The following is a 126,548-nucleotide window of genomic DNA, read 5'->3' as shown; positions in this document are numbered from 1 at the left end:
TAGGGCTTAGAGCTCCAAATTCTCTGCATACCCATAGTTACATGATAAATCTCTGGCTACATTCAGTCACCACTAGAGGGAGCTTACTGCATACTATTTTTGACTATAATGTATAAGACAAATGCAGCAAACTTCTGAGCTCCCTCTAGTGGTGGCTGACAGGAAGTCAGTTTGGTATCCTTTTTAAAGTTCAATAAAATGGGTTAGCATTTAGGGTCTTTTTTTTTTTTTTGTTTTTTTTGAAAGGTGCACACAGGAATGCTCCCAGCCCATGTGTGTGCCTCGACTAGGTAACTGCACCAAAATATTTGTAATATTCGGTTCGAATTTGTATTCCCTGCAGATGCAGTCAGAAAGATACAAGCTCCTGTTTTAGATGGTGCCTGCAGTCTACTGGTAAATTATCAAAAAAGAGAAGATGCAGGATCTAAAGGGCGCCACCAAAGGTAGAAAAAGCAAAAGTAGAGAAATCATGAACTTGAAAGCCGTTAAACATTTCATCCACTGACTACTTATTTCGAGGTCGTTCTGATCTCTTCATCAGGTACACACAGGTGTTGACGTAGACTTTGTCAGAACGAGTTCGAAACGCGTAGTACGTGAATTAAATGCTTTTTTAACTTTTGTGTGTGTGATGCCTCCACTCCTTTTTCATACATTTGGTGGCGCACATTGCATCCTGCATATTTTTTTTTGCCCTTTATTGCATTGGTCTCGGATTCCAGCCGTGCTGAACGGTGGGCCGGTATTACATCTACACGTACACCCCAGAGTTGCGCCTGCTCTGTCCGCTCAGTGGATTTATCCATTACTTGTTTTCATATTGCTCTATGTGGCGCTTTCCATTTTATTCATTGTAGTCTGCTGGTGACCCCTGGAGGGCAACCATGAGGTATTTGTATATCAGATTGTACTGGTTTTTATATTTAGCAATTCCAAGTTGTTACCACAATAACTGAGGTGCTTCTAAACGTGAAATGCCACTTTATACCGTCTGTTATCTAGAAAATGGCGCAGACTGTTTTAAAGGTGAAATGTATGTCAACTCCAGCTTCTTCCTAACGTCTTCCATTGAGATAAATTCTAGTAGTCTGTAAAAAAAAAAAAAAATTTGTGGTGAGCCAATGTAATGTGTAACCGAGGCCCAGTATAAGTTACAAAGCTTCTCCAGTTCTTTGTTTTAGAATTATTCTACACAATCACATGTGGACATTTGCTTTGTGCTTCGTTCTCATGGTTGTATCTATAAGGGGCTCCGTTAGGGTCCTCCGTCACAGATGACGTTGTTATTGCCAGACAAAATTGCGACGCATTCTGCACTACTGTGGGCCGGTAAAATTCGGACAGAACCCATTAAAGTCCATCGTTTTCGTCCTTCATTCAGCGGATTCCGAGCTTCTCGTATGTTTATTTTGCTCCTGAGACAGAGCAATGGAAACTCCGAACGCAGATGTGAATCCTGCCTAAGGCTGAGCTCAGATGGGATCTGATGTGTAATACAGCCAGCGAGCATGAGCCCTTTCAGGTAACGTTGACTATATGGCCGGGTTCACACGCAGCGTAAACGCTGTGGATTTTCCTCAACTAAATCCACAGCATAATACAGCAGCAGCAGAGCAGATGAGATTGAACACCCCTCATACACACGCTGCGTAAATGCTGATCGGGGGGGGGGGGGGGAAACCGCGTGTGTGTGTGTGTGTTTTTTTCATGTGTGTTTTTTCTTTAATCTGCAGCAGGTCAATTGTAATCGTTGATTATTTGTTGCGGGTTTTCCACATTAAATTCAATGGGCAGGTAAAACCCGCAACAAATGGCAGATGTCGCATTTTTTTGGTGGAAAAGCAGTGGAATTTTTTTATTCTTACCCAGAATTCTGTCTTTCTTCGTCCAGGTCGGTCTCCTGGGATGAAGTTTCATCCCATGTGACCACTGCATCCAATAATAGGCTGCAACAGTCACATGGGATGAAACATCATCCCAAGAGGCCGGCCTTCAGGACGGCAGCGGGACACATCGCCCTGGCTGCGTAAGTATCAAGTTTTTTATTATATGTGCAGTTTTCCATAGCGGATATTCCAGCTGAAAAACTGCACCACAATTTGCTGCGGTTTTTCGGCTGGAATGCCCTGCAGCGCATAGGACGGATACTCTGTGTGCTTTTATGCAGTGTAATGGCCGTCACACGGACATATAACACGTTCATGTGAATGAGGCCTCAAGCTGGTTACACGTGGCCATGATAATGTCGCACACCTCCTTTTGTTTTAGCTGCAACACCTGCATCGTTCCAACCTAGAGGCTTTAATAAATAGACCGATCAAACTCCGGAAAGCTGGGGCTGGATGTTAGCTTGTTTTATAATGAATATTTAACGCTGATGCAAAGCGACGCTTAGGCTGGATTCACACGAGCACATTCTGTCTGTAATGGACGGAACGTATTTCGGCTGCAAGTCCCGGACCGAACACACTGCAGGGAGCCGGGCTCCTAGCATCATAGTTATGTACGACGCTAGGAGTCCCTGCCTCTCCGTGGAACTGCTGTCCCGTACTGAAAACATGATTACAGTAGTTCCACGGGGAGGCAGGGACTCCTAGCGTCGTACATAACTATGATGCTAGGAGCCCGGCTCCCTGCACTGAGTTCGGTCCGGGACTTGCGGCCGAAATACGTCCGTCCATTACGGACGTAACATGCTCGTGTGATTCCAGCCTTGCAGTAGAAGCAGCGAATGCATTGCATATGGTTAGTATTGGTGTGTATGCCAAAAGCTAATATAGGGCAGCACTCTCAATATAGATTATCAGACCAGCGAACATTTACCTGTTTAGCTGTTTCATAAAATGCAAGAACAGAACCAATTCACCTATTACCATAAATTCCCCAACTGAATCTCAAACCCAGCCGATAAATTAAGTGCGTGACTAAAAGCGGTTCAGGTGAATAATTTGCTTACCTTTAGAAGCTCGAACTTCATACAGAATATTGTTGTTTTATCAGCCATTTAATAGGATTTCTCTGGTTTGTGCTGTCCAGTGACGGGAGGAGACTACAGCTGCTTGTAAGAGGTTAATCCAAGGCTATGTTCACACGTTTAACAAAAAACAGCCGTAAAATACAGAGCTGTTTTCAAGGGAAAACCGCCCCTGATTTTCATCCGTTTTTTTTAATGTGCTTTTTACAGCTGTTTTTGGAACTGTTTTTCTATTGACTCAATTAAAAACTGCTCAAGAAGTGACGTGCGCTTTTTTTACGGGGAATTTTTTTGCGCGCCATTTTTCCAAACGACCACGCAAAAAAATGCAACATATGAACTAAACACAGTTTTCCCATTAAAAATCAAAGGGCAGATGTTTGGAGCCGTGCAGCTTCCGTTCAGGTGTTTTTTGAGGTGTTTACACCCTAAAAAAAAAAAATGCCTGAAAACACTGTGTGAACATACCCTCAGTCTAACTATAAACACACAGAACCAGCAGCAGCCACACTGAGGGAGAGAAGCTGTGACAGGATTTACCTTCCTTGTTGCTTCTAGTGAGAAACTTCAGATTACCCAGCAGCCGCACCCTCTAGCTCAGGGGTCTCAAACTCGGCCGGGTAAATGGGCATCTCATATGAAAAATTTGAATTTGACGGGCCGCGTTACTTTCAAATTTGATACAATACAATACAAATATATTGTGAATCAATTAGTTATTTCAACTACTATAACAATACTACATTACTATAGTAATACTCTACTGCAATAAAACTCATACGTTACTATAATACTCCGTTACTATAATACTACATTACTATAATAATACCACTAGGTTTAAACGTACCGGAAATTTACGAGGTTTTTCCACGTGCTTATTTTAACAATACAGTTTTCCAGTGTGTCGCTAAATGCATTATGGCTGTGCAGTTGGCACTGTGTGGTAAACCCCAGAATATCAAGATTGGACTTCCCCTCTGTAGATAATGCCACAGTGCCCTCTGTAGATAGTGCCTCACCCACTTCCTGTAGATAGTGCCACCGCTAGATGATGCCACAGTGCCCTCTGTATATTGTACCACCCCCTAGATAGTGCCCCACACACCCCAGCCTGTAGATAGCTTCATTGGGGCTTCCTCTAGAAGTGGAATCCCTGGCCAGAGTGTCGGCAACGCTCTGGCTAGGGAATTCTCTCCTGGCGGAGACCATGACATCCGTGTCCATATATGGACAGTGATGTCAGGGGCTCCTCCTGGACCGTAATCCCTGGCCAGATCGTTGCCGTCCATATATGGACAGTGACGTCAAGGGCCACTTAAAAGCACTGGAATCCCTGGCCAGAGGGTTGGCAACGCTCTGGCTGGGGATTCCGGTCCAGGAGGAGCTCCTGACTGGGACGTTGATGTCAGGGGCTCATCTAGGTGCGGAATCCCCGGCTAGAGTGTCGGCAACACACTGGAGGGGATAACAATCCTAGAGGGAGCCCCAATGGAGCTATCTACAGGGAGGGGAGGGGGGTGTATGTAGCGCTATCGACCGGGTGGAATGTATGGTGTGCAATCTACAGGGGGGGGGGGGGGCCCCTCTATCTACAAGGGGCTGTGTGGTGCGCTATCTACAGGGTGCGTGAACGATAATGGAAATATTTACACCTCGTTACAAATACTGACGAACTGTGTGAAAGCTGCCTCGTTGTTGCTAATATAACATCATCCAGCATGTATTAAGATAGCAGCAGATATCTTCACTGTACACAGCTGCACACTAAGTCCCTGTTCACACAGTTTTTTTGCAGACAGAAAAAAATGCCTCAGATTTCCTTCAGGAGTTTAAAACCAATAGGGGGTGACTTCTGGTTTTTGGCGCTGGTTCCGGTGTCAAAATCCGCGCCAAAAAACTCTGTGTAAATTGATCCTAACATTCTTCCTGCTTCTGAGTTGAGAACCCACTGTGAGGAAGTTACAGAGGTCAAAATCTAATGAGACTTGGACTGTTCAGTGCTGCATGTGGACAACTCCGCTCTTAAATGCCCCCAGAATGTATCACTAAATTATGGAGGAAATCGTAACGTTTTCCTAAGGCTTCGTTCACATCTGCGTCGGGACTCTGTTCATGGGTTCCGTCGGACCGTTCCGTCAGAGGAGCCCATCACCATTGATTTCAATGGTGACGGATCCGGTGCAAATGGTTTCCGTTTGTCACCTTTGTGTAAGGGTTCTGATGTTTTGACGGAATGAATAGCGCAGTCCACTACAGTATTGATTCTGTCAAAACAACAGAACTCTTACATGACGGTGACAAATGGAACCATTTGCACCGGATCCGTCACCGTTGAAATCAATGGTGGTGCAAACGCAAAACTATGGTTTCCGTTTGTTTCAGTCAGGGTTCCGTTCATGGGTTCCCTTGACACAACACTTGATCGGAGCCCTGACGCAGATGTGAACAAAGCCTAACTAAGGCTTCCTGAAAAGTAATAGGTCAGTGATTTAAATCACCATAGAACCCTAAGTAAGGCCCCATTCACACGACTGTTTTTTTTAATCCCTCCCGTAAATACTAGCTGTAAGGCCTTATTCACACGAACGTGTTTTATGTCCGTGATACGCGTGTGAAAATCAAGCGTGGCGCACGGACCTAGGTTAGTTAATGGCCCCATTCAGGCAGTCTGTGATTTTCACGCAGCGTATGTCCGCTGCGTAAAACTCACAACGTGTCCTATACTTGGCCGTTTTTCACGCATCACGCAGTCACTGAAGTCAATGGGTGCGTGATAATCGCGCACGGCACACGGAAGCACTTCCGTGTTTTGCGCAACAGTAGATAAAGAAATGAAGGAAAAAATAAAAGCACTTCCTTAATTTCTTTTTCTAAACTTCAAAACCGCGTGTCATAAGCATGGCATATGCGTGAAAATCACGCAGCCAACACTGATGACACAGGGAAGTGCAACGCGTGCAAAACATACACGCTTGTGTGAATCCGGCCTAAATACGGGTCCTTTGTCACACGTTTTTAACCCGTATTTACGGACCCGTGCCATCCGTATTTACAGACCCGTAAAAAAAAAAGGGGAGCTGTAAATGATGTCAGTCATGTCCAAAACCTTTAATAGGGTCACAGGATCGCTCAAACGCCATTTTCTCTGCTTCTCTTTAATAAAAAATGTAAATCCCCTGATGTTGCCTAGCAACGCTCCCGTAATTACGGGAGCCCCATAGATTTCTATAGGCCTGCCCGTGCTGTAATTATGGCCTGAAATAGGACATGGTCTATATTTTTCAACAGCCCGGGCACCTACCCATACGCAAACGGTAAGGTACCCATGGCCAATATAAGGCTGGGTTCACACGACCTATTTTCAGGCGTAAACGAGGCGTATTATGCCTAGTTTTACGCCTGAAAATAGGGCTACAATACGTCGGCAAACATCTGCCCATTCATTTGAATGGGTTTGCCGACGTATTGTGCAGACGACCTGTCAGTTACGCGTCGTCGTTTGACAGCTGTCAAACGACGACGCGTAAATGGAGTGCCTCGGCAAAGAAGTGCAGGGCACTTCTTTCTTTGCCACATAATTTGAGCTGTTCTTCATTGAACTCAATGAAGAGCAGCTCAAGATTTACGAGCGTCACAGACGGCTCGCAAAATGCGAGGAGGAGCATTTACGTGTGAAACGAGGCAGCTGTTAACAGTCTGTCTTTTCACACGTAAATGCCTCTCATCGTGTGAACATACCCTTAGTCTATGGGCCTGTAATTATGGGCGTATTTACGATCATGTGCATGGGGCCTTAGTTTCAGTGGAATCGTGGTGTTGCTAATACCCCTAAATAAAAATCAATTCATCAGGTTACTGCCCTAACCTCTGATTTATGAAACTATATGTGATTTTTGAAAGCTTTGAGTGGAAATTGCTGGGTATAATGGCATAATAGAACTATTTATGTGCGCCAGCCAGGACGTGTCATTATATAGCTATCTATGCAACCGTTTCAGAGCAGTTTCCTTAAGGGGTCCCTCTTAATGGACCTCCAAAAAATGCTGGAAAGTGGGAGTTTCCAAGAAGTTTTGTGGGCGATACTTTGTGGATAGGGGAGGGGTCTTAAACGATCCATCAAATATGGGAATGAAATGTGAGGTATGGGCCCCTCTACCTAAAGCATACCGCTTACCTCCATATTCTTCATAATGAGCAACTCTTTCAGGCTGGAGGGAGACTAGAGCGTTTCCCAAAGGAATTATTGACCGGATGTCTAGAAAAATCTGTCCCTATGATGACAATTCTGGCATCATTCACGCTTGAATATTAAAGTGTAAGGCTAAATACTGATGCGAGATACTGAACGGTTTTTATTTAGCTCTGTATTTGTCAGTATTCTGTTCTGTCAGCGCCATGTTGAATTAAAGGGTTATTCCCCCCCTCGGACATTTATGGTGGTGGAAATAGTTTGCGGAGTTGCGCTGTTTCCGTGGCTCCCATAGAAGTGAACGGTAGTTATGGAAGCAACGTAGCTCGCTGTGCTACAATGTTTACGTAACTCCCATTCACCTATATGGGAGTTCTGAAAACAGCGCAAGCAAAAAGAGTTTGGCTGTTTCTGGAAAGCCCTAGCACCTCGTAACTCAGTGGCTGGAGCCCAGCAACAGTAGGGAGCCCCATTCTCAAGATGGGTGCTCGTCCAAGAAATTGGAAAGGCTGTTGTGATCTTAAAATGGTCTGCATCATGGGATCTGAAGAGGATGTTGGCAGATCTTCTATACAGCACTGTGGTACAGAAACTTTGCGAGCACTTGTACAGCACTTGCAAAAACTTTGTGAGACTCAAACCATTTATCTATGGCAAGAATACGAATGCCAAATATGTGAATGAGGAATCTCTGATATCTCCAGTTGTGAAAACCTTTCAGAAGCTGTACTTCTAATAATGCGCCATTAAAGCAAACGTCCACTCTTGAATACCATTTATTTTTTACATCCAAAATTCTGTGCCAAATAATTTTTTAATATATCTGTATTTCTTTTTCTGACACAGAGCTCCAAATTCCAAAAATTCTGACTGCATGCAGCCACCACTAGAGGGAGCTTACTGCATAAATGTATCCATTGAAATTAATAATAGAGTGTGTAGTGTGCTCCTTAGCTGCCCCTAGTGGTGACTGCTGGCAGCCAGAATTCTAATCATTTAACTCTATGTCAATGCAGGAGATTTGGAGCCCTGTACAAGAAAATGGAGCTCTGATCACTATAAGAATATATTAGGAAAATATTCAGAACAGAATGTTGGATTGTCCTCACACCTTTCATTCTCTGACATTCACACGTATCAAATAAATAACAAATCCACAACACAGAAAAATTTCAGAAAACTTTATTTTCAATATGAATTGCGATGAATGGTACGTGGGATAATAAATATATTTTTTATTTATATGTACAATTACAACAAATGCTACATTCCATGTTCAAACTCAGTTATCTGTAAATATTTTTTATTTAATTTTTTTATATTTTTTATTTTTTACAAGCCAAAAAAATATTTGCGTAACTTTTGCTCTTTCTCATGCAAAAGGTTATAAGTACTTGTTACTGAATCATTTTTCTATCGTTGCTCTGGCATTTTATAAAATAATTGCATAAAGAAAGCGGTTTGCGTTATTCCTCTCCATTGCAGCTGCAGTATATGGAAGCACTTGGCGCCAATGACACATCTTGAAAACATCTCAAGACTATAATCTCTCACATTTACAGCAAATGTGCTCTTGGTTTCTGTTACATCTCTTGGCATTGGAAAGTTCCTACAACAATGGGGTATGATGGGAGAGAACCTTCACGTCCTATCGAGAGTCATAATCCGAGTATATACTGATATTTATACAAAAGGCCTGGAGGGCTGACAGATATACACGTACAAATTTAAAGAGAACCTGTCACAAGGTCAAATAAGTTAAACTGGTTTACTGACCCGAATAGCGCTGTCTCCCTGAATCCAGCGCTGGTTTTCTTTTTTTCCTGGACCCCCTCGTTCCAGAGATATGGCCCACTGTTGTGTTGGCTCCCTATATGTTAATTTAGTGTAGTTAGCCAACAGGGTGGAGCTAGCTTCCCTGCCTCTGATTCTGACCTATCAGCACGAGGCAGCTTGAGGGAAGTTCACAGCAAATTAGCATAAAGGGAGCCAACACAACAGTGGGCCATATTTTGGGAATGAGGGGGGTCCAGGAAAAAAATAAAAATATCATTGGAATTGGAGACCGCGCTGTTCAGGTCACTAAACTAGTTCAACTTATATGACCTGGTGACCGATCCCCTTTTAAGTTCTTGTTTTAGTCTACTACAAAGATCCTGGTGAATAGCTATTAGGATTATACAGAAGAAATGTTACTGCACAATAGTGGGGTTTAATAAAATATCTTAAAGGGGTTTCCCCCATTAGAAGTGATGGCATGTAGCAAGGATATGCCATCACCTCCTGATCGGTGGGCGTCCGACCGTTGGAATCCCCACCAATCCTAAGACTGTAGGGACCACAGTGCTAGTTCGCCCCATTCACTTGAATTGGGGGTTTGAGGTACTAATTGATGTGCTAATATCGGCCATAGACCTTTTGGTAGAGGATTAACTAAGGTGTATACAACAGAGTAAACTTTTTGTAGTGCTACTAATTGATTTTAACTATTGAACTACAGCTGCATTGAGTTGAATGCAATCTTGTGGACTGCAGCGGTCACTCAATAGTTAAAATCAATCAATAGCGCTACAAAAAGTATAGGTGTGGGCCTCATGCATACAACCGTACTTTGGATTTGTATTGTAAAAATCTGTGATATGGCACCAATTAAATTCTCTGTAATATGGAACCATAGGGACTCCTATGTGCCACCATCATTTAAAGGGGTATTGCAGCCACAAACATTGACGCTGACCAACCACTTCTGTTTGTTCATGCCCAGGTTGTTTCACATCACAGCGTGATCTCGCGAGATCACCCTGTGACGGGACTTCCTCCCACAGGTCCATCATCGGAGCGATGGAAGAGTCAACAGACATCGCCTCCAGCTGTGCCACAACGTTTATCTTAATCTCCAGCGGCTGGAGGTGATGTCTGTTCCGTCTTTCATGGCTTACATAAAGAATAAATTCAGATTAGGAGGCCTAGGACTAAATGGGATAGAAAAATGCAACTAAACATGACCACAGTATATTAGTGCACTAGAAGCGCTATAATATGGTACTTACTAGAAAGTGCACAGTATATTCTCTGGTATTTTATCACACTGGACTGTCAAATACAAACCGTCCGAAAAAGGACTGCAACATATCCTATGGGGCTGTTGTATGAGTTGATTATACAGTCCTTCTCAATATCATCAAAAAGTTAATTTATTTCAGTAATTCAATTCAAAAAGTGGAACTCATATATGATATAGATTCATTACACACAGAGTGATCTTTTTCCAGCATTTTTTTCTTTTAATGTTGCTGATTATGGCAACAGTTAATGAAAACCCAAAATTTAGTCTCTCAGGAAATTAGAATATTGGGTAAATGTTGAAGATTGTAGCCTCATGGTGTCACACTCTAATCAGCGAATCAACACAAAACACCTGCAAAGGTTTCCTACTCCTTTAAATGGTCCAGCAGTCTGGTGCAGGAGGCTACACAATCATGGGGAAGACTGCTGACTTGACCGTTATCCAGAATACAGTCATTGACGCCCTCCACAAGGAGGGTAAGCCACAAATGGACATTGCTAAAGAAACCGGCTGTTCACAGAATGTTGTATCCAAGCATATCAATGTAAAGTTGAGAGGAAGGAAAAAGTGTGGGTAGAAAAAGATGCACAGGCAACAAGGATAACCGCAGCCATGAAAGGATTGTCAATAAAATGCCATTCAAGAATCAGGGTGAGATTCACAAGGACTGGACTGCGGCTGGAGTCAGTGCTTCAAGAGCCTGGTCTGCTGCTTAGTGATCCAAAGGCCTTTTTTTCAGATAAAAGTAAAAAAGTATATTTTGCATTTCATTTGGAAATCTCGGTCCCAGAGTCTGGAGGAAGAGTGGAGAGGCTTCAAGCCAAGTTGCTTGCGGTCCAGTGTGAAGTTTCCACAGTCAGTGTTGGTTTGGGGGCCTTGTCATCTGCTGGTGTTGGTCCACTGTGTTATATCAAGTCCAGAGTCAACACAGCTGGGAAGTTTTCGAGCACTTCATGCTTCCCTCTGCTGACAAGCTTTATGGAGATGTTGATTTCATTTTCCAGCAGGTCTTGGCACCTGCCCACACTGCCAAAGTACCAATACCTGGATTAATAACCACAGTATCACTGCACTTGATTGGCCAGCAAACTCACCTGACCTAAACCCTATAGAGAATCTATGGGGTATTGTCAAGAGGAAGATGAGACACCAGACCCAACAATGCAGACGAGCTGAAGGCCGATATCAAAGCAACCTGGGCTTCCATAACACCTCAGCAGTGCCACAGGCTGATCGCCTCCATGCCACGTCGCATTGATAACACCTCAGCAGTACCACAGGCTGATTGCCTCCATGCCACGTCGCATTGATAACACCTCAGCAGTGCCACAGGCTGATTGCCTCCATGCCACGCCGCATTGATAACACCTCTACAATGCCACAGGCTGATCGCCTCCATGCCACGCCGCATTGATAACACCTCAGCAGTGCCACAGGCTGATCGCCTCCATGCCACGCCGCATTGATAACACCTCTACAATGCCACAGGCTGATCGCCTCCATGCCACGCCGCATTGATAACACCTCAGCAGTGCCACAGGCTGATCGCCTCCATGCCACGCCGCATTGATAACACCTCAGCAGTGCCACAGGCTGTTCGCCTCCATGCCACGCCGCATTGATAACACCTCAGCAGTGCCACAGCCTGATCGCCTCCATGCCACGCCGCATTGATAACACCTCAGCAGTGCCACAGCCTGATCGCCTCCATGCCACGCCGCATTGATAACACCTCAGCAGTGCCACAGGCTGATCGCCCCCATGCCACGCCGCATTGATAACACCTCAGCAGTGCCACAGGCTGATCCCCTCCATGCCGCATTGATGCAGTAATTCATGCAGAAAGAGACCCGACCAAGTATTGAGGGCAGATACTGGACATACTTTTCAGTAGGCCAACATTTTAGTATTAAAAATTATTTTTGAAATTGGGCTTATATAATATTCAAATTTTCTGAGACACAAAATTTTGGGTTTTCATTAAATGTTACCATAATCATCAACATTAAAAGAAAAAAAATGCTGGAAATAGATCACTCTGTGTGTAATGAATCTATATTTATAATTAATATAGGAGTTTCACTTTTTGAATTGAATTACTGAAATAAATTAACTTTTTGATGATATTCTAATTCATTGGGAAGGACTAGTATATAATGGAGCTGATCTACGGTAAGTTAGATAACTTTTTTTATTTTTATAAATGGATGCTTAGTATTGAGTTTTCACCTGTTAATACATGACATTAGGGGAGTATAAACCTGGGAGACATATTATGTTCAGACATTTGAATACAACATAAAAGCGTTTACTACCCCAAAGTGTTTATAGTCTATTAGGCTTAGCCAAAGGGTAAATTAAAGTGCTATAAATGCCTATCAATAGTGAAGATCTATAAAGTGCAGTGCTAGCAATCCCGAAAGGAAGATCAGTAGTTAGCAACAAAATCTGCCAAAGTAAAAGGTACCCATCACTGGCAAAAATCTCTATACATCAGGGCACCTTACAGATGTGAAGTAGTGGGCGCAGCTGTGCCCAGTGGAAGCTCCCATCAAAAAGTACCAGTTAGGGGCTGAAAATGGTCATGTCTCTCTATTCAACCAAGCCAGGAGGCCTGGCATAACACTTCTCTGCAACCATGACTCCTATTGTCTTATTTCTAAGGACACTGATCGGCCTTTCAGGGGTTACTTAGTGGGTGCAACCACTAGTCCATCGATCAGATGCTCTGCTATAATGGCTGCATGTCCTGGTGACAGGTTCCAGTTGTGGATGATGGGTGTAAATGCTGCAGATCAAACTAAAGAAAATCCTCAAAATATGAAAGGGAAGGAAAGTTTTTTTTAAATCCCCATCAATCTCCCCATTTTTATGTTTGGCATTATGCATAAAAGTTTCCTATTGTTCTTTATTACAGACCGGTAGATACTCTGTGCCGCCATATCATGTATTCTCTCCTTGAAGCAATTCTGTAGGTGAGAATACCTCCGATATACGGATGCAATGGAACTTTTATTTCCCTGGCACGGATTTCCTATTAATTAATGAGAAAAAAAACCTATGTGCCTCCAAATAAAGTCGGAGGTCCCAGATGCACCCAACAAGAATCCGTAATACGGTAATGTGCATGAGGCCTTAGGCTGCAATCACACAGTTGTATTTTCGGTCTATGTTGAGTCCTTATAAATGACAGCGAATATCATTTCTCTGATGGGATTCACTCTCTATTTTGGAAATAAAGGGATCTAACGTGGATTAAAAATTCAGCTGCCTTATTTTGCTTTCCTCTGATAGTATTTACTTTGACAGGATACATACAGACCAAACATAACTCGAATATAACTTGTAAATGTGCTCACTTTGATAAGTAAAGTGCTATTGGAGCTCTACATGTTTTCAAGAATAAATAATTCTGCAATACACAGCAACAACACTAGGTGGCAGTAAAGTCCTTTTGCTTTATGTAGCGATCACTATGGGATTTTGTCACTTTGTTGTGTGCACTGCAGATTTTCTTATGAGTGGACTTTATCACTGGTATTTTAATATAATTCGAAAAGAAAAAACAATTGTGTTCATTAGTAGTAGATGCTTCTCAGAGCTATAAGCAATCTCACTAACATATATTTTTTTCTTTCTCATTTTAAAATAATTTTCCCTAACGTTGAGACTGAGAGCAAATTTAGTAAATTGGGAATCCCCTCAAGAGTATTGTCAACAAAGTTGCATATCCTCATATAAACTCCATTTTGTGAGATTAAAGCAGCCACTTGTGGGTTTTACGTTTACATTCATGGATAGATCCCAGTGGTGACATCATTAAAGGGGTTTTCATTTTTGGACAATGTCTTTCTGTTAAGGGGATCCCCCGATGATAAATTAATCACAGAGTCACTCGCTGCTGGGACCCCCAGCAAACAATTGTGATCTTTGCAAGATCAGATAGCAAGTTTTTAATTCTCCTGGAGCGCCCTCACAGGGGAAATATAGCATTACACAGCTCTCATTCAAATCCCTGTAATACACAGATGTGTTGGATGCTTTAGATCAAGAAACGCGTTTTGTAGGTGATGTCTGCTTTAATAGGTGAGGATCCTGAATGCAGGACCCCTTTTACTAACTTAGAATTCCCTTATAGGGCAAAGATTCACATTAAAGCGTACCAAACCTTTCAGGTGAATTTTCATTTCAGAATAAAATGTCATGTGTGTGTACGCGAGGAATAACACTATTTCTAGCCATTATATGACTTGTATTCTGCATTTTTTTTTTTAGCAGTTTTCCCTCTTCAGGCTTTATCTCTAATTCTCAGTTTTCTCTGAACTAGTGGGTGGAGCTTAATTGCTATCATGTCTTCTATACAATGTACACACGGAGAAGAGCACATCCTGCTCCCCAATCTCTTTATATCACACCCTCAGAAAAAGCAGTAAAATGGAGGACAGTACACAGCAGTAATGAGCAGTGCAGCTATGAATCCAGCGCAGGGGTGAGATATAATACTTATTAGATGCTGCTGCAGCATGGATGGCATCATACAGCAGTAATGAGCAGTGTAGCTGTGAATCCAACACTGGGGTGAGATATAACACTTACTAGAAGCTGCTGCAGCAAAGACCACATCATACAGCAGTAATGAGCAGTTTAGCTGTGAATCCAGCACTAGGATGAGATATAACACTTACTAGAAGCTGCAGCAACATCTCTGTATCTCCCTCTGCAGTTGCTCCTCTCCCCTCTCCATAGACTTCTATGAGCAGCATGTAACCTGCCCCCTCAGTGAGTTGATAGTCCGTCTAGTCTCTCAAGGTGAATTTTAGCAGTACATTGAGAGTGAATGATCAGTGCAGGAGGCAGGGAGGGATAGAAAGCCTGATAAGTGGAGAAAGAGACATTCCTCTCAAATAGGATATATTGCAATTTTCTTTTATTCGCTTGTACTAGTGATTTATAAGTGTTGAAATGTAAGTGACCATTTAAGGCTAACTTCACAAGTTTTTTTTCCAGTATGTTTAAGAAAAAAATTATCATGACAGAATTGATAGAGTGATGCATTTCGGCATCAATTTGACATGTATGAGATCTGTTGATCTGTTGATGGATCTATCATTATCAGATTTTTGTTTTCTTTTACTGAAAAGATACTGCAAAACATTGTGTACTGATTCTTAGTACGCATGAATTTGTGCATATTTAGGGCCCTATGGGACAAAGCTACCTCACAGACTGTATTCTCCTATAGAAACATTTCTTCTGGAGGAGAATACTGAGGCACAAGGAGGTAGCAGACAGACCACAACTCTATTATGTACCCAAATTCCAGTCAATGTGCCTTTGCACCTTGTGTGTGACCTTGTGAAGGGGTTGTGGGAAACTAGAAGAATGGGTAAGATCTTTTTTCAAGAAACAGCACCATCCATGGGCTGGTCTGGTGTTGCATCACAGCCTATTCAAGTGAATCTAGCTGAGCTGCAATACCAGACACAACCCATGGACAAGGGTGGCGCTGTTTCTCAGACAATACCTGATATTACCTTTGCATTGCTATCGAGCTCTTGGCATCTCCAAATAGAGGCGTAGATTATGGCTCTTTACTAGGAGCAACTCACTAAAATTTTTAGGCTTATTAGAACTTTTCAGTTAAGAGTTGACCCCTCATAGTCAGTGTCATATTGCCATGTCGAATGGAACGGGGATCCCCTTAAATATCAACATTTTTTCACTTTTACTGTACTAGAAGAATGGAAAAGATACCAAGGAAGACTGGAAAAGACCTTCAGAGACTCCGTAATCACCTTTCTAAGCCTCTGTAAATGGAATTTGTGCAATAATGATATAATAGCTGTATGTTCGCAAAACATTATAAATTATGTATTTTAATTTTGGAGCTCTTGCTAATAACTTGCTTTAGATAAAATTGAATTGACATTTATTTACTTTACTTAATTAAAGGGGCTGTCCTGTGTAAAAAAAAAAAACATTGTCATACATACTATTAGGGAATTCTAAGTTATTAGAGGGGTTCCTCTGTTCAGGATCCTCATATATTGGGCAGAGTAGAGAGCGATTAAAATGGGCACCTCACGCTCTGGAGGACCTGTCATGTCCTGCATTACACAAACAACCTATTGATTTAAATGGGCACTGTGTAATGCTTAGTTTCTCCTGTGGTGGCACTGTAGGGAAATTGAACGCTTGTTGCCAGGTTACCCCCCAGAATACAGCTGATCGCTGGGGGTCCCGGCGGGGCACACTGTGTAAACAGCTTTTTGTCAAGGGACCCTTTTAACAAATAGAGATTGTCCAAATCAGGGAACCCCTTTAATATTCTCGTTTGTCTTGTTACCACAAACAAATTTAAGAAACATCTGTATTGCCTGCTTGTACAATCCCTTTTTGTTTAAAGAATACCATGATAATAATTTGATCACAGGTTATCCTGCTGCTGGTACCCACAGCAATCAGGTGTAATCTGGGGGGGAACTTAGGAGTGTTCAATTTTCCTACAGTGCCACCACAGGGAAAATTAAGTATTACATAGTTCCCGTTTAAATCAATAGGCTGTCGAGACGTGTCGGGTCCTCCAGAGAGAGAGAGAGAGAGAGAAAGAGTGAAGATCTATGTAGTCACTCTCTACCCTGACTAATAGATGATCGGGGTCCTTAAAGGGAAGTACCTCTTATCTATTAACTCAGAATTCCCTCAAAGGGAATTTAAAATGGGTTTTCAGAACCAGACAACTCTTTAGAGTGGTTTTATATATTCATTGCTTCCACTGTGCTTAATAAATACAAAAAAATAAAAAAAATATTACATATGCATCCTACACGGATTTCTAACTTTATAAGGAATATTTTTCTGTATATCTTATAAAGATACAAATATACCTGTGCAGGACGCATCCAAGGAACACTGGGTTGTTTAAAGGCTATGTGAACTACAGAAAAGAAATTAGCAAGCATAGGGGATGAGGTATGACAGTAAAACATGACTACAGGATCAGACTATACACTTTGTGCACATGGGAGCTGTATAAACAAAACAAAAGAATATTTTTAACCAAAAATTTTTGCAAAGTTGTTTCATTTCTTATTTTAGAAGCATTAGAACAATATAAAATTGGTTCAAAAAGTTCACATAGCCTTTAAGAACATGGATGTAGCTATAAGGGGTGAAGAGGTAACATTCGCTCCTGGGCCCTGGAGCCGAAGGGGGCCCAAAAGCCCCTCTACCACATAAGGGGACACCAGTATTATAAATGGCACATGTAGGGGGAGGGGGCCTGCTACAGATTTGGCAATGTCCCAGGAAGTTTAAGTCACAGCTCTGGTAAAGAACAAAGGGACGAATAAAAAGACAACTAAAAATTAATTGTGTGAATAATAATCCTATTGCTCTCATACTTTATCCATCCATATAGTTGATTCATCTCATTAGTTTCAGAACGTGTACTTAGAAAAATAAAAAACTTAAAGGGCCATTCCACTTTCCAGTAAAAAAATGTATGTGACAGGTGGGAGTCCTTTTTCCGAGACCCTACATTTTTTTTTAGCCAATCGACGTGGTTATTTACGGCCGCGGTTGAGTTCTAATTTTTTACTTAGAGAAATACCCGAGCAGGGGCAAAGAGATTCTGGGGCTACAGAGTTCAAAGATCTTTTTTTGTTTAGGCCAAGGTTGATGGTCCCAAATAAATCTTAACAAATTGTCATCCTCTAGGGCATACACCTTTAATTGTATATGGGGATAAATGTTTTTCTATACTATAGTTATCACCAGGATACTTTGATAGATGCAGAAAGTTGAGCATAAGGCTTCATTTACACGAGCGTAATATACGCGCGTGCGACGCGCGTGCTTTTCACGCGTGTCGTACGCACCTATATTACTCTATGGCGCAGTGCAGAGAATGCGTGAATTTTGCGCAGCGCGAGTGCGTTGCGTAAAACTCACGACATGTTCTATAATCGTGCGTTTTTCAAGCATCACGCACCCATTGAAGTCAATGGGTGCGTGAAAACCACGAAGGTCGCACGGAAGCACTTCCGTGCGAACTGCGTGATTCGCGCAAGAGCTGTCAAACTGAATGTAAACAGAAAAGCACCACGTGCTTTTCTGTTTACAAACATCCGAACGGAGTGTCTTAGAGATGAGCGAACCGAACTTCAACGGGTTCGGCCGAACTCGTTTTGACCGAACCCGGCAGGAGACAGTCACTCTCCAGGGTGCTGAAAGAGTTAAACTGGTTCAGCACCCTGGACAGTGACTTCCGATCACAATATACGTGAACGTGTAAAAAAAAAAAAAAGTTCTGACTTACCGATAACTCCCGGCTTCTTCCTCCAGTCTGACCTCCCAGGATGACAATTCAGTCCAAGTGACAGCTGCAGCCAATCATAAGCCAAGCACAGGCTGCAGCGGTCACATGGACTGCCGCGTCATCCAGGGAGGTGGGGCCAGATGTCAAGAGAGGCGCGTCACCAAGGACGCGTCACCAAGGCAACGGCCGGGAAGTTCTCGGTAAGTACGAACCTCTTTTTTTTTAAACAGGTTACTCGATATGGTGATCGGAATTCACTGTCGAGGGTGCTGAAAGAGCTACTGCCGATCAGTTAACTCTTTCAGCACCCTGGACAGTGACTGACGTCGACTAGCCTCATCTCTATGATGGCGGCTGCGCGAAAATCACGCAGCCGCGCATCATACACTGATGACACACGGAGCTGTCAAGTGCCTTTTGCGCACGCAAAACGCTGTGTTTTTTTGCGTGCGCAAAACGCACACGCTCGTGTAAATCAGGCCTAAATCTAATTCTTTTCCCAGGCGATTTTCTGGGTAAAAAAAAACAACAAAACTTTTTGATAAGTTTTCACGAGGTATTATAGGATTCGAAAATAAATCCCATAATTGTTTCCAGACAACTATGTATCCCTAAAAACCATGGCTCACAGAGCCCAGTCCGTAAGCGGAGAGCAAACAATATATTTTCTAAACACTACTATTCATTTGTGTGCATTTCGACTATAATTTGACACATTTATATGTTGCATATTTTACATATATTATCCGGGCACTTTTCTTGTATTTTACATAGAACTCATTGGATTCATCCCCACTCCATAGACCCGTCCCTTCACAAATAAATCTTAAGGCCTATATACACTTTTCATAGAGTTAAAAGCCCCAAATCCTTGGATTTGTATGTATATATTTATATATATATTGCCACATTCTTAAAATCATGCATTTCTGCATTGCTATTGCACAGACTTAATACAGTTTTTTTAAATATTTTTTATGAAAATTCATTCTTTTTCCATGTCATTCTATTTCACCCTTTTCCTTTATATCCCCAATTTCTTCATTATATTCCCTCCCCCTTTCATCTCATATCTATCTCCACATGTTTACCAATGACCCTCGTGTCCCCATCATATAGCAGTGAAATGCGTGGGGTACCCGAATACGATAAAGGATAATAGTTTTGCTCAAATATCTCCTTTCAATTAATCAATTTCCTAAACTGATCTCTTCTGTTCCTTCTCATTTCATCGTGTACCCACATCCAAAAGTTTTCTTTTAATATTTTTGAATATTGTCCACCCCCAAACCCCCATGACCAGCTTTTTGTTCACGGCTTATGGACATCCTCTTTACGTACTATCTTGTAGATGATCCAGTAGAAGGTGTTAAATATAAGAAAAACCATAGGGAATCCAATCCTTGATACCTTGTCAATGTACTTGGCCCGGCTTATGAAAAGCTTGCGCATCTCATCATCAGATTTTGATGCTGGTTTTGCGTTACTTGTTGGGTTGTTATTGTTGTTCCCTTTCACGGAGATCCCATCCTTGGCCTGGAGACATGCGGGGCCCATTCCATAAGCTGCAAAGCTGAAACGTCCTTCACCGGTGTCTTCCTCCTGCAAAAGATTGATCATAGGGCTCTACTCAAAATAAGACAAGAACGTTGCACCCTCTCCAACAGGTTCTCCTCTACTGTTTCCATAAGTTTCATGCTATTTGGGCATCCACAGAACTAAATATAGGCCTACAAAATTTCTGTGGGCTAATACTGCGAAAACATGGATCTCTCCAAATCAGCAATATTAACAACGCCACAAAAGTAGTTGGGGACATCAACACGGTTGACACAGAAGTTTTCCACCTTCCTCTGACATTTTGCCAGAACTTAACCCCCCCCCCCCCAACCATAGAGTATCTGTCCTATGTCTCAGGCTTTGCCCCATAACTCAATAATGGTTCAAAACTTTTTCTATACAAATATTTTTTCAGCTTTTTTGGGTGCAGTTATTTTAAATGAGGATACTAGGAAACCACCCTATGTGTTCCCTTTGTATATATTAAACTTTGCGTGTCAATTAATTATCAATAACAATCCTGCTTTAATTTTAAGTAACTTTTATAACTTACAATCTGTATGAGTCCCTGTTCACATCACATTTGCGTCATGCAGTTGGTTGAGATATACATTATTATTAATAAATTCAGTTTTCTATCTATCTATCTCTCTCTCTAAATATTAAAAAAAAAAAAGATGCCCAGCAGTACCTTTCTCCCTTTCCTTCTCAGTAGCCACAGCAGTTCTTTTCCCCATTTTTCGCAGTAGTCATAGCAGTGTCTTCACACCTTCCCTACTTTACCCAGTGGTCACAGCAGTGCCTCTCTCCTCCCAGTAATCACAGCTGTGCCTTCCCCACTTCCCCCAGTAGTCATAGCAGTGCATCTCTCCTTCCCCCCCACTAGTCACAGCTGTACCTTCCCCACTTGTCCCAGTAGTCACAGCAGTGCATCTCTCCTTCCCCCCACTAGTCACAGCTGTGCCTTCCCCACTTGTCCCAGTAGTCACAGCAGTGCTTCTCTTCTTCCCCCAGTTGTCACAGGAGTGTTCCCTCTTTCCCCAGTATTTACAGCATTGCCTTCCTTTTCACCACAGTAGTACCCTGCAGTTTCTTTGTCCCTTATAGTTACGGCAGGGTCTCTCCTTTCCTCCATATAATTACCTACCACGTGTTCCTACATTGCGCCCTCTGCTGGTAGGAAGCTGCATATGAGCAGTCTATTCCTGGCTGCTGCATGTAGCCTCCTGCTTACAGAGATGGATGCAGGAGGATCACACAGAGCTATCACCATCTGGTAGCTGATGCCTGCTTAGCAGAAGTGGTCTGTGATTACTTCTGCTGAGGGAAAGGGGTTGCTGGGACTTCTTGCCCACCTGGCAGAGATGCCCATATAGGGACTTTGGTGCCTCATGGGAAATACGGCCTTGCATATTGTCCAAATGTGAAGTGAACAGTCTTATATTTTCACATATGAAACAGCTTCTTAGGCCTCATGCACACGACCGTAATTTTTATCCGCAATTACGGATTCGTAATTGCGGATAAAAATACTGATACATTAATTTCTATCGGCCCCGGAAACCTTCCCGTATATTTATGGGGGTGTGTCCGGGCTGTAGAAATGACCCGCAAAATATAGGGCATGTCCTGTTTTTCACATTTACTGACCATTCTCCTATACTTTATAATGAGAGCATGGCCTGCCCGCGGCCTGTCCGTGCAGTATTTACGGTCAGTAAAGACTGAACGGCAGTGTGCATGAGGCCTTACTAATCAGTCCTGTCTCAAGGTCAAGAAAAATGTAAAAATAAAATGCTGTTACAGCCCACATGACAAATCTGGTAGAAGACCTTCATGTAACGTGGTAATGCTACTATAGAGGAGTGTCTTTTGCTTTTTTAGACACTTTACTTATATTTTCTAACGTTTCGTCTGTAAAGTTTGTCTCCAATACAAATCCGTAGCTGCGTTTAGATGATATCTTTGTTGATACACCTCCTAATACCTTTGATAAACCGTTCTCTAAACTGGGAATTAATAACCGCACTTGGAGAGGCGTCTGGGGTTGTCATAGCAAAGGCATCAGCTTGAGATATTACAGAGCAAATGTCACAAAAGAGATTACAAATCTAATAGTAAAGATGCCTGCCGAAATTGCATTTTCTTAATAAGTCATAGATTTTTAACCCGTTCCTTTTCTCATAATTTTCTATCAAATATCCTTTGTTTAAAGGTAAAACAAAAGAAAACCTTCCTGGTTAGAACTTGTCTCACCTTTAAAACCCCTGCCCTTTCCCACACTGTAATAGATAAATAATAATAAAAAATCATAATAAAAATTACCTAATACCCCTCCATGGCTGGTGACCGGTGGACATATTCCCTAAATGCAAAGGGCGGAGGTGCTGGTATGCGAATTGTAGAATTCAACATAAGGAGACGTCTGAGGAATAACCTATGTAAACCTAGTACAATGCGGACCACTGTAGGACAACTTAGTAATGTGGATGCCCAAATGCTCCTTCCTTGAATGTTTTTGAAGTTCATATTTACTTATAGAGGAGCCTTGTCAAGGGGTGCAATGACTTGTGCAGGTGCAAAACAGGGGATCCTCATTCCTGATCCCACAAGCAAAATGGGGAATTTACTTTCATAAGGACAAGCAGGTTGTCGATGAACTCAAAAATTTAGAATTTTAAAAAATATACATATTTGATTTCAAATTTTTTAAAAAAAAATGACAGGGTTGGCCATAAGAAAATCAATTTCTCTGTATTTTCATTATTCATATCCCCTGCTTTGCCTCTGCCGCCCACCCTCCCGTCATCCACCATTTCCTATTCACCCTGCAAGAATACTCCCTGAAACTGTCCTCATCTGGTCAAACGTTTCGGAAAAGATGACAATGTTAAATAGTTTGGTAATAATATACAATAAAATTCCTTTAACCTGGAGTTCATGGCACCCAACTACCTTTAGATTAGCAAAAATTTCAGATTATTGAAATGTTTTTGAGTTTTAAGGGTGAGGCCCTTCGTTTGGCCAAAATGTTGGCGTGATGTGGCAGAAAATCATGCCCGCATTCGGTTTTATGGCAAATCGGCGCAGTTTTTGAATGCTTACTAACATCCGTGCTGCTTTTGCGGCCACATTTTAGTCAAATGTCAGCTGATACGTCTGCTCTTACCCTTATTTTGTTCTTCCAGACTACCAGAAAGTTTTTATTTAAATAAAACATTCTTTTAAGTAGGATTAGGACTTAGATTACAGGAGTACAAGGGTTATCAAGGGCCAGATTACAGGAATTTTGTTTTGCGTAAAAAAACCACATGATCTAACTTAATGATATGTACATTAACGTCCATCGGCCCTTCTTCTTGGTAACCTACAGACAGTAGAAGATGGGACAGATGGAAGGGAGTAATACATGACTGTAGGATCAAACTACACAGTGTTTGCTTGTAGCCTGTAACCATGGATACACATAGATCTGCATAAGAGCTGTATACACAAAATGGAAATTTTTAAAAATCATGATTTTGGTCTGGGTTGCATTTTTTTTTAATGTTAGATGCATTAGAACCATACAAATTTTTGCAAACATGCGCATAACCTTTAAAGAGGTTTTCCAGTTTTATGCATATAATAAATAAAGGGGTTTTAGGGATAACACCCCCCATTTCACTCTGCCAAAATGCTAATATAAAAAACTCCCCAAATTCCTTGCCTTTAGAATTCCCCACCATTACTGTGTTGCTGCTATTTAGGACCCCTCACACATCCATTTTCACATATCTACGTGATGATGTCTCGTCCATAGGGATTACATGTTATGTGAGTTGGACCGCCAGTAATGGCCCACTGTAATGATGTCCATATGGTCAACATGTCACTGAAGCGGATCGTGTTTTTTTCCCCGTGTTTTTCCACTCATGTCATCATGCAGATGCGACTGACGATCCCTGGTCGCTGCAGTGACGTGTTGACAATAGTGACGCCACTACAGCTGGCTGCGACTGGCTGCCCAAATCATGTGATGTGTCATCTGATATATAAACAGAGATTTGCGAGGGAACCGAAAAAAGCGAGGGAATTGTGAAAAATGATAAAGGTAAGTATATTAGCAAGTTTATTATTTTAGCATTTTGGGCTGAATTTAATGTTTCTTATATCCCTGGAAAATCTCTTTAATCCTCATATAATGTAATTATACAATATTTTATGGCTGCAGTCAGTGACAAGTTTACTGTAAAGTAAAAGACCCTAATACTATCATAGGTATTCTACCTAAAAATGAATCATCATCTTTTATGATCATTTAGTTTTTCGTTTCAACATTCTGTGCTGATTCATTTCCCAATATATCTTGATAGTGGTCGGAGCTTCGTTTTTTGGACACAGAGCTCCAAATCCCCGGCATAGATATAGATTTAAAATATAACATGCTGGCTACCTGCAGCTACCACTAGGGGGAGCTTAAATTAATCAGCGGTAAATTTCTCAGTGCAGAATTTAGCACATGACATTCAAATGACATGTAAGAGTGGACATCCACTTTAAAGTCCAGGGGGTATGACCCCCCACAGATGCCCTCAACTAAAGAGCACAGGCACCCAATAAAAGACTAGACTCATTCAGCTCTAATTTGCTGATGTCATTGATTTCCATGATTTGCTGATGTCATTGATTTCCATGATTTGCTGATGTCATTGATTTCCATGATTTGGAAGAAAACATTTATTACAGTGGTGTAATGGTTGGGCACACATGGTCATTGCAGCATTAAACCAGTGGGTTTCCTATCAGAAAAGAAGGGGTCTGACTATTTGTTAACTTCCAACAATCCTTTCTTCAGGGCACTGGTGGGTTCACTTTACCTGGATCCTGACGGTGTAACTTCTGAAACTGGAAAAATTCCCATTTAATTCATTGATCTGTATGCCCTTTTATATCTTTTTTTTTTTTTTTTTATAAATTTGAAGCTTGCTTAACATATACTGTAATAGACATATCTATGTCTATTGTACAAGCTGCATTGTGCAAATAAAAAGCAATTTGCTGATTGGTTGCTCTAGATCGAGTTACATTATACCGTTAATAAATCACTATTTTTCTTTTAACTTGAAGCACCCTCATGCAATATTGTCATCTGCATATTTACAGTATCTCTAGAGAATATAGCTGCAACTGTTGCTTAAAAAGTCCATAAAAGTAAGGACATTCCTGAGCAAGACTCATCAAAGGGAGACCACAATGACTACTCTCACGGTGATGGTAGAATAGACCAAAAGTGTGTAACCCCTTTAAGGCCATGTAGGAAGAATGGTGCACGTTATATTCTCGGCCCTGCTTTGTCTTGCCTCGAGGCATCTATTTAGTAAAAGCTGTAGGACGGCATGTACAAACAATAAAATAAAAGTCGTCTGGGGGTGGAAAGACAATTTAAGCAATGAAGTAAATGACAATTGCCAAATTATGTTGATCACGAACACATTAGATTTTTGCTTTCAGCAATGTGAGTAATCAGAGAATTTTATCCCATCTCAGCTGCAGATGTGGACTCGTGTTTTTATCAAGTTACTTCAGATTTTCAGTACGTTACGGCATTCGTATAGTATCCATAAAGATATTTTAATCATCCTGGACCACAGTCTAAATTAATCGAGGTCTTCTAAAATTTTCTATAGTTCCAGGGGGTTCCAGGGGCTGAGACCTCCACCATCGCTGAAACAAAGTTGCAGAAGCGAACAGATGTGCGCTCTGCGCCTTCGGCTGTGATCGGAGCTCCTTGTACAGCCTAACGGGTAGTTTACACTGAGTTGTTTTGCAGGCAGAAAGAAAACGTGAAGGAATTTTGAGGCAGATTAAGAACTGCAAGCGTTTCTTTCTACGTTTTGCACACTGCTTTTTCGCCAGCAGCTGTTGAAACGAATGCAATTATCGCAGGCAAAAAATGCCGGAAAAAAAATGCCCAGAAACAAGGGCCACGGGTTTTTTCTGCCTCTCATTCATTTCAATGGGAGGTCAAGGCGGAAACCGCTGGATTAAAGAACATGCTGTTTTTTTTTTTCCCCACGATCGCCAAAAGCCACCCAGGAAAAAAACTCCTTTGCCTCTCATTGAAATCAATGGGGGGGGGGGGGGGGGGGTGCAATTTGGTCCGTTTTTTGGTGCTGATTCCAACATGTTTTCCGTGTCAAAATCAGCGCCAAAAAACTGCGTGAACTGACCCTAACAAGGGGTGCCGATCAAAGCCGAAAGTGTAGAACACTCAAATGAGCACTTCTGCACCTTCGTTTCAGCGATGGTGGGAGTCTGAGGAACTGAACCCCTACCGATCAAAACTTCTGATATGTCGCTATGCCATATCAAATGATTTCTGAAAGTACAAGTGCCATTTAAAGGGGTTGTCTTAACGGATTATCGCAGTTTTGGCTCCCGTTGCCTCCGGCAAGCAGCGCGGTGGTGCTGCAGCTAGCAGCTGACCATGTAACACGCTGACATGCTGAGATGCCTGTCAGCCAAATGCAGCTCTCCAGTCTTGCTCACAGAAGGGGGTTCCCGAGCAGGAGATGTCCATCCATTATTTCCCTAAAATACCATAGAGGCAGAACATGCAGCTGCTAAAGAGGAGGCACAGCCCTGGATGGTCCTGTCTCCAGTGCCACTGGGTGGCGGAGAACCTGTGAAGGAATCCCATCTCCAGAGAAACCACATTGTTAGCAAGCAAGGAATCAACTCAAAAGCGTAGGGAGCATAAGGCACTTCTTTCTTGGGTGCCATAATGGGGAGCACATCTTGATCTTTGCTATGGGACCCCCCACTCCCCTATGTATTTCATTGATGTCCATATGGCCTCATAGGGTTGTCTTGATGAGATGACTCCTTTAAGTGGGTTTTCTGATTTTATGTAATCAAAGCGTATTCATTGTACACTAAGGTCTTATTTACGTCCGTGGAAATCACGCGCGTCGCACAGACTTATGTAAGTCAATGGGGCCGTTCTGACAGGTCGTGATTTTCATGCAGCGTATGTCCGCTGCGTAAAACTCACGACATGTCCTATACTTGACCGTGTTTTGCGCATCACGCACCCATTGAAGTCAATAGGTGCGTGAAAATTGAGCACGGCACACGGAAGCACTTCTGGGTGACGCACGTGATTCGCGCTACAGCTGTTAAAGAAGTGAAGGGAAACATAAAAGCCCCTCCTTCTTTTCTGTTTCGTAAACATCAAAACAGAGTGTCATAATGATGCCGGCTGCGCGAAAATCACGCAGCCACGCATCATATGCTGATGCCACACTGAACTTTTGCGCGCGCAAAACGCACACGCTCGTGTGAATCCGGCCTAAAGAGTTCTGCAAATTTTTTTATATACTTTGTGGTTTCATTTCTGACCATTTTCAAGTTTTCTGCTTACTGACAGTTAATGGAAACAATATTGGTAATATTCAATGGTTGTAAACCTATTCTGGAAATGTGCAATGTGTAACTTTTATTTACTAAATCAACAGTATTCAGGGCAGATTTAAAGCCACTGAATGTAAAGAAGAATATTTTCACTCACTGACTGCAAGCAGAGATAATAAAATTGTGAGGAATTGAAACACAGAGTATATTAGGAAGTTACAGAACTTTCCATTACACAATGAATAAGATTGATTTACATAAAATCCCCTTTAAAATGTCTATTAATATTTATGTTATACAGTATATCAAAGAGGTGCGCAAAATAACGTGATTCTATAAAACTGAAGGATTTTAAAATAATCTTCTTTGAAACTACATGCTTGCTTATCATAGCGAGAAAAGTCCAGTATTAGGACCTGAAATGTAAGGCTTAGGTCAGGTTTAGGGGTTTAAGGCTACTTGTGTGTTATTTATAATAAAAACAGTTTCCCTTTTTTTTTTGGCCCCTATAAGGCCAAGTTCACACGGGGCGGATATGCTGCTTAGAAGGGAATTCCGGGCGAAAAAACCGCACCAAACTGTGGTGCGGAAAACTGCAGCACTTAGCCAGCCCGCTAGCAGGAGACCGCTGCAGCCTGTGATTGGCTGCAGCAGCGGTCATATGGGATGAAGCGTCACCCCAGGAGGCCGGCCCTCTGACGTCATCCAGGCCGGCCTCCTAGGATGATGTTTCATTCCATGTGACTGCCGCTACAGCCTATGATTGGCTGCAGCGGTCACATGGGATGAAACGTCATCCCAGGAGGCCATGCTGGAGGGAAGAACACAGACTTTTGGGTAAGTACGAGGTTTTTTTTTTCAAACTGCTATTTGTTGCGGGTTTTACCTCCCTATTGAATTCAATGGGGAAAACCCGCAACAAATAAGCAGCGTTTACACAAATACAATTGACATGCTGCGGAATAAAATTCTGCATCGCAGGTCAGTTTCTGAGCATTTTTTCCGCTGAGTATTTATGCAGCGTGTGGATGAAATTTGTTTTACCTCATCCACTTTGCTGCTAATTTATTTGCCGCAGTAGACAACGAAGAGTCAATGGAAGCCTGACCTCCCAGCCAACAAAGTTGCATTCTGACGCAATTTTCGGTTAGTAGTTTATGGACTACAATGTCACAAAAGAGAAATCTCTTTCTATTGTTTGTGCCAAAGTGCCGCAGAGACCTAATCTAAGGCATCATCTAAGCCTAGCTTAATAGCAAATGTAATACGGCAGCTACAATATTTGGGACCGCTGAATAAATTCCTCCCTGGTTCCTCGTCTATTATTTTGTCTAGGAGGTTATAGGAAAACTAGCTAAAGAATATTCTGTATTGGACTCGCCAGGATCTGTAAAAAAGACTACGTAGGATCAGAAATTCAGCGACCATAGATCTTAGTTGGAAAGGGATTTAATGGTGCTATCCCCTTTTGCATAGTCATTAATTTTTTGAAATTTTATCATATTAGGGTTGCCATATCTGGTACCCTCCCTCCATTATACTCAGGCTGAAGGACGTGTCTACTTGACTGTTCATGTATGAATAGATCTTCAGAAGGATAGCTCAGAAGACATCAGGGGGATAACCGGGGAGTGGACACTTATATAGGGAGGGGGTAGTCGTTTTTGAACTACAATTGTTATCAGTGAAAAAGCAGCGGGATATTGTTATGGTGCAGCTATTATTTTAATCATTTCATTGCCATAGAGATTGTAATCATGGCTGACCTATCATCCGACTTGTGGTAGGAGATGGATCATTTTTCGCTTTATCCTGAATTACCTCTGCAGAACAATTTTTCTCCGGAATGAAAAAAAAAGTCTGCAATAGTATTTCCATTCTGTGATTAGTGGGATCAGCATTCTGCGGTGCTACAGTAATGAATAACATCAATTACTCTGTTCTCGCAGAGAAATCTATTAAGTATAACATTAGCCTTTTTATGCTGGAGAAGGCCGCAGGCTTTGAACACAACGTTGTATATCAAGCGGGTAAAGAGACTGCTCGGACTTATGTAGCATTATTAGCATTTTACATAAAAGCTGTCAGGGTCTCGGTTACCCAACAATACAATGATATAGAATGTAGAACAGAAACAATGGGATTATCCAAGGGGGTTTCTATAAGAGTGGCCTCTGTGGTATTTATTAATATGTCATGGTTTAGTAATGGATTAGAAATTATTTGGTATTTTTCATTTATAGGCTTCTTAGCTTTACATTTTTGTTTTAATTCTTAGCAATATTATGCCATAGATGCTATATAGAAATGAGGTGGGGACCTTTTTTGTTTTGAGGTAAGGCTTTGTGATGCAGTCTGTGAGAATTTATTTCTACTCGGTCTTTTGACAGGTTATCGGGCAGTTCCGGAGTGGCCCAGAGCGGAAATTAGAATATCATGTTCATGCCATCACAAAAGTTGTTCCGGCTAAATAAGGCTTGGTTCACATCTGCGTCGGGACTCCGTTCATGGGTTCATTGGAGCTTTCCATCAGGGGAACCCATGAACGGAATCCAAACTGAAACAAATGGAAGCCATAGGTTTCCGTTTGCATCCCTATTGATTTCAATGGAGACGGTTCCGATGCAAATGGTTTCCGTTTGTCACCGTTGTGCAAGGGTTCCGTCGTTTTGACAGAATCATTACCGTAGTCGACTACGCTACCTATGGTTTCCGTTTGTTTCAGTTTGGATTCCGTTCATGGGTTCCCCTGACGGAAAGCTCAGATGGAGCCCATGAACAGAGTCCCAACGCAGATGTGAATGAAGCCTTATTTAGCCGGAACAACTTTTTAGCACTAAAGGTCGAAGTTAAGTCTAATCTTTTTCCAATTTCAGCATATCAGCATAATGATGTCAGTAGTTTTACATGGCCATACTCCTAGGCAACCTCTTTAAGGATATATTTACACGGTGCGGTTTTGCCGCATTTTCGGCCGCGTGACAAAACCGCAACGTTTGAATACACTCTAAAACCACTTTTGGCAAAACTGATACAATGTGTTATGCCTAGTGGCTGAGTGGGTGGTGAATGACGCAGGGATCAAAAGAACACCAAAGGGAAAATCCCTGTGTCATGCTCCGCCCCCTCAGGTTCTGCTCTTGTCATAACACAGTGTATCAATTTTGCCTTGACTTTTCCCTTTAAGGATTCAAGGCAAAATTCCCCGTGGTTGAACATGATGGACATGCGTCTTTTTTCAACCATACTAACTATGCAACTTAAATCTCTTCCTATATAATTCTGTTACAAATTTGTAGCGGAATTCTAATCAAAGCATATTTTTGGTAGACAAAGTCATTTCTTAAAATTAGACAGAACTTCTTTATTTAGGTGCTAGGATAATATTTTAGTTTTTTTGTTTTACTTCCTCACACCTAAATATAACCAGATGGATCCACATACAAATTGACCTCCAGGCTTGCACACTGTAGCAGAGGATGTTACCTTGTGATGCCGTCTCCTCCTCCTGAAACGTAAAAGTTCCTTGTGCTGCCGTGATACAAAGTTGACAGCTGCATATTCCAATAGGGCAGAAAAGACAAACAGCAAGCAGACTGCCATCCATATATCAATAGCTTTCACATAGGACACCTGCAGAAGAAAAACACATCTTGCCAAAAATTGCATATACAAATGTTACATATAATCAATATACTACATGTATTATCCCTGCCTCAAAGGTAGCACATAGAAGTAAAAATTATAAGACATTTTCGTTTTCTTTTTTTGTACTAAAAAGGCGCTGTTTCTGGTAAAGAAATATTTGTACTAATCGCATATCTCTATTTAATGAGGACCTCTCAGCTCTCCTGACTTATCTATTTTAGTATATACTTGAATTTCCAATGAATTAACAATTCTGGAACATATTTCCTTAGAACTCTGCATTGTGCCGTCCCTCAGTAATAACTATTAGAATAAATTGACAACTGGGTGTTAGCAATCCCCTTGTCAATCCCCACTCTATGTAGGTGTTACGGCCGTGGCCACGGACCGCGACCTTCACTTACCTGCCTCCCGCAGATCCTCCTCGTTCTGTCGGCGCCTTCCTCCCCAAAGACATCGGCACATGCGCCCGCTCTGTCCCGTAGTAATCACTTTACATATGTAAATAATTTATTAATTATTCCCTGAACTATAAAAAGGGCCCTGTGCTTCTGATCCTTGTCTGAGCGTTGTTAGTTAATCCCATGTCAGTCTTGCAAATGGTCCCTTAGTGTTATCCTGTTCCCGTTGTTTCCCGTGCCCTGCTACCTGTATCCCGTGCTGTGTCCTTGTTCCTGAGCCTGTTAGTGTTTGAGTCGTGTCCTACTGCACCTGCTGTCATCTGCCACGTCCAGTGTCATCTGCCATGTCCAGTGTCATCTGCCATGTCCAGTGTCATCTACCACATACATCGTCATCCGCCACGTCTGGCCTAACCACCTCCATCCGTGCTAAAGCCTTGGCCACCATCTGGACTATTTCAGGTACCCTTGTGCTACGAACTGGTATAGACTGTCATATAGACTGTGACTTGGCCAGCTGCCTCTCCGTTACGGCTAGTGGGTCCACATACCCTGTGATCGTGACAGTAGGGACTAGAGAAAATGCAAAGAAAAAATAAACCATCCAGCGCACATAGTGCATCAACTGTGGATATATAGAAGACAGGACAAACGGGGTAAGCAGTTGTGCTCACCTAACGATGTTGTGCTGGGAGCACATCACCCCTTGATGCGTATCTGTAAACCATGAGACTGCTGCTGAAAATCCGTTCCGGGGCCAACCAGGACTCCGTAAATCAATAATTGTGCAAAATAGGGGGAAAAAGCTATGTCCAAAGTTCAGCGCTGTCTGGTCTGTCTAGGGCCCGGTGTCCCAAGGATTTGGAGAAACACTCAGCTTGGAAAGAGAGAACTTTTGAACTAATTCATTTGAACCAGAGTGTTAATGCGAAATGTGTGTTTATTTAGCTTCACTGCCATATCAGAAATAAACACACATTTCGCATTAACACTCTGGTTCAAATCAATTTGTTCAAGAGTTCTCTCTTTCCTACCTGAGTGGTTCTCCAAATCCTTGGGGACACCGAGCCCTAGACAGAACAGACAGCGCTGAAGTTTGGACATATCCACTTTTTCCCCCCATTTTGCACAACTCTATGTAGGGACACACCCACAACTGGTAACACCCGGTTGTCAATTTATTCATCAATTTCTAGGAGGAATAACAGAGGAAGAACAATGTGGAGAGCTATGAAAAGATGCTTCAGAATTGGTATTTCATGGGGAATATCATTATTTACTAAAAACAGACACGCCAGGAGAGTAAAATAGACTTGCTGATAAAATAGACTTTCGTAAAATAATAGACTACGTGTAGTGCTCACATTTCCCAGGGTTGACTTTCTTAAAATTTAAATGAGATTGAGAGGGATCTGGGTTTCTTCCTGGTCATCTTATCAAAAATCTTAGCCACGATACAAAGGTTAAAAACCCTTACACACTTAGGGTGTTTTCAGACGTAATTTGGGCGTTTTACGCCTCAAATCACGCCTAAAAAAACGGCTCCATTAGGCCTACAAACATCTGCCCATTGCTTGCAATGGGTTTTACGGTGTTCTGTTCCCATGAGGTGTCATTTTACTCATCGCTGTCAAAATACGGCGCGTAAAATGACGGCTCGTCAAAAGTGCAGGACACTTCTTGAGACGTTTTTGGAGAAATTTTTCATTGACTCCATTGAAAAACAGCTCCAAAAACGGGGGCGTAAAATACACTGAGAAAAACGCGAATTGCTACAAAAACGTCTGAAAATTAGGACCTGTTTTCGCCTGAATACAGCTCCGTATTTTCAGAAGTTTTTAGTCACTGCGTGTGAACTTACCCTTATGCCCAAATGATTGATCTGCCACTGATATCTGGGTACTGATTTCTGGAACAATTGCCATGGGTGTGTGGGGTTAGATGTTTGTTACCATACGTCTCAATCTATATTTAATAAACAATGATACCCCTACACTTGTGGTGCTCAGATTGGAGTTCAGGGATTGAATTATACTCCATGTTAAATGTAATCCCCAACTCTCGCATATATATATATATATATATATATATATATATATATATATATATATATGTTGTCTCTCCTTATGAATGAGACATACTTAGGTAGCATTCAGGGTCTAAGTATATTGGAAAATATGAGCACTATATGTGCCTTACTATCTGACCAAAGTTATATATTCCTAGAGAACCCCTTTAAGTTTTTATTGGGTATATTATAATCAAGATGAGTATTTTATTATACTGTTCTTCACCCAGCGGCTGGTTTGAATCACCCATTTTGGTGAAGTGGATGTGCAATATACAGACTTACCTTAGTCTAATGCAGCAAGCAATACTATTTATTCTCAAGATCTCTAAGTTTTTAGTAATTTTGAAGGTCATTTCCCTGGTCTGGAGAAACTAAATCTAAGTCTTTTAAACTCATACCAACTCCATTCTAATACAGTTGTGGTCAACCTTTTGCATTTTGTGGGCCTCAGGGGTAGCCCCCAGTACCATCCAAGGGCATTGATAGAGTGTCTCAGTACTAGAGAGCCTCACCCAGACCATGGGCTTCTATCTGGCCATCGTTCCAATCCTTCATATAATTGTCTAATCACAATTTTATGTAACTGAGATATTTACCCATATCTTATCAATATAAAAGTCCTGTATATCTCTAGACTTGCCTTGAAAGAACACAGATCCTCCTGCACTGAGAGAAGGTAATAACCATGAGTGGCCACAACACATGAAAGGAGACAATGAAAGTTGATGACTGAAATGAGAAGAATGACATGAAAAAGAATTAGAATGACAATGAAATGATACAAAAATGTGACCTCATGGAAAGAGCAAGTGAAGAGAGTGAACAGAAATTTCGAGCAACAATAGTTGAATGGTGAAGTTCTCAGAAATAAAAAAAAATTGAGTTATAATGACAAATATAAAAAAATGCATCTACATGAAAACAATGAACTTCATATGTATAAAATTCACCAGTCTTTGAGTTGTCCTCTTCTACAATGTTGCCAAAAATTTGATTGAACCGAAAACAATGAGCTTCGTATATATAAAATTCCTTATTCTTTGAGTTGTGCATTTTTACAAAATTTACAAAAATCTTATCAAACCATTCCATAGTTATATTTGTCTCTTCCTTGTCAATTTCCAATGTGAATAAGAAATAGATGCCATCAAAGGACTCCTTACGTGTTGCAATACTCCTAAATGGCACATCTGCTTTATTATGCAACAGTATCTAGATGGAGGATATATCATTGCAAAACCAGGCAGATTTGGCATTTAGAAGTCTAAAAAATTTAGCAGCCTTTGTGGCAGTGATTTGCTGTAGTCATTTTTGGAAACACAAAGGAAAGACACAGACAAAGTTAAAGGGACGGTGTCATGAATTATTATTTTTTTGAATAATAATATTGCTTTTAGTATGATATTAAAATACATTTTATTTATTTGTGTTGTCATGTTCTACTTTTTACTTTGTTCTTATTTTTACTTCTCTATGGGGGCTGCCATTTTTTTTCACCTCTGTATATGTCGATTAACGACACATACTGAGATGGAATACGGCACATACATCCCCATAGAGAATGCGAACGGGAGCCGTTCCATTCACTGCAGCGTACGCCGTTTGTGTGGGAACGGCACATGCGCCGCTCCCACACAGACCAAAACTAAGCTCGTTAGAGCAAAATCCGGCGCCATTTTCATGTAGACCGGAAGCAGCGGTCGGACAGTCAGATGACGACTTCTGGTCGCGGCTTCCGGCCATATGTTCAAGGAAGCGAAGGCACAAGGAATAGGAGCAGAGGCGGCAGCGGCGGCAGGAGCAGGTAAGTTATGTTTGTGTATGTGATGTGTGTATTATGTTCGTGTATGTTTGTGTTATACTGTCTGCTGAGAACTGTATCTAATACTCCTACACTGTGCATTCGCTCAGAAAATGGCGGCACACAGTGTAGGAGGATTGAAGATTCAAACCCCTCCTTCTCCTGGCACTAGCCAGAATAAGGGAGGGGGGATTGTGTGAGGACACTAGAGAGAATGTGTCTACCCCAAATTTTCAGCATAAAGCAATGAGGTTGCTTTACCACATTGACCATGCTGCAATTTTGGAAACTGCTCCCTCTAGTGCCCAGCACATGGAAATGTTATAAATTAGAATCTAATTTATAATATTTCCTGACAAAAATGTTACATTTTAAAAAATTAAAACAATGTGTAATCACTTAAATAATAATTGTTTAACTAAAGAAAAAAAAATATTCTAGCGACAGATTACCTTTAAATACAGTAGATCTTTAAAACTCAGCAGTAGGGGACTCCTCAAGTACTAATGTTGTATGGCCAGATTATAGGGGTGGCAAGAGGGGCAATTGGCAAGGGGCCTTCACCAACTTGGGTCCTCCACCTCCCAGTTCCCTCAAGCACCTCCTAGATACAAAAAGCATCAAGACACATCCTGTATATAGGCAGGGTCCACCAACAATTGTCTGGCGTGTATGGCCAGCTTAAGTTAGCCAACCATTATATAACAGTTATGGGGAATATATCCCCCACTAAATTTTTGTAAAACTTCATCTGGACCTAGTTTCGATTTTAGATGGAAACACATTTCCACCCATTACTTTTTTACAAAGCTTCTCCAGAAGAAACAAATTTGGCAAGTAGAGCTATAGTTGGAATGTTTGTTTTTTTAATTATTATTTATTTATTTGCCTTTAATATAATTGTTACTAATGTGGCAATATTTTTCTGTAATATTCATCCTCACGGCTATTCAGTTCTAGGTATGTATGAAATATGAAACACTGAAGGCGATAATATGACGATTATTTCTCCATAAACTATAAATACATGTCCAGCCTCGGGCACTTCCATCTATACATTTTGGATTTGAGATAAGAATTACTCGATAAAAAGGTACAATTGTTTTCTACAATACAAACCTTTGGTAGAGATGCACGAGATCCAGAACTCTGCGTGGTCATGGTCAGTACAGTAGTAATGCCAAGACCAACTCTGGCAGGGGCTGCATCCATGTTGATCCAGAAGGACACCCAAGAGAGGATGACAATAAGCAAACTCGGAATATACATTTGAATCAGATAATAGCCCATCTGTCTCTCCAAGTGGAAGCGAGCTTCGATACAAGTAAATTTTCCTTGGATATAAAAAAAAGGAAGAGGTAAGTAAATTGGTTATGAGAATATACCGTCAACTAAGGCTCAAAAGTTTATTAATAGGAACACATGTTTGCAATTAAATGGATAACTGTAGACTTCAACACGCGACTTAAAGGGAATGTCCACGTTTTAAACCACCTGATAAAGAACTCCAAGTCCCTGGCATAGACAAGGAGAACAATTATAAAATTTAGACTAACTGCAGCCACCACTAGGGGGAGCTAAGGAGATTACTGCATACAGTCTTATTATTAAGTTAAATGTATAAACAGTATGCCATTGGCTGTAAGCTCCCTACAATTTAATCAGCACAGCATTTTGGACTTACAGTATTTAGATAAAAATTTAAAAAAGGTGATCAAGGGTTTACATTCACTTTAAAGGGTTTGTCCAGTTTGCAGAACCTCTTTTCTGATTGTGATGGCAGGTAGTTCCATAGAGGAGTGAACCGAACTTCACGTTGCTCTCAAGTCAGGCTAAAAGAAGGGGTCCTATTGGAGGACCCCCTTTTTAATTTTTAATATACCTTTTAATATAATTATCAATATTAATTATATTATAATTATCAATATTAATAGTTTAACATTTCAGTATACCCTATTGAGTATTTGCATTTAATTCAGATTTTTAAGCAATTTATTTAAAGATAAAATTTTCAATGGAACATTTAAATATTACAATATTATACAAACACTACTTCCCGACATAGGAACCCCATTACCTTTGAAACATCATAAATTGGGATTAATCCCTTTTTCATAAATGTCAATAAAAAAGGTTTTAACAGAAAATGTTATCAAGAATAAAGAGAGACCCTATATCTCCAAAACTCCCGATGAGGAAAAATATAAATATAATTTATATAAATATAATAAAAAAATAATTTATGCATTGGGTCTCGAGCAGATGTAGGATAGACGTTGACATATTTCCAGTCATAATTATTGAGTATCTACCTCCTTATGACGCAAACGAGGGCTGAAAAGCTAAAACTGCCATCTAGGAGTAAATTCACATGTGCCGATAAAACACGTTTCAACGATAAGAACGGCGTCACCAAAAATGGGGCAATTCATAAAACATGTGCGGTTTTGCCTTTTGATGACTAAAAATGCGACCAAATAAGACAATTATTGGTCCTGTTGTCACAGAACATCAAGATCTGTTCATGTAGGGTCATACAAAAAAATCACACCCTTTCATTGGTTTTCTACGTGGTTCTGCAAAAATACCAGTCAAAGACCAATTTTGAAATTTTGCGCAGAGACATGGTGGACAATTCTGATCTAGACAATCAAGGAGGTGGATCCAACAGAAACTCACCAGTGTTATAATGTTTGGTACAATACCGTAGATCCTTCTCTTCCTTCAAGATAAATTGTGGCAAGGTAAGTCCGTCTGCCACCTGCACGGCACCCACCTCCTCCCACTCAAATATAAGATCATTCATAGTGTAACCAACTGTGTAGAGAAAATGAATGTCAGTTGTAGTCGTGTCATGCAGGAGGCAAACAGCAGATTATTTAATTTTTTGCATTTCTCTATAGACATTTTTTATTGCTTATTTTTGGTAAATATTCAGTAAACATATGGATATGATTTATTCTGCTTGGAGAACGTTATTCCATATAGTCTACTTAATTCTAGTAAAATCAGGTAATATCCAAGTAATTAAAAAAAATTACTACAAAAATAAAAATTTTATTTCAATAAAATAAAAACTAATTAAAAAGTTAAAGTAACTAATTAATAGATTCCGGTAATTCAGTTACTATCAAAGTCAAACCAGGTTCCTAAAGTCTTTCCCAACTTACAGCTCTCCAGTTGCATGATACAGGTTTGGACATCCATCGGAAAATTTTTCAGGTCCATGGGACAAGCCAAAGTCAGAGTTAATCTGAAAAAAAATTTGCTTTTAATTATCTTCTTAAAGGTTTTACTTTTACAAAAGATGCGCATGCAGGGCCAGCTTTATAGAAAATGGGGAGCAAATCACCCCCACTCCACGCCATTATACAGATCAGTACAGTTCTCCTGACCTGTACTGATCTGTATAATGGCGCGGATAGCCATTATAGCCGTTATAGTGGAGAGGATAGCCATTTTAATGGCCGTTGAGTTCTCTCTGTTGTCGGACAGAGTGCTCAGTGTAAGTAAGTACTGACTAATGGAACTGACAGTAGAGTAAAATTGCTACTGGGGTTCCCATGCTTAGAGGACCTCTAGGAAATAAAGGGCTTGGGCTATTGCCCAGTTTGCGACTTCCTAAAATTAGCCCTGTGTGTATATCACATTATCGATTACCAGCCTTTCATCCTAACAATAGTTGTCTAGGTATGTAAATAAGCTATGGGAGTTCTGAGTTCCATCTACAACATTGGAAATTTATCGAACTCAAATGCGTTGCCTCCTTCTATTCCACTATTAAAGTTATATTTTGACTCACCGAATGCTGTAAAGTACATTGCCATTTTTAAAGATCCTTAGCAATTTGTTGTCTGTGGTGATTTCATGAAAGTTTGCTCCCTTTTCATTGGCAAAGAACAGATCAGGCTTCCAGATAGAATCCAACATAGAAGGGTCCAAATCCAAGGAGTCGTCTGGGAATTCATGGAAAGCCAATCGGGGGTCATTCCATTGTTGACGTAGGAATATATTTAATCTGTAATCCTAAAATGCAATAAAAAAAAGACATAATAAAGTTAACTATATTTTTAGTACCTTACTGTTATCCTACAAGAAAATTGCATATATTTTTTTTTAATTATTAGAGAATTCCAGGCAAGTTCCTCACTAGATAACCAATAATATATAAATTTACCTGTTCAGCTTTTTTTTTCCTAATGCTTAACGGGTTTTTTTTTTTCATGCTAGAAAAGGCAGCAGCTTTTCTCAGCCTGTGGGAGGGTCAGCTTGCTTTTCTGCTGGTTTCTAACCCCGTAGTGTAACAAGAGCAGGATCTCCTCACACACTGTCACTGAGTTCCCTCATTGATAAAAGGTCAATTAAGTTGCTTCGGGTTGGCTTATGCAATATGAATGAAAAATGAATATGGCAGAGACTGTACCTAGGGAAGTACAGTGCTTGGGACACAAGGTGCTGAAGAATGAGAAAGTACATCAGAAATATTCATGTCATAGACAGGACACGCAGTGCTCTATAGGCAACTTTTGGTAGCATGTCTTATAAATGAAAAACTGATATGGTGCAAATGACAGAAATGAAAAAAGATTAGGTAGATCTTGTGTACCTGTTTAACCCATTTAGTTCCTAGCCTAAGTTAACATTGCTGTATGAACATTTTTTTGTGGGATAAGTTGTACTTATGCAATTTTTTTTACGTCGTACCCTGATCATCATAAGCAATGTAATCTATATTTATTGTTATTATATATAATTTTTTTATTTAAAGGGGTATTCACAACTTGGACATATATGGCATATCCTGTGGTTATGCTATAAATGTCTGATAGATGCGGGTCCCAGCTCTGGGAACCGCACCTATATTGAAAACCAAGGTCATCTGACCCCGTTTTGCCCAGTGATTCAAAGCAGGGACTAGTAGAAGGGGGGATAGCAGTGCGGAAAAAGCAGAACAAGTGCTGTTTCCGTAACATCCATAGAAGAGAATGAAGGGAGCGGCCTCACTGGGCAAAATGGGGGTCGGATGACCTTACATTAATTGATATAGGTGCAGGTCCCACATCCATCAGACATTTATGGCATATCCTTTGGATCAGTCATAAATATCTAGGTTGGGAATAATCCTTTAATGTAAAGAAGTGTGTAATTGAGTGTTTTTTTTTCTATCTATCTATCTAATATCTTTCTATCTAATATCTATCTAATATCTATCTAATATCTATCCATCCATCCAGCCATCCTCTTTATAGTCAATATGATCAGTTTTTCAGTGGACACTGGGCTGTCTGCTCATACATGGTATGGACTCTAATCGTGTCACAGTGATTACTTATGATGTGATTAAAGGGGGTCCCTTCCCCCCGGGAGGCTCTGCCCTTGAATGCTATAATCAGCATTGATCTCCACAGTTGGAGCTGGGCATTACAGCTGTTGGACTGCTCTTCTTTGTACTAGTCAGATATCGGGAAAACAGGTTAATTTAGTTTTTCTGTTATGCCTGGAATATGCTCTTAATATTTACACAAAACCAAAATGCAAGACCCATATCTCACGAAGAGGCTAAATGGTATAAGAAGAGATATAGTGGAGCAGCTTCATGAATCGCTTTTGTTGATCTGAGGGCCGGATGGGTAGGAAATAAACAATAAAAATTACAATTGACGAAATAACCTATACATAATTACTAATAATAAACTAACATTTATAGATTTAACCTTACATTTTACAAAAATAGAAGCGGAAAATAACAAAGTGTTTCTTCGCAGAATGGAGTCGATGTAAGTACAAGCTGAAATTAAAAACAACCTTTTCATTCTACCCGTTCTACTGACTCCTGGGTTCCTGTGAAATGTATTAAGAGCGTAATGTATGTGCCATTTTTCCCATTGATCTCACTAGATGACATTTGACCTTTTCTATAGGAGACGCGGTGCTGTGACTTTGAGTTACCGTCCTTCAGAGCTGAATATAAATGCTGGCACATCCATCTGCTATTGATGCTCAGGTGCATTAGGTTAATTTGATTATCCGTTCCACATTTCTCATTAAGATTGGATTCAATACACCATAAATATAGATACAATCCAGTAATGCAGAAGCGGGACTCTGTATTCGATATAATCAACTTAAATCCTTCAATTGCACTGATACTCTACTGCATATGACCTACGAGGGCTTATATTTGAGTGCATTTAGTAGATCATGTTTGAAGAGAAATCATAACCTATAGATCACGATTTGCAGAGCTTCCTTAAAGGGTTTATCGCATTACAACAACCTCTGTTTTTATGCCCTTTGAACAGGGGTGTATAGATGTCATAGAGGTTGTATAGATGTCATAGAGGTGGGTCTGGCTCGCCAATGTATTATATAGATGGCCATTCATTTGAATTGCCGGCATGTAGTACTACATTTCACCTACAGCGGGTGGAGCCTCCCCTGGCGATAACAGTTTACCTCCAGGTGTTTTTGAAGCCAGACACATGGCGATCAGCTGATCACTGGGCAAGTTTCAGTATAAAAAGAGGTTGTCATGCTGATATAATCCCTTTAAAGAGCATGTAAAGATGTGCTTTGCAGAAGAGCACTTGGACTGTGCACTCACTATTTTGCACAAGTTACACTGTTCCACGTGTTGTTTATGTTGGCACTGTGCTTTTACTTATCAAGCCATGTTTAGTTGACATACACGGTGGGCAGGTGGGAATTTGGTGTGTTGTGGTTATGTGAGCGGACACCTGTGCGTGGCCGCATGGGTTTCGTTGGTACGTGGAGCAAAGATATTTAGAGAGGAGCTATGTTGCACCTCGTGGTGAGAAAGTGTAGTATACTGTTTAAGCGTGCACGTTGGAGTCGTAGAGTCAGAGTGGTAGTGTCGGAGTAGTACAGTGTGGAGCAAGGAGGAGATACAGCACGGGACTGGCAGTAGCGCAGAGACCGGAGGAAGGTCTATGGAGAGGAGTTGGGTTGTTGGTTCGATGCTGAAAGGGCAGACCCTGGGAATCCTGGTGGGCGGTATGCACCAGTTTACCTTGATCTGAACCGGCTGTTGTAAGTGACTTGGGCCCTAATCACTAGGAGGCTGCAAGTGGTTACAGACCACTAACAGAGAGAGAAAACCTCTGTACCAAGGCAGGTGGAGACTGTGGATCCCTGCCACTCAGCCAGAGAAAGACTGCGTAAACCCTGTGTACCGCAAGTGCCATGACTTGGGCTTATTTAAATGGCTGAAATCGCCAAGCTCTCTGCCCAGTTGAGGCCGTAACCACCAAGCTCTCTGCCCATTTGTGACTGTAATCGTTACACTGTGTGCCATATGCTGTAACCGCCAAGATGTGTGCCATATTTTGTAACTGCCAAGCTGTGTACCATGTTGTAACCATTACGGTTGCCCCTAGTGGAGTAAAGTTAGGTTCTCTGTTGACAACCGCTGTGTCCGGCTCCATTACTGTGCCAACCTTGAGTGGGGTATCGGATCAGGGCCAAGAGCCACACATACACTAAAACTGACCCTCTTACAAGCATCTATCACCATTGTTTGAGTTATAATCAATGTTATATAGCAATATTTTCTCATGGGAGTACATAGTTAAGCTGTTAAGCTGTTTTTAGGAAATTTTACTTAGGAACAAATGAGTCTAAGGGGTGTGTCTACTCTGAGTCTAAAGGCTGGAGCTTCAGTAGTGGCTTTAACCAATAATATTGATGTTGAAGAAAAGTGAATGGAAGGTCAAATGACAGGTTAGTCGGCTGTCAGCTTATAGAGGAAGCTGCAAAATTACGTATTTTAAAAGGTCAGAACCCCTAATAAATATTCATGAGCTTCCATTTAATTAAGATACACAGATGAAATTCAGAGCAAAGATATGTAGACAATAACATTTGTAAAGGAAAACATATATTTAGTATATCGTTCTAACATAATCTGTACAAAAACATAACAAAAAGGCATTTTGATGTTCACCAGGGGTGTAGTCATAGGGGGTGTAGAGCTAGAAGTCGCACCTGGGCCCTGGTGCCTGAGGGGACCCAAAGATACCAGAATTATAAAGCGCACATTGTAAGTGGGGGTCCTGTTACAGATTTTTGGATTATGCCTTCTGGTGCTCACTGTTTCCAATGCCCTTGTCAACATAATTCCATAATGTAAGTCCAAAGTTAGTTATGTAAAGAGTTTAATGTGCACAGTTCATTGCTGTCTGCCAAGTCATGCCAAGACTTCACCCTAAAGCAGAATACGATACACGATGTGCCTGTCTGACCTTACATAGATCGGTTGTTCACTAATCTGGATTTCCGACTTTTCATTTTGGCCTACATCTTGACTTTTCTGCAAAATGAGTTTCTGTCATTGCATTTCTGGTAGCTCTGACTTACTGTAGATGGTAGCAAATTATTTTTATTTTTTTGCAGAAACACACAATGTAGGGTTAAAAAAACAATATGTATAGAAAAGTAAATCCCAGCAATTTCTAAATTAATATCTTCTCCTTTTATCTTACCCTGTCTCATATTACCATTAAAAATATGAGAAATACACTATATGGCCAAGTGTATGTGGACACTTGACCATCACACCTATATGAGTTTGTTGGACATACTGGAAATAAGGAGCCTATCTTAAACCCTGAAAAACAACCCCAGATTATTATCCCTCCTCCACCAAATTTAACACTAGGCGCTATGCATTCTGGTAGGAAGCCTTCTAGCATTCGCCAAACCCAGATTGTACATCAGATTTCCATATAGTGAAGCGTGGTTCATCAGAACACGTTTCCACTGCACCAGAGTCCAGTGGCGTCATGCTTTATACCACACTTGAGCATAGTGATCTAAGGCTTATGTGCAGCTGCTCCACCAATGAAACCCATTTCATGATGCTCCTGACGTACAGTTCTTGTGCTAATGTAACTCTTTATATCAGCAGATCAGTGATTTCCCTCTTCTCCTACTCCTCACAACCCTCAAATCAGACTTGTCATTGGCTGTAAGGCAACCGGCTGCAGCAGGAGCCCTCCCATACTGCTCTTTCTGCAATAGGAGACCAGGCACCATAAGCTCTGCTCCTTTACAAAAAGCCCTGCTTTCACTTGTCCACCAGGTAAAAATTGAAGGAAATAGGAAGAAATTAATACATATATTCGCTGCACAATTTTTACAAGACTGTTTCAAAAGTATGCAGAAAATCCTGGAGATTGACAAAGACTGTGGACACATTTTATTTGTGTTTACTTTTATCATTCATTTTTAATGTTTACTGTTCCTTTAAAGGGAATGAGTGAAAGTTTTACGAAATAAGTTTTATGCATGAATGAAATAATAAATGACCATTGATATATGACCTTTAATGTTCCTTCAACAGATGGTTCTATCAGTGTTTCATTTTCTATGACTGATTTATCTTTGCTCATACAAGAATATCATTAAAGGACTGGCTATGTGTTATGAATGCTGCGGACCTTAAAATTGCCACGTACATGAAATTGTATCCATAAGAAGTGCTGTTTCCCAGTCTGCAACAAATCATGCACCGTACAAAAATCTACACAGCTGACAATATTGAGGTTGGAATCTTTCAGTCAGTGACGTACAGAGACGATAGGGGGCGCATTATGATGCCGGGAATTGCCACCTAGGACAGAAGAATCAGTGTTTATTTCTCCAATGACCCTTTCCATCACCCTTGATCCAATTCACTAAACCCTTGTTTATATAACAATACAGTTCCCCTGGAGAGGGGCAACCCGCACATATTCTCCTCAACAGTAGCAAAGAGAATGGGACAAAGGCTGGCACCCCTCTCTGAAGGACCCATATCAGCTGCATGGGGTGCCTCTTTGGGCTAATTTAAATAAAATTGCATTTTTTTCTTTAGCCTGCATACATATATATATATATTATAATTATTCTGCAACAATTTAATACACGTAAAGGGATATTGTCGACAGGAGAGACTCCTCGTGGGAGGGGTTTGCATATTCTTTTTGTTCTAGGCCACACAGGCTGCTGAGCTATTGTTCAACTTGCTTTCATGCATTTAAGTCCCTATTGGATCAGGAGGAATGTAAGCTATAACAATATTCAGCTTATTGTATATTGCGGTGTACCCGTCATTGAATATTCCTCAGTATACAACTAGGCATATCCACTAGAGAACTCACAATTCAGTAAATTGACAATTGATTCAGGTCGTATCACCTACTGATCGGTGACCATGGCATGTTGCCGTCTAATGATCATCAAGAAAAGCTGCTGTGTAGCCTTAGGCCACAAGTACACGGTAGAATTGTGGCTATGACCTGTAATATGGCTCCTATAACATTATATGGGCCCATACAATACTGTTTCATGCCTAAAGTTTTATACAAAGCCACACAGTTTTGCTTCTAAGAGAGTATGCGGTGCCTCCGCTATAAAGCGCCATGCTTAGCACCTAGGGATCCGTAATATTGACTTGTAGGGACTCCGTGTGCTGCTATATAGGTTTGTGCATACAGCTTTTCCATTCATCTCTTTATACCAGAACTCTCAACATCCTCTTCACTGCAATATTCAACCTTTACTAGACTGCAATTCTCTCCAAGCATTCCTGTCATATGGATGAGTTACAACATTATTAAGACTGCAACATTTCATAAAGCCAATTTAGTGTGTGTTGTAATGTTCTTGCATTTGATTAGAAGTGGAGTTTTCCATGAACCCTGCAGACCATGTAATTATTTTCAGAGGTAATAATAGAAAAGTGGTGACGTCATCGATTTCCAATTATTGTGCAACTGAATAGAGCTGGTGGGATTATGCTTGCTATGGAATGGACCCTTTAAATATTGACGACTGTGAACCCGTATATAATACTAAGGGGCATTTATAGATCAATATTGTTTTTTCCTAAAAAAATATATATATTTTGGGCAGTATATTGCCATTATACAAGACATGGCTCCTTCTTTTCTGCAGAAATTACTGACACAGACCAGTTGAGATATAACCTATCCTGAAATTTCCAATCTGTATCGCAGTCTCATTATTTTGTCTGTTCGCTTTTATTTTTAGCTGGTAAGGACATCAGTGGACAAGAAGCTAAAGCATATCATGGTTTAATCTCTCTTGTTCGCCATCTCTCCGGCAGCAGATGATTTATGGGCTGGTTGGAGACTTTAATATTTAAATTATCTTTTTCTAAAAATACGATTTCTTTCCACATCCCTCACCAACTCAAAATGACTGAAACTGACCAAAGTCGTTTATCTGAGTTGCTGTGATGAGGCTTAATGGGCCTGCGTAGTGCTGTCTGCCCGCAAGGTCTCCTTTGATTAAAGGACAAAAGCGGAACCATGTGAGGGGTTATATGTCATTATACCATGTGTCATGCTTCATTTTATAAATCACAGGCAGGGAAGAACAAAAAAGGAGAAAGCTTGGCTATAATCAGCACACTTGGCCTTGTTATCGAGCGTTCAGGACATCACACACGCGCACGCACACGCACACACACGCGCACACACTAATTTTTAGAACCAGCTGCTCATTAATCCAAAAGGTTATGAGATAATTGTTCTTAATAACGTCATATTCTTAATTGTCTAGTCAAGTAATTTAAATTGAATCTCCTGGGCCCTTGTGGATAGTCTATAACAGGGCTCCAAGAAACCTAGTGCTAATGCCCTAATATGGGGCATAAGGGCTGTAGGTGGCAGGTGGGCTCACACAATTTGATCAAAATGTACACTAAGAACCTCACTATTGTAAGGCGGAATTCACACGACAGGGTTTCCCGGCCGGGTGCCGGCCGTTCATAAATCGGCCGGCACCCGGCTGCATTAGGAACAATAGACCCCTAATGGGGCTATTCACACGACCAATTTTTTGACGGGCCGGGAATACCGGCCGTCAAAAAATGGGACATGCCCTATTTTCGGCCGGGTACTCAGCCGCCCGGCTCCCATAGAAGTCTATGGGGCCGGGTAATACACGGCCATCACCGGAATGTGTCCCGACTGATGGCCGGGTCTACCGTTGCTCACCCTCTCTCTCTCCTCCTCCTCCTCCTCCTCACAGTGCAGAGTGCATGTGAGGAGGAGGAGGGTCTTTTTTTGCTCTCTGTAGGAGTTGGAATCCCCAATCCCCGGCCGGGGATTGGGGATTCTGCTACAGGAGAAGTGAGTGACTACACTGTCCATATATGGACACAGCGAAGTCACTCACTTCTGCAGCGGAATCCCCGACTATATGGCCGGGGATGCCGCTACAGAAGAACTGAGTGACTACACTGTCCATATATCGACACAGCGTCACTCACTTCTGCAGCGGAATCCCCGACTCTATGGCCGGGGATTCCGCTACATGAGAAGTGAGTGACTACACTGTCCATATATGGACACAGTGACGTCACTCACTTCTGAAGCGGAATTCCCGACCTGTGGCAGGGAATTCCTCTCCAGGAGAAGTCAGTGACTACACTGTCCATATATGGACATTGAAGTCAGTGACTTCTCCTGGAAGGGAGGGGGGATGGGTGCAACCTACAGGGGGCTGGGTGTCATCACCTACAGGGGGCTGGGTGGCATCACCTACAGGGGGCTGGGTGGCATCACCTACAGGGGGCTGGGTGGCATCACCTACAGGGGGCAGGGTGGCATCACCTACAAGGGGCAGGGTGGCATCACCTACAGGAGGCAGGGTGGCATCACCTACAGGGGGCAGGGTGGCATCACCTACAAGGGGCAGGGTGGCATTACCTACAGGGGGCTTGGTGGCATCACCTGCAGGGGGCTGGGTGGCATCACCTACAAGGGGCAGGGTGGCATCACCTACAGGGGGCAGGGTGGCATCACCTACAGGGGGCAGGGTGGCATTACCTACAGGGGGCTGGGTGGCATCACCTGCAGGGGGCTGGGTGGCATCACCTGCAGGGAGCTGGGTGGCATCACCTACAGGGGGCTGGGTGGCATCACCTGCAGGGGGCTGGGTGGCATCACCTACAAGGGGCAGGGTGGCATTACCTACAAGGGGCAGGGTGGCATCACCTACAGGGGGCTGGGTGGCATCACCTGCAGGGGGCTGGGTGGCATCACCTACAAGGGGCAGGGTGGCATCACCTACAGGGGGCAGGGTGGAATCACCTACAGGGGGCAGGGTGGCATCACCTACAGGGGGCAGGGTGGCATTACATACAGGGGGCTGGGTGGCATCACCTGCAGGGGGCTGGGTGGCATCACCTGCAGGGAGCTGGGTGGCATCACCTACAGGGGGCTGGGTGGCATCACCTGCAGGGCTGCAGGGGGCTGGGTGGCATCACCTACAAGGGGCAGGGTGGCATCACCTACAAGGGGCAGGGTGGCATCACCTACAGGGGGCTGTGTGGCATAACCTACAGGAGGCTGTGTGGCATTACCTACAGGGGACTTGGTGGCATTACCTACAGGGGACTTGGTGGCATTACCTGCAGGGTGCTGGGTGGCATTACCTGCAGGGTGCTGGGTGGCATTACCTGCAGGGTGCTGGGTGGCATTACCTGCAGGAGGCTGGGTGGCATTACCTGCAAGGAGCTGGGTGGCATTACCTGCAGGGGGCTGGGTGGCATTAACAACAGGGGGCTGGGTGTCATTATCTACAAAGGGCTGTGTGTGGCAACAAATTTAAATGAAATTCATCCGATTTTAAAACGGACAGGGAAAAAAACGGATGCAAATCGGGTCCAAATCGGCCGGTAAAAACGGCAACACGGTCCGGAACGGAATCGGAACGGATGCAAACCGGCCGGGAAAATCGGCCAAAAACGGCCGATTTTCCCGGCCGACACTCGGACCCTGTCGTGTGAATGAGGCCTAAGTAGATTCAGCAGCCATGCATATTTATTTATTTATTTATTTATTTATTTATTTATTTATAATGTTTAGGTGGCATTAGTGTTCACAGAGTGTTGTCAGCATTTTTGGATATTGTGTTGTTTTGCAGCCTTAGGCTTCTTTGCACCTGTATAAATGTTTTGTTTTATTTTGTTGGAATGTGCTGATTAAGCTTTGTTGTCTCTTATGTATTGCATAAGGGCTGTAGGGCCTCCCTCATATACACCCCTATATTTACGCTCCTTTCCATGCCCTACTTTATATTGTTGACTAAAGTTTTTCACGCATATATTTCCCTGGTACAATGGAACAAATCGCTTGCCATTTACAGTACCAGTGTTCGCTATTGAGGCCCCTTCAGCCACCAGGGCCTGGATGCAACTAATTCCTCTGAATCCCCTATAGTTATGCCCCTTTCCATACCCTACGTTACACAGTATTTATAGTATTTATATCCGTGGTTTAGAACAACAAACAGTAGGCAGCCCTCGAAAAGTCACTAAATTCTACAGAAAATCCAAGAGAGCCTCCATGGGGAATCCAAACTCTGCACAGCTGCTCTCCTTTATAACCTAAAATAACTTGTAATGGGAATGATTCACACAACAGATGTATACTGGGGAATTGCTCATAATATAATTTACTAATATATTAATTAAAGTGGCTCCACAATTTTAAGTTCCATTTTATAGCTGAATTAGACTGCTGAATTATGGCCACAACACCCGGAGCTCCCACAGTTCAACTAAACTAAACTTAGATCACCATAGAACTGAAAGGTGATCGAAGTTCAGTTTGGTTGAACTGCGGGAATTTTTTCTGGCCTCCAAAATGTGGCCGCATTACGGCTGTCTGAATGCGGCCAAACTATAATCATAGTTCGAACAACAAACCATGGTCTGCAACATTTCTGGACCTTCCTGTACTTGGACACCCCATGATGACATCATACTCTGCCTTTACCGCTGTTCTAGCCCTTATCATTAGGTCACACTATCCATGATTAACACAGCTCAGTTGTACAGACAGGAGGTGGCTGATAAATTATGGCTGAATTTGAAACAAATAGTTTTGCAAAAATGACCAATGAGGGATTGTCTGGTTTAGAAATACCGCCTAGGGGGGCTCGAGCATCCACCCTGCCTGATGGCCATTTGGTCATCCTATCCAGCCTAGAAGGCAGATGACAGATGTTGGGGGAGAGAGGGGTCGGGCATGTTGAAATTCAACATGCCCGATATTTTGTTCATTAGTAGATAAGCTGCTGGCAAAAGAGTCTGGCAGCGGCTTTCTCCCTTCTCCCCATTGAAAACACATGCACACTCGGCCGAGCCTCAAGTACATGTGTATGGGGGAGTTGGGAGGAATATCTGTCAGCCGACAGCTATACAAAGTGTATAGCCTGTTTAAGGGAGTTGCTGGCTTGGCTCTCTCCATAACGCCTATAGACAGTGGAGAGGGCCATGCACATGCAAGACCACCTCCCCGATATATTGCTGCAATCGATGATAATGTGGGGTCACATTAATTAGGCCCTGCCTATTAGCCATAGTGGAGAACATTTACAAAGAGCATCTCTCCCTCTGTACTACACGGAGAGCCCATTGAGTTCAATTAAATCGGTGTAATACTTAATTTCCCCTGTTGTGGCGCTGCAGGGAAATTGAACAATCACTGCCAGATTCCTCCACAGATTACAGCTGGATGTTGGGGCACCCTGTGATTAACTTATTGGTGTGGAATTTTTCTAAAAATAAGCATAGGCCCATATATATTGTATTCATATGAAAGAACAAATAATGAGTATTTTTTTGTCAAATTCCAATTTACTAAATAAAGCAAAAATAGAAAAGAGGCCGAAGTCACTAAATGCAAAATGACATTTCATACAAAATGTTCAACAACCCAGCATGTAAGCAAAAACTGGGGGAGTTAAAGGGACCCCTTGCAGTGCAGGAACAAAAATATTGAGATCATTTCTCCTCCATTACCTTTACTTCTGCAGCTTTGTTGAGGCGACATAAAGGTAGAATAATTAGCTCTTTCACTCAGTCACAGGCAGGTTTACTACGTGATTAATATTTCATTGCTCGTAGAACAAGAAGGCATGAAGTGCCCTCCAAAGTTTCTTGCTCTTTAATCAAACTTTTATTCATCTGAACTTTTTGTCGCGGTTTTTATAATAATAACGAATGCCGTCACCAAGACTTGTAGAAAAGAAAGACCACAGCAGGAATAATCCACAACTCTTTCATATGTAGCGCCCTTGCTGGTTTGTGGCGCACTTCATGTCTTTTGTACTTGTCTTAAAGAAATATGTAGGAGGGATTATATAAAAAAGTAAAAGGATTAACCTAATACATGCTACTACTAGTAATGGCAGCCATAGGCAAACATCTATACCACAGTCTGTAAAAACACAACACAGTTTACTATAATTATTCAATATGGGAGTCATAGGCATTCTAGACCCCAATGTAAAACTTGTAACAACCCCCCAAACATTACATGTAATTTATAGTTCTAGTACTTTGTGGCAGTGGAATTGTTGGATCACCTCAGATACCAAGTCACAGTTGCAACTGCACCCTCTGTACCTTGTATAATGTTACCACTGAAAATGCACACAGTGATGTCACTGCACAGGGATATTTAACCACAGTGATGTCACTGCACAGGGATATTTAACAGTGATGTCACTGCACTGGGATAATTTACACAGTGATATCTCTGCACATGGATTATAAAAATATTGATGTCACAGCACAGGGGTAAAGTCACCGTGATGTCAAGGCATATAGTGTGTACTCATAAAGGGAGGAAAGAAATATGGTCCCAGTTAAATAAAAAATATTAGTTTTATAAATGCCTCTCTATGGATTCGAGTCATTTTCATTGCTAACAGTGCTTTGTTCCCCACAGGCTCTGAAATCGAATCTTTTCATCTTCAATATCTTCACTCCGTTGTGATCACAGCTCATAAAGGAAGGGACAGGATGTTTCATAACATTTTTTCTTTTGAAAATTCATCCTTTTTCAGCTTTATAGAACTAGACCTTAAAACGATTTAAAACCGGCATAGAAACAAAGCTGTATCTTTGATCATTATCAGATCTTTCACCCTTAAAATACCTCTCTGCCCTTAAATAATAAAATTCATGTGCTCATGAATCTTCCTATTATCAATGGGGACAGGAAGTTAAGACCCATGTGAGCCATTTTTAGCCTATGGGTAATTGTCTTTGGTCACCCAGTCACCGAGCCAGCTTACAAATATATGAACACACGTCCTTCACTCTTATTCCTCCTCTCACTTCCCTCCCAACATTTCGCACAGTCCTGTGTTACTTCCATAAAAACACCTTTATGCCTTTGTGTCTACTTGGATTAGTAAATTATACTGTTGTAGTTTTACAGTAGTAGTAATTCTAGTAGACTAGTAGAAATTCTAACTCAGACTATTGTTATTATCGCCAATGTACACACAAGACTATCTTGCTATGACACAAAACCTGTAGAGAGTTCTGGCACTGTATTTGGAAGAAGTCAGCCATGTTTTTCTAATCCTGTACAACCCCTTTAACACCATTAAAGGGGTTGTCAGCTTTAGGTTATAAGGGGCCCACAATGATAAGCTGATCAAATAGTGTCCTGCAGCTTGGGCTCCCATCCATCAGCTGGGAAAACTACAGTAAATGTACAATTCCGGTACAGCACTACAACCGGAGAAATGAAGCAAAACATTGTGAATGGACTATCCACAAACCTGGTTCGGACAATGCGGTACTCCAGAGATAGAGGTACTGTTTGAAGCTACTGGCAAATTGATTATTGGGGAACCACCCTCTATTAACTCAGAATTCCCTATCAGAGTACTAGAGAAATAAGTTTCCTGTCTACATCTCAATCTTCACTACTGTTTCCTCTGACTCATAGTCTGTCATCCAGAGTCTGTCACCCTGATCTTTCTATGTAGCCGCTTCCGATAATAGAGGTCTGTGACCTGGACATTTTCCCGCTGAGAGTCCATATGTCCTTCAGAATGAATAATAGAGGAATCACTTAGAACCAATGACTTGAGGTAATCAACACCAATCCAACCAAGGTCCCGAGCGTTCACATCTTTGAATTATTAGAGAAGTCATTTAGCACATAGTTGGGGAATGATTCAGATACCAGATTGATTTTTGCCTCCATTTCATAAACTTTCCGTTTTTTAATAACTCTTGTCCCAGAGTGTTGGCTTCGGTACAGAATGTTCATTTTGTTCCTTTCACAGAATATCAATAACGTTGATTTCACACTGACATCCAGTCAATTTTCCCATGTGTGCTAGAATAAGAATCCTCTCCTGGCTTCAACCAAGCAAATTTTGTATATTGCTTTCTAGTAATAGATACCGAGCCCCCTATAGCAGCTCTATCATCAGATCATTATAAACATTACATAGTTAGTACAGTTGAAAAAAGAAAAATCTCCATCAAGTTCAACCAAGGGATGGGAAAAAAGGGAAGGGATTAAACAAAAATAAACATGAATGGTATATTTCTTATGTTGTGCTCTTACTAAATGTTTCAATGTGTAGATCAAGGTTTTGAAGGGTATTTTTTAATATATATTTTTTTTGCAAGGTTATGTGGTGGGGTAAGGATTATTATGGACTATGTTTCATACTCAGCATTATAAAACTATCTTCCATTTAAGGGGTTTGCTCATCAGACCCCCTGAGTGTAGAGTCACGGCAGTGATCAGTTGATCGCCACGGGTTTGCCTCCTGACATCCCTAGCAAACGGCAGACTTTACTAAGCTGCAGCCAGCCAGATATTTCCCCTCTAGCGGCCACTGCAGGGGAAATGTAGTATTACATGGTGGCCATTAGTTTGAGTCTGCCAGCATGTGAGCCGCTGTGGAAAGCTGTGGTCACATTTTATGAAAATGACCCTGAAGATGTTTGTTATTTCAATAGACTGGTATTATATGTAAAGTGTCCTCAGTAGTGGCGTACACAGAAGAGGGGGGGACCATAGCATTGGTACAGGATTTTGCCATCTAGGACCAAAGGTCTTAATATCTGTTTTCCCCTTTCCTTGACTATTGGGCAATTTCTTGCCATCCAGAAGCAAAGGGGCTGTTCCCCCTCTCTCCAAGGGCCCCAAAGCAAGCACATGATATTTACGCCAGTTGGCCATCTGTAATTTGCAAGACTCACTCGTCTATTGTCCCTACTGATCCGTCCAGCTCTATATACCTTTATGAATTACATACTATCCAAATGATTCATCCTATATAGAATGTATTTCCTACAGTATGTTCTGGATGAATAGATGCTCAATAAACTCTTTGGTCTTATCTTGCATGGGACTGCTAGGTGATGGTAAGTTAGCTGCTGCTAACTTCAATCAATCAATCAATCAATCAATCAATCAATCAATCAATCAATCAATCAATCAATCAATCAATCAATCAATCAATCATTCAATCAATCAGTATTTGTAGAGTGCAGAGTGAGAGAGTGCTATAATAAAGTGTCTCTAGAGCCCACGAGACCTGTAATCTGTGTGAGAGAGAAGAGCTTTAATTCCCTCGCAGGTTAGGAATGTGGAGTCATGCCGCCCCATGAGGTCTTCTTGCTCAGATAACAGGGTTGGAGGGGTGACACATTACTCAAGAGGTTGCTTTGTTAGCAGAAATCTGGCAATACCATGTTCTTGATATAATGTGTTTTATAGATTTCAGAAAGACATACTACAATGATTACCATTCGGTACGCAGAAAAGCCTTACGGCTCTATGAAAAGACCTGACCGCCAGCAGAGGAATCATGAATATGGCCGAGTCAGAAGCGTCTATGGAAAGTTGCATTGTTCATAGACATCATAAGGACTGTCAAAAGGCATCCTAGAGATCCAGATTTAATTATTTTTCACCCCTAGGCTATTAGTTTTGTGCTAACCAGTACCTCCTCCTCCCCCACTATTATAGCCCTTTATGACCCCAGTATAACATACTTTAATGGAACTGATTCAGCATTAATTCAGTTCTGAGAGCAGAGCAGGTGCAGATTGTACAGTATTATATCACTTTCATTGCAATTTTTTTTTCCCAGAAACAGCACCACTCTTGTTCATGGGCTGTGTCTGGTATTGCAATTGATCCACATTCAAGTGAATGAGGTAGAGCTGCAATACCAAACACGGGCCACAGAGTGGCACGGTTTCTGGAAAAAAAAAGAAAACCCTTTATAAAATACATACCCTAGAACTACAGCAAAGGTCTCTCCCAGGTCTGGGACCTACTGGATCACTTATAAGGGTTTCCATACCGCTCCTTACCGCCACTGCCATAGAAGCTCCGGTCCAGAAGCTAAGGGGTGCAACTTGGGTGCAGAATTGTTGGTGGATAACACAGTGGTGGCTTTCTATGTCATTACTTGACTGTTGCTTAAAGGGGTTGTCCAGTCCCAAAAAAATTGATGGCCTATCCCAGAATAGGCCATCAATATTTGATTGGTTGAGGTCTAACTGAAGTGAATAGGCTGTAATACGGTGAACCGCCACTACAAGTGTGTCGGCGATTCACAGTGTGAGCAGCAAATGAAATGCTTGTGCAAGCGTTACGGCCACTGTAAAACAGCTGATGGGTGGGGGTGTTGGTAGTCGTACACTGACCGATCAAATATTAATGGCCTATCCTGAGGATAGGCCACCAATTTTTTAGAATTGGAAAACCCCTTTAAGTAGTTATGATGCTACTGCATTACTGTAGTTTAGTTTATTGACAACAAGATGGGGGCATCCCTGAATTTGCTATGAGGGTCTATAAATAGTAGATACTCCCCTGCTTAATCCCCCACTTCGCGTGAATAGGAATCTAAGCTTTCTAGGTAGTCAGGAGTCCTATGCAGGTTATAAACTGTGGGACCGTACAAAATTGAATCATGATTCTTGCTCATGCCCTTATCCAAGACCAAAAAAGTTTCATTCACAGGGCCTGCTATGGACCTATAATGTACCTGCGATTTTATACGGAGGACATGGAGGTTTTTTGTCGTGGATATATACAGAATCTGTGAGAAAAGGAATATGGCAAACTCCATAACATGACATACTATGGAAATGATTCTCCTGCTTAGAGCACTCTGCGTGATGCCGTAATGGGTCTGTGCACGTGGCAATACTTTGTCCATGAACTCTTAAAGGGAATGTATCACCTATATTTTTTTTCCTAGTTAAAACCAGATAGTCAAAGATAATCTTTTTTTCTAATCTGTTTTTATATTTTGATTGTAGATTTTTTTTAATTCTATTTTTTATACATGATTATGGAGGCAGCCATCTTGCCTGAGCTGCTGTTAACAGCATTTAGAGATATACTTTACAGCAGTCATGTGGACCATAGGAACCTGTGGACAGGAGGAGAACCATTGAAATCATGGGAGAGTTTTCTAGGCATGTTCTATGACCTATGCAGAGGTCATTGTGCAGGGAGGGGGAGGAGGGGAGCTTATTGTCAATGGTGGATCCTGTGTTATCTATATAGAGGTGTTACCTGTCATTGTAATCCTGCCTGTGATGATAATGAGATGACTGCTGAGAAGTGATCAATACAGAACAGGAAGGGTCAGTCTATTGTGAGGCTCAGTGGCCACAGTGAAAACTGCAATATTTCTAAAAAAAACTATGCTTAAAACTAAAAACGTAATTTAAACAATAGGTAATTTTCGGATAACACATTCCGTTTAAGCGTGCATGGATTGTGTATTTTATATATATATATATATATATATATATATATATATATATATATATATATATATATATATATTAAAAGTTTTGCGCTAGCTACACTAGAAGATATGGAACATTAAAAGACAGAACACATGTAATAAACATTTCCCTATATTGTTATTTACCCTCAATTTATTAAAAAACCTGAACAAAAATATAAATCAACTAAATATATATACAACAAATCACTGCTTACCATAGTGGTTTCCGCAATAGACCCAAAGCTGTTGATGAAAATGTTGCAGGTGACGTTAACTGGGGGGCCTGTTGTAAAGAAGAGAATTTGCTAAGCATATTATAAAAGTAGTACAGGTAATAAATAAAACAAATGATTATGGGTTAATAATAGAAATGCTAACAATTTACATAAAATTGGGTATATGTGCTGTAAGGGCTTAATACGGAATTTATGATTGGTGCTTATGTCCCTACTAAAGATGAGGTAATTAATCAAGACAAATTTTTGATGCCGTGACTCTTTCTTTCCTGGAGATTGTGGGGTTCCTAGCGGTCGTTCCGGCAACAATCTGTAAAGGAGCCCATATACAGTAGATGAAATTCGTCCAGAACGTCCCAATATCTAATGTGTTTGGAGGTCTCCCAACTCTCCTTTAATGGCAGATGCGGAGTGAAGAAGGATCCTTTGTTCATGCAGAAGATAAGCCGCTGCTATTGGGGTATGGCAGGGGCTTATTCCCCTCTCACTATTGAAATAGACATGCACGCTGAGCCAAGTCGAGTGTACTTGTTAATGGTGGAGTCAGGTGGAAAAGCTGTTGGTCCCATGAGTGTTCAGCCGACAGCCATCTAAAGTGTATGGGCACCTTAAGTGACAGTGTTAATAATTTCCACGACTCATTTTTACAAGTGGGTTGCAATCCACCAGATTAAATGACAAGCCAGTGAAGGATTCGCTAGAGAACTAAAGATGAGGAACTCTATGATGAGATAGGCCCCTCAATGTGAACAAATCAGCTGTTGGGCAACAAGAGGTCCACACACTTTTCTTTCACAGGTGCCTTCTGCTTTCCATGCACGCCCCTGGGATATCATAAACTTTCTACCGCCACGTTACAACAGTGTTACCTTTGAAGTTGGGTCGAATTCTGGCATCATATCCTGAGATCTTCCCCATTAACTTATCCAAGAAATCAGAGGGAGACATCAGTTTAGGAGAATTACGGGCTGATGCACCGACTTCTTTGGAAGCTGCAAGACTGCAAAAGAAAAAAAAAAGAAAACAATAAGATAAACAAGACCCACCATTGATGAGCCATGGGTTCTGCTGCATAAATTACATAATAGACATGGAGAAAAACCTTGTATCTGCTGGCAGGAGGAACAACAAAACTTTGACAGAATTTGGTTCACGTCTTTTTCTTGTGCTATCCTCCAAGAAGGGATGTGCGTCCCCATTTTCTATACATCTCATGTGCTATTTTGTTAGTTGCATTGATCCCCTTTTTCCATTGATGGGCATAACTTTTAAGTTCAGATGTCACAGTTGTCTAGATTTTGGACATGCTTATACTTTCTCAGGCATACTGGATAATATTTGTTTGTAATCTGTTTATTTTATGCTTCCATCGAGAAGCATAAAATTATATAAAAAGCATAAACAGTAGATACAATAAGGTCTAGAGGGGACAAGAGTGAAAAGTCTTCTTCCCAGAGCAATTTTATGTAGGGCTCTATTCCCTACTAGGTTCTTTTTGGTTAATAGATGGGGTCCCCCATTCAGGACCCTTATCTATTAGCAAGAGTGGAGAGCAACCATACAGAGCTTCTCTACCTCTGAAGAACCCATGTCCATGCATTACATGGTCAGCGCATTGATTTTAATGGAAACTGTGTAATGCACCATTTGCCCTGTGGTGGCGCTGCAGGGAAATTGTACACTTTGTGCTGTGTTCCTCACTGATTATAGCTGATCCCAGGCGGTAAAAGCATAAGCACTCCCTGTGATCACCCTATTGTCAGGGGACACTTCTAACAAAAAATTCTAATAATGGATGAAATGACTCTTTTAAAGACTCTTTTATAGAAAAACTATGAATTTAAAGGGGGTTTCCAGGATTAGAAAAACATGGGCGCTTTTTTCCAAAAACTGTTTGACACCTGTCCATGGGTTGTGCCTGGTATTGCAGCTCGGCTCCATTGAAGTAAATTGGGCTGAGCTTCAATGAGCTTCAATACCACACAAGCTGTGGAAAGTTGAAATGCTGTTTTGGGAGGAGAGCAGCCATGTTTTTCTTAATCCTGGAAAACCCCTTTAAAAAGTTTAATTATTATTGCACAAAAAATAGGGTTCATTTACGTAAATGCTTAGGTGCCAGGCAGTATATTGCAAAAATAGGTAAGATTTAAAGGTGCAAATTAGGAATATATTATAAATTAGTTGTTAAAAGATAAACTACTTTTAAAAGGGTTCAGATGAAAAATTTATAATATCTTATGTAGATCTTTTGAAGCTCAATATTAGCATAAGGATAATAATTCAAAGCAAAAAGAGAGCAAAAAAATAATTTCCTGTGCATCCTTCTGAGCAAAGCACCCGAGCATAGAAATATATCTATAAATAGAAATATATTAAATATGAAGAAAATGATTGTCCTAGGAATAACAATAATTTCAAATCCTATATTTAACTTTATTTTATATCTGATATTACTAAAAAACTTCCTGTCTTTCTAGTGACACCTTAAGGGTGCTAGCCTATAGTAGTCAATACTCGAGCCTTTAGGTCGTGTTTACACAGAGTTTCTTGGTGCTGTTTTTGATGCGGAAACCACGCCAAAGTATGGCCGAAATGGGATTTCAATGGGAGGTGGAGGTTTTTTTTCCCCGTGAGTGGAAAAAATACTCGCGGGAAAAGGAAGCAACATGCCTTTTCTACAGGTGTTACCATCTCTGACCTCCCATTGACATCAATGGGAGGCAAGGCAAAGAAAGTTTGTTTTGCAGCGTTGTTTGTCTGCGGCGCTCAACGGCCGCAGCTGCAAAAAGCCACAAAAAACAAGGCAAAGAGAGTGCATGCAGGTCAAAATCTGCCTGCAAAAAAAAACTCAGTGTGAACAGGGCTTTATAGAGTGTTGAAAATGAGCCCAATTTGAGTCAGGCCCCTTAGTGCAAATTAGTGCATCCTACATACGACAGGTTCCATTAAAATGTTACCCTTTGCTCCCAAAATATTTGTATTAAAGGGAAAGTTTACCTTTGTTTCCCCTTCACTTATTCTTCAGCAATTCATGTATATATATATATATATATATATATATATATATATATATATATATATATATATATATATATTTATATACTTATATTTGCTTGGGATGAGAGAGCAACTGCAGCAAAATCTACTTCCCTGCAGATGCTCCCCTTGGAGCCATCAACAGAATACAGATGCCAGAGGAGAGAAGGAAGGAGCTCTCAACTCCTCATTGACCCAATACCGGTGCTACGTATTTCATTTGGATTGGGTTGATGGTCTTGGGAATTTGATTTCACTAAACTTGTTATTCCCTTTGTAAAGGGAGAGATTCAGCTAATAGGTGTACAAAAAGGTGAGGGGGCTCCATAGAGAGATGAATAAAATTGGGCACTTTTCTGGTGCTGGTTAAGACTAACCATTAACCTAACACTATTAAGTTTAGACGAGATCTTGGACTAATTCCCCACACCCTTGTAGGCTAAGGTTATAGGACCTGTGGAGAGGCAATTCCTGCACAGGTTCTCACCACACATTAAAATAAGGGGTGCAGTCAACCTGCTCTGGTCATCTCTCTCTACCTCATAGCAGCTGCATGGTCTCTATGATTTGTATGTCCTCGCTGTTACGTACATAGTATGAAACTACTATGAATGATATTCACAACTATTTAAGAGAAGGCTCAACAAGGGTAAACCTTCTCTCAGAATATATTGTTATTTTGTGTTTTCATTTTTCAGGCTAAAATTTACTAAGGTTGACAATGCTGTTGGGTACATCGATGACATTTTTAAATGGACTGTAAGCAATGGACTACGTTTCATAGAGGTTGCTTCTGCAGCTGCTTTTAGGTGAAAGAAGAGAGAGGAGCCTCAGATCAGATTCAACTCATATTCCTTTTTCAATGGGTGGTGTGTTGTGTGCTCTCCGTCTCTAGAGGTACCACAATGTTATCAAGGAAAGAGAGAGTCATAAGCTAGCATTGAACACTTACTGGCCCCTCATATCTAGCATCAAGGAATGAGGTCTTACATTGTTTGTTTGCTATGTTCACCTCCACTGGAAGGTATTGAACTTCACTTTTATACATAAATTCATTATTCATCAGGTCTTGGAAACCAATACAATTAGAGGAAATCAATAATGCTTCATTGCCATTCTACCCGGACATGAACACTTCTACAATTGACCAGTTAATGTTCTATAGCTCTGAAAACGACATGGACTTGCAGAATGAACATTATTCTCTTTGTAACAATATAGAGAAAACACTCCCACACATTATTCCACATAGATTCCATAAAGATAGTATTATATCTTATTATTCCTGGAAAATCTAATACTGGACTTATCTAGAGGCATTCAGGTAATATCATTTTCTATTGTACAACATTATAAATACCACTGTGCACATATAATAGAAAATTTATATTCGATCACATCTGCACATTGTCAACCACTGGGACCCCCAGTGGGAAATGCAATCTGTTTTCCTGTATCTGAATTCTTCTGCAAGCGCTGAGATGAGCTTTAAATGAAATTACTTTTTATGTCATATAACAGGATCAGTAGAAGGTGTTGTGAAGGTCCATATCCATAGCTATGACAGCCCAGATGGAATAGCTATAATAATATATGTACGACGAGATAATGCTAAAAAGAATACAACTAATAATAATCTCTATTCCCCCAAAAACTTTTAACACAATATACATTATAATGTTTAATATGTAATCATTAATATAGTAGTATTATTTTGAAGATTAAAGGTTTGAAACAAATGTATTGACACTTGAAGCCTGGACAGTTCAGGTCACTGCTCCAGACCAAGGGACATGGGATCCTTGCTTTGTTGTTTGTGGTTAAAATATGCTTTGCCTGGCCATTACTTTTAGTAGTAGTACCGGGGTCAACCGTGCCCAGTCAGTGTGTTGAGGAAGCTGAAATCATGCACCCAAAACAGGGTGGGACATCTTCTTTGGTGGACTCATGGAACTCCACTCCAACACTGCCCCTAAATATCTTTAATACTGAATTTCTGCTTTTTGGGGTGATGGTAATGCTGCTACTGGTGTTTTTTTTTCCATCCGTGACAGAGGCAGTGCAGAGCTAATGCAGTGAAGAGTGCACAAGGACCTTATTTTCAGAGAAATATTCACGTTGTCTGTGAACCCTGTTCACAAAATGTTTCCACTAGCTTGTTGCAGAGGTCAGCTTGAATTCCTTGTGACCTACACTACTTTTTTCTGTAGTGCGCTCTGCCTGTGTCACAGATAAAAAAAATCCTGAAATGCTAAGTGAACATATTACACTATTTGCCAGTTTGCTCTGTCCGTTTCTGACACAAAACTCTTGATTGGCTGTTCAGTTTTGCAATTTGCCTTATGTGTATTTGAAATGTTCTGCAGGCGTTGAGTCATGCAAGAAGGCTTCCTATCTCTAACCCACTTATGTCTATTAAATACAGTAGTCTGCTAGAAAGGGTGTTCATAACATCTGCTGTCTCCAAAAGTTTTACATACATATGTAGAGGATCTAGGTTAGTGATACACTGCTGCCAGGAAATTATTCTATATATACATTTATTCACATTAGAAATGCATTGGCTACAGTGATCTTGCCCTATCAAGAAGGTACCAAAAGGAAAAGACAAGCAGATGGTTCTGCCACCTCAAGGCACAGGCTGAGTATATTGTGACCTACATCTAGGATTGTCTGTATGCAAAATACACCTCTGGTCTGCTGTATTACCTTTCATTATGTATACTTTGTTTTACAGCAAAATCTGGTTACATAGTTTCTCATTTATATTAATAAATGTTATGCCTATTAGATCTTGCATTAAAATTGCCTCTTCCTATAACTACATATGGAGATGCCATGACATATAAATAAAACCATTAACAAAATTGTTCACATTTTTTTTCATGCATTTTAACATTCATTGCAGATGATCTTTACACTTATTTGGTATATACTAGTCCTTCTCAATGAATTAGAATATATCATCAAAAATGTAATTTATTTCAGTAATTCAATTCAAAAAGTGAAACTCATATTATATAGATTTATTACACACAGAGAGATCTATTTCCAGCATTTTTTTCTTGTAATGCTGATGATTATGGCTTAGGCCTCACGCACACGAAAGTGCTTTTGCGGCCGCAATTCCCCTGAAAATCCACGGGAGAATTGCGGACCCATTCAGTCCTATGGGGCCATGCACACGACCATGGGTTTCACGGTCCGTGCATGGCCCAGGAGCCCACACCGCAGAAAGAACGAGCATGTCTTATTACGGCCGTGTTCTGCGGTCCGGGCTCATTGAAAATAATGGCCAGGGCCATGTGCGCGACCCGCGATTTGCGGGCGGCTCGCGGCTGTCACTCTGTGGCCGGCCGACCAGAAAATCACGGCCGTGCACATGGCTATGGTCGTGTGCATGAGGCCTAACAGTTAATGAAAACCCCGAATTTAGTCTCTCAGAAAATTAGAATATTATATAAGCCCAATTTCAAAAAAGATTTTTTAATATCGAAATGTTGGCCTACTGAAAAGTATGTCCATTATATACATATTCAGATACCCTGTTATGGAATTCCAAGAATATAGAGGAGCATACCCCGTTCAGGATTCTCATCTAATAGCCAGAATGGAGAATGGCTATAAAGAGCGTCTCTTGCTTCGGAAGACCTTTCACATTTAACAAAAAACTGAACTTATACAGATGAATACCTGACAATTCCGAACACAATACAAAACAAAAACGAATACATTCTGGAAACTAAAAAGGAATAAATTGTATGGAAAAAGATCTGTTTTGTGCATCCGTATTTGATCAGTATTGCGCATCCGTATTTGTTCTGTAAGTGTGACTGAGCCCTTACAGTCACTCTGTATAAATGGGCCTAAACGTTTTTATTTTTGGATCGAATCCATGTAGAGTATGTCAGGTCAATGTTTTACCTTCTGTGACCTCATTGCTCATATAATGAGTTATGAAATTGTGTCCATCTTGACCTTCTTTCAATGATTAGTAAGCATAGACTTACTGTCTGCATTGGCCAAAGGTTCATCAACTCAATTCACAAAACACCGCCCAATAACAAGATATCTCTATAAAGCTTACAAAAGTAACTATAACTGAAAAGAAGACACATATTAAAACTTAACTTTTAATGCATACTTGGTAAAAGAAAAAAAAAAAACATGGTCCAACATGCATATGCAGAAATAATATTACATGAATAAAAAAAAAATAGAAAACCAGTGAATGCACATGGAGTGTGCACTTAATTGGGTTTTCTGGAACTGCAATACTGATATGAATATCTGATCGGTGGGGTTTGAACTCCCGGCACCCCCCGCCTCCCGCCGATCAGGATCAATAAGGGGCCATATTACCTTCATTGTCCATTGCTTGAAGAGCTGCAGTACCAGGCACATCCACTACCAAATGTATGGCACTGTGCCTGGGTAAACTGCGATGAACCCTTCATGCCGCTGATCTGTTAGTCGGACCCCGCCGATCAGATATTAATAGCCTATGTAGAATAGGTCAACAGTATTAGAGTCCTGGAAACCCCCTTTAAAACACAGCCCCCAACAAAATACATTATTTCCCTATTACTTATTATTAGTTATTCCTGGGCTACCGATACAGCTGTTTTATAATATAACAGGGTGTTCCACCATTTTCATGAAGTTTTCACATCCCTACACTAGCCTCACTGCAGACTAGAAGACTCTGACCTGAGATGGTAAAATCGATTTGACAGGTTTGAGATTTGCAGCAAACCAGAGTGATTCATGATCTGGAGGATCAATGGAGAGAAGAATTTTTTATAGATTCGCTCAACTATAGAGAGGGTGGAATCAATTGCTCAGGTTTGAGATTTGCAGTAAATCAGAGTACTCATTGATTCTCGTTCTAGAGAATCATTGCAGAAGATCTGATCATCTCTGACCTGTAAATTTACATTTATATTAAAAAGACAATTCCAACAAAAATGCTTCTTTATCTTTTGGATCCTGGCATGTTTTATGTAACAGAAGACTTTTGGGAATGACCAGCATTTCATTTTTTACAATATTCATTAAGCTCTATCCACATCCAAGAAATAATTGAAACAAGAGCCTTTGCTACCATTAAGTGATGCTCCAAACCAGGGCTGGCCTTACATTGGATCATGCCCTGTCTGGTAAATTCTGCCGGAGCCCCCCATGTGGTGTACAGTATTGTGCCCATTACAGCAGTGCTGTACAATTACCTAAATAAAATAAAATACTAAATAGTTCATCCACAACCATGTCAAAATAATTTACTAGACACTGCTGAATTAACAGAGCCACACAAAGCCTTTTGTAGAGCAGCAGGTGCATCGCAAAACTCCACTCTCTACCTGAGACACACATGGAAAAAATAAAATGTTGCAACCGCAGCATGTGAAAATGACAGAGCGCTCTGCTTCTATCACATATGAAAAAGCTAAAATGCTGTGTAAAAAGTAATGAAATAAAACTATTTGGAGGTGCACTCTGTTAAGTGTCACAGATGGAAAAAAACAACTGCTGGAATGCTGTGTAAACAATGAACCTAATTTAACAATCTGGAGGGATAAAAATACCATAATCTAAATATATCTATATAGCAGAGTTTTGCTGGACTGAATTTTCACAATGATATATATATATATATATATATATATATATATATATATATATACAATGGCAGAGATTAGCTCTCTTTAGGTTCCTCTCCACTTAAAAAAATCGGTGCACTGACTTATATTTGTGTCATAGATCAGGATTTGACAAAACACCTGACAGGCTGCACAATTTTTGTGATTTGTTCTTGTCCTTGGAGTGCACTTTGTATTGCATCATTTAAGAAAAGGTGGCTAAGGCGCAATACCAGACCAAGAGTAGTGCTGTTTCTGGTTTCTAAAACCAAACCTTACCTAAGCCTAAGTATAACTCAGCTTTCAAGATCTGATGATGAACTAAGCAAAGCTGAAAAATTAGGAATAGAATTTAAAGGGGTAATCCAGGTTATTCAAATTAATAACCTATTCTCAGGATAGGCCATCAATATTAGATCGGTGGGGGTCCGACTCCCGGCACCCTTGCCAATCAGATGTTTGACGGGTGCCCTTCATTGTTTACATGGTTTTTTTTTTGTTCGTACTTACACGCACCGTTATATTTGTAGCGGCCGTGCAAGGTAATGCACCACTGTCTCATTCCCACTTGAATGGGACAGTGGTGCAATATCTTGCATTGCTGCTACAAATGTAATGGTGCGTGCAAGTACGGACCAGGAGAAGAACCATGTAAACAATGAAGAGGCCACGGCGCACGTACAAGCATCGTGGCCTCTTCAAACAGCTGATGGGCGGGGGTGCCGACAGTCGGACACCCACCAATCTAATATTGATGGCCAGGGCCACCATCAGGAATTTCTGGGCCCCATACAGCCAAAGAGATTGGGCCCCCCCCCTCCATTACCGGGGGTGGGCAATGGAAAATGTGGCGTTCACATTTGTATGCTATACGCAGTAACTGACTTTGTGGGATCTCTCAGTATGGAATAGCAGAGTCTACTACGCTATTCCATCCTTAAAAAAAAAAAAAAAAAGTATACCGAAGTATACCGACCCGACGGAAACCAAAAGGACATAATGGAGCCCTATGAACACATTTATCGTGCACATCGGGAGCTTTTACGACATACAAGATAAACGCAGGGCGATAACACAATGTGGAGGGCGCCTTAAGAGAAGGTGAAGCACTTGCAAGGTTGTAAGGAGCACTAAGGCAGGTTAAAAAAAAAAAAGCCTATACTTACCATGCCACGCGTCTCTCTGACGTCATGGAGCCTAGCTTAGCTGGAGGCCGGGCTGGACGCAGAAGCACAGAGTTCTGGGTAAGTATAAGCTTTTTTTTCTGAGATGCAATTTTGTTGTGGCAGAATCGCAGCTTTTCCGACGCAAAAATAACAACATCTGCTATTTGTAGCGGGTTTTACCTCCACATTGAATTCAAAAACCCACAACAGAAAACAGCAATTCTGCCACATAAATTGCTTTGGATTAAAAAACTGCATCACAGGTCAATTTATAAATGTTTTTTTCAGTGCATTTTTTATGCAGCGTGTGGATGAGGTTTGTTCAAATCTCATTCACTCTGCTGCTACTGTATTATGCTACGGATTTTCCACAATTAAATCCATTGCGGAAAATTCTTTGTTTTTATGCTCCGTGTGAACTTACCCTTAGGCAAGCCGGCTACGCTATTGATTCTGTCAAAACAACGGGACCCGTTCACAACGGTGACAAACGGAAACCATTAGCAAAGTTTCCGTCACCATTGAGATCACTGGTGATGCAAATGGAAGCTAAGGTTTCTGTTTGTCTTTCCGTTGAGGGGTTAACCCGACGGAAACCTCAGACGGAACCTCTCAACGGAAAGGAACGGTGATGTGAACACATCATTAATAATGGAAGCAAACGGATGCTAACGGATGCAATTAAAAATCCCATTGATAGCCTTAGGATATGTTCACATCTACGTCAGGGCTCCGTTCCGACGTTCCGTCTGAGCTTTCCGACGGAATGAAACCCTGACTTGTCCCAGTTGTGCAAGGATTCCGTCTTTTTGATGGAATCAATACAGTAGTCGACTGCGCTATTCATTCCCGTCAAAACGACGGAACCCTTACACAACGGTGACAAACGGAAACCAATGGCACCGGATCCGTCACCATTGAAATCAATGGTGATGCAAACGCAAACCTATGGTTTCTGTTTGTGTCAGTCAGGGCTCCGTTCCAACGGAAATCTCCGATAGAAGGGAGCCCTGATGCAGATGTGAACGAAGCCTTAGGTCTAGTCCACACGTAGCAGAATTGCTGTGTATTTTCCGTCTGGAATTGCGGACGGAAAATACGTAGCAGAATACAGTAGCAGCAAAGTGGGTGAGATTTAACAAATCTCATGCACACTCTGCGTAAAATTTCCGACCATAAATTGACCTGCGGTGCGCATTTTTCGTACCGCAGCATGTGAATTGCTGCTGGGCAAAGTGAACTGAATTGCTGCGTTTTTCAGAGGAGACGTCACCATCTCCCAGGATTGAGAAAAATGCAGCATTTTCTGCAGTAACAAAACTTAGGAAATGGTGCGGTTTTTCCACAGCGGAAATCCTGCAGAAAATAGGATACAAATCCACCATGTCTGAAGTCGCTTTGGGGTCTATTCACACAGTGCAGTCAAATCCCAATTTTTGTCCTGATTTTTTCAAAATTGCAGCTAAAATTTGATTTGACTGCACTGTGAGAATATAGCCTAAAAGCACTGTTTTTTTCATGTTTTGTGCCATTTTTTATGCACGCTTTGTAATTGCGGCAAAATCCCGCCACATTACTGCTATTACAAAAAAAGTGAGGTAAAAAACCCAAAAACACTTTATTTTCTACAAGTGGGGTCAGGAGGGATGTGAAGGAGGATGGGGCACTCACCAGTTTTGCAGAGTCCAGTCGGCTGTGTAGAGAAGGACCTGACTGGTGGCGTCTCTCTCTACACAAAGCATTTGCTTTCATGCTGATCATGCAGCAGCTTCCGCTGAGTCCCCTCAGGGTCCCAGCATTAGTTACTTCGTAGGAATATTAGGCTATGTTCACACAGAGTATTTTGGGGGAGGAATATCTGGCTCAAAATTCCGTTTGGAACTTTGAGGCAGATTTTCCTCTCCCTGCACGCCGATTTTCGCGCGCGGCCATTGAGCGCCGCGGGCATAAAACAGCGCGAAATACGCTTTCTCTCCTCCCATTGAAGTCAATGGGAGGTCAGAGGCGGAAGCGCCCGAAGATAGGGCATGACGCTTCTTTTTCCCGCGAGGCAGTTTTACTGCTCGCGGGAAAAAGACGCCGACGCCTCCCATTGAAATAAAAAAACTCGGCAAAATACTCTGTGTGAACATCCCCTTACATTGAAGGGTTTGTTCCTTTCTCCAAGTAATTAACGCTGGGACCCTGATACTAAGAAGCGGACGGGCCCCTTTTTTTCAACTTTGTGGCTGACCCGACTGCAGTACCAGTGGTACTGCCCTGATGTGGCCCTGTTGATGGCCTAGCCTGAGAATAGGTCATCAATTTTAATAACCCGAATAACCCCTTTAAGTGCATCAGTGGGTCACTTTCTTATCAACCAATGTTCTTTAACATGCTGGTTTAATGCAGTCTTAAAGGATTATTCCCAACTTAGACCTATTGTATATGGCATACATTTCTGATAGACCCACACCTGTCCAAGTTCTGGGACCCACACCTAACTGAAGAGCGGGGGTCACAGAATGGAGAGGTTTCCGCACATGTGCATCGCTCTCCCCATTCATTCTTATAGGAGTTACTGAAATATAGGTGGGAATAACCTTTTAAAGAAAAAGAAGAATCGGAGGATTTTGTAATAATAAAATTTTATTTTATTGCGTCTATGAGAAAAGAGAATACAATGGTAATGGTCCAAAAAAAAAAAGTCAATTCATGGGTTTTCCACTATTCTCTCAAAGAATTTGATTCTGTCTTATGTTGACTTTCCTATCAAGATTTATTTAATAAAAGATTTTTCCCTCCTTCTAAATGGAAATGTAGCAAAGAAGATATGCCAACCGGCAGAGAAAATGTGCAAACTGCTTTATTATTAAGAGCTGAAATGTCAAATAGTTCACGTTACTTATTTCCTTTGTGACTGTCTGTGAAATTACTAGTGGAAACTCATTAATCCGTAAAATGTCTTGCGGTAAGTGGAAGAAGAATTTATATGAAGGTTTCAGTATTGCTGCAAGACATAGAAACACCAGCTAACCTTAAAGTGTAGCTAAACGTTTGACAAACTTCTGACAAGTCATAGTGACATGTCAGAAGTTTGGATTGGTGGAGGTCCGAGCACTGAGACCCCCACCAATCGCTAGAATGAAGCAGCTGAAGCGCTCGTGTGAGCACTCAGCCGCTTCGTGTCAGTTCGGCTTTTTCCGGAAAGCCGATGTATCGGAGTACGGGCTCATAGACTTTGTATTGAGTCCGTACACCGATACATTTATTTCCATGCACAAAGCAGCTGAGCGCTCACACGAGTGCTTCAGCTGTTTCGTTCTAGCGATTGGACCCCCACCAATCCAAACTTCTGACATGTCACTATGACATGTCAGAAGTTTGTCAAACGTTTAGCTACCCTTTAAAGAGGCTCTGTCACCAGATTTTGCAACCCCTATCTGCTATTGCAGTAGATAGGCGCTGCAATGTAGATTACAGTAACGTTTTTATTTTTCTAAAACGAGCATTTTTGGCCAAGTTATGACCATTTTTGTAGTTATGCAAATGAGGCTTGCAAAAGTCCAAGTGAGTGTGTTTAAAGTAAAAGTCCAAGTGGGCGTGTATTATGTGCGTACATCGGGGCGTTTTTATTACTTTTACTAGCTGGGCGTTCTGACGAGAAGTATCATCCACTTCTCTTCAGAACGCCCAGCTTCTGGCAGTGCAGACACAGCCGTGTTCTCGAGAGATCACGCTGTGTCGTCACTCACAGGTCCTGCATCGTGTCAGACGAGCGAGGACACATCTGCACCAGAGGCTACAGTTGATTTTGCAGCAGCATCGGCGTTTGCAGGTAAGTCTATGTAGCTACTTACCTGCAAACGCTGATGCTGCTGCAGAATCAACTGTAGCCTCTGGTGCCGATGTGGCCGACACGATGCAGGACCTGTGAGTGACGTCACAGATCTGCACTGCCAGAAGCTGGGCGTTCTGAAGAGAAGTGGATGATACTTCTCATCAGAACGCCCAGCTAGTAAAAGTAGTAAAAACGCCCCGATGTACGCACATAATACACGCCCACTTGGACTTTTACTTTAAACACGCCCACTTGGACTTTTGCAAGCCTCATTTGCATAAATACAAAAATGGTCATAACTTGGCCAAAAATGCTCGTTTTTTTAAAAATAAAAACGTTACTGTAATCTACATTGCAGCGCCGATCTGCTGCAATAGCAGATAGGGGTTGCAAAATCTGGTGACAGAGCCTCTTTAAGAGTATATTCCCACCCAAGATATTCTGGAATATCCATACGATATCTGCTAAACGCGCTTTTCGGCTATTTCTGTTACTCCCATACATTATAATGTGGTATGATCTCCCCTGCGATCCCAACAAGCTAGTAGTCAGCTTCGACATCTAAACTGGTGTCACCAGACACCGTTATTACCATAGGTGGGGGTTTCAAGGGTGGAACTTCTACCTATCCGACATTTATGACATACCCCATGCTATATGTTATAGTACTGCAAAGTGAAATGTCAGACAGAGATATTGAGGCGGATTTGCTAATTAAATTGAGCCAGAATTCTAACGTACATGCTGTGCACCACATTTACTAATTAATTTGGACACTTTTTTCTACACCCTCGACAAGGTGGTGTGGCTTAGTGGGAAAGGGACCTCAGAAAATACCACAGCGTGCGCCAAAAATTTGCCAAAATGCTGCCGCAGTAAACTGGTGTGAACTAAGCCAACTCATAAGTAGCATAAGGAAGAGAAAATTGCCTAATACCGTATGTCTAGCTAGATGCGCCACATTTATTATACAGCATCCACCACTGTGATTGATTTGGCGCATTTTCTGGCTGCCTGGTCTAAAACTTAGATATTATTAGTAAATCTGCCCCCAAATCTTCTCTGAACACACACCATATCCTTGGAGGTACCTTTTTTATGAATTAAAAAGGGGCACAAAATTTAGAAGGGTTATGAGTAGGGGAGTTTATATGAATCACAGTGTCCCACAGCAAAATTCAGAAATGGCACCCCACCCACGAAAAACAAAAAATCTCACACACTGCTAAATAAAACTGTATAAAGTGATTAAATATAGTAAGAGAGATTTATCAAAACTGGTGCAAAGGAAAAGTGGAGTAGTTGTACAGTTCTCAAGTAAAAGTGATCAAATAAGAAACACTTAATGCTGAAAGGGGTTGTCTGTGAGTTTAAAAAAATAGCATAAAAGTAGGAAATGGGCTAAAAAAAAATACCCATTACTCACCTTCTAAATTCCCCACCTCTCCAGCGCCGACGCTCCAGTAGTCCCCGCGAGTCTTTGCTTACATTCACATGACCACTGCAGCCAATTGCCAGTCAACCACAGGCCTGTGATAGGCTGCCACGTGGATGTACGGCATCGCTGACAACAAAGTAAACAAAGACCAGCGGCAACTACTGTAGCATCAGTGCTGAAGAGACAGGGGGTTTAATAGGTGAGTAATGGAAGGGTCTGGGGTCTGAATTGATATTTTTGGGTCTGGTGTGGGGACTGAATTATTTTTGGAGACTGGTCTAGGCAGGTATGCTAGGACTTTAACTTTCACAAAAGTTGTGCTTTATCTTTTACTATGTCAATTGTGGCGTAACTTTCACATAGAGTTGGTAAATGTTTTGGTAAGGAGGGGGATGGGGGAATGGAACAGTTTGTTGGGGTCGAGCATTTTCACGTTATACCCCTGGAGACTGCAACATATTTTTATGGTGATTAGTTAGTTACTCTTGTCATCAAGAAACTGTTTACAAGTGAGATCTATATGAGGAAGGGGTAATAGAGGAAACATGGGTCTCAATGGACTTTCTAACACCCCCCAGCTGATCATATACAAGTTTAATTACAGAATACCCAGATCAGCAACCATTCCTTTCCTAATACATTAAGGGTATGTGCACACACACTGATTACGTCCGTATTTGACGGACGTATTTCGGCCGCAAGTACCGGACCGAACACACTGCAGGGAGCCGGGCTCCTAGCATCATACTTATGTACGATGCTAGGAGTCCCTGCCTCGCTGCAAGACAACTGTCCCGTACTGAAAACATGATTACATGAAACATGATTACCCGGCTCCCTGCAGTGTGTTCGGTCCGGTACTTGCGGCCGAAATACGTCCGTCAATTACGGACGTAATTAGTGTGTGTGCACATACCCTAACTTATTTTAATTTTTTAAGATTCAAGGGTGAAAAATTTATTTTGCAAATGAGTTTTGCCTGACATCTATAATTTGTTATCCACTCTAATAGAATTTTATCATAGTCATTATGGACGCCACATAAAGTTAATTCAATCAGCACATTACTTAGCAGCCAATCTATCCCTCATGCAAAACAAAGTCCTATGGGAACACCCAGTAATGATTTTCTTGAAGTTCACGTAGGGCAATTGTGCTTCAAACTCATGCAAGGTGAAATTATAAATTCCTTTGGTTAGCAGATCTGGTTTGAATATTCTTGTCTTTTGACGTAATTGAGCAGATGAGTTTGCATGTTATTATGGTAAAGTCAATATACACCTAATATTATTACTACACAGTCAAATATGTCATTAAGCATCTAGTTTCTAGGGCTAAGAGCCCTGTATAATCTCACAAGACCTTAAGTTTTTCATTACTACTGAAGATAATTGCAACTTTAAATTAATATTCATATTAACACCTGAAAAATAGTTAAAAATGGGTAACGTTTGCCCAATACATATGCCATATTAGGGCATTGCACTTTTTTGGCCAGGGTTATTAGGCTAGTTTCCCTCTTGGGACCCCACTCTATGAGCCAGAGGAGAGAATCCCTGAAAATAATGTCTTCCTCTCTGGTGGACTCAGCACCACCATGTATTTCAATGGTTGCCATGTAATGCTTCAGTTCACCTGCAGAGGCCGCCAGTTTTTCTGACTGATAGCCTTTGGCCCAATCTGTGATCAGCTAATCTCAGCTAATTTGCCACAGCACAAGGATTAGAGAAGCTGGGCCCACGCATATCAGTTGGTGGCTTCTTTCTAAAAAAGTATTGTCTAATTGGGACAGACCCTTTAACCAATTATTGTCCAGTTGGGACAACCTCTTTAACTAAATAAATACCATTGCCCACTTGTGTCAATGCATACTTTACCTGGCTCTGGCTGAATCAGATGTATGGACCTCTGATGAAATCAAGGTAACCATCTGGTCTGATGTTGATCACTACTGCCATCATCAAGACAACTCCTGTCCATAGGTCCTATTAGGGCATTTGGATGACATAAATGGGGTACCCAGTTCAGGAGCCCCCTCTATTAGCCCAAAAACCAGCTACCACTCTGGCAAACTTGATCCATATATGTATTGCAGTAGTTTTGCCTTTGCATATGCCAGTTTTCAAACTAGTTCTTGCATTGCATTAAAGGTGTTTTCTACGTTCTGACAACTGATGACCTATCCACCTGATAGGTCATCAGTGTATGATCGGTGCGGGTCCGACAGCTGCTGTGGCTACCTCCTGGAATCAGGCAATATTGCCGGAAGCAGATGGCTCTGGTCAAAGAATAGCGGTCGAGCTGCAGTGTTGCAGCTTTGCTCCTATTCAAGTGAATAGGAGCAGAGCCGCAGTTCTGCTGACGTGGTCGGAGCCATCTGCTTCCAACTACTGCATACGGTTCAAAACATCGGGTGCCCGGAGGCAGCTGGATTAGCTAATCGGTGCGTGGTCCGGGTGTCGGACCCGCACCGATTATATACTGATGACCTATCTGGTGGATAGGTCATCAGTTGTCAGAACGTGGAAAACCCCTTTAATGAACCAGGTAGATCAGGATGAATATAGCTATAGGAGAACCCATTGTACTGCCGAGAGTGGAATTATGGGCGCACGGCTTGATCGGTAATATTGCGATTATCATCAGTAAGCAGAGCTGCATCTATGGCTGAAGTCTACGGGGACTCTTGGAATATCTGATATTGAGTGACTCTTCCGCTTCGTGAAATACTTCAACAATTTGTAGTATAATAGAAAGCCCAGGCAAGTAATGTGAGAGATGAATCAGTCTGTATTTGCTGACGTTCCCCAGAGTATGTAAATCTCGACATAAACATTGTTCCCTCTCTCAGGAGATGCTGCTTAGCTGTTAACTGAAATGTCACAGCTGTTTCGTGCGGAGTTCGACTATCCGACTCTTTCATGGTCAAGAGGACTTCAATAGCCTCCGGGCTAACAAACTTTACTGCATCTTATTTTCTACCAACTCATGAATAGTAACGACTGCGATGACCTTGAGTAATAGGTGATTTCATTTGGAGCTTTTTTTCTTGTTTCAGGGGACGTTTTGCTTTCTATCTACTTCATCTTAATATAACACAACGTTAAAAGGAAACTCCGGTAAAAAAAATAACCTTCATGTGAAAAGCAAACTCTGCTTGTATCCTCTCTTGGGTGTCCGGCTGTCGCTGACTATTATTTATGCAGTTGCATTTCTCATTTTGGTGTAGAAGCAAGATGCATCAGTTTAAAGGAGAATTTACATCCTAGGCATTTATGACATATCCACAGGATATGTCTTGAATGTCTAAATTATGCGGTTCCCACCTCTGTTACAGAAATAGCGAGCGTGGCTGTTTCCATAATTCCTGGCCAACTCTCTAATATCTTCTGTTGGTTGTGAATATCTATCTCATCGATCTATCTATCTATCTATCTATCTATCTATCTATCTATCTATCTATCTATCTATCTATCTATCTATCTATCTATCTATCTATCTATCTATCTATCTATCTATCTATCTATCTATCGCTCTCTCTATACAAACAACACAACTGTGCTGCTTTTTTAGCTGCCTATCAATAATGATTGGTTCTCCTGGCCCCTCCATCTCTATTTGGAAAGTCAACTACATTGGCTTGAGCTGGAATGAGCTATAACACCAGACAATGCCCAAGTGTAACCATCTATTGTCAGATTTTCTGACTTTTTTGTTTACCTCTCTTATAATGATATAAAAGTAGCTTTATAGCATCTGATTTGCACATAAACCCCCCACTTTATCCTTAAGTCAACCACCTGTCTCCTCAAAAACAGCTTACCATTACATTACATCACATCATTATAAAGTGCAATTAAGCCACCTCCAGGGATGGATAAAATATCAATATAACAAACAGTGCTTCCTGTAGATAGTGCCCCACACACAGTGCCCCTGTAGAGAGTGCCACACACAGTGCCCGCTGTTCATAGTGTCAATCACACAGTGCCCCTGTAGATAGTTCCCCTTATGCAGTGCCCCCTGTAGATAGTGCCCCCACATATTGCCGCTTGTAAATAGTACCACATACACAGTGCCCCCTGTAGAGTAGCACATACACATTGCCTCCTGTAAAAAGTGCCCTACACACCCAGTACCCCCTGTAGATAGTGCAACACAGTGCCCTCTATACATAGTGCCACACATTGTGCCCCTGTAGATAGTGCCACACACTGTGTCCCCTGTAGATAGTCCTGCCTGTACATAGTGCCACACAGTGCCCCCTGTAGATAATGCCACATACAAAGTGCCCCCTGTAGATGCCACACACAGTGCCCACTGTAGATAGTGCCACTGTAGATAGTGCCCCTCACACAGTGCCTCCTGTAGATAGTGCCACACACAGTGACCCCTGTAGATAGTACCGCTATAGATAGTGCCCCTTACACAGTGCCCCCTCTACATAGTGCGCCCACACAAAATGTTCCCTGTAGATAGTGCCAAACACACATTGTCCCCCATACACAGTGTTCCTTATAAATAGTGCCCCTATACACATTGCTCCCTGTATATAGTGCCCCAATCTGTGCCATTAAAAAATAAATCGCCACACACAGTGCCCCCTCAAACAAATAAACTTACATATACACCTTTTCCCATTCCGTTGCTGTCCTGCCCTGCCTCTTCTAGTCAAACCTGCTTTGGTGGAATGATGCAGGTGGTGTGATGACGTCATCGCGATGCCTGCATCAAAGGAAAAAGCGCAGAATAGTGTGGCAGGAAATTGTTCCCTTGCTCCCACTGGCGCTAGTTAGGGCTTTTCAATATTCTCTGCGTCCTATAGACGACTGCGGCTCCTATGGCTACGACATAGTGTACAGGAATGCAAAAGTCACACATTCCCGGACACTTTCCTGGAAACTTCCCGGTAACCCTTCAATGCCCAGAGACAAGATTGATGCTATATTCCAAAGAAAATAAATTGCTGTTTTTTTTCTAATATCTGTATGCCAGAGATTAATATCAATGTATGCCAGACTCACTTTATTTATTAAAGGAACACTCCTGGCATCGCTGGCACACTAAGTTATGCCTAGTGCAGGGCTTGAGGAGGCGGTGCATGACATAGGGATTCATAGAACACTCAAGATACAAATCAAGCATTCCCCTATATGTTTTGCACTAGGTATAACCCAGCGCATTAGTTTTGCCAGGAGTGTTTCTTGCCACCGGCTGCATGCTTCTTCCAGAATACTGTCTTCCAATACTTTTTCCTTTTTTTCTCCATATGCCCTTAGAGAGATAAAGTAATCTTGAGATAAATATAAAACGGACATTTTACTGTACAGAACATCTCATGGGTATTTAATAGAAATGTCTTTCCAAGACAATAAAATCACATACTGCCATAGTTCTATTCTTCACAGTATCTTATAGCATAGGCTTCTTTACAAAATCTCGTTCTTTGAGGGAGGAATGACTTCATGACCTTGGAAGTATTTGCACCACACTTAATAAGAATTAGCTGCCATGGGAAAGCAATGCAGACGTAGAAATATATTACAGGCCATAATCTATACACTGGGGGCCCTATACCGGTTATGGCTGTTGATTTCACAAAATCTAACAAATTTGATTGAAGTTGAGGTAAATAAATCTTAGGAAGTGATTAAAAAATCTTTATTTACCTCCTCTGGACCACCAGGGATCGAATATTCTCATTCTGGACCCCCAGGGATTGTTAACCCTATAAACCACTGGTGATCAGGACACTGACTGGAGCACTGACCATAAGGTACTGAATGTTGACCGATCACCAGCGCTACCAAAAACCAAATGATGTTGATAGTTCATTGACCACGACTGCTATATCACCAGGGAAAGGATACATGAAGCAGAATGTTCACCACCAAGATCAACTGATGTGTACATTCACAAATTGCTTCTGTCTTTTTGTAGTCAGTACTCTGTAGGAGGTTACATTCTTTATTATGCTCCTGATTATGACCTAAAGCTGGTACTTTATATGTAGTATATATACTATACTAGACTAGACTATACTATACTACTGTATATATACTATATGTAGCTCTATATAAAATATGAGAGTTATTTCCTGTACAGGTTCCCAGGCCTCTCATGACAACCACTGATCGGGACCTCAACATGCAGCCGCAGTGGTAAAGGATCTCTCTGTGTGAAGACCCCTATGGATCTCTGGAATTTTAGAGACCACGTAAGTATAAGATTGAGCGTGGCACCTTCTATTTGGAAAATTAAAAAATGTCATTTTATTTTCAGATGGCATGGATCATTTTGATAAATTTGGTGAGATTTGACTGATTAAATTATACTTTTTCACATTTTACGATTGTTCTAGATACATTGTTCTAGAGCGGCGTGATTTTACGGTGCTCTAGAATAACGGCAGCACAAATAATTGAGCAACCCACGCTGCAAGAGAAGGCAAGAACAGTATTTTACAATTTCGCCCTCTAGATCACTATATACACAGGGCTAAATTGATCACGTGATCGTGGGAGACTAGTCACCTGACCAAGCTGCTGAATCTAGCTAGACGAAACACAGTCCTGATAGTGACAGTTGTCACATGATCAGGGCTGCCTCTCTGCTCAGCCTCGATCTTCAAGATCAATAATTTGTTTTAACAGAGTTTATGAAAAAAAAAATAGTGTCCCGTCCTTGTTGTTTTAGCTATTTATATGCTTCTAGAGAACTCCATTATATACTAGTCACTATTGTGTAATTTGCATATTTTGGTGACGGTGCCCCTTTAAGTCAGTGAGTGTAATGTAAATATTAATGATCTCGATCAGGGCTTCTCAGTCTGAAATGAAATAAGTTAATAAGAGTTAATTGGAAATAAGCTAAAGAACTCGATCTGTTTGCAATTCTGTCTGGAGTGAAATGTTATACGGTGAGCGTCCCATTAGCTGCGGAGTGCTGATGTTGCTGTTTCCATTTGACAAAATGAGTTGTAGGCTCAGTTTTCTGCATAGACAGAATCACTTAGCGGAAAAAACAAAACGTAAAAATGTTTAGGATTCCTTCTAGAAAAGCCTTGGAATATTACGAGAGAACATGCATGGAGCCTGATCCACCCTATATACTGCATTCAGCATGTAAAGGACATGTGAGGATTGTACAAGTGACATTAAAGGGGTTTTCCCATGAGAGACATTTAGATGTCAGATAGATGGGGGTCAACGGGTTTAGGGGGCCCCGTTCTGGAGATATGTGCGGTGGATATGTCATAAATGCCTCTCATTAGGAAACCCCTTTAATATAAGTAATTATCATATAAACTACACCTTTATACTAGGGGGGCTGCAAAGAAATGTTACTGTGTATTTTATATATCACAAGATTTTATATATCACATGACTGGGAAAGTGTTCTGCAGGGGCGTAGCTATAGGGGGTGCAGAGGTAGCAGCTGCAACTGGGCCCTGCAGTCTGAGGGGGCCCAAATCCCCTCAATCGTATAAGAAGACACCAGTATTATAAAGGATATATGGTAGGTAGGGGCCCTGTTATAGATTTTGCATTGGGGCCCAGGAGATTCAAGTTACGCCTCTGGTCTTCTGCATTGGTGGGTGATACATTACTATTAAATGCTATTAAAACTTTGCAGCCAACCTTTCGTATTTCAATATACTTTTTGCCAACGTACATTTGGTAGGTAAGTGAGAAGCAGAGGACAGATGGAAGTGAGTATGACCGCTGAATCAGACTAAACAGATTCGTGTTTAGTCTGAAACACATAGTTCTGCATAGGAGCTGCATACACAAAATTATAGATTATTAATATAGATATTACATTTTTAATAAAAGAATATTTGCAAATTTGCTTCTTTTTTATTTTAGATGCAGTGGAATAAAAATTGTTTGCAAAGGTGGACGAGCCCATTAGAGGGAAATTACAACATTATTTATAATGCCTACAAAACGTATATATCTTTTTTGGACTTACATTTTACCGTATAAGAATATTGAATCATCATGGATTAAATTAGGCTTTTTTTTTTTTTTACAAATCTTTAATGTCAAAGTAAGGCTTCGTTCACATTTGTGTCTGGACTCTATTCATGGGTTCCATGTGAGCTTTCCGTCAGGGGAACCCATGAATGGAATTCAAACTGAAACAAATGGAAACTATAGGTTTCCGTTTGCATCACCATTGATTTCAATGGTGACGGATCTGGTGCAAATGGTTTCCATTTGTCACCGTTGTGTAAGGGTTTCCGTCGTTTTGACGGAATCAATACCGTAGTCGACTGCGCTTTTCATGCCGTCAAAACGACGGAACCCTTACACAACGGTGACAAACGGAGGCCATTTGCACCAGATCCATCACATTAAAATCAATGGTGATGCAAACGGAAACCTATGGTTTCCATTGTTTCAGTTTGAATTCCGTTCATGGGTTCCCCTGATGGAAAGTTCTGACGGAACCCATGAACGGAGTCCCGACGCAGATGTGAACAAAGCCTAAAAAAGAAATAAATGAATAAATCCAGCGTATTTATCTCCATTAATAAATCATCACTTTGATTTTAGAAGTCACATAAAAAGTAAATGGTTTTAAACTATTCTAGGACAAAATGACAAGAAGTTTCCTAGCAAAAATTAGTACAATAGGTAACTTAAAAATTAAGGAAAATGGACATCGGTAAATCTGCCTAAATAAGGTTGCACTCAAGAAATGAGTGGCTATATAAGGAGGACACCAGTAAAAAAGGCCATTAGGGTCAGTTCACACAGCGTTTTTTTGGTGCTGATTTTGACAAGGAAACCGTGTAGGAATCAGTGCCAAAAAATGGCAGAAATCGCCCCCTATTAATTTCAATGGGAGGCAGAGACGTTTTTTTTCCTGGGCAGCTTTTGGCCACCTTACAAGAGACTCGGATGGTCTAGTAGGCCCAAAGTTGAGTGTTTTGACCATAAAAATAATTTAAAAAAAAGCTTCCCTTCAGCTTGTAAGCCACAAAGTAACATGAATGTGGCAAACTACAGTAAAATCCTAAAGGAAAACCTGCTGCAGTATGCATGAGAACCGTAACACAATATAAAACGAAAAAGTCCAAAGGGAAGGAGAATGTATAGGCGCCATATCATCTAACATATCCCTAAAATAACATCAGTAGGATAAGTTTAGCTGGGAGCCCCCAAAATTTAAGGAACCCTTGCAGGGTAGGTTAGGGCCGTTTTTGTTTTTTCACCTGTAATATAACTGAGCTAGAATTTTTTGAAGCAGTGAGGGGCAACGTCAGATTGTGAAATGTCAGCTCCCTATCTATACAGAACATGTGCTCCTCCAATTTTAATTGCATCATAAATGTCGCTGTTATCATTGCACACACGGGACATATCATCCAAAGGGTCTAATAGGATATTTGTGAATAAACTCATAAAAAATAACCTCGAGAGGCAATTGATTCGCTCCAAAGTCAACGCCACATGGGATTGTCTTCTGCTGGAGCTTTGGAGGTCCATCATTATGCCACAGTCAGATCCTCTGGTACTCTGGTGGACCAGTTTGACCCTGGTGGGGGGTCGTCGTGTTTTTAAATCACAGAAATGAGCAGAGATCCAGGGAAGTTACTGGATGCCACATTTGGGCTGTTGCCCGGGAACATCCAAAAAAAAAAAAAAAGTTCAGAAAGAGAAATACAAAAAGGGAAGTAAAATACATGGGGGAATTATTAAGCTACAATTGAGAAGATGAGTAACATGGAAGACGCGATTCTGGTAAAACACCTAAATGTTTCCAATAAAAGTATAATTTTTTTTTGTATAACAAGAGAATAATAAGTAAAAGAATTGCTCTCAATTACGGCCAAGGTCTGCCTTTTGTATACCCTTGCCAAATCATTATACAGTATATATCAATGATTTCATACTAGGTACCAACTGTTGGCACCCTGACAATTTAGTAAGTGCTGAAATAGTCCTGGCTTCTGGTAGATGAATATATCACTGAATGAGATGACAGTTCAGTGATTTAATAAAAGTGTGAGTCATACGGGCAGTACGGCGATCAGACTGCTCCTTTAAGCAGGAATGCATATGAAAAACGTCAATCAAGCTTGTTCCTATACGATTCCCATAGGGTTGTGCTAAACATTGCAAGTTCTAGGATGTAAAGTGGGACTGCCGGTATCCATCTTACATGCCACACCCCTGCAGTGTTTCTTAGCCAATCAGAAATTGACAATTGTAAATGTTGATATTGTTGAAAATTATTTCATAATTTATATTTCACTGAATAGAAACTGACGGAATGAATGCTATTACAAAATATTTATGAGGAATTGACTTATTTTCTGCTAGCAACATTTACAGAAACGGTAGAACTGATATTTTTCTAGTCAATGGGGTGAATGGATATAGGGGAAGATGTATTGATATAGGCTTATGTTGTGCCTGTGCAGATGGCACTGTTACTTGAAGCCGCCAAACATTATTTAAAGGAGTATTCCGGGGAAAAAACATTAATGGCCAACCCCCAGGACACCTACCAATCAGCAGAACAAAGGGGCATCTAGGCCCCTTTATTGTTAATCCAGGCACAGTGGCTCATCCGTATATGCGACCGTGCCCGGTACTGCAGTCCAACCTCTGACCTGCGCTACCATGCACGGAACGCATGAACGTGAACGGCATGAACAGGTAAACCGATGTGCCTGGATATACAATGAAGTGAGCGCGGCGCTCCTTATCTCTTCTGATGGATGGGTGGGGATAGGCCATCATTTATATATTCTTGGAAAAGATGTTCCATCGATTCAGGTTGTATGACCTTCCTGTGCCAGCGATAATCTCGTTACAATGGTGCCCGTGAAGGGGTAGAATATAATAGGCAGCAAGCCAACAATCCAGCTCCACCCGCTACATGTCCACCTCGTATGTGAATATGGGCAGTATGTTCGCAGCACTGACTTGGTGTTCTAAGGCCTGAAGAAGTTATTTGTCCTTCAGTTGTAATGGCTTAAACAACATAATCTTATGAAAAAATAATAGATCATCCCTTTGCCATTTCCTCCAATTTAGATTTCTGCATAAAGTTCATAAATGATAGATAAATGCCTGAAATAAGTGCAACACAAAATACAGAACCAAAACAGATATAACTGTAGGTACTATGCTACTTTATAGAGAAAAGAATAGTACTAAAAGCCTGTTTAATCCCAGTCTGGCCTATCTAGTGTAGGATTTACTGTTATAGTCATTATGTGAGGAGCTTTAGGCCCTGGTCACACAGAGGTTTTTTTGTTGCTGATTTTTATGCAGAAACCGTGTTGGAATTAGCGGCAAAAAAATAGCCAAAATCACCCCCCATTGATTTCAATGGGAGGCAGAGGCGTTTTTGTTTTCCAAGGCAGCTTATAGCCGCTCGCAGGAAAAAAACAAAGAGGCATGTCCTGTCCTGCCGCGGTTCCGTCTCTGACCTCCCATTGAAATCAATGGGAGGCAGAAAAAAGCTGCGGCACTCAGTTCCGAGTGTTTTTCGTTGCATTTTCCACCCGCGGTCCTTTCATTGGCTGCAATGGCCGCGGACGAAAAATGCGGCGAAAAACGCGGTGAAAAACCAGGGCAAAAAAGCGCAGGCAGGTCAAAATCTGCCGCAAAATCCCTGAGGGAATTTTGAGGCAGATTTTTTTTCTGCTTGCAAAAAAACTCAGTGTGAACTAGACCTAAATGGAAAATGTTGTAATATAGCATACTGAAATAAAATAAGGGCAAACACAACGTAACCCATATTGACCATTTCTGTGGTGTCCCCATTATTTATACTACTGAGCAGCTAAATGTAGGTGGGGCTACGGTGTGATTGACAGATGTGACACAGCCATGTGCTGAAGATCACTGCACACAGACATATGCCTTGTACAGCATAATCTTGACAGACATACAGTGAAGGAAATAAGTATTTGATCCCTTGCTGATTTTGTAAGTTTGCCCACTGTCAAAGACATGAAGAGTCTAGAATTTTTAGGCTAGGTTAATTTTACCAGTGAGAGATAGATTATATTTTAAAAAAAACACAGAAAATCACATTGTCAAAATTATATATATTTATTTGCATTTTGCACAGAGAAATAAGTATTTGATCCCTTTGGCAAACAAGACTTAATACTTGGTGGCAAAACCCTTGTTGGCAAGCACAGCAGTCAGACGTTTTTTGTAGTTGATGAAGAGGTTTGCACACATGTTAGATGGAATTTTAGTCCACTCCTCTTTGCAGATCATCTGTAAATCATTAAGATTTCGAGGCTGTCGCTTGGCAACTCGGATCTTCAGCTCCCTCCATAAGTTTTCGATGGGATTAAGGTCTGGAGACTGGCTAGGCCACTCCATGACCTTAAAGAGGCTCTGTCACCAGATTTTGCAACCCCTATGTGCTATTGCAGCAGATAGGCGCTGCAATGTAGATTACAGTAACGTTTTTATTTTTAAAAAACGAGCATTTTTGGCCAAGTTATGGCCATTTTTGTATTTATGCAAATGAGGCTTGCAAAAGTACAACTGGGCGTGTTGAAAAGTAAAAGTACAACTGGGCATGTATTATGTGCGTACATCGGGGCGTGTTTACTACTTTTACTAGCTGGGCTTTCTGACGAAAAGTATCATCCACTTCTCTTCAGAACGCCCAGCTTCTGGCAGTGCAGACACAGCCGTGTTCTCGAGAGATCACGCTGTGACGTCACTCACAGGTCCTGCATCGTGTCAGACGAGCCGGCACCAGAGGCTACAGATGATTCTGCAGCAGCATCAGTGTTTGCAGGTAAATCGATGTAGCTACTTACCTGCAAACGCTGATGCTGCTGCAGAATCAACTGTAGCCTCTGGTACCGACACGATGCAGGACCTGTGAGTGACGTCACAGATCTGCACTGCCAGAAGCTGGGTGTTCTGAAGAGAAGTGGATGATACTTCTCATCAGAACGCCCAGCTAGTAAAAGTAGTAAACACGCCCCGATGTACGCACATAATACACGCCCAGTTGTACTTTTACTTTTCAACACGCCCAGTTGTACTTTTGCAAGCCTCATTTGCATAAATACAAAAATGGCCATAACTTGGCCAAAAATGCTCGTTTTTTAAAAATAAAAATGTTACTGTAATCTACATTGCAGCGCCTATCTGCCGCAATAGCAGATAGGGGTTGCAAAATCTGGTGACAGAGCCTCTTTAATGTGCTTCTTTTTGAGCCACTCCTTTGTTGCCTTGGCTGTATGTTTCGGGTCATTGTCGTGCTGGAAGACCCAGCCACGAGCCATTTTTAATGTCCTGGTGGAGGGAAGGAGGTTGTCACTCAGGATTTGACGGTACATGGCTCCATCCATTTTCCCATTGATGCTGTGAAGTAGTCCTGTGCCCTTAGCAGAGAAACACCCACAAAACATAATGTTTCCACCTCCATGCTTGACAGTGGGGACGGTGTTCTTTGGGTCATGGGCAGCATTTCTCTTCCTCCAAACACGGCGAGTTGAGTTAATGCCAAAGAGCTCAATTTTAGTCTCATCTGACCACAGCACCTTCTCCCAATCACTCTCAGAATCATCCAGATGTTCATTTGCAAACTTCAGACGGGCCTGTACATGTGCCTTCTTGAGCAGGGGGACCTTGTGGGCACTTCAGGATTTGAATCCATTACGGCGTAATGTGTTACCAATGGTTTACTTGGTGACTGTGGTCCCAGCTGCCTTGAGATCATTAACAAGTTCCCCCCGTGTAGTTTTCGGCTGAGCTCTCACCTTCCTCAGGATCAAGGATACCCCACGAGGTGAGATTTTGCATGGAGCCCCAGATCGATGTTGATTGACAGTCATTTTGTATGTCTTCCATTTTCTTACTATTGCACCAACAGTTGTCTCCTTCTCACCCAACGTCTTACTTATGGTTTTGTAGCCCATTCCAGCCTTGTGCAGGTCTATGATCTTGTCCCTGACATCCTTAGAAAGCTCTTTGGTCTTGCCCATGTTGTAGAGGTTAGAGTCAGACTGATTAATTGAGTCTGTGGATAGGAGTCTTTTATACTGGTGACCATGTAAGACAGCTGTCTTTAATGCAGGCACCAAGTTGATTTGGAGCGTGTAACTGGTCTGGAGGAGGCTGAACTCTTAATGGTTGGTAGGGGATCAAATACTTATTTCTCTGTGCACAATGCAAATAAATATATCTAATTTTGACTATGTGATTTTCAGTTTTTTTTTAATATAATCTATCTCTCACTAGTAAAATTAACCTAGCCTAAAATTTCTAGACTGTTCATGACTTTGACAGTGGGCAAACTTACAAAATCAGCAAGGGATCAAATACTTATTTCCTTCACTGTACATATATATATATTTATATATGTGTGTGTGTATCTGTGTTAAGCTTGAATCACACATGCAGTGTTAGGGTATGTTCACATGGCAGCGTCCGTAACAGCCGAAATTACGGGGCAGTTTTCAGGATAAAACAGCCCCGTCATTTCAGCCGTACGGCATGTGCAGGCACTTGAATGCCGCGTCCATTACGGACGTAACTGGAGCTGGTTTTCCATGGAGTCCATGGAAAACGGCTCCAATTACGTCTGAAGAAGTGACATGACACTTCTTTGGCGCGGCGTCTATTTACGCGCCGTCTTTTGACAGCGACGCGTAAATATACGCCTCGTGTGAACAGACAAACGTCAGCCCATTGCTTTCAATGGGCAGATGTTTGTCAACGCTTTCAAGCCGTAATTTCGGACATAATTCGGGGGTTAAAACGCCCGAATTACGTCCGTAAATAGGCCGTGTGAACATACCCTTATGTTCAATTTGTGATCCAAACACACGAACGGATACAAAAGAGAAAAAAAATATCAGTCTATCCATTTTTTTGATCCACTCTTAAATTAAGCTTGAAAAAAAAATCCCAGTGAACATTGTGAAGGTATAGTCCACATCAACAAGTCAGGTGCCTCATCTCATCTTATAAAATGCATCGCAAAAAATACTACTAAAATCTATCATTACAGGTAAATGTTATAGGTGGTAATTTTCACAAATAAGCCAACTACTTATTGCTTAGTGGACGTATTACAGCTGAATTTAACCCCTGAGTTGTATGGAGCAGTAATATGGCACTCGTACCAGTCCATGCTGCCATACTGCACCTCTGTATGCCTCCAATTTTATATGGAATACAACAGAAAAACATTGTGGCATGTTTCATCAGATGCCATATTATGGAGGATTTTGTATCTAGTGGAGAAAATCTCATTAATTCAAAGAGTGTTTATGGCACTGTAGTACGGAGCCATAGGGACTTAATGTACCACCATACAGGCCACATGAAACGCTCGTGGTACCGTTTAGTGGTCAAGCGAGCAATGTCAGGTCCAGTAATCAGAATCAGGAGGCAAGGTCAGGATAAGGTCAGAGTGCTGTACATGGTTCCGTCAGATCAAGCGATGAAGACTAAAGCTGGGTAAAACACAGGAAAACAAAGGGTACGACAGGTAAAATTCCAGGATGATAACCAAGCACTGCAATACTAAAGCGGTTCCCCTATAAAGTTCACAAGAAGTGATGTCACGCGCTGCACCAAACCTCGAGCCCGCGGCCGGAGCCACGAGGCGCAAATAGAGGAGAGTTGTGGCATCCCGTCGACATGGTGAAGCCAAGGCTTGCGATCGGCCCCATGGCTGACACTATGTGCGCATCGCTCTGTTCCTATCTATGTCATATCTATACATCCATCCATCCATCTATCTATCTATCTATCTATCTATCTATCTATCTATCTATCTATCTATCTATCTATCTATCTATCTATCTATCTATCTATCTATCTATCTATCTATCTATCTATCTATCTATCTATCTATCTATCTATCTATCTATCATCTAAGCACACAGCAAATAATTCCATCAAATAATATTACTGAACAGAATCATATATTTAGTAAACATATGTATCAACATAAATATAAAGTCGCCTTAAGGCGATCAGCTTTCATAAGATCATTTAATCATGACCGAGCTGTGAATTGTTGTTGATAAACCTACTTCTAATTTATAGAAAACTGTTTCCAGAGTTCCTGATTCTCGTATATATTCTGCTGAATCATTACTGTATGTGAAGGTTAATTGCCTATTTAAACAGCCAAGTAACAAATTAAAATTCCCACCCAGCAGAAAGCAGTGGCACAGCGGCACTACCTTCACTATTTTCTCCAGCCGTCAATGATCTCAAATCCGTTTTGATCTTTTCTAGTCTTCCTCCTTATTCAACATGAAAGGAACACTTATAATACTAATCGTATTACACATCTTTTCCTTGCTGAACCTCTTCACATGGAACAAGAGAATATCCTGCTAAGTCTAAGCCTCCTCCCCACTGACTCGCAAGTGCCCCATTAAGTCTTCAGAACACAAAAACTCCGAGGTGTAGAGACAATTCTCTGAACACATTACCAATTATTTAACTGGTGGAGGTTAAGGTGGGAAATCTTTACATCTTTGACCTATATTTAGATTAAAGAGCGATCACATTTATTCCGGGCAATTTTCCTAAATAGTAAAATGGACCTGGCATACCAGGGCCATTAATTATTTCATTCTAATCCCCCAAATGCAAATGTACAAGTTGTTCTGTACACTATAGGTCACTCCTTAACACTACAGGCAAGAACAACTACTGCTGCATGTTACTGTACGGCAGAAGTTCCCAAAACTTCTCCCCTCTCTCTGATAGAATTTCCTGCTCTGCAGCTATTGGCTGAAGCTTCACCTCACAGACTTCCTTCTCTGCATGCGCTCTGCACATAATACTGTTAATACTGATAGTTCTCTGCTCCTTTTTAGATATTTCCTCCTGCATTTGGACCCTAAGGTAAGGGAAAGCAGCTAAAAAGAAGCAGAGAGTTCTCGCTATAGTCAGTATTATGTGTAGAGTTAATGCAGATAGGAGGCTGAACAGGAAGTTTATGTGGTGCAGCTTCAGCCAACAACTGCAGAGCACTGAGTAATGTCAGAGAAGGGGGCATTATTCTGGAAACTTCTGTATATTCCGGCAACATGCAGCAGTAGTTGCTATTTCCTATAATGTACCCACTGGCGTAGCTATAGCCCACAGCCCCACGCACTACATCAATAAAAAGTTACTATAGTAACTCGGGCCGCGGGCCCCTGTTACTATAGTAACAGACTGTACTTACCTTCCTGGTTCCGAATCGCAGCGGAGGTCCTGACGTCAAGCGCTGTGCGCAACACATGACGTCACAGCGCTATGCGCCGCACACAGCATCGAGACGACAGAACTACCGCCGCGGCTGAAGAGGAAGGTAAAATTAGCCCTGACTGGCGGGGTCCGACTCCCGGGACCCGCCAATCAGCTGTTTTGAAGGGGCCGCAGCGTACGAGAGCTGCCTCCCCTTCATTCCGGTCACTTCATTCCGGTCACACTGTGAATCGGTGTCGGCGATTAGTGAAAGTAATGTGTGAGCGAGTAGTGAAATGAAGGGGAAGCAGCTCTCGTACGAGTGCTCTGGCCCCTTCAAAACAGCTGATTTGCGGGTCCCGGGAGACGGACCCTGACACATCAGCAATCGATGGCCTATCATGTTGATAGGCCATCAATGTTTAGGGACTGGACAACCCCTAAGCCTACGATGTAGCAGGCTTAGGGGGCCCATGAGACAGGATCACAGATTGTGTGATCCTGTCTGCTGGGCCCTGTATCTAAGCCAATCACATGGTAGGCTTAGATACATGGCCCATGTGTGATCCTGTCTGATTGGCCCTGTATCTAAGCCAATCACATGGTAGGCTTAGATACGTGGCCCATGTGTGATCCTGTCTGATGGGCCCTGTATCTAAGCCAATCACATGGTAGGCTTAGATACATGGCCCATGCGTGATCCTGTCTGCTGGGCCCTGTATATAAGCCTACCACACTGTAGGTTTAGATACAGGGTCCAGCACACAGTAATCTTATACTGTATAAGATTACTGTCTGCTGGATCCTGTATCTAAGCCTACGTTGTGGTAGGCTTAGATACAGGGTCCCACAGACAGTATCACACATGGGCCCTGTATCTAAGCCTAACACATGTGTTACTAATCATTTTTTGTGTGTTTTCTTACAGGTTCGGTCGTTGGACTACGTCGGATTCCAGGACTACTTTGATGACGGCTTTTTTTTTATTATCAATAAAATGGTTAATGAGGGTTGTGTGGGTTTTTTTTTTATTTCAATAAAATATTTTTTCTATGTCTTTGTGTTTTTTTTAAAACTATATTACTACCGCCTTAGTAATGGCCGCCAGCTGATTGACAGCATCCATTGCTAAGGCGGGGCTTAGTGTTAGCCGGTGCAGAGGCTAACACTAACCCCCTTTATTACCCCGGTACCCACCGCCACCAGGGGTGCTGGGAAGAGCCGGGTACGATCCAGTACCTGACCATCTGTAGTGATGGTCGGCCACTGGGGCGGCCGCAGGCTGGTAGTATCAGGAGGGGAAAGGCCAGATACACCCTTCCCACCCTGGTAATGCTAGGCTGCTGCTGCTTTATTGTATCTGGCTGGTTATGAAAAATGGGGGGGACCCCACGTCATTTAAAAAAATAAAAAATAATTGGAAAGAACGATGTGGGGTCCCCCCCCCAATTTTCATAACCAGCCAGATACAACACAGCAGCAGCAGGCAGCATTACCAGGGTGGTAGATGCCACTGTTTTTGGCCTTCCCCAGCCTAATACTACCAGCCTGCGGCCTCCCTGGTGTCTGACCGTCACTACAGATGGTCGGGTACTGGTTCGTACCCGGCTCTTCCCAGCACTCCTGGTGGCGGTGGGTACCGGGGTAATAATCGGGGTTAGTGTTGGCCTCTGCACCGGCTAACATTAAGCCCCGTCTTAGTAATGGAGGTTGTCAATCAGCCAGCGGCCATTACTAAGGTGGTGATAATAAAGTTTAAAAGGATACAAGCACATAGAAAAAATATTTTATTGAAATAAAAAAACACAACCCACATTAACCATTTTATTGAGAATTAAAAAAACGGCGTCATTGAAGTCCTCGTATCCGAAGTCCAACAACCGAACCTGTAAAAAAACACAAACACACAAAAATAATCAGTAACACATAAAGAAGCAAAATTATTATTCTTACCTTTCCCGGGTCCAGCGCTGGAGCCGCAATGTCAGCGAGCTGTGTATCTAACCCTATCATGTGTGATACTGTCTACTGGGCCCTGTATCTAATCCTATCATGTGTGATACTGTCTGCTGAGTCCTATATCTAATCCAATCATGTGTGATACTGTCTGCTGGGCCCTATATCTAATCCAATCATGTGTGATACTGTCTGCTGAGCCACTGTATCTAATCCTATCATGTGTGATACTGTCTGCTGAGCCACTGTATCTAATCCTATCATGTGTGATACTGTCTGCTGGGCCCTATATCTAATCCTATCATGTGTGATACTGTCTGCTGAGCCGCTGTATCTAATCCTATCATGTGGGATACTGCCTTCCGAGCCACTGTATCTAATCCGATCATGTGTGATACTGTCTGCTCAGCCACTGTATCTAATCCTATCATGTGTGATACTGTCTGCTGAGCCACTGTATCTAATCCTATCATGTATTATACTGCCTTATGAGCCACTGTATCTAATCCTATCATGTGTGGTACTGTCTGCTGAGCCACTGTATCTAATCCTATCATGTGTGATACTGTCTGCTGAGTCCTATATCTAATCCAATCATGTGTGATACTGTCTGCTGAGCCACTGTATCTAATCCTATCATGTGTGATACTGTCTGCTGAGCCACTGTATCTAATCCTATCATGTGTGATACTGTCTGCTGGGCCCTATATCTAATCCTATCATGTGTGATACTGTCTGCTGAGTCCTATATCTAATCCAATCATGTGTGATACTGTCTGCTGAGCCACTGTATCTAATCCTATCATGTATTATACTGCCTTATGAGCCACTGTATCTAATCCTATCATGTGTGGTACTGTCTGCTGAGCCACTGTATCTAATCCTATCATGTGTGATACTGTCTGCTGGGCCCTATATCTAATCCAATCATGTGTGATACTGTCTGCTGAGCCACTGTATCTAATCCTATCATGTGTGATACTGTCTGCTGAGCCACTGTATCTAATCCTATCATGTGTGATACTGTCTGCTGGGCCCTATATCTAATCCTATCATGTGTGATACTGTCTGCTGAGCCGCTGTATCTAATCCTATCATGTGGGATACTGCTTTCCGAGCCACTGTATCTAATCCTATCATGTGTGATACTGTCTGCTGAGCCACTGTATCTAATCCTATCATGTATGATACTGCCTTCTGAGCCACTGTATCTAATCCTATCATGTGTGGTACTGTCTGCTGAGCCACTGTATCTAATCCTATCATGTGTGATACTGTCTGCTGAGTCATTGTATCTAATCCTATCATGTGTGATACTGTCTGCTCAACCACTGTATCTAATCCTATCATGTGTGATACTGTCTGCTCAGCCACTGTATCTAATCCTATCATGTGTGATACTGTCTGCTCAGCCACTGTATCTAATCCTATCATGTGTGATACTGTCTGCTCAGCCACTGTATCTAATCCTATCATGTGTGATACTGTCTGCTCAGCCACTGTATCTAATCCTATCATGTGTGATACTATCTGCTGAGCCAATGTATTTAATCCTATCCATAGTTGATAGGGTCGTAGTGCTATAGATATGCTGTCTCCTATACACACATTTTTTTTGGGGCGGACACATATGTATTGGGGCTATTTCCCCTGACATTTTAAGCCCTGAGGGTATGTTCACACGGCAGCGTCTGTTACGTCTGAGATTACGGAGCTGTTTTCAGGAGAAAACAGCACCGTAATTTCAGCCGTAAAGGCATGTGCAGGCGTCTTTCGCTGCGTTTATTACGGACGTAATTGGAGCTGTTTTTCTATGGAGTCCAAGGAAAACGGCTCCATTTACGTCTGAGGAAGTGACAGGCACTTCTTTGACGCGGGCGTCTTTTTTACGCGCCGCCTTTTGACAGCGGCGCGTAAAAAAAAATGACCGTCGGCACAGAACATCGTAAGACCCATTCTAATGAATGGGCAGATGTTTGCCAACGCTTTTGAGCCGCATTTTCGGACATAATTCAATGCTAAAACGCCCGAATAACGTCTGTAAATAATGTGTGTGAACCCAGCCTTAGTGACGCCCCGGCTGCTAGTGCTGCATTGTTGGGTCACTTAGGAGACCCAGAGATGCAGCTGAAAGCTGCGGACCGTCGGCCGTGAGGAGTTTGCCGGGGGGGGGGCCCAATAAGAACTTTTGCATCGGGGCCCATGAGCCTTTAGCTACGCCCCTGAATGTACCTATAGTGTATGTAGCACCTTGGAAGTCTTGGGGGACCAGAGTGAAAGAGTAAAATTTGACTAATTATGAAACTTTGCCTGTAGATTCACTTTAAGCTGGATTTAAATACATGTAAATAAATAGGGGTGGTGCACAAAGCTGACTATCATTCTCAGTTTATTGTTGGCTCTACTATGTGGTAACATGGTATATTGGGATACTATGGGGTCGAGTGCTGGGTGATACTACATCATGAGCATTAATTTGTGGCGTTATTTTACAGCATCCCTGTATTTCTTTACTATAGCAACAATATGCCATGGGGTACCAGGCTGTTAGGGCTACATTTTATCTGTCACTTTGGTAGAGAGACAATGTTATATGTAGAAGTGCTCTGCAGAGGCGTGACTTAAATGCTATGTACCCCTTTGAAATTTATTTATTTTTTAAATAAAAATGTCTATCAGTGTGATTGGTACAACTTTCAAAATAATTTTTATTAAAAATAATTTTCATTTTTTTAAAATACAGCTGCTTTGTCTTCTGTATACAGAGCAGCTATATAGGGACATTTTCTTATATGAAAAAAAATGTGAAATAAATAATAGGAGCGATTTTCTCAAACAGATCAGATAAGATTGAGTTATGTTTAGAGATGAGCAAATCGATTTTTACACTTACCTAATTCGGTCTGAATTTTCCAAAAAGTTTTGGATTCTAAAAATTCTGAAACTTTTGGGATTTGTGGCATATGAATTGCTGAAAAATGGCAGCCGTCGGCAAATGCCGGCCGCCATTTTATAGATTACATGACCGCAGGAGGGTTTTCCCATAATGCCTTGAAAACAGCCTTCCCATAATGCACTGTGATTATCCCTCCCTCTACCATATACAGTATATTGCTGGCTTGGCATTATAGAGTTTATAAAGGGGTTCTGTTTTACTTGGATACATTCTTAAAAGACAATAGAGAGTCAGTCACGAGTTTTCAGGGCAATCTGGGCACTTTCGACTAACAACTAACTTATTTGGATCGAATCTCATGGCCTATTCGACCGAAACGGACAAAAAATGAATTTTTGGAAATTCACTCATCTCTAGTTGTGATACATCAGTGCTGACAGATTAGCAATTGAGAAGCATTGTACCTGATTATCTACTTTTGCAGTGTATTATTACACAATACCGCATGCAACAACACTATGTGGCAGAATTTGTGCGGGCATACTATCTCGGTGTGGTTGCAAATTCTTTGTTTGGGTATAAGCTGCTATGTGACACTGTTGTGTAGCTGGAATTTTACTATCTATATCCTTGTAGGGACACTAGACTATGTTATTTGTACCTTAGCTGTGTCTTTTTTAGACTCAACAGGTGGCATGTCAGGCGGGCAAATACCTTAAATGCAGTACAGCCAGAATTTCTTTCAACCATATAAAGATATCTTTATCAGCAAAAATTGTTCAAAAAAGATTGTACCAATAGATTCAGCCAAATAAATGTCCAATGTGTTGTCTGTGAAGGTAAATAAGACCTTCATAGCCCATAGATAGATGATTAGAAAGTGCCCCCTGCTGGGATTTCCAGCAATCAGCTGTAATTTGTGGGAAAAATCTGCCAGTAAGTGTCAAATTTCCCTGCAGCGCCACCACAGGGGAAATCAAGCATCACACAGTGCCCATTCATTAAATAGGTTGGCTTTTTTATTGCATTACAGGACAGGTCCTCCAGAGTGAGTGATGCTCTTTTAAACCGCTCTCCGCTCTGGCTTATAAAAAAGGATCCTCTCTATTAACTCAGAATTTTCTAATAGGCTATCTGAAAATAGGCTTTCTAAACTAGACAACCCCTTTTAATGCAGAGTCATAACTAGTAACTATGGACTCCTATAGCAAAATATGGAATGGGGCCCCACTCTACAATGACTACCTTCAGTCGCTAGTGAGTTTAGTTTAAGATTTTTTTTTTTATATCCACATGCCTTGTATGCCTTTTTTATTACCAGCGAACTGCCATCAATTGTCCGCTGTCCTTTCTATTCTTTCCATCCATCATCCACAAGGATCATTATCTGTACCTCATCATTTAGTAAAGATGGGACCTTAGCTGTTGAACCTCATTGCAGATGCTATAACTGCTTCCCCGGTAGTTATGCCCATGGATATATATATGATAGATAGATAGATAGATAGATAGATAGATAGATAGATAGATAGATAGATAGATAGATAGATAGATAGATAGATAGATAGATAGGTAGGTAGGTAGATAGATAGATAGATAGATAGATAGATAATAGGTAGATGATAGATAGATAGATAGATAGATAGATAGATAGATAGATAGATAGATAGATAGATAATAGGTAGATGATAGATAGATAGATAGATAGATAGATAGATAGACAGACAGACAGACAGACAGACAGACAGACAGATAGATAGATAGATAGATAGATAGATAGATAGATAGATATGAGATAGATAGATAGATATATAGATAGATATGAGAGAGTTAAAAAGGAGATATGATCAGGGCAGACATAGAACTACCATATATTACATTACGACATAGACCTCCCTTATTATATACAAACTATCCCATATGGTAAATGATGGGAGTGAAATCACATCTCTCCACTTTCACATTTACTAGATAAACCACAATTAATCTGCCTCTAATCTTAATCCTTTAGGCTCAACAAGGACATTAGAGCTTCCGTCTAAACCAGATGCAGTTCACCTAGATGTAGTGAGAGTTTCTATCCATATATATATATATATATAAAGCACGAGACATCACCAGTCTCACATTCTGCGGGTCTCATCCACGGCCAGATGCTGACACAATGGATGGAGTAAATTAACATAGAAATGTTCGTTATTTGCTGTCAGTGATGCACAATTCTGCTGCTGAGCTGTAGAAGATGAACATCCAGTGATTATTGCCTGAAATGAAGAACTCCTTATGCTACAATTCCTTATGGTCCCAAAGGCTTTCATACAAGCACCCACGTCATCAGGTTCATGCAATGAGTTGGGTCAGGCAAGAATTGCTCAAGGATATGTGCAGTTGTAGTTTTTTTACGCCACGTGTCATGCAGTATAAATAATGTGTTAACTTTATTCGCTATGATTGCTGCAAAAACTAATGGTTTTGTTACATTTCATTTTTATTTTTTTAGTCCCACTAGTAGCCTACTTAGTATTCTAAAGCATTATTGCTTGTGCCAGCACCAATAATTATGGCAGACCGGGGGTTAAGCCCCTTCTGCCATAGTAAATCATTGGCACACTGCTTTTGCATAGCGGGGGGGACGGATGGGCTGACAGACGGAGGCATTTCCCATGGCATCTAAGGCTTCACACATTGCGGATTTGTCGCAAATTTTGTTGTGGATTTGATGCAGAACTAAATGTTTTGCATTGCAAAGAGTAAAATCTGCAATGATGCGACATGTTATTTCACCGCGATTCCATCGCTGAAATCGCAACTCAGAAAAAAAATAAAAATCTCATTCTTACCCAGATCCCTCTGCTGCAGCGTCCAGCCCGGCTTCAGGGATGACGTTACAGTCCATGTGACGGCTACAGCCAATCACAGGCTGCAGCAGTCACATGGGATGAAACATCATCCCAGTAGGCCGGTCTGCAGGACATCAGAGGGATTAGTCGCCAAGGCTATATATGAGGTTTTTTTTTTTTACCTGCTACTCTCCACAGTGGACATTCCAGCCGAAAAACTGCACCACAATTTGGTACGTTTTTCGGCAGGAATTCCCTGCGGCGTCCAGGGCGGATACACTGTGTACTTTTACGCAGCGTATCCGCCCTGTGTGAACATACCCTTAGGGGATGAAAGAACAGATTCGATGGCTTCTCTTATTGTAACCGTGGCAGCGGGAGCCCGGCTGACAATCCCAGCCAGGTTCCCGCTTCTCAGCTTCTATGCCTGCAAAATAATCAGGGCGTACTATTACATCCTAATGCGGTGAGGGGATATTTGTACAATTATGTCATCAAATTAGACCAGACCCATGTCATTATGTAAATAAATATTTTTATAGTGTATATAAATCCTACACAGCATGACATCATCATAGACATCGGCTAAGACACTAACCGCTAAAGGTTTGTCTCACAGGTGTCACCACCAATCACCTAGGTTCAGCTAAAAGTTTTGTCTACTTTGGACAATCCCCTTTTTCAGAAGGACCCCTTAAAAATAAGATGATCACTGACCCACAGAGATCAGATGTAATTTACAAGGAAACCTGGCAGCAAGCGTTCAATTTCCCTGCAGTGCCTCCACTGGGGAAATGAAGCATTACAGTACATTTTGCCTGTCCATTTAATGCACAGACGGCCGGGTTTACCTAAGCATGAGACATTTTTTCTTGTTGCTCTCTATTCTGGATGATTGATAGAGGTTGTTGATGAAAGATTTTCCTAACTCAGAATGTCCTAACAGGGTATTTAAGAAACACAAGCCCTTTAATCTTAAAATACTTGTTATTTCTATGACCAAAGGAGTGAATGGATGTCAGATATCACCAACTTTTATCTAATCCAATGGAGAGAGAGCTAAAAAAAATCTGACATGGCTACATTCCCCTGGGAGTGAATGACTAATGGTGTCTACAACTACGTTCCCCAGGATAAAGAAGAGGCATGAGCTCTCGTGTACATGAGTACTCCACCTAACCATAAAGAACAGAAGAGTTTCTCTGTTTTCTCCACTGGGGGCACTGTGGTGTCTTTCCGATCTACAAGTTGTGTCATGTGTATGTATATGTATCTAAGTATGGGCTTTTTTTTTATATGCCTATGGTCTGTGTCCCCTCCAAATTTAGTTTGCCTAAAGCAAAAAACAGGCCTTGGAAGATCGAATTTGGATTTCTGATTTTTATCTTCTGAGGTTTTTAGCTAATAAAATATACGGAGACACAAGGTCCGCAAATACAGCTGTCTAGTCATCATACGTGAATGTGTGTGTACCTGTTCGCGACCCTGGCTAAATTATATGTGTGGCCCTTTGATGTAATCATGGGCTCCATTTGTGGCCCCTACAATAGTTTGGCTGACCACCATTGTGTCAGATCACCTTGGTGCTGAAGGGAAGGTGACCATATTGGCACCGCCTCTATTAAAGCTTGAATCGCTTTTAAAGTGATATTTTATAGTAGAGAGAATCCGTAGAGGGAGATTATAGTGGTAGCAGATTGAATGCAGCCTGCTCTAGCTGATACCGCCTTATTGTGAAATCAAATACACGGCTTTACTGAAATAGGGTTGTATCCAACTTTAATAATATCTAATTGCTCAGGATTTAGGAATCCCAAGGGATTAATTTTCAAAATGTGTCTGTATCGTCCATTATCTCCTGAGGATATTTTATTTCAATTTTTAAATGACATCTTTCTGATTTTGTGCATATTTATATCATCTGTATTTTTGGTTATTACAATCAGTTTTTGTATGAAAATAATATTTACGTAAATTGATTAAATTTACTTGAAAAAGGATAGAATTTATTTACACATATTTTAACCCAGCATGTTACATTCATAATAATATTATCATATTTATTTTATTGCTGTTATTTTTATGACAACATTCTAATAACGATTAATTAACAGAAATTAGAAAACAATATTTACCAATTTTATTACTATAAAAAAAAGCAAAAAATATAAATAAATAAAAATTAGACAAAAACTATTATTCTGTCTAAATGAGTCTTGCTGTAACATTGCATTGGAATTTATCTTGAATCTGGATGCCCAACTAGCAGCCTGGGTGTTTCATGAGGTCTATGTAGGTTTTATGTGTGGACCAAACCCCAGTGGAAATACACCACATAGGGTGTAGCTGCCAGGCAGGAGAACTTCTGTACACTTTGCCCAACCATAGGGAACAGAGGGGCTGTTATCTCTCTCACAACATTAAACCAGAAGGGGCACTGTTGCTGTCACTGTTATGAGGGCATTGGGGTTTTAAAAAAAACAAACAAACGTGGACCGTAAGCAATTTTCTACGGGTGTTTAATCCCATTTTTATGTTGGCCTTTTCAAGGTAACATAGACTGTATGTGAATGAGACCGTGTGAATGAGACCTATATGTGAGTGTTCATTGTTCTAGCCCTGTCTAAATAAAAAAGTGGCCTAAAGGTGTCCAGATGCCGAAACCCGACAATTTCAGCAGCATCATCTAATGATCTAGTGTATATGGGAGATGTCCAACAGTCCCGCGATGGCAGACAACGGGAAAAAGAAGGATCAAACATGTTGGATATCAATATGCCAAATCCTCTGTTCACCTAGTCAGGACAAGGGAGAGATAGCTGTAGACAGATAATCAAAATTCAGCTTTAATATTCGAAACAGTACTTGGAAATATTTAAAGAGGACCTTTCACCTCTCCTGACATGTCTACTTTAGTAAATACTTGTATTCCCCATGAAATAATAATTCTGGAACATCTGCGTTGTGCCGTTCCTCTGTTATTCCTTCTAGAAATGTATGAATTAATTGACAAATGGGCGTTACCATTCTACTTGTTAAAGGGGCGTTTCCCTACACAGTCTCAATCTGGCAGCACTGATTGGTCATTGTCAGACTGTGTAGGGACACACCCCCAACTGATTACGCCCAATTGTCAATTTATACCTAAATTTTTTGGAGGAATAATAGAGGAATGGCGCAACATAGAGTTCTAAGAATAAATGATCCAGAATTCTTATTTCAGAAGAAATACAATAATTTACTAAAACAGACGTGTCATGAGAGGTGATAGGTCCTCTTAACTTTGTCTTGTTACTTTGGGAAAAAAAGGTCTATTTTGGTACATCAGGCCATAAGTATCCACGTCCCAGGAGAACCGATTTCTCAACCATTTTCAAAATATGTGCGTGCATCTCATTGCTATATTCCTCTGCTTGATTTTAATACATAATTGTGGGTCTAAAATGTCCAATCCAATAAAGTTGGAGCCTATTAAGAATAGAGGGAAATATAGCCTGACAATGGCTGCTGTCCACTAGTGTGTATGGTCAGGTTCACTTTGACAAGTAATTAGACCTAATAGCCGTATAATTAAATATAGAAAAGCTGGTGCGTACATAGGTTTTCAAAATACAAAAACTATTTGCAAATTCTTCTTTGTAGCTTTGGACTGATATTTCTGTAACAGGCATTCCCAGAGTCGTAGCTAGGTTTTCCTTCAACTAAGGCCAAAATTCAATTTGCTGCCCAAGCTATGTATGTAAATACGCTGGCCGAGACGGAAGGACTTGTTTGCCCCTCCCCCGGGCACATTCCCACAAACCCTTCCCTCCTTTCTAGCTCTACCCCAGGGCATCTTCCCCCTAAATTAATCAAGATCTAGAGGCAGGCTTAATAGGGGTCTGTAGAAATCACGATAAACTGCAATACATCGATCCAACGAATGCTGGTTCTAGTCCCCTTGGGGGGACTAATAAAAAGTTAAATACAGTAAATAATGTTTACTGTGTCTGTTTACTGTATCCGTAAAAGTCAGAACTATTACAATATAACATTATTTACCCGCAAGGTGAACGTAGTGAAAAAAAAATTATTAAATGGGAGAATCGCATTTTTCCGGACACCTCATACCCCTTTTTGGAATAAAAAGTAATCAAAAAATCTCATGTACCCCAAAGTGGAACCAATAAAAACTACAGCTCGCCTTGCAAAAAACAAGCCCTCACACCGCTCAATTGGCAGAAAAATAAAAAACTATCGCTCTCAGAATAAGGCAACACAAAATATATTTTATTTTTAACAATTAGTTTTTTCCTTGTAAAAGTAGTAAAACATAAAAAAAAACAATATAAATTTGGTTTCGCCGTAATCGTATTGACCCACAGAAGAACGATGTAAGAACAAAACCCCAAAAACAATGGAGGAAATGGCTGCAGAGGGAAGGGGTAAAGTATTTTTATATCATATTTTGTGTTAGTATTTGTTTACGGACCAATCTATCTACCAGCGATTTCCTCTGTCTTCCTTATCCTACAGAGTAACTATATAACGGCCTATGTATTGTACATATAGTGGATGAAAAAGTTGGGTTGTTAAATTTTCTTTCCATGAATCACTGTAGATGTCATCTCTTGACAAGCTATTTATTACACCAGGTAATAAATGTGAAATCCCTGCGGTGGTTTCATGGCCATACAAACAGATACAAACCGTATTATGCTATAAGATGTTGCCCACACATGCAGGGGCGTTACTAAAGGGGGTGCAGTCGCACCCAGGTCCTGGGGAACCAAGGGTCCCACTGCCACATAAGAAGACACCAGTATCGTAAGTGGCACCTGGCCACATGGTAGGTTGGGGGCCCTGCCACACATGCCTTTGCAGACATATATTGCATAAGAAGTAGTAGGGGCATACAAGATTTTTTTTAATGATTCCACTTTCATATTAATGCCTGTTATTGCCTTTAAAAAAAATCTACAAATTAGTTTTTTGGAGGCAAAAAATACAAACAGAGATAGCTGAACCGTAGTCCACCGAAACCCATATATACATACAACAAAAACGAGAATCTTATAGTTGATCAATGAGCCATATCCAGGGTCACATGGGCCCCTCTCAATATTGCTATGGTTTTTTGTGTCTAGTATCTTATAAAAAACTCCTTCCCCCTTGATACGTACTAGTTATTATAACTATATAGTCCGAAACCCATTAGCATTTATTTGTATGTCCTCCACTATATGTTTTACTAAACATGGAATAAAGTTTGGATTGATATCTCCCTCATCCTCTTAGCCAGTAGTGCTCAATTCAACATATTGTGTGGACCTCAAATGTGGCCTTTGCCTCCTCAGTGCCACACAACACATTCAGCCAGTGCCGATACACCTATGACTTGTATTATGTATTTATGCCTGCCATTGTCTCCATATATTTTATTTAGATAAAGACAGGTTTGGAGCAGAAGAAACAAAAAATTCTAAAAGGATCTTCTGAGATTTGTTTTTTCTTAACCAAAATTCAGACAGAAAAAAATACATAAACATACACACAACACCACTTTTGGATATGAGAAAAATACTACCATAACAGAGAAGAAAATAGAGGAACACTTCTGTTCTTTATGAATGGACAGGGCACTCCGCATACAGAAGAGCCCATGTCTGATCATTACCCTGTGAAAGGATTTGTGCCATATAAATTTCTGTTCCCCTTACATCCCGCACCTCAGTCACATGAGGGCTGCATATGTGCCTTGGGCCACCACTTGGGCAGAGTCTGAGCTAGGCTATCCTTGACCCAGACAAAGATTATGTCACTGCCTTGGCCCATTATTTAAATATCCTGGCCAATGCAGAGTGACTTGTTGGCGTCATGACCAAGCAGCTGGGTCATATGCCCCACCAGTCCCCCCCTAAGTCCATGAAACTGTGAAACAAATATTAATAGATGGTGAATCCCAAGTCCCTGCTTTGTGTTGAACAACAATATTATTGCAACAAAGTTAGAAAGTTTTTGCTGTATATCAAATCCTGTATTGTCAAAGATAAACTAAAATGTACAGTAGCAACGTGAAATATGGTCCTTTATTTTCCCAGATACAGTGACTTTCGTTGCACAAGGTTTCTGTGCCTTGTGGGCTTTCATTAGGTCACCACTATACAACGTCCACCACCAACAGTTATAGCTTACGGCTTACACCATGGGGAAGTCAATAAACATCTTGTCTGACAATATTAGCCGTGTGACCATAATAGAGTTGGAAAGGCATGTGGTGTACTCGGCATAACCAGAGTGGTAGTCAGGCTTTTCTTTCAACAGGGACAAAGACCTAGGTTATGGCCCTGTAGCTAAATAATCTAGCCAAGACAGAGTGGCTTATTGCCCCCCAATACCCAGCTCCTCTTACTTTGCCCCTGTACATGCCATATATTGTCCTATCTTCTGACTGTCAATGGAAAATATACAAATCTGATGTACTTTTTTAAAGACACTTTATACAAAATATTGACGCAAAATATACAAAATATTGACCTAAAATATCAGTAGTTATAATTTATCTTATTAGTTAGACAAATATAATTACATTAAACTATATATTATATTCTCTTTTCAAAATCACCATTATTATTTTTCTTTTTTTTTTTCCATAGATTTATTACTATACACGGTTTTGGTATATTATATGAAGTCGTTGTGATATGTACATACATAGGAATTAGGAAAAAAATTCTACTTGGCCTTGAAAAAAATCTATGGGGGTGTAAACATACGTGTCCTCTCTGTAACCCTTAGCCTATAAGGTTAATTTATTTTCCCCTTGCTAGTGAGAGGATAGCATGATAAATTATTATCTGTTAATTGCATTGTCAAAATGTCCATATCTGACCCATTGGTTTAGCACAGCAATAGATGTCACCAAGTGAGACTTGACTGCTGTTCAAGGTACAGAGACTGCAAATCAATGAAATCGAGAGGAAAAAAATATTCTTATATAAAATTATCTTATTACAATGGATACACACATATCAACCAAGGATACACCAATTGGAACCAAGAACTCCCGGTTTTTATATATCATCTTTCCAGCCCAGCCGTGGATAGTTTATCAAGTTTTAAAGTGACAAGTTAATGAAACAGACTAAAAAGGAGATAGAATAATTAAACATTAGGGAAAAAAATGGCTAAATGTATAATTATTAACACAAACTAACTGAAATTTTAGGACATAAGTCAGATGATTAAATCTTAAATTTTTTTAATTATTTGCAATGTGAAAAAGATGATCAGTAAAAAAAGATAAAAAAAATATTAATTAATTATGCACATTTTATTGGAAAAACTTTACATACATGCAGACTTTATTTTTTCCGTACTTAGTAAACAAAACAATAATGAAAATGAGAATTATATCGGAGTAACTCTTCATAGACTTTATTTTTTTTCCGTAACTCAGTAAAAAAATAATACAAATAATAATAGTAATAATAATAATAATAATAAAAAAAAATTAACCTTGGAATTTCATTGTAAAAACTTTACATGACTACAGACTAAGGTAAAAAGTAAACAAATGCTAAAAAAGAAAAAATTAATCCAAAATATGATTAAAAATAAAGGCAATAGATTCTAATGGGCAATGACTTCTTTCTGGCAAATGTGATTAATGGCCCTTTACAATCCCTCCACTGCGTCGCTGATTTTCATGGTAAAAAAATAAATAAAAAATGGTGCAATTTTAGCAACATTAACGTGCAATATTTACCAATATTATTTGTATAAAAATAGTAATGTTATTGATGAAAATAAAAAATAAAAATACTACTGCTACTAATATTATTATAATAGATATTTTCACATAATAAACCAAGCACCATAAACACCCTAATCCTAATCTCTCCTCCTGTTTGTAATAACTCCGCTATTTAATATTCTCATTTCTATGTAGGCTTACAAAAATCCATGCAGCACACTATTGCATTGTTAATAAGACTCAAGGTAACCTTGCCCATTCTTGGTAATATCTCTTTTTTTCCCCCCTGCATGTCACATGTGATCATATCAGTATCTGTACGCCTTGCATGTAATATTAATATTCTAAAAAGCATGTTAAACGGGCATCTATTGAGACGAGACAGTGGCACGCGTATCTGCAGTCCCCCCAGACGACCACTAGTGGCCGCTCTCCCGTTAGAAGAATAGGCTGTTTTCATCAGCACTGCGGTTACAGATTTTGCAGCACTAATTACATAAAGTCGTTAGTAAAGCAGCCAGTTACACATTACACACAGTCTCCCAGATTATACAAACTGCCGTAATCCAAGCCCAGTCTAATCTATGGTGACATTAACCCCTTCTGCGTGGTCATCTATCCACCCTCTCATAGAGCAATAAGGGAATAAGCCTTACCTGAAGAATACAAGGGTCTCCCAAAGGTAGATGCCCAGTGCATTGAGACTGCACATGTTGTCGGTAGTCTGGCTGCTTCACCTAGAAAAAGAATGGGAAGATAAAGTCCTTGCAGCCCTGGCAGAGGAAGGAAGAGGCTGCAGTTGTGAAGGGACAGCTCCAGACAAGGGTGGCAGCTTCAGCACCACGGACAGCAGCTGCCTCTCATTGAAGCCTTACTCCAATCACCTGCACCAAGGCGTTCTCTCCATACAAAGTGACTAGTATCCTGCCAAAATGAGCCAGTCATAGGACCTGGTGAAGACTATGCTCCTCTGTCAGTAAGGATATCCTGTGCAAGCCCAGCGTTTCATTATATTCCATGCAGCCAGAGAGGGGAGCTGGGGGAGGGGGGACTACCCTCAAGATCTGGACCCTTACAGTCCCCTCTACAGCATGGTCTTCTCCTCCTGTGCTGTGGGTATGCTTTCCCAGAGGATGGAGATGTTGTTGTGGCAGGAAAGAGTCTGTCCCATAGCTTGAGGGGTTAAAGTGAGAAAGAAACACTCACTCCTTTAAGTTTCACAGTCTTGGGGCATTTTATGGTAGGAATGGGGCATCAGTATGGACATAGTGTGCTGGATCTTTCTTCTTGCCCCATGTTAAGTCGGGAGGAATCAACACTTCTTAGCATATTCCTTACTGCAGTCATTTACTAAACTAAAAAAAAAAAGGTGAAATGTTGAAAAAATAGGGGAAGTTCCTCCCACCAGGCGCTCTTATTGGTCAGTCTGATTTTGAAATGTCCCAGGCATCCTCTGATTGGCAGGTAGACTTGTTCATCATTGGAATGTGTTAACTCTGAAGTGCCTGGAACGTTGTGTCATGATCTGTCCTGTAAAGCAATTCTTAATTTCTGCTTAGAAAATGATTCTCAAGGAAAGGAGTTTTGTAAATTTGCGTTGATTATAATTTAGGACGAGCCTGCTCAGTACCCAGTACATGGTACATCAGGATAATATGCCGGCATCCTGCTGAGGAATACTGGTATATAACAAGTTTATCACTGGGGGAGGCTAAATCTGACCCTCCAAGAATGAATCACCAACCGAGCGGAAATAAACCCAATGCAGCATTTACAGCGATCCGTTTGGATGTCAGGTCAGTCAGCAACACCTGCAATGGGATCTATTATATTAACCACTTCCTGCCCAAGAGGTCGATTGCAAATAAAAGTTAAACCAGTGAAGCAAATGAGCATCAAATTGCAGTAAGAAATCTGTGGAAAAGAAAATGATCGATATTATCTATCTATCTATCTATCTATCTATCTATCTATCTATCTATCTATCTATCTATCTATCTATCTATCTATCTATCTATCTATCTATCTATCTATCTATCTATCTATCTATCTATCTATCCATCTAATCCACTATCTATCTATCTATCTATCTATCTATCTATCTATCTATCTATCTATCTATCTATCTATCTATCTATCTATCTATCTATCTATCTATCTATCTATCTATCTATCTATCTATCTATCTACCTTCCTAGCTACCCATCCATCCATCCATCCATCCAGTTGTCATTTTACTGTGAGTCTGTGAGTGGGGGTCTGACGGTCTTCAAGTGGATCTATCTATCTATCTATCTATCTATCTATCTATCTATCTATCTATCTATCTATCTATCTATCTATCTATCTATCTATCTATCTATCTATCTATCTATCTATCTATCTATCTATCTACTGTGTGGTACTACCTAGAAGGGGCTGTGTGGCACTACCTAGAAGAGGCTGTGTGGCACTACCTACAGGGGGCTGTGTGGCACTACCTACAGGGGGCTTTGTGGCACTACCTACAGGGGGCTGTGTGGCACTATCTACAGGGGGAATCTGAGTGGGGGGCTGACGGTCTTTAAGTGGATCTATCTATCTATCTATCTATCTATCTAAAAAAAAAAAAAAGTAAATAGGCAGCACTCACAAAGGCTTATAGTGAAAAAAGAGGGTGATTTATTGACCCCAAAAGTGTGACGTTTCGGTTCTTACAACCTGAGCTTTTCTCCAGCCTGGGGTCAATAAAGCACCCTTTTTTAACTATAAGCCTTTGTGTGTGCTGCCTATTTACTGCTTTTTGTCTAGAGGGACAGTGGTCAGTTCCCTAAGGCTTGCACCCCCTTTCATTTAAGCCTGTGCTGCTGGATTCTATTTTTCTATCTATCTATCTATCTATCTATCTATCTATCTATCTATCTATCTATCTATCTATCTATCTATCTATCTATCTATCTATCTATCTATCTATCTATCTATCTATCTACCTATCTAATGTCTATCTATCTATCTATCTCATATCTATCTATCTATCTATCTATCTATCTATCTAATGTCTATCTATCTATCTATCTATCTATCTATCTATCTATCTATCTATCTATCTATCTATCTATCTATCTAATGTCTATCTATCTATCTATCTATCTATCTATCTATCTATCTATCTATCTATCTATCTATCTATCTATCTATCTATCTATCTATCTATCTATCTATCTATCTATCTATCTATCTATCTATCTATTCCACTATCTATCTATCTATCTATCTATCTATCTATCTATCTATCTATCTATCTATCTATCTATCTATCTATCTATCTATCTATCTATCTATCTATCTATCTATCTATCTATCTATCTATCTACCCATCCATCCATCCATCCATCCATCCAGTTGTCATTTTACTGTGAGTCTGTGAGTGGGGGTCTGACGGTCTTCAAGTGGATCTATCTATCTATCTATCTATCTATCTATCTATCTATCTATCTATCTATCTATCTATCTATCTATCTATCTATCTATCTATCTATCTATCTATCTATCTATCTATCTATCTATCTACTGTGTGGTACTACCTAGAAGGGGCTGTGTGGCACTACCTAGAAGAGGCTGTGTGGCACTACCTACAGGGGGCTGTGTGGCACTACCTACAGGGGGCTTTGTGGCACTACCTACAGGGGGCTGTGTGGCACTATCTACAGGGGGAATCTGAGTGGGGGGCTGACGGTCTTTAAGTGGATCTATCTATCTATCTATCTATCTAAAAAAAAAAAAAAGTAAATAGGCAGCACTCACAAAGGCTTATAGTGAAAAAAGAGGGTGATTTATTGACCCCAAAAGTGTGACGTTTCGGTTCTTACAACCTGAGCTTTTCTCCAGCCTGGGGTCAATAAAGCACCCTTTTTTAACTATAAGCCTTTGTGTGTGCTGCCTATTTACTGCTTTTTGTCTAGAGGGACAGTGGTCAGTTCCCTAAGGCTTGCACCCCCTTTCATTTAAGCCTGTGCTGCTGGATTCTATTTTTCTATCTATCTATCTATCTATCTATCTATCTATCTATCTATCTATCTATCTATCTATCTATCTATCTATCTATCTATCTATCTATCTATCTATCTATCTATCTATCTTATATCTATGGGGCTGTGTGGCACCATCTATAGGGGGCTGTGTGGCACTACCTACAGGGGGAATCTGTGAGTGGCGGGCTGGTGGTCATTTTACTGTGACGGTCTTCAACTGGTTTCCACCTCTTACCTCCAATTGAAATTAATAGGAGGCAGAAAATACCTGCAGCGCTCGTTTGGAGTGTTTTTCGCCTGCATCTTTTGCATTAGCTGCAACGGCTTAAAAAAACGCAGAAAATAACAACTCAAGCTGTCAATTTAAAATCTGCCTCAAAATTACTGAAGGAATTTTGAGCCAGATTTTTTCTGCCTTACATAAAACGCTGTGTGAACATACCCTACTAGTGTAGTGCTTTTTTTTTTTAGTCGCTTTCTTTCTTTAAACAATTTTTGGTAGGGGTGCCCAAAGGGAATTTGTTTTTTTCCAGGGGTGCCTCGACTCCGAAAAGCTTTGGAAACTCTGTACTAGGCTACAGGCCGTTCGACATCACTGGATCACGCTGGCCTATATAAGGATCCCATCGTTGGCATTGTAGAGCAGCTCCGTTTGTTATGGGAACAGTGCCTAGGTGAGTACAATTTTTTTTGTTTGGGAGGCACTGTCTACAAGGGGGAGGTACAGCTGTATGGCACTGTCTACAAGGGGAAGGTGGGGGACTGTATGGCACTGTCTAAAAGGAGGTGGGGATTGTGGCACTGTCTACAAGGGGGAGGTACGGCTGTATGGCACTGTCTGCAAGGGGGAGGTGGGGGCTGTATGACACTGTCTAAAAGGAGGTGGGGGATTGTGGCACTGTCTACAAGGGGGATGTACGGCTGTATGGCACTGTCTACAAGGCGAAGGTGATGGGTGGTAAGGCACTGTCTACAAGGAGGTGGGGGCTGTATGGCACTGTCTAAAAGGAGGTGGGGGATTGTGGCACTGTCTACAAGGGGGATGTACGGCTGTATGGCACTGTCTACAAGGCAAAGGTGGGGGTTGTAAGGCACTGTCTACAAGGAGGTGGGGGCTGTATGGCACTGTCTAAAAGGAGGTGGGGGATTGTGGCACTGTCTACAAGGGGGAGGTACGGCTGTATGGCACTGTCTACAAAGGGAAGGTGGGGGGTGGTAAGGCACTGTCTACAAGGAGGTGGGGTGCTGTATGGCACTGTCTACAAGGGTGAGGTGGCGGGGCTGCATGGCATTGTTTACAAGGGGGTGGTGGGGACTGTATGGCACTGTTTACAAGTAGGAGGTGGGTGGCTGTATGGCACTGTCTACAGGGAGGCTGTATAGCACAATCTACAGGGGCTCTATCTACAAGGGGGTCACTATCTAACTAATCCTCTATCTATCTATCTATCTATCTATCTATCTATCTATCTATCTATCTATCTATCTATCTATCTATCTATCTATCTATCTATCTATCTATCTATCTATCTATCTATCTATCTATCTATCTTATATCTATGGGGCTGTGTGGCACCATCTATAGGGGGCTGTGTGGCACTACCTACAGGGGGAATCTGTGAGTGGCGGGCTGGTGGTCATTTTACTGTGAATGGGGGGCTGACGGTCTTCAACTGGTTTCCACCTCTTACCTCCAATTGAAATTAATAGGAGGCAGAAAATACCTGCAGCGCTCGTTTGGAGTGTTTTTCGCCTGCATCTTTTGCATTAGCTGCAACGGCTTAAAAAAACGCAGAAAATAACAACTCAAGCTGTCAATTTAAAATCTGCCTCAAAATTACTGAAGGAATTTTGAGCCAGATTTTTTCTGCCTTACATAAAACGCTGTGTGAACATACCCTACTAGTGTAGTGCTTTTTTTTTTTAGTCGCTTTCTTTCTTTAAACAATTTTTGGTAGGGGTGCCCAAAGGGAATTTGTTTTTTTCCAGGGGTGCCTCGACTCCGAAAAGCTTTGGAAACTCTGTACTAGGCTACAGGCCGTTCGACATCACTGGATCACGCTGGCCTATATAAGGATCCCATCGTTGGCATTGTAGAGCAGCTCCGTTTGTTATGGGAACAGTGCCTAGGTGAGTACAATTTTTTTTGTTTGGGAGGCACTGTCTACAAGGGGGAGGTACAGCTGTATGGCACTGTCTACAAGGGGAAGGTGGGGGACTGTATGGCACTGTCTAAAAGGAGGTGGGGATTGTGGCACTGTCTACAAGGGGGAGGTACGGCTGTATGGCACTGTCTGCAAGGGGGAGGTGGGGGCTGTATGACACTGTCTAAAAGGAGGTGGGGGATTGTGGCACTGTCTACAAGGGGGATGTACGGCTGTATGGCACTGTCTACAAGGCGAAGGTGATGGGTGGTAAGGCACTGTCTACAAGGAGGTGGGGGCTGTATGGCACTGTCTAAAAGGAGGTGGGGGATTGTGGCACTGTCTACAAGGGGGATGTACGGCTGTATGGCACTGTCTACAAGGCAAAGGTGGGGGTTGTAAGGCACTGTCTACAAGGAGGTGGGGGCTGTATGGCACTGTCTAAAAGGAGGTGGGGGATTGTGGCACTGTCTACAAGGGGGAGGTACGGCTGTATGGCACTGTCTACAAAGGGAAGGTGGGGGGTGGTAAGGCACTGTCTACAAGGAGGTGGGGTGCTGTATGGCACTGTCTACAAGGGTGAGGTGGCGGGGCTGCATGGCATTGTTTACAAGGGGGTGGTGGGGACTGTATGGCACTGTTTACAAGTAGGAGGTGGGTGGCTGTATGGCACTGTCTACAGGGAGGCTGTATGGCACAATCTACAGGGGCTCTATCTACAAGGGGGTCACTATCTAACTAATCCTCTATCTATCTATCTATCTATCTATCTATCTATCTATCTATCTATCTATCTATCTATCTATCTATCTATCTATCTATCTATCTATCTATCATAGTTAGTACGGCTGAAAAAAGACACATGTCCATCAAGTTCAACCAAGGGACGGGAAAAGGGAAGGAAAAATTTCTACACATAGGAGCTAATATTTTTTTGTTCTAGGAAATTATCTAACCCTTTTTTAAAGCCATCTACTGTCCCTGCTGTGACGGCTCCTGCGGTAGGCTATTCCATAGATTCAAGATTTCACATAATCCAAGATTCACAGTTCTCACAGTAAAGAAGGCTTGTCGCCTCTGCAGCTTGAACCTTTTTTTCTCCAGACGGAGGGAGTGCCCCCTTGTTTTTTGAGGGGGTTTTACAAGGAACAGGATTTCACCATATTTTTTGTATGTGCCATTAATATATTTATATAAGTTAATCATGTCCCCCCTTAGTCGTCTTTTTTCAAGGCTAAATAGGTTTAATTCTTTCAATCTTTCCTCATAACTTAAATTCTCCATGCCCCTAATTAGCTTCGTTGCTCTTCTTTGTATTTTTTCCAACTCCAGGGCATCCTTTCTATGAACTGGAGCCCAGAACTGAACTGCATATTCTAGATGAGGCCTCACTAATGCTTTGTAAAGTGGCAATATTACATCCCTGTCCCGTGAGTCCATGCCTCTTTTAATACACGACAATATCCTGCTGGCCTTTGAAGCAGCTGATTGACACTGCATGCTGTTATTGAGTTTATGATTTACAAGTACACCCAGATCCTTCTCAACAAGTGAATCCGCCAGTGTAGCTCCCCCTAGGACATATGATGCATGCAGGTTGTTGGTACCCAGATGCATAACTTTACATTTATCTACATTAAACTTCATCTGCCAAGTGGACGCCCAAACACTTAGTTTGTTTAAATCTGCCTGCAATTCATGAACATCTTCCATAGACTGAACTATATTACATAGCTTGGTGTCATCTGCAAAAATAGAAATAGTGTTATTAATCCCATCTTCTATATCAATAATAAATAAGTTGAATAATAGTGGTCCCAGCACTGAACCCTGGGGTACACCACTTATTACCGGGGACCATTCAGAGTAGGAATCATTGACCACAACTCTCTGGATACGGTCCTTGAGCCAATTCTCAATCCAATTACAAACTATATTTTCTAAACCTATAGTCCTTAATTTACCCATTAGGCGTCTATGAGGGACAGTGTCAAATGCCTTTGCAAAGTCCAAAAACACTAAATCCACAGCGGCCCCTCTGTCTAGGCTTCTGCTCACCTCCTCATAAAAACAGATTAGGTTAGTTTGACAACTTTTGTCCTTAGTAAAACCGTGCTGGCTGTCACTTATAATGCTATTTATTGTCACATAATCCTGTATATAGTCCCTCAATAGCCCCTCAAGCATTTTCCCCACGATGGATGTTAAGCTTACTGGTCTATAATTACCCGGGGAAGTCCTAGAGCCCTTTTTGAAAATAGGCACAACATTTGCGCTGCGCCAGTCCCTTGGCACTATACCAGTCACTAGAGATTCTCTGAATATTATGAAAAGGGGGACAGAAATAACTGAACTAAGCTCTTTAAGAATTCTAGGGTGTAACCCATCTGGTCCCGGGGCCTTGTGCACATTTATTTTATTTAATTTAGCTTGGACCATATCTACATTCATCCAATTCAGTATATCAACTGATATATTAACAGCACTGGCACCGGCTACATCAGCTGCTCTTTCTTCAGTTGTATATACAGAGCTAAAGAACCCATTTAGTAACTCTGCCTTCTCTTGATCCCCTGTGATCAACTCCCTATTACCACTATCTAGGGGTCCTACATGTTCAGACCTTGGCTTTTTGGCATTTATATACTTGAAGAATTTTTTGGGATTTGTTTTACTATTCTTGGCCACCTGCCTTTCATTTTGTATTTTTGCTAATTTTATTACATTTTTACAGATTTTATTAAGCTCTTTATATTTTACAAAGGCTGCAGATGTACCCTCAGATTTGTATTTTTTAAATGTCCTTTTTTTGTCGTGTATTGCCCCTTTCACAGAAGGTGTAAGCCATGTGGGTTTTAATTTGAGTCGTTTATACTTATTACCTGTAGGAATAAATTTTGCACTATAATAACTCAAAGTAGATTTGAAAATCTCCCATTTATCATTTGTTCCATTATTTGACATTAGTTCTTCCCAGTCCATATCCTGAATTGCCGCCCTCATCCTGGGGAAATTGGCTTTCTTAAAATTAAATGTTTTTGCCCTCCCAGCCTGCGTTTGTTTTTTACAGTATAGGTAAAATTTAACTATATTGTGATCACTGTTACCGAGGTTTTCACGAACATTGACATTCCCAACAAGATCTGCATTATTAGAAATGACCAGATCCAACAGAGCTTCACCTCTAGTCTGGTCTTCCACAAACTGGCCCATAACATTTTCCTGCAACAGGTTGAGGAAATGTCTCCCCTTTGCAGTTGAAGCTGAACCATGACACCAATTAATATCCCGGAAATTAAAATCTCCCATTATCACTACAGTACCCGCCTGTGCAGCCTGCTCCATCTGTTTATATAGCTGAACTTCCATCTCCTCAGTTATATTGGGGGGTCTATAGATTACACCAAAAGTAATTTTTTCAGTGTTTACCTCCCTTTCTAGTTCCACCCACAAGGTTTCAACCTCCTCACAGTATTCACCCACTATTGTCTCTTTCACACTCGCCTTCATATCATTTCTCACATACAGACATACACCACCACCTTTCCTATTTGTCCTGTCTTTACGAAAAAGTGTAAAACCCTGTAGATTTACAGCCCAGTCATGTGAAGAGTCCAGCCAAGTTTCAGCAACACCAACTATATCTATATTTTCTTCCAGTATCAAGGCCTCCAGCTCCCCCATTTTGCTTGCTAGACTTCTGGCATTTGTGAACATACACTTTAACTTGCCTGTCAGTTTTTCACTTTTATTATCAGAAATGTGATTTGACATTAATCGGGCCTTTTTATTTACACTGATGTTTTGTAACGAAAGGATCTCCTTATCTTGTTGTCTAGTCCTCTCCCCACATTCTGTTTCTCCCCCCACCAATATAGTCTGACCCCTCTCTAACCTGGCTACCCCTTTTTTTTCTACATTGATCTCCCTCCTCAGCCCTAGTTTAAATACTCCACCACCCCAGCTAGAATTCTCTCCCCCAGCACAGCGGACCCCCTTCCATTTAGGTGCAAATCATCTGCAGAATACAGTTTGTACCCCAATGAAAAGTCAGCCCAGTGCTCCAGGAACCCAAATCCTTCTCCTCTACACCAAGACTTCTATCTATCTACTATTTATTTGTGAAGATATTTCATATCAATCTATGTGTCTTGTCCACTCTTTCATCTTTCGTTGGCATTGTGGAGCAGCTCCATTTGTTGTGGGAACAGGGCCTAAGTGAGTTATTTTGTTTTGTTTAGGAGGCACTGTCTATAAGGGGAAGGTGGGGGTCTGTATGGCACTATCTACAAGGGGGAGGTGGGGGCTGTATGGCACTGTCTACAAGGGGGAGGTGTGGTCTCTATGGCACTGTCTACAAGGGTGAGGTGGGGGGCTGTATGGCACTGTCTACAAGAGGAAGGTGGGGGATTATGGCACTGTCTACAGGGAGGCTGTATGGCACAATTACAGGGGGGCAATATCTACACGGGGGGCTGTGTGTGGCAGCCAGGGGAGGGGGCATTATACTGTGTGGAGGCCACTAAGCTGACGTTATACTGTGTTGGGGCACTACAGGGGGCAATATACTGTGTGTGGCACTTAGCGGACATAATACTGTGTGGGCACAATTAGAGGAGAAAATACTTTATCCTTGAAGGGGTTATAATATATTATTAAATGTTATTATTATACTGTATGGGAGGCACTTAAGGGACATTATACTGTGTGGGGACACTATATAGGAATTATACTGTGGGGGCATTATACTTCTTTGTGGGGCATTTTTTTATGATGGCGGTGGGGCGCCGAAAGATAATTTCGCACGGGGCACCATCTATCCTAAGCCCGGTCCTAGTCCTATGGACAGGTAATTCCAACTCCGCTGTAGATCTCTGGAGCGCCTTCAGTGTTATCGTTGGTGTATTTGTTGAATCACTGATTAATGTCCTCCTTGCCCAGTCTGTGAGTTTGGGGGGATTTAATGGTGCGCCGAGAGATGTTAAAACTTTTCGACCCTGAGCTATACTTCTCCACAACTTTGTCTTTGACCTTTTTGGAGAGCTCCTTGGTCTTCATGTTGCTTAGTGGAATTATAGACTCAGGAGCCTCTCAGAACAGGTGTATTTATACTGACATCATGTGACTGATCATGTGACACTTTGCTTGCACACATGGGGGGGGGGATTATTCAACTAATTATGTGACTTCTAAAGTTAATTGGTCTGACCAGACCATTTTTAGGGGTTTCAAAGAAAAGGGGGTGAATACTTTTCCATTTATATATATATATACACTACCGTTCAAAAGTTTGGGGTCACCCAGACAATTTTGTGTTTTCCATGAAAACCCACACTTATATTTATCAAATGAGTTGCAAAATGACTAGAAAATATAGTCAAGACATTGACAAGGTTAGAAATAATGATTTTAATTTCAAATATTAATTTTCTCCTTCAAACTTTGCCTTCGTTAAAGAATGCTCCATTTGCAGCAATTACAGCATTGCAGACCTTTGGCATTCTAGCTGTTAATTTGCTGAGGTAATCGGGAGAAATTTCACCCCATGCTTCCAGAAGCCCCTCCCACAAGTTGGATTGGCTTGATGGGCACTTCTTGCGTACCATACGGTCAAGCTGCTCCCACAACAGCTCTATGGGGTTGAGATCTGGTGACTGCGCTGGCCACTCCATTACAGATAGAATACCAGCTGCCGGCTTCTTCCCTAAATAGTTCTTGCATAATTTGGAGGTGTGCTTTGGGTCATTGTCCTGTTGTAGGATAAATTGGCTCCAATGAAGCGCTGTCCACAGGGTATGGCATGGCGTTGCAAAATGAAGTGATAGCCTTCCTTATTCAAAATCCCTTTTACCTTGTACAAATCTCCCACTTTACCAGCATCAAAGCAACCCCAGACCATCACATTACCTCCACCATGCTTGACAGATGGCGTCAGGCACTCTTCCAGCATCTTTTCAGTTGTTCTTCATCTCACAAATGTTCTTCTGTGTGATCCAAACACCTCAAACTTCGATTCGTCTGTCCATAACACTTTTTTCCAATCTTCCTCTGTCCAATGTCTGTGTGCTTTTGCCCATATTAATCTTTTCCTTTTATTAGCCAGTCTCAGATATGGCTTTTTCTTTGCCACTCTGCCCTGAAGGCCAGCATCCCGTAGTCGCCTCTTCACTGTAGACGTTGGCACTGGCGTTTTGCGGGTACTATTTAATGATGCTGCCAGTTGAGGACCTGTGAGGCGTCTATTTCTCAAACTAGAGACTCTAATGTACTTGTCTTGTTGCTCAGTTGTGCAGCGGGGCCTCCCACTTCTCTTTCTACTCTGGTTAGAGCCTGTTTGTGCTGTCCTCTGAAGGGAGTAGTACACACCGTTGTAGGAAATCTTCAGTTTCTTGCCAATTTCTCTCATGGAATAGCCTTCATTTCTAAGAACAAGAATAGACTGTCGAGTTTCACATGAAAGCTCTCTTTTTCTAGCCATTTTGAGAGTTTAATCGAACCCACAAATGTAATGCTCCAGATTCTCAACTAGCTCAAAGGAAGGTCAGTTTTATAGCTCCTCTAAACAGGAAAACTGTTTACAGCGGTGCTAACATAATTGCACAAGGGTTTTCAAGTGTTTTCTAATCATCCATTAGCCTCCTAACACAGTTAGCAAACACAATGTACCATTAGAACACTGGAGTGATGGTTGCTGAAAATGGGCCTTTATACACCTATGTAGATATTGCATTAAAAACCAGATGTTTGCAGCTAGAATAGTCATTTAGCACATTAACAATGTATAGAGTGTATTTCTGATTAATTTAATGTTATCTTCATTGAAAAAAACTGTGCTTTTCTTGCAAAAATAAGGAAATTTCTAAGTGACCCTAAACTTTTGAACGGTAGTGTATATATGTATATATATATATATATATATATATATATATATACATATATATATATATATATATATATATATATATATATATATATATATATATATATATATACATACACCAAAAATAGAGCCCAGAAGCAGCACTCAGTAGCAAAAAGTATGAATTTATTCACCCAACACAGCAACGTTTCACTTCCTCCATGGCAGCATTTTCAAGGCTTGAAAATGCTTCCATGGAGGAAGTGAAACGTTGCTGTGTTGGGTGAATAAATTCATACTTTTTGCTACTGAGTGCTGATTCTGGGCTCTATTTTTGGTATATTCATGGGGAGTACGTCACTCCTTGATATCTGAAGCTAGCACCAACCGTTTTTTTGGTCTTTTACACTGTGCTGCTCCTACTATTTGCTTGATTTTGTATATATATTCACTTTATTTTTTTTATTTTTTTTAAGCAATGTATTTTTTTTAATTCCACGGTAACACTTTGGAGTATTTTGGCAGGTTCATTACATAAAATCCCATTTAAAATCCATTTTGATTCCAGGTTGTAATGAATCAAAACAGGAAAACACCAAGGAGGTAAATAATTTCGCAAGGCACTGCATTCATCTCATATTTGACTATCTGTGTGTATATATCTTATATCAATCTAAATCTGTCTCTATATCTTATTTTTCTAAAACATGTTTTAAAAATTGAGCTATAAGCAATTTGCTAATATACAGCTATTGAGTACATCAGTATTGCCCCAGGGGGCTTTTGGCAGTCTTTTGCCTGTTTATGGGACACAAGTTATCCAACCCCACCAATCAAAACTTCTGACATGTCACTATGACACGTCAGAAGTTTGTCGAACGTTTAGTTACCCTTTAACGTATAATGTTAGTAAATGGAGTCATACAACTGCATTGCGGTACAACATGTACAAACGCAACTATGTTTTTTATATGCGATATCCACTGTGGTGGTTTTCCCCCGCTGTACTAAATGGGAACCACAATGGATAGGGCAAGTTTAAAAAACACAGCATACTCTTAAAATCTTGCATTGTTTGACTGCACTGTGTGAATGCGATTTTTAAAAGAAAACTGTGCTTTCTAGGAAATTATTGATCATCCCTGGGCTTCTCACAGATGCCCTTAAGTTTGGAACAATGTGTTGCTTGAGAATAGTGAAGGGTCTGCCATAGATTTTGACCCATTGGGGCAGTTGCGTGTTTATAGGACATGATATTTACCATGCTGCTTAGGGTCATGATCGATCCACCAGCTGGAAGGAAACGTGACTGTAGAGAAGGGAAGGAGGCACTCATATGTTGGTCCCATATAATAGACTTATGACGGTGCATGTGAGATAGTAAGGCCATGGTGAATATTTGTGACCTGGAGATTTTTACTTTTATATTTGAAACACTTTTCTAAGATCATACCTGAAAACATAAAATTGCCCATTTATTAGTAAGTCAGAAGTTGGAGCAGCTGCCAAAATTTGGTACTTAGGATTCTTTTATTTATAGAGATATTGCCATTTTTGTGGTTTGTTGCGCAGATGTTTTTGCAAAAATGACAACAGGAAGTGCAGCCATATTGAATGTTGTTTTGAATGATCTTGTCAAAAACTGAGGGTAGAAACTTGTCAGCATGGTCCATTCATAGCAAAGTGAATATTTAGGCCTCATGCACACAACGTATTGTTTTTGCGGTCCGCAAAACCACCGTTCCATTGCGGTCCGTCGGATCGCAAAAAACCCTTGTTGTGCATCCGTGTGTCATCTGGACTCACGGATCAACAACAATTCACCAGTTTGGATAAATCTGCAAATCCGGACTGTAAAATGACTTGTCCTGAGTATTTGCTGTCTGGACTTGCGGCCCCGGAACCGATCCATGTAAATCATGGTCGTGTGCATGGGGCCATAGAAAATAATTTTTCTATTTTCAATTTATCCGCAAAAATGCGGACAAATTGCGGCCACAAAAATACGTAAAAGACTTATAAGTCCCAAATTTTGACTACTGCTCGCACTTCCGACTTACTATTAAATCAACAATTTTATGTTTTTTTGGGGTGAGCTTTTTAGAAAAGGTTTATGAACTGTGTGTTTGTTTAAAATATATATTTTTTTACACTGAATGGCCGCTTTTTTAGAGACAATCATCTAGTAGCGTGATGGACCTCCTTTGGCATTCAGAACGGCAAGGGTGGGGGTCAAAACTGGTGACAGACTCCCTCTAGGCCGGGATCACACACACAATTTTGATGCAGTTTTTCCTGCAGTTCTTTTAGCCAAACACAGGAATGGACACAAAAGAAAGGAGATGCATCAGAATTTTCTTTTTCCCATTCTATTCTTTTGAATCCACTTCTGGCTTTGACTCTAAGGTTATGTTCACACGGCCTATTTACGGACGTAATTCGGGCGTTTTTGCCCCGAATTACGTCTGAAAATAGCGCCTCAATAGCGCTGACAAACATCTGCCCATTGAAAGCAATGGGCAGACGTTTGTCTGTTCACACGAGGCGTAAATTTACGCGCCGCTGTCAAATGACGGCGCGTAAATAGACGCCCGCGTCAAAGAAGTGACCTGTCACTTCTTTGGCCGTAATTGGAGCCGTTATTCATTGACTCCAATGAATAGCAGCGCTAATTACGGCCGTAATTGACGCGGCGTTCAAGCGCCTGCACATGCCGTTACGGCTGAAATTACGGGGATGTTTTCAGGCTGAAACATCCCCGTAATTTCAGCCGTAACGGACGCCCTCGTGTGAACATACCCTAAAAACTGAGCCAAAATCTGCACCAAAAACTGCATCAAAACTGTGTGTGTGATCCTGGCCTTAAAGTCCATTAGCATGTTGCTGGAAGTGCATCACAGACAATGTGTGAAATCAACCTTACCTATCATTTTATTCTATTGCTTATACCATTTACAAGGTTACCAAATATTTGCCCTAATGTGTACTAAAAAGGTGATTCAAACCTAAGGCTGGGTTCACACGAGCAAGTTACGTCCCGGACCGAACACACTGCAGGGAGCCGGGCTCCTAGCATCATAGTTCTGTACGATGCTAGGAGTCCCTGCCTCTCCGTGGAACTACTGTCCTGTACTGAAAACATGATTACAGTACGGGACAGTTGTCCTGCAGAGAGGCAGGGACTCCTAGCATTGTACAGAACTATGATGCTAGGAGCCCGGCTCACTGCAGTGTGTTCGGTCCGAGACTTGCCGCCAAAATACGTTCCGTCCATTACGGACGTAACATGCTCGTGTGAACCCAGCCTTAGAAGAATAAATCAGTCTTCCCGATCACTAATTTACAATCTGCCTGTAGACACTTGGGAAATCAATTAGCAAAGTGCATGATTTTCTATTGGTAATCAATGAATGTCAAAGAGAAGTTTATGGTTCTACATGTTAAAGGGCTTCTCTACTAAAAAACTTTTATGACATGTTATTCACACAAATCATAAAATAATGATCATGCGAGTCCGTCTATCTGCACTCTCAGTAGACCCAAAAGGAGTTCAACCCTCATTCTCAATGTAGAGCATGTTTAACCCCTTCCCTCCGCAGCTATTTTTCATTTTTTCAGTCTTGCTTTTTCCTCCCCACTTTCCAAAAGCCATAACTTTTTTATTTTCTGTCAATAGAGCCGTATGTGGGCTTATTTTGTTTGTTGTAGTTTTTCGCGGAATTATTTATTGTCCATATAATGTACTAGGAAAAATTAAATTTGTGGGGATGGAATGGGAAAAAAACCCAGTGATTCCTCCATTGTTTTTTAGGTTTCGTTTTTATGGCGTTCACCATGCGATAAAAATGATATGTTAACTGTATTCTGCGGGACAATACAATTATGGCGATACCAACTTTATATAGTTTTGCTTGTTTTACAACTTTTACAAGGAAAAAACGAATTGTTCAAAATAAAATTTGTTTTGAGTCGTCACATTCTGAGAGCCATAACTCTTTCTTATTTGGCGGTTTACATTTTTGTCATTTTTTACTGTGTTCATGTGCGGGGTAAATAATGTTGTATTGTAAAATTTCCGATTTTCAGAGATACCAGTTATGTTATTTTTTTTTACAGAGCTTTTGGAGAAAAGTGGAAAAAGATTTTTTTTTAACTTTAATTGTTTTTTGTATTAAAAAAACTTTTATTTAACTGTATTTTAATTTTTTATTTGTCCCCCTAGGGGATTTGAACCAGCGATCATTGGATCGTTTGCATGATACACTGCAATATTGATATATTGCAGTATATCGTGATTTTTATAGGCTCCTAGGAGCACAAAACTGACAGACCTGGGGGCCTTCATTTGGCCCCTAGGCTGCCATGCCAACCATCGTGGGGAGGTGATGGGATGTCAGGGGGGTCACCCCCCTCTTTCTAATGGATTGGATGAACGGGCAGAATTGCTCACCTGAAAATCATCAGGCTGAAGAAGCGTTCATAGACTTTCTATGTGTGCCCGTCTTCAGGCATACCAGGATTGTCGATCGCAGCCGAAGAGGCGAAGCAGTGGGGTTAGTGCTTCTGCCCGTTCGTTTTAGCAATCGGTGGGGATTCTCAGCACTCGGACCCCCACCGAAGACATCTTCTGACAAATCACTGGAAGCAAAAAGCCTTGCCAACATTTCAAGCTCGGATGCTTCCAGCACCCAAGGTCATGTGACATTTATGGCTATAGAATTACAATGAGTCACACTATGTCCATCAAAAGTCGCAGTTGACCTTTTCATACAATGATAAAACTAAACGCGCAAGTTGCACTCTAAGAGGAATTATTGTAAATCTTGTTCTATGGTGACAAACGTCATCAGATTACACTTGCACTGACTTTTGCCATTTTTATATGGACCATTGACTTAAGTATAATACATTAAGTGAAATGCGTTTCGACCACGTTATTGAATCACTGATCCTATTGCAATATGTGTATCTAATGTTGTAAGTATTTTATTATCATTATTATTATTATTATTATCTTTAGGTATTTGCTTGACCCATTGTAGAGTTATATTTTTCACATACTCTGGGCTTATTTTTATACTATCATCTATGTGGGGTTATATATGTATTCTCTGGCCCCATCGATTTTAACACTTGTATTATAGATTACGGGCCTGTTCACATCAGCGTTGTTCTTGACGGAACAATAGCGCAGTCGACTGCGCTAAGGATTCCGTCAGGAACTACGGAGCCCTATCACAACAATGACAAACAGGAACCTTTAGCAACATTTCCGTCACCACTGAGATCAATGGTGAGGGAAACGGAAGCTAAGGTTTCAGTTTGCCTTTCCGTTGAGGGGTTACCCGACGGAAACCTCAGACGGAAACCCTCAACGGAAAGGCAACGCAGATGTGAACAGGGCCTTACTATTTGTTGACGTCCGTCTTATTTGTGCTTTATCTATTTTGATAGTAGGTCCATGTACATGGCTTTCACCCTATATAGTTGCATACAGTGTTCCTACAAGTCCAAATAATGGGCCCATAGGTCTTCTGTGTGTCACCATGTGGTGCCACCTTGAGGTAATGTATTTTGTACCCTAGAAGAAATGCTTTTAAGAAATAATACCTCCATAATACAAATTATGTATGAATCTGTAAGACAAAATCTCCATATGAAATTGGTGGCACACGGAGGTACGGTGTGGGCCCATAGGTTGCTGTATTCAGGTCCATATAGCAGAGGCTTGTAAGGGTATGTTCACATGCTTAGCAAAAAACGTCTGAAAATACAGAGCTGTTTTCTAGGGAAAACAGTTCCTGATTTTCAGACGTTTTTTAAGCCACTCGCGATTTTCACGGTGTTTTTTTACGGCCGTTCTTGGAGCGGTTTGCTATAGAGTCAATGAAAAATGGCTCCAAAAACGTCCCAAGAAGTGACCTGCACTTCTTTTTCGCGGCCGTTTTTCAAAACGGCCCGTAAAAAAATGCCCCGTCAGAACAGAACACCGTTTTTCCCATTGAAATCAATGAGCAGATGTTTGGAGGCTTTCTGCTTCCGATTTTTCGGCCATTTTTCGGGCGTTTACGGCCCGAAAAATGGCCGAAAATAGGCCATGTGAACATACCCTAATACATACCTCCCAACCGTCCCGATTCCGGCGGGACAGTCCCGGTTTCTCACCGATGTCCCGCCGTCCCGGCTGGTCTGCAAAATGTCCCGCTGGGCGCTGCATCAAAACAGCTGATCACTGCTGACTGCAGCAACGATCAGAGGAAGGCAGGAGTCTTGCGGCGGTGTTCTCACTGGGATCGATGCCGGCCCGGGAGTGGACCAGTCCAGTTACCTGAACTGTCACCTGACCTGTCATCTGACCTCACCGGTCAGGTGACTGGACTGGTCCAGTCCCGGGCCGGCATCGATCCCAGTGAGAACGCCGCTGCAAGACTCCTGACTTCTTCTGACGGTGAGTGACATCAAAGCAGAGCGGAGAGTTGCAGCAGTAGGGCCGGCTACCTCTACCGCTCTCCGCTCTGGCGGCAATGTGGCACCTACAGGGGGACTGTGTGTGGAGTTATCTACTGGGGGGCTGTGTGTGGAGCTATCTACAGAGGGGCTGTGTGTGGCGCTATGTACAGGGGGGCTGTGTGTGGCGCTATCTACAGGGGTCCTGTGTGTGGAGCTATCTACAGGGGGCTGTGTGTGGAGCTATCTACAGGGGGGCGGTATCTGGAGCTATCTACAGGGGGCTGTGTGTGGCGCTATGTACAGGGGGGCTGTGTGTCGCACTATGTACAGGGGGCTGTATCTGGAGCCATCTACAGAGGGGCTGTGTGTGGAGCTATCTACAAGGGGCTGTGTGTGGAGCTATCTACAAGGGGCTGTGTGTAGAGCTATCTAAAGGGGGCTGTATCTGGCGCTATGTACAGGGGGGCTGTGTCTGGAGCTATCTACAGGGGGCTGTATATGGGGCTATCTACATGGGGGCTGTGTGTGGTGCTATCTACAGGGGGGCTGTGTGTGGAGCTATCTACGGGGGGGCTGTGTGTGGAGCTATCTACTGGGGGGCTGTGTGTGGCGCTATCTACAAGGGGCTGTGTGTGGAGCTATTTACAGGGGGGCTGTGTGTGGAGCTATATACAGGGGGGCTGTGTGTGGAGCTATCTACAGGGGGGCTGTGTGTGGAGCTATCTACAGGGGGCTGTATCTGGCGCTATGTAGAGGTGGGCTGTGTCTGGAGCTATCTACAGGGGGGCTGTATCTGGAGCTATCTACAGGAGAGCTGTGTGTGGCGCTATCTACAGGGGGGGCTGTGTGTGGCACTATCTACAGGGGGGCTGTGTGTGGAGCAATGTACAGGGGGGGGACACAACTGGAAAAATCCCCATCATGTAACTCTGCTACCTGTCAATTGAAAAGTCATCAACCACAGGGTCTCCCTCTTGACTTTCATTGTTCTCAGCCTTTTGGTTTGTCCTGCAGCTGCTGCCGTGATGAGCAAATGTTCTACCCAAGATAGGAAAAGTAACATAAAGACGATATAACCGGATCCATATCTGTGATATCCAGACAGTCTAGAGATCCGCAGTGAGAATGTGCGCGCGTTATTTGCAGAAGGATCTGGCCGTGATTTGATGTGTTTATGCGGGATATTGAGTGTGGTTAGGGGCGTGGCTTAAAATGTCCCTCTTTTCCGAATTCAAAAGTTGGGAGGTATGCCTAATACCTTCATGTGCATAGGCCCTGAGGCTGGATTCACAGTTGAGTTTTTTTGCAGTGTGAATTTTTTTACTTTGTTAGGCCCCATGCACACGACCGTAAAAATAGTCCGTAATTGCGGACTGCAATTATGGTCCGCAATTACGGACGCATTTACTTCTATTGTTCACTGATACCTTCCCGTTTATTTACGGGAAGGTGTCCGGGCCGTAGAAGTGTACCGCCAAAGATAGGACATGTCCTATCTTTTGCTTTTTATGGTCTGTTCTCCCATACTTGTATGTTCGCACTGGCCGAAAATGCCGGCGGCTGTCCGCGGCTGGCTGTTCCCGAAATTGCGGCCCGTGATTGCAGGCACGGCCGTTTGCATGAGGCCTAAGGCTCCATTCACAAAACAACCATATTTTCATCCATCCGTAAATACTGTCCATAAATACGGATCTGTAGTCATTCGCAGCTTTCGTATAGAAAGGTATCCGCAAATATAGTCCGTAGTTCATCCGTAATGTATCCGTATATACAGATATGCAAAAAGGAGAAGAAAACCGCAAATGATGAGCAACATCTGCAAAGCTGGCGTCGCCTAGCAACGCTTCCGTAATTACGGACGGTTATGGATGCACGTCCTTAGCTGTCAGTACTTATGGAAGAGCCCATAGACTTCTATCGGAAGTCAGTGCCGTAATTACAGACAAGAATAGGACATGTTCTATATTTTACGGATCATTTCTACGGAACTGACACCCATCCGTAAAAATAAGGAAAGGTGTCCGTAGCCCATAGAAATTAATGGGTCCGTAATTACGGCTGAAAAATACGGTGGTGTG

The 126,548-nt window shown here is 41.4% G+C and overlaps 1 protein-coding gene across 2 annotated transcripts; it reads right to left on the bottom strand.

Moving 5' to 3' along the window:
* Window positions 1-12,357: 12,357 nt before the first annotated feature.
* On the bottom strand, window positions 12,358-106,346 carry GLRA1 (glycine receptor alpha 1). Of its 2 annotated transcripts, XM_075856132.1 has the most exons (10): window positions 105,892-106,346; window positions 105,664-105,744; window positions 58,150-58,280; window positions 57,260-57,327; window positions 39,232-39,455; window positions 38,600-38,682; window positions 38,109-38,246; window positions 36,549-36,763; window positions 30,995-31,141; window positions 12,358-20,179 (listed from the first exon to the last, which is right to left on the bottom strand). In XM_075856132.1, the coding sequence occupies exons 2-10, from the start codon at window positions 105,717-105,719 to the stop codon at window positions 19,865-19,867; spliced, it is 1,377 nt and encodes a 458-aa protein (XP_075712247.1). In that variant the 5' UTR covers window positions 105,720-105,744; window positions 105,892-106,346; the 3' UTR covers window positions 12,358-19,864. The 2 variants fall into 2 exon arrangements, with proteins under 2 accessions (XP_075712247.1, XP_075712248.1); XM_075856133.1 differs by having other exon boundaries at window positions 12,358-20,155; window positions 105,664-106,346.
* Window positions 106,347-126,548: the final 20,202 nt, after the last annotated feature.

The sequence above is a fragment of the Rhinoderma darwinii genome, chromosome 3 (assembly GCF_050947455.1).
Source record: "Rhinoderma darwinii isolate aRhiDar2 chromosome 3, aRhiDar2.hap1, whole genome shotgun sequence".
NCBI classification, from domain to species: Eukaryota; Metazoa; Chordata; class Amphibia; order Anura; family Rhinodermatidae; genus Rhinoderma; species Rhinoderma darwinii.
Note: the sequence above shows the minus strand (reverse complement) of the source record. Positions and strands in the feature narration are given on the sequence as shown.

Coding starts and splice junctions, on each gene's coding strand:
- GLRA1 (XM_075856132.1), bottom strand. CDS start 105,719: ATGTGCAGTCTCAATGCACTGGGCATCTACCTTTGGGAGACCCTTGTA. Junction 57,328..58,149: donor AATTCGACCCAACTTCAAAG/GTAACACTGTTG, acceptor TCTTTACAACAG/GCCCCCCAGTTAACGTCACC. Junction 31,142..36,548: donor CTCGTGCATCTCTACCAAAG/GTTTGTATTGTA, acceptor TTTCTTCTGCAG/GTGTCCTATGTGAAAGCTAT.